The sequence below is a fragment of the Hippoglossus hippoglossus genome, chromosome 18 (genome assembly GCF_009819705.1).
Source record: "Hippoglossus hippoglossus isolate fHipHip1 chromosome 18, fHipHip1.pri, whole genome shotgun sequence".
Classification (NCBI taxonomy): domain Eukaryota; kingdom Metazoa; phylum Chordata; class Actinopteri; order Pleuronectiformes; family Pleuronectidae; genus Hippoglossus; species Hippoglossus hippoglossus.
Window position 1 is genome coordinate 5935359 of NC_047168.1, and position 140498 is coordinate 6075856.

Sequence of the window (140498 nt, forward strand, 5' to 3'; positions counted from 1 at the left end):
GAGATATGATTTAGCGATTCGATTCATTTAAAGCAGATTTTATTCATAGGAAACTGTGTCATCCTATGTTAAAACAGAGGCCCGTTGAGTCATTTCCCAGTATTCACAGCACCTTTATCATTTTTAGAAATTGATCTTAAGAGTGGAGGTGACAAAACATAACTGGGAGAAATGGAAGTGATGAAAATGTTTACAGATCACTGCTGTGAATTGATGGAGAGAGTGCTGAAAATAATTGGCATTTGTGGTGTGGGAACCAAAATCAACTCTGCAAGGTGAAAAGTGTGGATGTGAAGACAATAAAAAAAATGGAGGCTTGTTGGATTTGCCTCCAAATAAAGACAGAAAGTTAAAGTTGGGTTTGAACCCAGTTGGAAATGACGTCTTGAAGATCAAGTCATGCACACCACCGCTTCACGTTTTGCTTTCTAATCATCAGCCCAACACTTACTTAGGTAATTACCTGTTAAGCCTCTCTGACGTAAGAAGGTCAAGAGAGGAGAGCGGAAAAGCGAGCGGACAGGACAGTGCGCAGCCGTTCCCAAAGCACGAAGAGGACACGTAGGGCCGGGCTCCTCAATCTCTTGTTTTCTTATCTCACCGTTTAGGAGAGGAAGATAAGGTAAGCAAACTGCACTGAAGTACTGATTTTAATCCATTTGTAAACCCTCCAAAAAACAAATATCAAAATATTTCTGCTGCCTTGGATACATAGTGTGAGTCCCTGTTCATCCACAGCATGTCCAAGAAAGGAGAGAGGACCCCCTCTACAACTTCTGTCAGCTCTGTGGTGTCAAAAGACAGGTACATTTACACTCTTGCAAAAATCTCACTATGCTTTTCTGTATTTGACACTGGTAACATTCTTGGAAATGCATCTATCCAAAGTGTTTGGTTGACGACCCTGTTAATGTTTGATCCCCAATTTGTAGCAAGACAACGCTCTTAACTCTTTTTATACATCTATTCAAAGGCTAATTGTGCGTTAATTCTTTTAATTTTAGCAAAGATGGCGACCCTAAACCTGGCATGTCTCAAGACTCCCCGACGGGTTCAGTCTCCGATACACCCAAGAAATCTTCAAAGAAATCAAAAAAAACCACAGAGAGTATGAACAAAGTCTACAACTCCGTGCTCAACAGTGTTTTTGGAGCGGTAAGTAGCTGACTCCCATATTTTGTGAGGCACATGTACTGTATTTATGAAGAGGACACCCTCCCACTGCTGTGACCTTTAACCTTTGACTGCGCGATGACTTTAAAGTTCATATGTGGTCATTTGTTTCATTTTAGCACCTTCCTGCCTCAGTTAATACCCTTTCATAAAAGTTTGTTTTTGTACTGATGAAACTTACTGATAATTTAAAGTTTAGATTTTTAAAATAATAACCACACACTGAGAGAAGCTTGCAGATTTCTAAAATATCCTTAATTTATATGATTGAGATCTAAAGACATAGATCATTATCTGTACGTCAGACATAAAGAGTCACGCAAAGGTTGAGGTGGAAGTCAGGCGATGAACTTGTTCCTGATCTTTCTGGAGCTGCTAATCCTGGTGTTGCTACAGCATTAGCAGCTCATTAGTGGGGGATTAATGTTACATTTCATTAGGGTCATGCAGTTGAAGAGCACCACCAAACAAATTAGTTGCTTCAACTTGTAAATGTGCACGCACGCATGTATCGTTGTGCTGCCCGAGGCGATAACAGGTGATTCATGATAACCATACTGTGAATGCTACACATTCTCACATATCACCACCCATCCCTGTTAGTGTATGCTGTCCCCATATTTAAAGTTGTACAGTGTTTGAAAATCCAAGACATTATAGGCATTACAATTAAATTGTGATATATTAAATTATGTTAAATTAAACGTGTGTGATTACTGTTCCTGCAGGAGAGAGAACTGGCTCAGGCTGAGTTAGATGGTAAGTCTCTTTGCCACATTACAATTATTAACATGTTAATAAAACAATCCATCATCTACAATCCTGAAAATATTGCATTAAATAATCATAATGATTATAATCTGTGACCCTATGACCTTTCTCACAGAGCTGCAGGAGGCCTTCAAAGAGTTTGACTACGACCAAGATGGATACCTGAACTACAAGGATGTGGCTGAGTGCATGAGGACGATGGGATACATGCCCACAGAGATGGAGCTGCTGGAGATAGTGCAACAGATAAAGATGAGAAGTGAGCAAATTGTGGTTGTAAAATATTCAGTTGTTCTAGCAAGTATAAAAGGAAAATCTAGTTTTAGACATTTTCTTTGCCCATTTCCTCTCCGCAGTGGGCGGATTAATGGATTTTGAGGACTTTACTGAATTGATGGGACCCAGGATGATGGGAGAGACTGCTGACATGCTGGGACTCAAGGAGCTCCAGTCTGCCTTTCTACAGGTCAGTCGGTCAATGATGCATTTTTGAAGTTATCAACTTTGCCAAGTCTGTTTGTTTGTAAATTTGTGTCGCAATGTTTAATTTTGAAGTTATCTGGTAGTGATGTTTTCCTCAATTTCCTTTTGTTGAAAGTTTGACCTGGATGGAGATGGAAAGATCAACCAGGACGAGATGAAGGAGGCAGTGAAGACGCTGCTGGGAGAGAAGCTGAAGAAAGGAGAACTGGAGGAGATCCTGAAGGAGCTGGACATTAACGCAGATGGAAACATTGACTTTGAAGGTGGGAATCAGTGGTTGAGACACATTGTGTTTTCAAAAAGCTGATTATAAAATGGATTACATTTATGTTTGCTATTGAAGATGCATTAAAACACCACTCACTGAACTCTGCTTCTTTCTCCTTCAGAGTTTATGATGATGCTCTCCATTCGCTAGCAGCTGGAAAGACAGACCACATGGACGTAATACACAAACACTTCTGAGTCACTCCAGGGATAGTAAATTGGAAACCACTCTTTGGTTGCTTAAGTAATGAGAATGATGCAGCACAGCATCAAATGCACTCCATGCTGTCATCTATGTTTTTGTAGATGCATGTTTTTCATATAAATCATGTAAATAAGACTAAAATGTTTTGCTATTTTAATAAAGAAATGTAAATCAGTCTTGTTGTCTTTCACTGTGAAACATCCACAACACTATTTCAATATAATGCAAGAAATAATTAAATTCAGCGATTACATTTAAACCTTTAATACATTTTTTTATTCCAAAAACATCCTTTATTCCCTCCAGGTCACTGTTAAACAAACTAGAAATGATAAAATAACTATTATCATCTAGACAATATAAGTTAAATATAAATTAAATTCATGTCACTTTTAAGTTGTTAACAACAATGCAGCTTTGAGCGTTGTCAAGTTTACTCTCATAGAATTGTAGCAGCATTGCACATCCAAAAACATGGTGCATTTGCGTCACATTTCAGAGTAAAATCCCTCATCAGGGCAACATTTGATGGACCAACCATCGGAATATCAAATTATCTTCTATTTGAAAATCTACTGGCATAACACTACTGGTATCTAAATCTTCTTATTATAACATCCAACTATATGTGCACACAACTCAGGAACATCTGCAACATGCAGCACATGTAATCTGCAGAAATCAAAGAATTGCTGTCATGGAATAAGAAAGGAGAGATGGTTAAGCCCCTGAAAGTCCCACTGCATTGGTGTCTCAGGTGGAGAGGGTATGGATGCGTCAGTCAGGACCTGGGTTTTAACACATGCATTTCACTTATATGTTAGTGTTTTTGTTTTTTTTTCTTCAAAAATACATATGAAAAAGTCACATTTATCTTGTTTACAAGCCGTCAGAATGTAGCTTTGATGCCTTTATCAACCTTCAGCTCTCTCCAATCTTTTAGTCAACTGCAAAATTCCAAAACACCACGTATTTACAGTGCATGCAGCGTCAAGATGAACCACTAACAACTGATGTCAAAAATAAAAAAACAACACCCATCTGACGTAGTGTACCAGTCCTCTGCAAACCCTATTAACGTCTGTGTCATGCTTCTCCTGTTCACTCCTGGTATTAACATCTGACAGATCCAATCACAAGTGGTCAGCTCTAAGTTTGTCAGTTCACACCTGGCGTTAGAGTGCGTCCTAAATGTGTCTCCTGTGACCACATTTGATCAGATCTCTTTTCCAAAAATATTCACTTTGTCTCTGGCTGTGAATAAATTTATCACAAAATAAAAATCTTGACTCAGCCATATCTCCTCCCCTTAGGAGAATGTTTGCTCTGTAGCTTTTTTAACCTTTGTGACAACTACACATCTATAAAGCGGCTGTTGTAAACAAATGCTTTTAAGTTTTCCCAGCATATGAGAACTTGCACAGTTAATTTGCACATTTTGTCACTCACATTACCAGGATTCAGTGTGTTCAGGTGTCTGTAGTATGACACACATTAAAACGGCATGTGCTCTCAGTACTTCAGGATGCTGCTTTGGATTTAAAGCCCAAACCAAATGTTATAATGCAGCTTTGTGAGAACATCATGGATAGATATAACTGTAAATGTGTCTGTAGCAAGTTAGTACTTAACCACAACATCATGCGTGGGTGTTTTATCCAATGGTCAAACTGCAGTCACTAAAAATCACATCACAACATCCCTCACTGTACAGCCCCTAACACAACAAGCAAGTTGCTACTACACCTGTACCTCTTGTATTTCTGTCAATATTAGTCTCCACATACTATAAACCCACTCAATTTCCCGCTCTTCTTCTTCCCTTCTCTTTCATTTCATTCCTTTCATCTGTCTACTTTTAGTCTCCCTAAATGGTAGATAGATAAAGTTGGATAAGCTTCTCCTAGTTTATCTATTCACATTTCATAGTGTCTTCATGGAGCAAGAGGACAACCGCTTGACTAGTAAGACTTGTCGACCATGTTTTGTTTACAACACATTGGTAATCTCATCAGCAAACTCAGCCATGATGTCATGCACCCAGATGTCTCGTTCCTCCTGGGAAGTGTCGACCAGGAAGACTGTCAACTTCCTCTCCCACGGGTTCTTGGCTTCCTGTAGGTTCTCCAGCTGGGCCACGAGTGGTTTCTTCTCCACGTGGTTCCTGAAAACGATGGAAGCTTCTTCTGACCACTGCCTCGGCTTCACTCCTGCGAAGAGTGACAGAGAGGAAACAGTCCGTTCTCAGATCAACTTCACACACACGAATGACACAATATGAACACATCCGCATTACATAATAAAAACATCTGGCAGGTAATTGCCAGTGTCTTAGAAACAGAGGGTAGACGAGTGGCTGTGCTGATTGCAGCTTTAATTAGCTTCATTTTTTAACCATAAGAACAAATCTTTACTGTCCCTCTAATCGCTCTTTTCTTATTATTGGGCATGTTGTGTCTTTATTATCAACCAATCAATCAAAGTTTATTTGTGCAGCCCATTTACACAAATCTCAATTTGTCTCATAGAGGACAATTGCATGTGATATAGCCTCGTGTAGAGTTTGGATAAGACATAAGTATCAGAGTGTATTGTGGCGGCGCTTCCTATGTAGCTGGACTCCACTCACCAGCCAGCTGAGCAGTGATTCCCTGAAACGGCAGCTGCCTGAACTCCTTGATCAAAGGTCTGAGCTGGGTGCAGCTGACCAGCTCATGTTTACCATAGTCCAGCTCATAGACAGACACCAAGCCATTGGTCAGAACTCCCTTCACCAACACACGATGCCAGCTGAGAGAAGAAAAGGATGAAGAGTAGTTACCGTTACTGGATATCCACTACACAGAAACACGTCAGAAGTCTCCACAAATAGTCAAATGAATTATTTCCCAGCTTTTTTCACTTGCGCCAACTGTTTTTATGAAATGAAATTGCATTGCTTCACTCACTTGTTCTCCACTTTAGCAGCATATATCTGATTCTTCTCTATGTTGAGTGGTTTTTCTTCAATTTTATTGTAGTACAGAATCATCTCTCCCATCAACACCACCAATTTGTACATATCTCTCCAGGGCTGCAGCACAAAGTGGCCCGGATGGCACGCCACGGATACATAGACATCTATGTTGTTTCCTGAGGAGAAGAGGATTAAATTAAACCCCTTTACATAGGTTTTTTTCTGATGCAGACTTAGCTGATTTCATCCCTTGGGAATTTTACCTTTAAAGGAGACATATTAAGCTTTTTAATTTGTATCTTTCCTCTAGTGTGTTATAAATCTTTGTGTATGTAAAAGGTCTGCAAAGTTAAAAAGTCCAAAGTCCTAGGTAATGACAGCTCCTATCATCCACAGATAAAACTGCTACTGAAGCTCCTGAAACGTCTCGTCAGTAGGAGCTTTCACACATTCATGATGTCTGGCCTACATTTGCATAATGCCCATCTGGCCCGACTCTTTACAAAGCCAGGCAAAGCGAGAGTGGATGTCGCGTTGGAAGCTACTGATCGATAACAACAGAGTGGGCCAGCTGGCCAATCAGATCAGACTGGGCATTATCAGGAGGGGGGGCATTAAAGACAGGAGCTAAAACCAAGTTGTTCTGACAGAGGGTGAAAAGTGGAGTAAAGTGAGGTGTTTTCTGAACATTAGAGCATGTTAACCTTTTTTACTAATAGTACGAATTAAAATGATGAACCTGAATATGAGCATAAAGTGTATCCTCTGATAACTAACCAGTAAATAACTACTAAACAACTGTTGTGTTTAATATCATCATTACCAGCTGGAGGCAGCTCTAGTAGTGGTGGCAGCTGGAGAGAGGATGAGGGAGTTGATGGCGTTTCTGGTGGGGTGGTGCTGGTTGTGTTTCCTCCTCCACCTCCTCCACCTCCTCTTTGACCCGGCAGAGCCCTTCGGATTTGAGGCTTAGCTGGGACAGTAGTTGATCTATTACCATTAGTGGAGTCGCTGGTACTGGAAGTCTTGGAGGATAAAGTGGCTGTGGAGATCTTAGCGGGGCTGTGAAATGAAATTAACAAACAAGTGATTTAGTTTGTAAGGTAATTCATAAGATAGACAATGATGCAGAAATAGAGTTAAGAAAAAAGCAGCAGAAACCTGTGGCTCGTCAGGAAAACATCTGGTTGATGTTTGAACAGGTCAGACTGCGCCATCTGATGGTTGAGGCTGCGGGCCGGGTCATGGAAGTTCTTATCGGTGAACAGGTGGACGTAGGTGCAGCGCTTGTTTTCGTCTACCTTAGCCACCTTGGGAGCGATGAAAAGTGAATGTAATAATACACAAGGAAGGAAAGTGGTGTAGGCAGGAAGCAACAGGATCATTTGAAGTCTTAGATACTCAAGCAGACAAATATTTAAAACTTCATTTGTCGGACTTTGTCCTGTACGAATATTGTGTTGCTATTGGTTCGATTTCAATCTGAAAGTGAATTGCTGGGTGTTGATCATCTTCAAGTTTATAATAGTAGGAGTGGTCATTATTTTGACAAGGGCTGACAGACACTTACCTTCATGCTGCAGTCAGTGATGTTGAGCACTTTCTCTCGCAGCCACTGGACAGCATCTGGAGTCCAGGACCCAACACTGACAGCCAGGTCAGCTAGAAAGCACTTCACAGCCTACACACAGGTTGTTGGATGTCAGGGCATTCAAATATAATAGTAAGTGACAGAAATCTCTGAATAGTTAGTTTCTATTGTCTGTCTATCACAGACACAGATGCTGACCTGCGGTGGGATAGCCATAAGGTCACGGAGGAATAGTGGTGGGATCTCTCTCAGCTCAAACACCTCCACAGATGCCTGCACGCCCACGTCAATAAACAGGATGTCCAGGACTCTGCTGCCATGCAGATTGGTGATCTGAAGACAGAAATGCAGACAGGGAAGGGATTAGCCAGGTAGTGAGATTCAAGGCTACTTACATTATGCCAAATGTTTCCAACAATGTACAAACCCAGAGAAATCCGCTATTTTATTCAAGGTAACGGGATGTATCACTTTGGTCGCCTTTTTAATTGCATCATATTTGCTTTACCAGTGACTTTGCCCGTCTCTGCTGTAACTTCCGTGGGCAATCGATGCATCATGAAGGAAAAATGTACTGCCAGTCACTTGTAAGGGCCCGGTGACATATATCTGAATGAGATGAATACAACTTTTGCTTCCTGTGGTGAAGCAAATCATTGACTGGGAAGCAAATCATTGACTGGGAAGCCAGTCAATGATTTGCGTCACCACAGGAAGCAAAAGTTTTAACTTTGGTGAATTCTGACCTGCGATATTTGCTTTGCAGTCATGTATATGTGACCTTGCCCTAATGGATCACAATTATTGTCATCACCCGTGATTTGTACCAGAGTCAAGTAGATTTTCATCGGCAATGGTCGGCAACAACTCCCATTATCCCAAGATGGGGTCATTTGTTATTGCTTTGATTGGGAGACCCAGAACAGCCAAAGTTACATACTGCACATTTAAAACTTATTTTATAGTAATCACTACAATAATCAACTGATGAACAATGGATACACTTTGTCAAGTCTTTCTTTTCTTGGCTCAATGAGGCAGCTACAACTGACACTCCTGAGCAATTGTGACCTGATTCCTTCTGTCAGGAATAAGCCAAATCAAGCATATGTCAACATATTTGATAATGTTTGCTAAAGGAGCAGTTGTATCTTCTCACCTCTACACGGGACCATTTGCCTTTGTAGCGCACCATACATCCTTTCCCACAAAAGGGTCTGGACACCAGGAACTCTGAAGTGACCTGATATAAAATAAAGAACACAGAACAGAACATTTCATCATCATGTCATGGAGGAAACAAGAGTTAGTGTCATAGTATGGAACTGATGCTTCCATACACATTTCACCTGTCCAGTCTGCTGCAAGTGTACACTGCAATTTGAATAGCATATGCAGAATTCATTTAACCCCAGTCTGTCATAACCAGACATTCTCTACGGCAGTGTCAACACTGGAGAATAATTGAACACTTTAAAACTTCTGTTACCATCTTCTAAAGTTGATTGATGACACTGTGACACTAGAGGGGGGATTACAGTAACAAATAAAGTATTTACTTTTTTCTGGTTTCAACTATTGTTGTATTTTGAGCTTTTAACTTTTAACCTTTTCCTCAGATTAGATTAGACTCAAGTAATATCCTACATGCTTAAAGGCTGCATATGCCCTTTCTTCAAAATAAGAAGATCAGAACTGTAAAAGACATTACCAGACTCCACGCTGTGTTTTGTACCTTGACACTGACGTAGCTACCAGATAGGACAGCAGTAGCAGATGTAGAAAAAGCACCCGCTCCACTATGCTGCCAATAAATTAAGTGGCTTGGCCATGTCTTAACTCCAGATTATCAACCTAATCTCAATCTGTCCACAACTCCGTCTGAAGGAAGCAACACAGGAAACATTGACACAAGGCTTTTGAAATTAACTAGTAAGTTGAGTCTGCTCACTCCTGAATAATATGCAGCCTGACTAAAAAAGCTCGGCTCAGCTTATTTTTCGGATACATAAGTACATAACAAGAAAGGTATATGCTTTTATCAACACACTTGCATGCACCCCATGTTTTTAAAAGTTTCATCAGATAGAGACGTATTAACCTGTGAGTGGAAGTATGTCTCTATATTCTCCAGTAACTCATTCAGCTTGGCCAGGCCTCTGGAGGGCAGTTGACAGTAGACGGTTCCATCTGAGCAGACACTGCTGACGGTCACATTCATATAAGCGCTGTTCACCTGAGGAGAGCGACTGATAGAATGTTAGTGCGCTGCATGCTCTCACTCACACACACATTATATACACACATTTGTCTTCTGTACCTGTAACGGGCTTGCTAGCGTCTTGTCATGCAAAGCCTTCATGCAGGCAGCGTTGATGTTGACATCATCATCCTGCGACGTGTCGTACAGGACGGCCAGAGGGGTCTGCCCTCTCTCTAGGATCTCAGCCAATAGGATCCTACCACTTGCCATCGTCTCAAACTTCTTCAGCACTGCAGGCTCCTGACAGAATGGCTCCAGACCTGGACGCACACTCATAAGGTTACATCAGTTTGAACCAGAAACCAAATGATAGTGATGAAGGGAAAACAAGGAGGACTGGGATGATGAAGTGCTGAATCACACTTACCTGCTAGTTTACACTTGGTCGCCTGGAAAGGCAGTTTGAAAAACTTCTCATGCAGCTCAAACACTTTGGTTTTGCTGGTCACCTCTGAGAACCCATGATCCACATAGTAGACCTAGAGAGTCAAAGGCAAAGACCCTAGAGATCATTAATACTTCCTCTCGCTCATAAATATCATTCATTTTTATTATTTTTACACACTGTTGGAACCCTCAAGCTTGACAGGAGGCGTAATTGAGCAAAATGAAGTGGAATGAAAAAAATGCCCATAGCTTTTGTTCTAATCAGATGATTTAAATGATGAAGTCAATTGAGAGGAAATCATTGTCTCAAACAAGTCATCCTCAATTTAATTTGTGCACTTTAACATTAATATTTTCTGTCCTGTATCATTTGCATGGCCTTCCATCAACAGTATCTTTGGTTATTTTCTTTTTTTGACCTCTCACCTTGACCTTGTCGGCCATGACCTCGCAGACTTGTGCCCTCAGGATCTCCTCTTCCTCCTCAGCTCTGACAGCAACAAGTTGGCCAGAGGATGGAGAGGACAAAGGAGGTGGAGTACTTTGGTTCAGGCCATAAAACTCTCTCATCTCATCCTCCATGGACTCCTGGGCCTGGGAGTAACCCTCACCAATGTACCTGAGAGAGGTCGAGACACAGTGTTTCAGGAACTGTCAAATCTCACTGCACACTCCCACTTAAAGTTTTCTCCTACCTGAGTATAACACTATTGGTGTTGGTAGCATCCACCACCAGCACAGAGGGGTACTCCTCTTTGGGAATTTGCAGAGAAGGCACCGCCTGGTTACTGAGCCTCTTCCCCAGCTCCTGCCTCACCCTCAGCTCCTCTTCACTGGTCGAAGAGTTCCTCCTATTGCAGTTCTCATCCTCTCCTCCTCCATCTCCCGTGCTGCTCCTCCTGTACAGGATGGCCCTCTTAGGGTTGTCAGGCATCGGGTAGTCAATAGTGCAGATGTCGGAAAGGAGATGAAGGTTCTCCAGAACATGTTTGGGCAGTTTGGTCTGGCAAATGAATAAAATAAAACAATTAAATGCGGCTTGTTCCAAAATATGTTAATGACATGTACAGGATAGTGTCTTAAAATGATACTGACTTTGTAGGTGTCCTGAAAGAGCTTGGGCAGTGCGTGAGCCCATAGACCGTTGGAATACTTCACCAGCAACTCCTCCAGTTTCAGCCTCAGGTCGGGGCTGAGGGAGGCAGGGGAGGAAGGAGGGCTTGGGGACGAGGAGGACGATGGAGGAGACAGAGGAGCGGGAGAACCGGAGCGAGTCAGATGGGTGGTGGGGGGTCTCTGTTGAGCAGGGGAACGCAAGGGTTTATCTGTAGGGGTGTTTGATACTGGGACAGGGGCGCTGGTGGAGTTCAGGTTGAGGACTGGTGAAGGGGAGGATGTAGTGGTCTGTTCCTTGGCTGGGTAGAGGAGGAGTTCTGTCGGGTTGCTGCTGCAGGTTTTCTCTACCTAGAACAGGAATGAAAAGGAATAATTACAAACAATCGCACATGACAACAAAGTCATGAAGCAGTTCACAAAGTATTGTTTACAATAATACATTTTTAGACTTAAAATGAATTTGTTGTTGACAAGAGAGAGCTCCCGATACAGATCTTTCTCTTTCCCTCTGAACCAAATTTGTGCCATCCATCCATCATCTATACTGCTTATCCTTTCGAGGGTCACATGGAGCCGGAGCTAATCCCAGTGCAGACGGGGGGTACACCCTTGACAGGTCGCCAGGCCATCACAGGGCCAACATAAGACAAGCAACCATTCACTCTCACTAACAGAATTATTTGTGATTATTATATAGAGTCAGGTGTAAAAACAAAGATTTAAAGAGTGCATACAGTGCATATGTGTGTCCAGGTCTCCAGGTCTTTGGCGGCCTCAGTGGGCAGGTCTTGTTTGTACAGCTCTCTGTAGATCTGAGGAAGCTTCGATACCCAAAACCCATTGCTGTACTTCCCCAGGATCTCCCTGATGCGCCCCTGGACCTGCTGAGGGTTGTAGGGTTTTCCTTTTCCCGAGCTGAGGCTCTCGTTCAGATTCATGGGTGCTGGAGAAAAGAAACACGCAGGAGAGATTACACACACTCATTTTATAGTATGATGATGCTTTGATGCCTCTGAGACTACTGGATTTGTTTTAACTAAGGAACTTACTTAAAATAGAAGGAAGGGAAAGATTAAAGATAGATAATGAGAAACCCAAGATATTCTTCTTTTTGCCCTTGGATACATGGACTAGAAATCCTGTTTACATTCAAATGAGCTAAATTAAGAGAGGAGATTACAGAATATTTTTAATAGGGACCACAGGCTTTTAAACCAGTCAGTGTAGTAGCTTTAACAATTTCCACTGTCTTTCGGGATCTGAAACTGCTGGACACTTTTAAATATGTGCTTCCAAACTTTACAGCTTGTTAGAGGCCAGTGCTTTCCCCCAGGCGACACAGAACATGACCTTTCTTCAAACAGGCGACGTAACACATCTTTGGTTTAAGTAAAGGCTTGTGGGAGAGGAGTTAAAGAGGAGGGAGTCTCACACAGAGAGAACCGAGATGTGTTTCCATTTGTTTCTTTTATACATCACTAAACCATTACGATTGGTAAGAGACGGACGGACACAATTTGATATGATGAATTGATATGATATTGCATTGTTTAAACAGGTCTTGGCAACATTCCTGTTTATTTAGTTGAAGCTTGAGCATAATAAAGAAAAGGCTTTCCTACTTACGACCAGTCTGTGGGGGGTTTCTGGAAAGGTGAGCGTGCACCTCTTTATGAAACCGTGAATGCAGGGTCATCCTCTTATCTGACCTGGACAAAAGAGGACACAACATGGCGGAGGATTACTAGGAGCAGTGGAGAAGAATCTCTCTATGAGAAATCTTGCAAATGGAAAACAAGAAAGTAAAGGACTGCAGTCTGATGGAATTAGATTAAAGCTGGCACAAACAGCACCTGTTAGCTTATGAAGTGGTTTTCTGGAGCCTGTAACATTGAGGCCTGCACTTTTCTTTAGATCTTGCTTGCAATATTGAGAAATGTTTGCTGAAGGAACATCAGAATTAAGTGTGGACAATGACGTTAACAGTATTTGCTCTTCTTTCCAGGCACAGAAAGGCCTCATCTACTCATGTCCCCTGTGCTGTCATTTTAATAGAAGTTAGTTGTTGTAATTCATTCAGTCATTCATTTTCCAGGCATCCAATAGCGCGCACACACACACACACACACACACACACACACACACACACACACACACACACACACACACACACACACACACACACACACACACACACACACACACACACACACACACACACACACACACACACACACACACACACAGTCCATTGGAAGTTCTAGAGGGATACAGAGAGATGTGCTGATTCACTCTGTGTCGGTTTAGAAGCGTTAATCTACCAGAGAATAGAGCGGGGATTAGATAGGGCTCACATCCCCCCTGCTCTGGGCTCGTGTCTTCTGCCAACACACCAGGCTTCCCACCCTGTTGCCTCATTGTGCTATGGAGAGCCAATTGGCCCACAGGACACCCATGGTGACACAGACAGAGGACTGATGTCAGTTGTTTTCACAGTGGACAGGCGTACAGAGCCGTGGGTGGATGGAAGTGCATTGGAGAACAGGTCAATGGGCTGAATTAATCACTTCAAAGCAAAAAAATTGATGATATCTAACAATGTTGGACAGTTTCTTTAACAACAATAAATCAGGTGTTTGACTCAACCTCTTTCAAGGTGAAGAGAGTAGCTGTATGAAGACAAAGAATCATTCCAAAGATGGAATGATTTTCAAAAATATCTTTGTGCCAATAAAAAGTCAAAGGAAGGACGTGGACAGAGGAGGAGAGTTTTCTGTCCGCAGAGAGAACCAGAATTATCTAGAGAGCACATCAGCAGCCCAGTGCTGAGTAAGCAGCATCAGAGAGGCCGTTTGCTCTCATGAACCAAACACCAAAGTTCAACCAGCCTCCCATTCACCGACGACCTGAGTCAGGTCACACCACACAGGTGGGGAGGAGAGGAGACAGGGCTGCAGATAGAGACAGCACTGAGAGACAGCACTGTGAGACAGGGAGGGAGGGAAGTAAGGAAGGGAAGAAGAGGGGGAGAGAGAGAGAGAAAGAAAGAAAGAATATATGTATATTTTTTTCGTATTTTTGTGGGTAGTCACATTTGGTGTGAGCTCACGATAACAGACTTTGCTTCCGTTTCTATTAGGTTTTTTCTCCTACTGAAGTTAGCATGCTAACCAGCTACTCGCTGGCCTGTCTTTCTGACAGTGAGTCACTGTATTCAGTCTGCCCTGAAGAAGCAGCACTGCTCAGAGGGCATATTGTACCATGTTGCCCTGTAAATTCAAAGATGGCTGAAGCTCTTGACAAGTGGCCATCACCATCACAACCCTCTCCCAGCAAAAAAAACCAAACCCTCTGTCTTATTAGCTGTCTCAGACTTTTATAGAAAATATTTTGAAAGCATGTTGCGCATCATAGTAAGTCTACAGGAAATTCTTTAGTATGAGACTTGGCTTTTCTGAGCATGTGCACATTCCTCTTCTTGGTTTTCTAAAGCAGTTTGGGAGCCTAGCTTTGACTTCCATATAGGATTGTCCTATAAAATCCCCAAAATGTGAAACGGTTAGGTATAATTACTAGGATGTGAGATCCTTACTCCCATCTTCTTCTAAACCCTCCTCCTCACTCACTTCTCTGCAGGTGGGTTCCCCTTCCTGTTGGGTGTGTTCTGATTGGACATCTTGTTTGGATGCGCCCCAGCCTTGCTCTCTGAATGGCCATCCCTCATATCTCTGGCTTGTCTGGAGTCTCCATGTCCTGCCCCTCGGCCGCCGCCTCCTCCTCTACCCCCACCACGTCCACGGTGGTTCGGCTGCCTCAATGAGGTTTGAGGTTTGGCTGCACAGAGAGAGAAGGGAAGCAAACAAGACACGTGAAACTATGGACTCCAAGTAAACAAACAGTTGGACCTGATCCTGAGACAGAGCAGTGTATCTATCTAGAAGGAACAGTCTCAGTTTGTAGATATTTGATGAATATCTGTACATACAAGAGGTTGTGATGAATAACAACATAGCTCTAATTCGCGAGCCAGCAGGCAGCAACATCACAATATCTTAAATTACACATGGCACCTTCCTGAGAACTTTAAAAAATATATATATCAGCATTATTGTTTTTGTGTATGCTATAAGATTTGTTAGTTTATTCCAAAGTATATTGTGTGTGGAAACTAAATTGGTGAATTAAACTACATGAAAAGAGCATATTATCTAATATAGCATATGGTATACATACAGTATGCTGTCAACTAGTTTTGTGTTCTTTTAGCATTTTCCTCCTCCATGTAAGACTGGTAAAATCCCTACTAACACTACTGGGAAGGATAAATGTCCATATAACACAGAGCAGGATGTGTTTCATGATTCAAGCACAGCATGACATGACATTTCAGCTGAGTGACATCACCATTAGACCTTGTTCTGCATAGCCCTTAGTCATTTCAACTTCACACTCCTCCTCTTCATATTCCCCCATTCTTCTTCATACTGTTCCTTTTGTTTTCACTCTTTTCTTCATCTTGCTGTTTCCCAGCAAGGTCTAGAACTTTCTCCTGCTTCTAATCTTCTCTCTTTTGGTTGAATCTCGTGAAAAATCTTTCCAGTGACAGAACAATAACAAGCCAGTTAATCAGGGTACACCTTAAAAACTCACTGAGTGGATATATACGCTATATGTGCTACTAGTGATCAATCAGTAGACAAATCATCCGATTGATTAAATTACAAATCTTCCAGAGACCCACAGATGTTACAGAAACTCAGCAGGTAGACACTCAGACAGGCACAAGCTTAATTATCATGCAAATATAAGCAATGGACAAACACACACACACACACACACACACACACACACACACACACACACACACACACACACACACACACACACACACACACACACACACACACACACACACACAAACATGCATCAGAGCAGACGCCACGTCACCTCACCAGCGTGGACACACAATCCTTGGCCTATCTTTGCCTGAATATAAACATCCCCAGACGGTGAAGGAGAGAACAAGAGGGAGTGAGGGCGGGAGAGAGGTTGATTTGCAAATCAGCGGCTTTTCGCGTGCAGCTGAGTCTCAGCAGCTATAGGCTCTATTAGCCTCAACACTCTACCCCACTCTCCCTCTTTCTGACTCCCTCCTTCGCTGTCGTCTGTCCTCCCCCTCCCTTCTTACCAGTTCACCATCCTACTGCCTTCCTTTCCCGCTTGCTGCCACAGCTCCCCTCTCCTTTTCTCCTCCCTCTCGCCTCTCTGCACTACACTCCTGCATCCTCCTCTGACTCTTTAAGAAGATTCTGCAGCATCACAATCAAATGGAGGTTTATACGCTGCAGTGTGTGTATGTGTGTGTGTATGCAGGTGTTTGTATGATTGCAAGTTTGGATATGTGCATGTCTGGTACTTTTTATGAGTGTGTTTGTGGAGCAGAAATTTAATAAAGGGTTAGACGTGCGTGTGTACATGTAAGTGTGTGCGTATGTGTGTGCTGACATCTTTAAACACATATTAGCCTGATACCTGAGCAGCCTTGAACATTGTGTATTGCTCTGCTTCGGTATGTGTGTGTGTGTGTGTGTGTGTGTGTGTGTGTGTGTGTGTGTGTGTGTGTGTGTGTGTGTGTGTGTGTGTGTGTGTGTGTGTGTGTGTGTGTGTGTGTGTGTGTGTGCGTGTGTGTGTGAGATATTCTTGGAACTGCAGGTCTCCACAGAGCAACAGTTAAACTAAGCCAGCCATTCATCCACACAAACGTAGAATCACAGTATTTTGCTTATGTTCCATTGTCACAGTACTGATACACACACAGGACACTTTGTAATTCTCCCCTGCTGCAGTCCTGGTGCCCTGTAGCTCAAGAGGAGCCAGGGAAGGGTTGGGAAATATTCAAGAAACTAAGTGGTTGTTATGGATGCCAGAGACGTCACAGGAGAACAAAATATATACAATTCCATGCAAAATCTGTGGGAATGAAAATAAAAACAGCATTTTTTTTTTTTTACTCAAAAATAAGAAACAAGGGACAGAGACCTTTACAAATTTCGAAAAGGTTTTTGAGATGATTCTGAGTAAAAAAACTTACAGAACAGGCTTTGTTTGTACCATCTTGTCTTCAGGGCGTCATGTTTTTGGTGTCTTTCAGGCAGTTTAGAAACTGTTTAGGCTGATTAGAGTTATCATTCTATATACAGGGATTCGGGACATGCATTTTATGCCCTTATAGTCTTATCTTATTTGACCATTATATAATAACTTTTTTTATTTTGTTTCTATACTTTTTAATCTATTTTCACAATATCAGGACAAAGGGAAGTCATGAGGCATTTTGCATTACACCACATACACATCAGTGTCAATATTCACCCTGGGTACAATCTAGAGCTTTCAAAGATGATGCATTTGTAATTAGGTTTAAGATATAAAATATCAAGTACAAGCTGAATGTATACTCCTTTGATTTAAGCAGGTACTGCTACATTTAATTTTATCCATCCATTATCTATACAGCTTATCCTAAGAGGGTCATGGGGTCGCTGGAGCTAATAACATTGCGATACCTAACTGATTTACAGCCAACTCGTGACTCTGTAAATGTAAGCTAAAAATATCTGTATCACTGGAAAGTGCTGTAAGATTGCAGGTGGTGTGTGCAGCTTGTAAACTGGATTACATTCCTTTTGGATAGTGTAATGAAAGTCACATTGAAAATGCTCTGTTTTCAAACCCTCCTCCTAAAGAAATGGCCGTGCAGTAGTGCAACCGCCACCAGATTCTCTGAGTAACTCTTACCATTGAGGACAAGTGGTGCTGCTGGTTTGACCCTCATCTGTGTGTTGACGAGGTGGGGTCGGCCCGTCTTCTTGGAGCTGCGCTGGCGAGCCACCACCTTGGCTATATGGGACGTCTCATTGGCCCCCGAGGCAAAATAGACCATCTGATGGGAGAGAGGGTTACACGGATAGATAATATTAGAAACAGATCAAAGGGTCGATGAAGCTGTTAAATCCACCAGCAACACATGATAATTATTTCATGCTACTTAATGGATTGTTTGACCTGACTGGGTAAAGGGGAAACATTCTAACTTATTACTTGGACATTGAGAAAGTTGAGGTAGTTTGTCCTGGCAAGTTAACTTATAGCTATGGTCCACATCAGAGAGGGAACACCTTTCCACATGTTTAATTGACTTTTGGTTGTGACATACAGTAAATGGATACCTTCCTGTATGGGGTGCTCCATCAACACTTAGACACATTTAAAGCGTATCCATATATTGTCAATATCCCACAAAGAATATACCATAATTATTCGGGGGAAGGTCATTACAGTATAGTAGCTCTATATAGCTCTCTACAAACTACTGATAAGCAAATGTTTAGTGGCACTAGTCAAACAGAAAGCATGCACACACCTCTCCAGAGCGGTTGCGCTCCATGCGGACAACCGACGGCATGCTAGCTAGCAGTGTGTCCAGGTGGTTGTGCCCCAGTTGTTTGTGTGGTATCTGCTCTCCGTTGAGCTCCTTGTACTCTGACTGTAGACGTGACAGCGACACTCCATTCTTGTTGGCCTGGAGGATGGCCCGCAGCATCCTCTTCACCAGCTCCCCGTCAGCCATCTGAAAAAAGAAGCAGCTCCATAAATAAGCAAACAAAAACTCCATATGAAGCATGTAAACCAAATTAAACAACACAACTAAGACGATATGCCATGAATCCAGCTTTAGCTTCCATCACCTTGCATTTGGATTGAACACACCCTTTGGGCCACCGGCTTACTGGTTAGACAGGTTCTTTTTATCTGTTCATCAGAGTAAGCCGTGTGTTTAAGTCAGGGTTAGGAAGGAAAGTAAATTTTCAATTACCATTTCACTCAGCTGTCTTGTAATGAGGCATTTATTGGTGGATTAACTCGTCCAAAGTATCCCTTGTTTTCAAAAAAGTTCAAGATGTTCCAAAATAACTCCCGTTGTGCTGCCAGTTACACTCCGCCCCTTTGGAAGTGAAAAACTTTCAGTTTCTATTCTCTTCACACTCTAGGTGAAATAATAAAACAGTGCAAAGTACAAACCAGTACATATGTTTGATGTCATAAAAATATCTGCAGATTGGAAACCCACCCTCTGAACGCAAAGAGATCAGCACTGCGGTTTTCAAAGTTAGTTGAACTTTATTTCAGACTCATAGGTCCATATCAGTTTAAAAATAAATAAATTACAATAAACAGCACAGAAATAAAGAATATAATTATTGCATCACACTTTTTATAACTGCCCTCTATAAGTGTAATGTTGATTCAATTTTATAAATGAAGGATGAAAGGTCGTGATGAAACTCAATCTCATCATTAAGTAGCATATTAAGTATGAAATGTCTCCTTTTATAAAAATCTATGCTTTGAACTAAAGAATACTGAATATAGAGTGAAGAACAATGATCAAGAACAGATTTGAGAATGGGTTGAACTGGAAACAAGTGAACTGTACTTGTCAGATTGACGCTGCCCACTAGTACAGAGTTCCAGCACTGAGGCCACTTGTTGATTTGGCCACTTTGTGCACATGACATGTAGAAAAATTCAGCAGAGCATGAAAGGTCTACCACACGTCACCTCTGTGTCTGACAGAGAACACTCTGGACTCTCTGTTTATCTTTAATATTTGTGTATGTTATGCTTATGTTGCTGCAATTACACAGGAATTCCACAATTTGGGATCAAGAAAGTACATCCATCTATCTATCTATCCATCTATCCATCTATCCATCTATCTATCTATCCATCCATCTATCTGAAGAATTATAAATATATGGTGATTGGACAGTGATCCAGTTAGATGAGAATAGTCCTAGTGGAAACCAGTGAAGTGAACTTATTGACGCTGTCTACTCCAGCGCTGAGGCCACTTGTTGATTTGTTCAGCTCAGCGAAACTATGAGTGACGTAACGCGTCACACTCGGACTCCACACCCTCAGTCGGCACTGAACTATGTGGATGAAGTTTCTCTACCCTTTTTTAATCCTTCTGACCCAACCGGTCTCTCGCTGGTCCGGGCAGAGACAACAACACACAAACTCAGTTCCGGACTCCGCGAAGTGTCGGTGCAGGAGAAAGACAAAGCGCGCGACACCGAGTTAAATCCTCCACGGAAGCGGCTCGTCAAGCTCGCGACCGGATGAGACCAAAATAATGAAGGCACATAAACCTCCTCTTCAAAGTAAAACTATTAGACGCTCACGGAATGGTTGTTGCTATGCATACTAGTCACACACGGTATTATTTTGAAAGTGGAGACCAGGAACACACATTTGTGTCCTAGCTAACTTTAACGTTTTGGAGGCATCCTGGCCGGGAGTGTGGGAGAAGGGGAAATAATCACCTGGCAAAACTATGCAAAGTGGTTGTTTTTAAAGTCCTTAATAATAATAATGATGAAAAAGATAGAAAACCCGTCTTACCTTGCTCTGAAGAGCCGGCACGGTGAGGTCAGGACCGGGTCCAATCGCTGTCACCGCCTCGGGGCTGCGGCCGGAGCTCTGTCCCCGTGTGTCCGTCAGCCGGTCCTCTCCCTGCCTCTCCTCCGCATCCTGATTGGTCCGCTGTGCCTGGGCCCCTGTCTGAATACACGTCAACGTGCACCCAGAGACACGTCTCCTGTCCATCACCGAGTGTGGCTGCAGTGTGCTGAGCTTTTACTTTCATTTCTTTCAGCTCTTACTCACTGCCCTTCAAAGTCTTATCCTCATAAAATACATTAGACTATCAAAGTAAAGCAGATTAAACACCAGTAACAATCATTCCCATTAGATATTCATCTGCGGAAGGATGAGATCAGAATAGTTTTCTAACTTTGGCCTCATATTAAGAAAATCTGCATGCTAGAACTATTTTTTATTCTCTAGTCTATTCTATATTCGGCAAACTATTCATTGAATATATGACTTTTGGTTGAACATTTAGGCCACATCTTTGCCACATTCATCTGCCATTGCATGATTCTCTGTCACTGACTACGTTTAAATGATGGTTCTGCTTAATTATCTAATTGATAAATTAGTGATAAGACAAAGTCTGGTTTAAAAACCTTAGATAATATTGATTCGGCATTTTATTGTGTTACTTTGACCCCTTTCTCCCATCAGCGGTCTTGCTTTATTCACTGTTTTTACCCAATCATTCTTATCAATGATTAGAATTGAAATCTCACTTAACAAACACCCAGATTAGAGAACAAAAAGCTCTGTCACAATGTGAACATCCAAGACCCCTCATTGATTCCGGTTTTCCTGTATTTTACATTTATAATCTACACTATAATTTCACATTTTCTAACTAGATGTTATTGAACAAGAGGACAAAAAAAATAACAATGCTTCCACAGCTTCGGTCCTCAACAGTGAAGAAGAAGGCAAACTTACATGAGGACTTAGTAAAGAAAAAGTAAATCGATCAAAACTGCGAGATAAAGGCGACAAACCCCATCACTGCAGAGGACTGTGAGTCAACAGCTCTGGGTGTTTAATCACGAAGTTCCTGCAGCCACTAGAGGCGCTAAGTTCCTCGTCCCCTTCTTCTTCTTCTTTTATCTTTTCTGTCTGTCATTACACCGGAAGTGCCCCGTCAAAACCGGAACAGGCTGGAGGATTTTCCAAGCTAGGTAGCCCAAAAAAATAACAACAGGGGCTACTTGACTGTCTGCATGAAAAGCACAAGGAGATTTATTTGAAGTCAGGGATCTCTGTGTATGCCAGGTAAGCCCAGCTACAGTAAGCTGATATTTCACGTTCGCTTTTAAGTCGCTTTCTGAATTTAGCTTCCTTGCTAACGCTGGCAGCCCAGCTGTCAAGTTGTTCAACGTTGTCAATGCTAACAAAGCTCTAGACTGAAATGTGATGTCCAACTAAAGCCGGTCGTGCTTGACTGTCACTGTTATTTTGAATGTAAGTCAAGCTAACATCTGTCCAACGTTATATATCTTTATTGCCATGACTGTATGTGTCCTATATCTCCATTTATGGCTCTGCCCTCCTTCTTTTTGTCACGAAGCTGTTGGAGCCTGTGATGCTTTACCTAACACACATATATTGTTTTATGGCAAACAAAAAAACAAGCATTAAAAATATTTCGCTCCAGGCCTTCTAAATAACAAATGCAAGCTAGCTAACGTTAGCCACCGTAACTGACTGTATGATTAAGAGTTCATTGTTGGCATTTGTTGTTAAATGGTTAATCTTACAAGACGTGAAATGGTTAAATGTAACAAAGACGTTGTATAAAAGTAGGGCCAGTTAAATGAGAGCTAATTGAAAGCTAACATCCATGTGTATTCCTGTGGGAGACACAGCAGCTAGATCCCCACCCTCCCTCCTCTTTCCGTGACGTGTTGTGGTAGACCTCTAGGATCCCTCCCTAAAATCCTCATGTATTGTCCTTCTCTCCCGGAAAAGAGGAAGGAATATGAAAACAGAGGAAAAGTAGCATTTAAGTCGTATCCTAATTCTGGAGGTGAAATTATACTAATCATTAATCATGGCTATGAACAGGCGACATTCCTATACCCCCAGGGTGAGTAACACGGTCACTTCTCATCAAATAATGTTTTATTTAGTGCATCAATGCTCATTTGATTTGTGCATTTGATCATTATAATGTAAAAAGCAAGAGTTTGTGATACTCACCATAAAGTGGTTGTCGGTTTCACCTTTTTTTTTTTTTTTGGTAAATCTTGATAATCCTGTACTTAAAATGAAAATCCTGTCCTTATGTTTAACCCATTGCTCCTATTTAGCTACTTTTAGTTGTATTTATTTTAGAGGATTCTGCAAAACGATCTCTGCTTCTCTTAAACTAACAAAAAAGCCTGCCACAGCGTCCACCATAGAGCTATGATAAGCCTTTTCTATCCAGTTTTCTGCCCTGTAGTTTAAAACTGTGAGTCAGCGTGAATTCACATGTCCCTACAGCTCTATTAAAGGATTACACTCAACCGCAGTCCTACTTTGTCCTGAATGAGCATCTTTGTGTGAGCAAGGCAGAGATATGAGTGGTTTATTAGGAGGTCTGCTGTGGCCCAGACATATGACTGGGTGCATGAATGTGTTTCTGTGCTCTGTGGCCTTAGGACTCGCTTGTTACTGAACATTTTTAATTCCTGAAGTTGCTCATAATTGCTGGTACAGGGAGAATTATGGGGCATTATAAACAACGCTATTTATCTGTGAACTTTAGAGGTCTGTTTGATTATATTAGAAAAATATTATAAGCTAAATCTATTCTATCAAGATTAGTTCACATAAAAAAGATAAAATGTCTGTGGCATTATGGAATGTAAACAATAAATTCTCTGATATGTAATGACTTCACCTTCCTTCTTTTGTTGCCACTTTCCTCCACCACAACTCATTGTCATTAGTCACTAACCTTCCTCTTCTTTCTCTTCCCCCCTCAGCTGACCAGCCCACTGATCAGCAAAATGAGCAGTGCAGGAACAGTGGAGAGTGGTAAACCTCCAAAGGTGGGTCACTTCTCAACAAAAAGAAATAAAGAAACATAAATGAATAAATTACTATTAACTAGAGCGAAACAACTCAGTCTCTTTTCTTCTTGTCTCTACCGTTCTTCTCCTAGATTGGCTCTACAGTAGAGGTGACAGGGAAGGGTCAACGCGGCACTGTCGCCTACATCGGCGCCACCCTCTTTGCCTCCGGGAAATGGGTGGGTGTTGTACTTGATGAGGCTAAAGGCAAGAACGATGGCACCGTGCAGGGGAAACGCTACTTCACCTGTGAGGAAAATCATGGGATATTTGTCAGACAGTCGCAGGTTAGTCAAATAAATATGTTTTGATGTAATGATGCAGTGTATGTTGCGCTCACAAGGGTTGTGATCATGATGAAACAATGCTGTTTATGTGTTTGTTATATTTCTATAATCAAACTATTGTCACTTGCAATTTGCTGGTCAAGAATTTGTATTCTTGTTTTAAAATTGTATATATAACTTGATTTGGTCTTTTAAAATGATTAGAGTACCTGGGCAGTAATACTCATAGTAGTGCTGTTTAAGTTCTGATATCCATCCCTAATGCTAGTAGGGAGTGTCAGTAGTTTTATAGGATAATATTTTTGCTAACTTTTCTATTTCAGCATTTACTAATTAAAAAGGAAAATGCCCCCTGATGCTTGTATGTTGTTTTGATCACATCCTTGTGTGGGTGTGTGTGTGTGTGTGTATGCACAGATTCAGGTGGTGGAAGATGGCTCCAGTGCCACCTCACCAGATACTCCTGAGTTTGTTCTTGCCAAGATTCTCAAACAAAAAGGTAAGACTAGACCACAGTTGCGTCTGAAATTCATACATAAAGTAGCATCACAAAGTGAATAATAATAACAGTAAATAATAACATGCATACTTCATGTGTTTACTCCAGACATTCCAGAGACTCCAAAAACATCCAAACTGGTAGGCAACAATCTGCTGCCTTTGTTTCATTTCATAATGGACTTATCATTTTTTGTTTTCATGACTCAGCTTTAGAACATTTAAAGGTAATGCCTGCCCTGTCCAGAGCAGTTATACTGCTTTAAATGTATCGAACAAAATTAATCGAACCTATTAATAGCAAAATAAGTCAATTTGAAAGAGTGGTGATATGACTACCAATCCTCTCTCTGACTTATTCTTTGCAGTGTTTTCCTGACCAGAAATGCTTTGTGTTAGTTTTTATCTATTTCTCTTCCCTTTTTTTTTTACCTTCGAATTAATTTCTGTTTTACCTCAGCTTTGGGTTGATGTCTCAATTGTGTTTTTCTGAATACTTTTCACAGCAGACACCAATGAATGTTAAGAAGGTAGAAATATTTTTAATCTAAAATACATTTGCTTTGGTTGTTGCTATTCATACTAATGTGCCGACTAACATTTTGCATTTAAAATACTCTTTCATGCTTTGCACGTCTTATTGATCACTCATTTTCACAGTTTTCTCTTATTGTTTATGTGCACGAGACGTTTTAGTTTTCTCACTTTTATTTTTTCCAAAATCATCCAGCATAAACATCAAGAGAGCAAAACTGTGACCATGTTAAGGTCATCATTGTGGTGTCTTTGTCCACTTGGCCTCACAACTCATTGAATTTGGCCACAGTTGTGACTTTGTTGCATGAATTCACACGGTCTTGTGATTTGAGTCATGAGGAATAACTTCTTTGAAATGGTGCATGCAGCTATCGAACCTGTGCACAGTGGATATAAACTAACAGATGTATACTTACTATCTGCTGCTTATCTCTTATCTTGCGTCCCCGCTGGATGTGTGTGTATATCTGTGTGTGTCCATTCCTCTTTCCCCAACTCACCTCCTCCTCTCCTCCAGTCTTCTACCCGCCGCTCTGCCAAGGTGAGCTTGTCTACAGTTGACAGGGGAGGTGCATCCAAACTTCTAAAAAGCTTTATTTCACTATTTCAACCTTGTGAGGGTGCTAAGCGAGTTGAAAACAAGGATACAGCTTTGAATATCTTGAATGCTTCAGAAAGCCAAGGATTTTTGTCTAGTAAGATAAGAAGTACGTGTTTTGGAGAAGGCAGCCAGGATTAGATTAGTTTAATAAGCACAATATTGAGATTACAATTATGGTTAGAATTTCACAACATTTTTCCTTTTGAATAATGATCCTTTGCATAGTTACATGGCAGAGGTTGTTGACGTACCTTCCACTGTAGCAATGGATTTATCATGGCTGCACAGTCAGACTGTTGGAAGGCGTAGTGTTCAGGAGGCCCCCTTTTAGCCAATTTCCTACTGAAGAGATAGTTGCCATAAATGATATGGTCTTTTATTTTGAAAAAATATAGTGGCAGTCAGATTAGACGTCAGCACGTTGTAATTTGTAATATATATCACATTTAACCCTTAAATGAATAAATAGTGTTAAAATACTTGATTTAAGAGAACAAGATACTCCTGTATAAAATCCTGTATTTCCTGTTTATTCACTTTTTAATTAATATAATTTTCTTTGCTTGTTTTATGTGCTTTTGTCACCATTACATGTATAACATGAGAATAACTAAAACACTGACTCATTAATTTCCGTTTAGAATAAATAAACAGTACAAGATTGAGTTTTGTATTATCAGACTTATTTTGCATTTGAAAAAATAACTGTTTAGAGTCCTAACACAATTTTGATCACACTGGCAGTGGAGCACGCCACGTCTCACACCTGCCACCTCCCTCCCCTCCCTCTTGGTACGCTCCGCCGGCCGCCCCAACCTGCCACTGACGGTACGATCTGTCATGTCCGAGTACTCAGGGAGTGGTGAAATGTTTGGTCACAGAAATCCGGTGACTTCTTAGTTTGTCTTGGCACCTATACTGGGCTCTATCATTTCAACAAACTCTTACTCGTTTCTTGCTGACCTTCGAGGAAACCTTTGGGGAAAGGTGAATTGTTTTATCTAGGAATATACATTATCGTATTATCAGGCGCTAGTACAGGACGAATACAGAAGCATGGCTTAGTCTAGGACATTCACTTTTCAACTGGGTTCTTTAAAGTTGTCTGCTCACTGTGAGAGAAGCTCTTTTATGTAGCAACATTAGTTAACGCCACTAAATGATGCGTGCATATTTTATAACATTGCAATGGTTTAACTCGCGTCTTGACTCACTCCTTCCTTCCTCCTTTCTTTTAACTCTCATATCCTCCCTCTAGCCACTATCTGACACTTACCGTCCTATGTCAACAGACGTCTCGTGAGAGTCTGTCGTCCTCGTTGTCTGGCGATGTCAGTGAGGTTGGAGTGTCCTCCCACCAGGGTGCACTGGGAGCTCCCATCGTGCCTCAGCCCAGCGGGTCACCTGCGCCAGTCGCATCCCCAGTCCCAGCTACTCCGAGCAAGGTAGGTCACTTACAATTACAAGAGCTTATTTTAGTGTTTTATATGTATTTTTCATTTTCAGTACCTTTTCAGTTTTGTCAGAATGTCTCCATCTTTTTCCCCTATCATATAATAAGTCCCATTTCATCCATGTTGTCATTGTTTGCCCAGGCGGAACCTCCCATTTCCAAACAGGTAGAGTGGCTACATGCATGCTGGTGATACCTGGCATGGGTTTACTAACAAACTCGTAACATAAGTGGGCAAAATGACCCTCAGCGGACCCTTCCAATAATGAATTATGGTTTTGTAATCTCCTCACAGTGGATTTCATGGGGATGCATGTCTTAACTTATGAAACAACGAATGAAATGCTCAAATTCACCAATGAGTTTCAAGGGAATAGATACATATTTCTACATTGTGCATCAATATTTCTAAGCTGGTTTCCTGTTAATTCAGCAGTAGAAAGTCACATTATTGAAGAAAATATAAAAAATTTACATTTAACATCTTCCTATTGGAAAATAAATGAAGTCCTTTTTGCCTTCAGCTAAAGACAGAACATTTAAACTGCAGGATCTTTTATCTCACCAGCCTGTTGTGCCCTCCCGTATCCTGTCTTCCTTCTCAGGAGGAGGAATCACTGCGAGGTCAGGTCAAAGACCTGGACGAGAAGCTGGAGACACTGAAGATGAAGAGGACAGAGGACAAGGCCAAACTGAAGGAGCTAGAAAAACACAAGATCCAGCTGGAGCAGCTTCAGGAATGGAAGATAAAAATGCAGGAGCAGCAGACCGACCTCCAGAAACAGCTTAAAGAAGCCAAGAAGGTACAAAGAAAATATTAAATACTTTTAATAATTATTGCTTAATACAAAATAGCTATAAATGAAAGATGCAGCTCCTCAGTTATCAGGGAAATCTTTCTGAAGCTACATTTTTTACTTTCAAATTCCAGGAAGCCCGTGATGCACAGGAATCCAAGGACCACTACATGGAGGAGATGTCAGACACGGCCGACGCCATTGAGATGGCAACACTGGACAAAGAGATGGCGGAGGAGCGAGCGGAGTCATTGCAGGTGGAGGTGGACAGTCTGAAAGAGAAAGTGGATGAGCTCTCCATGGACCTGGAGATTCTTAGACATGAGATTTCAGAGAAAGGTTTTTGCACCACTCACTCAAAAAAAGCTTCTTTCTGTCCTTCTTTCTGTCTTTGAGTTGAGCATACTACCTCTCCTCTTTTGCAGGCTCAGACGGAGCTGCCTCAAGTTACCATGTCAAACAGCTGGAGGAGCAGAACAGCAGACTGAAGGAGGCTCTAGTCAGGTTGGTCAAAAAGCTCCTTTTGAGAGGACAGCTAACATTACCTCACCTTGCTGTTGGGTATTCAGCATCCCCAGAAAACCTTCAGTTTACTGTAGATGTGAAATACTTGTAGGGCAATCATGTCCGTTCACATCTACATCCACTTGCATGACATCATGTAGTTGTAGGTAGTTTGGTCCGCACCTAATAACAAATTGTATTTCAATTTTCCTGTTCTCTCTCAGGATGCGTGACCTGTCTTCCTCAGAGAAACAGGAACATGTGAAGCTGCAGAAGCAGATGGAGAAGAAGAGCACTGAGCTGGACACTCTGAGGACTCAGAAGGAAAAACTGCAGGAAGAAGTCAAGCACGCAGAGGCCACTATTGATGAACTGAAGGAGCAGGTAAACCCGGGGAGGAAAGAGCTACTTTCATTAGATTACTTAATGTTCATAACACAGTGTTAAATGTAATGGCTGAAATTCTTCCCTCCATTCAGGTGTAGTGGTTTAAAAGAAGCATGGACTGTTTTTATTTGTTATTCCTCTCAGAATCTAACTGTACATATATACTTGCCTGTGTGTCTGGGCTTGTTCCAGGTGGATGCTGCTCTGGGCTCAGAGGAGATGGTTGAGACGCTTACAGAGAGGAACCTTGACTTGGAGGAGAAAGTCAGAGAGCTGAGAGAAACAGTCACCGATCTGGTCAGTATTCACATGAGTGACATTTCTGATCTACATACATTACTTTGTTTTCATTATGTCCAAGTATTCACAGTTTGGTTCCCATTTGAAGAAGAAATTCAGAATAAAACATTATTAAGCCCAGTAACCAAAAGAAAGGTCTGGTCACCACCTTCCTTTACACAATGCCCGTGTTTTTTTCCTTCACCAACAGGAGGCGATCAACGAGATGAATGATGAGCTCCAGGAGAATGGAAGGGAGACTGAAATGGAGCTGAGAGAGCAGCTCGACATGGGTGGTGCAAAGGTCAGAGAAGCTGAAAAACGAGTGGAGGCTGCTCAGGAGACTGTGGCTGATTACCAGCAGACCATCAGCAAATACAGAGATCTCACTACCAGGCTGCAGGTAGGTGGAAAGACGGAAATTAACACTTCTGCCGTAGGAAGTGAGTTTGATGTAGACACATTGGCAAGTGGACGTCCTGAAGCCATGTGTCCTTTCTTCCCGCTGCACATAGGATGCCAATAGGGACCTGATCAACCAGCAGAATGCCAACGCTGAACAAGTTCAGCAGCCGCCCGCAGAACTGTTTGACTTCAAGATCAAGTTTGCAGAGACCAAGGCCTATGCCAAGGTAGGAGACCTGCACTAAGACTGATCATAATTGACCAGTTTTAACTTGGTGAGATCAGTGCGCTCTTTGTCCTTCATTCTCTCTCTTAAAAACTCCACGTTTGTGTCTCCAGGCCATTGAGATGGAGCTGAGGAAAATGGAAGTGGCTCAGTCCAACAGACAGGTGTCCCTCCTCACCTCCTTCATGCCAGACTCCTTTCTCCGTCATGGTGGAGATCATGACTGTATTCTGGTCCTTCTTCTCATCCCCAGGCTCATCTGCAAGGTATGTAAATGTACAAGACTGTTTTTTATCTGTCTATGATGTATGTAACTCAGCAAGATGTATTTGTATCTTCTATCCTGGCAGGCTGAGCTCCTCAGTAAACAAGCCCAGGAGAAGTTTGACTTGAATGGGAACCTGGCGCAGGGGGCAGGGCTCAGAGGGCCTCCAGGAGAACAGCGCAGCTTTGCCTCAGGGCTGGTGTACTCCCTCAGCTTGCTGCAGGCCACTCTGCACAAATATGAACAGTACGCACTGCAGCTTCATCACTTATGTGCCAGAAATAAATAAAGTAGTGTTTCTAAGATGTTGGCAATAAAAGCAGTTGACTATAGTTTTATAGGATCATAGTTTTTCACAAGTGAAAGAAATATTATATTGTCTAGAATAATTAGAACCTGTTGCTGAGTTCATGTAAACCTTATTCATTAACATCCTTCTATTCGTTCCCCTCTTCCCTGCTCTTGTTCTAGGGCTCTGAACACCTGCAACGTAGAGGTTTTCAAGCGCATGGGTACACTTTACTCTGAAATGAATTTCCATGAGCGCTCCCTGGATTATTTCATCGACCTGCTGCATAAAGACCAATTAGATGAGACTGTTCAGGTGGAGCCCCTGACCAAGGCCATCAAGTACTACCAGGTAATAAATACAAACCGGTGATGTTACCTGAAAGAGCTGTAAAGGACTTTAAAAGTCTATCTATCTAGTGTAAATAGCATTTACAAACAAACATATTAGATTTGTTGTAGAGGAGTAACTCACTGTTTTGTTTTCCAGCAACTGTACAGCGTCCATCTGGCAGATCACACTGAGGACTGCACAGTGCAGCTGGCTGACCACATCAAGGTACGTGAAGTTTCTTCAGTGGTTGACTTATTTCTGTTGAGGAAAGTAAAGCAGAACTGTTTCCTAACTTTGTGCGTTTCACACTCTCACCTCCAGTTTACCCAGAATGCATTGGACTCCATGGGAGTGGAGGTGGCTCGTCTGCGGGCGTTCCTGGCTGCAGGTCAGGAGAGCTCTGGCCTTGCTGTGCTTCTGAAGGACCTGGACACTTCGGGCTCGGATATCAGACAGTTCTGTAAGAAGATCCGTCGTCGCATGCCTGGAACAGATGTGGTTGGAGTACCTGCTGCTCTCAATTTTGGGCCACAGGTATGGGTCCAAATGAAAAAAAAGACACATATGCACACAGAAATGTACATACACAGTTAATTACTGTATGAAGCTTAATCTTAAGTAGCTTTGACCTGTATCCTTTCCGTTTTGTACCATTAAACTTTATCTCTTGTATGATTGGCAGGTGGCAGAGACGCTGACAGAGTGTAGGCGCCAGCTGACCCGTGTGGTGGCCGTGCTGCAGGAGGTGGCTGCGGCTGGGGCTCAGATGGTTGCTCCGCTGGCAGAACAGGAGGGTGTCAACGCTCTCAAGCTGGAGGATATTGCCTGCAACGCTGTGGATCAGGTACTGTGAATACTCATGTGCCCTTTGAGCGATAAGGATTTTAAGCTTTAAATTACTGTTTTGAGACAAGTGATTGTAGTTTATCTCCTGTTTTTTTAATTAAAGACCTATTTTCTCCACCAAGGTGTATGGCTCCCATGGCCTGAGTGGCCCAGAGTGTCTGCGTCAGTCCTGCAGCTCTGTCATTGCTACCATGAACAAGATGGCTACGGCCATGCAGGAGGGAGAGTATGATGCTGACAAACCTCAGGGCAAGGTATTTGCAGGCCTTGTGTATCACATAGTTCACTGAAATCAAAGCATATTTATATTCTTTGTCACTTCCTTCACATTCACTCAACTTGTTATTATCTTCCCTTTCGTCTTCAGACTCCTCCTGTGGAAATGAGAGCTGCCACCGTCAGGGCTGAGATGACTGACGCTGAGGGTCTAGGTGTTAAACTAGAAGACAGAGAGACGGTCAACAAGGAGGTCAAGAAGTCTCTTAAGATCAAGGTAACACAGTGAAGAAAACACCTGCAAAAAAAAACAACCTCTTTTGTCTGAGAAATCAAGTTTTAATAATAAGCCCGTCAGTTAGAAATCAGAGAAATTCTTATTCCCCCCCAGGGTGAGGAGCTGAGTGAAGCCAATGTCCGCCTCAGTCTGCTGGAGAAAAAGCTGGACACCTCCACCAAAGACGCAGATGAGCGGGTGGAGAAGATCCAGACCAAACTCAGCGATAATCTCGCCCTGCTGAAGAAGAAAGAGAAGTACGAACCATTAGATGCAAACACATTTCAGTTTTTATCTTTTTCTTACTTGCCCTTGTTTCTCTCTTGTGCTTCCGATTTATCTCCTCATTGGCCTCTTTTCTCCTCATCTTCAGGGAGTTTGAGGAGACGATGGATGCTCTGCAGGCTGATATCGACCAGCTGGAGGCAGAGAAGGCAGAGCTGAAGCAACGCATCAATAACCAATCGAAGATGACCATTGAAGGCCTTAGAGGCCCGCCTGCCTCTGGAATCGCCTCTATTGTTCAGGGATCTGCAGGAGGTACATTTTTCTGTGGTTATGAGCATTTATTGTACATAGATCGAAATGTTATTTACTGGAAAGCTGCGTCAGTCAGCTGATAATGAGGTAATCTTTTGCTTATAGTTGGTGTAAAGTGCTACTGCAACAAAAATAGTCTTCAAATTCTGTGCGAAAAAGACAATGAAATGTCAGAGGAGTAGCACAGGGTGTCAGTGATATACTATTTGTCACCTTTCTTCCCTCTGTCCAGCAGGTGTGGCTCTATCCATGGCGGGGCCAGTAGAGGTGGTTGACTCTCCCCTCCTCCGGCAGCAGGTCGAGGCTCAGAGACTGGGCATTAAACACCTCAAGAATGAAAACAACAGACTCAAGGTACATTAGTTTGGCGTTGGTGTCATTATATTGTGCTCTGCTGGATGTCTGAACCCTGGTAATATTGACCAAAAGTATATTTGACTACAGGCCGAGAAGATGAGAGCCCAGCTGGCCTCCCTGCCTCCACTCCGCCCCCCCAAACTGCCACAAGTGTCCAAAGAAAGCTCCATGCCTCCAGAGGGACTGAACACAGGCATCTATCGCAGGACTGACCAACTGCTGGCGACGCTGCTCAAGCTGAGTGCAGAGTTTAAAGTGGTGGACATCACTGGGAAGACAACAGGTGTGTGCATACATATATAACCTTTTGAATAAGCTGCTGTTTAAAATGTGATTTAGGTCACTTTGCTTCAATTTCTGTCCCTCCCCCTCGCTTGTTCCAGTTAGTGCCAGTGCCCAGCTGCTGGAGCAGACGTCTCGACTGCAGAACCTCAGTGATGCTCTGGACAAACTCAAGGTGATAACTTCAGAGTCCAAGCTCTTCTCCTTAGTGTGTCAACAAGCTAACAGGAATGCACAAACCAAACATTTGCAAACTTCTGTTTCAGGGAGAAGTAGCTGAACACGTGGTCACGCATCACCGTGGAGCAAAGGCTTCCTCTGACTTCGCCACCTTCCCGGTGTCATCCTTTGTTAAGGTAAAAGCATACAGCACCAGTTACAAGGCTTTGATGTCAGTGAAAGAAATGGATCATGTAAAATGATTTCTTGTCCGTCTCTGTTCTTTCTTAGGCCAAGGAAGAAAAGCAGGGGAATACGGTGCTTGTGGGTCGTGTTTCCATTCCATGCACCCGCGGGCACGAACAAGTCCACCGCCTCGTCCTCTCACAGCAGCAGCTGCAGCAAGTGCACAGCCTCCTCATGGTGTAAGAGCACAGCCAAGATTGAAGGAACATCAAGAAAATCTTTTCTTAATTCCATCTTCCACTTGAAATTCTCAATTTCTTTCCTTTGCTTTTCACTCTTCTCAGGAAATTGTATCCAGCATTTTCTAAGTTAAGACAGCACTAATAAAACTAGAGCACAGGTAAAAATGATTGGTGTTTATTTTGAAAGAAGGGCAAAGTGGATTTGACTCTTGTTGTAGTCACGGTAACAGTTTGTAGGCACCACATTTGCTAACTCTTTGTGGGAATGGGGGAAACTACGTTATTTTTACTGTGCTCACACCTTTTGTTTCTTCTTTGTATCTTTTGTCTTTGTAATAATAAATGTTATAGAAGTTATTCCCAAACCAGAGCTTGGTATAGTAATGGACTAGTATTTGTAGTAATTCAGACAATAAAAGGAAGCAATTCATTTCAGAACATCAATTATGAACTTGTCTGTGTTCATTTTGACTCATGAAATGTAAAGCCTGTTAACAAAAATGAGCTGCTCCAACATTTAGTCTAACATAAAAGGTTCATTGTCTGGTTGTGGAGATGTACCGACACCTTCCCTGTAATCATGTACAGAAAATTTTTTTAATTCTAATCTCATTATCCTCAATAGATGTAGACAACACTGCTTTCAGAGTGACATGCTACAATGATCTCAGCAGTACAATCTCTTAAACCTGCTACTGACCCCAGGTTATTGAGTAGAAAGAAGTTCTTCCCTCCAATATGAGCAAGGGTTTAGTTTGGTGTTAGGAAAAAATCCTCAGTCAAAGCGGTTTTTATACCAGAGGGTTTAAATGTTTAGCAGGATTCCAACAAACAGATCAGATTTAGGAAACAAAATCTTTATATTATGCTTGACCATATATTCTTAATTATAATAAGTATAGTTTTTAATAACCTAAAACTTGTTAGGAAATCTTAGCTTCAACTTTAATAGAACAATTCACCTTATACATTTTAAGTGCAGAATGTAAAAAAATCTGAAAAATACTTTTAAAAACCTTTTCTTGGCAAGAGAACAAACAAATTCAAACTGAGAAAAGGACTAATTTACAATATAAGGACACTGTATACATACGAGAACACTGAGTTAGATAAAATCAAGGTGTGAAACGAGCAGTGTGAGGTTGAACACTTCCTCCTGCTTAAAAGCCTGCGTATGGTTTAGAGAACATTGAAAACTTGTGGAACGATGTCCTACAGGATGATGCATGTAACACTTTGAACTTTGAATGCTTGTGAAACAGCTCAGTAGTAACTGACATGATTGGCGTAGTGATTTGGTCTTTGGTGGGCGTATGGAGCAAAGTGGTGTCTGATGTGTCGGTTCCTTATCACGTACTGATGATGGGGCTCATTGTAGGGACCGTGGTAGGGGTGAGGTCTGTAGTGGGAACCTGAAATTCATACAGAACATGTCAACAGGCTCTGTAGTGGATATGACATTTAATGATGATAAAGACCTTCAATAACGAGACCAGATGACCCAAAGAGGTCTTTGGTTTAAACAAATGTGAAAGCATACATGTGTATGAAGTATAACTTGAAGAGCCAAAGAAAGGCTTCCACTTCAGTATTATACACTTACCATTTCCACCCTGTCCATGTTTTTTATACTTGCGTCTGTGGACGGGTAGGGGAGGCTGTGGTGGGAGGACAGGCTGTGGTGGGAGGACAGGCTTGTGGCGATGTGTTCGTTCCCGCTGGTGGTTGTCCTCAAAGTTGAAGCAGTGTAAAGGGAGGGAATCATTGCTGAACTCCTCCCTGTAGCCGTTGTCATATCTCTCTGTTGGAGACAAAAATAAATAAATAAATATAAATATATATATATATAAATATATATATATATATATATATATATATATATATATATATATATATATATATATATATATATATATATATATATATATATATATATATATATATATATATATATATATATACACACACACACAAAACGCGAAAGTGGTGACTAGAGAGGGAGGTGAAAGGAAAAAACAACCTTTGAGACTCAGTTTATGTTATTCCTTACTATTATTGTCTGTGTGCCACCCACTGTAACATTGTTTTTGTTTTAAGAGAAGGGTGATGCCTGGGAAGAGCGAGAAACCTCATCAAACCCACTCACTCACTATGAATTCACAGGACAACCTGCTCTATTCACACATCGGCTCAATCGGACATGAAACTGAATTTGTACTAGGGAGCCGACCGTCTTAAGTCAAGCGATGTGTGGTTCAACTGAAGGGCGATTGCCTGGGTAATGTCAAGAAAAGGTCAGGGTAGAAGTGCACGTGTAAAAGCTCCTAGTAGTCACTTCACTGCACGTAAACCTTTCCCAGTAAAAGCACAGAAAGTGTTTGGCTGCAACATGTTCCTGTCTTTAGAAATCCTCACTAGAAACAGACATTTGTGTTCTGAAATCACACTGTATTACAAAGGAGCTAGAATATTTGTATGTCACATCAATATTTGGGCTGTATCAGCAAGTATGATTTAAGTTGTTTTTTTTTCCCCCTCACACAGATGAAGCAAAAACCTTGTTGTGTATGTTTTAAACCTCACCCTTGCTGGAAAAATAGTTGGTGGGAGCAGGGCAGTGGAAGTTAGGGGCACAGTCTACTTGACGCACTCCTGAAAGAGCAGAAAATACATGCATCAGAAAACCAATATTATGTTCTCACACCTTCTGCAATTCACCTTTTCAAAGGATGGAAAAAACAAAGGATAATTCAATATACAAATATCAATGTAAAGCTGGGACTGATATTAATACAAATATGTTCTTTCCAAGCACTATCACTGTGATGTTAATGTAACATTCAAACCGTGTTTTGCATTAATTATCTAGACTATGGTGACCCGCCATATTCTAGTGAACCCACAAAAATGTATGCTTCTCATGATAACTTAAGAGATCTCCAACTTGGGTGTTTTGCTCTGTTGCTGCATTATAAAGCTGCAGCTCAGCAAAGTATTGTCCATTAAGTTTTTAGCATCCATGAGCATAGTCATAGTGAAGACCTCACAGTTTCAGCGGTAGTTGTCCACATACGGTACCTGCAAGTGGCATGCAATGTCATTACCTGTCTCATGTGAGAACTTGTCTTTCATTCTTTTGTCTGTGTACCTGTCACTCTGAATCTGCAATGTTTTTGAGTGTGCATGTGCAGCATGCTGCTGTCATAGACATTCTGAGGGAAACTGATTCAGAATATTATGAACCATGAAAGACCTGCCTGGTTATCTACTACAATCCTCCCCATGTTTTTAAACACATCATTCCCACCTGATGTCGTACCTGCAGGGTTGGAAGCATTTCCATAGACTGGCTTCGGAAGAGTCACTTCAGTATGTTCTAAAAAGAATAAAGTCATGTTAACATCATGTTATCATTTAACTTAATTACACTTCCTCTCATTTGTGTAAAGTTACAACCATGTAAAGTTACAGTTTATATACATGTCTCTCTAGGCTCATATAATAAATAGATTGAAGGCTTTGATTTAAGTGTATTTGATCAGTTCTTCCTTGAGTCCAAGTGGTAGCTTGGGCCTCATGAAATTAGTTCCCTCTGAGCAATTCTGATGTATTGTGTTCACAGTCATTGAAAAAAACGCACGTGTAATAGTTGCCAGAGTAAAGTCTATGTCTGACTGTTTTAGAGAATATTAAACACAGCATGTAGAAAAAAAACTATAGCAGTATGCCTACACCACCTGTATTACAGTGGCAGTGGATATGTGCATACACGCAGCATGCAGTGTAACTCCTCACCGACAGGGCTCAGTTCACAGGGCATGTTGACGCCCCAGGCCTGTGCAGCGTGCTGTAACAGCAGGGAGGTTATCCTGCGGTGGGCGAGTGCATTCCAGTGAACTCCATCCTTCGTACGATGCTGCAGAGAAAAGCGGAACTGGAAGTGTAGGTCCAACACGTCTATCCCGTAGGCGTCAGCCAGGGTCCCACTATAGAAGTTAGCTTCGATCACATCATAACGCAGATGGGGGGCCTTGTGCTCAATCTGAGGTGAAAGAAGGAGAGGCGACACATGGTGTAGTCAAGGCTGGGCAATAAAACAATATCAATAATGAATGCAACATAACATAACATTTTCATCAATGGCAATATAACTAAGGTTCAGTATACATCAATATATTCCTCATGCACAGTGAGGAGGTATAGCACATAACTGATCTACCTCAGATTTGTAAAATGCTTTGTTGTATCAAGTGTTCGTCATTCTCTGCTCATTAAAAAGTTTAAAACCACAGCCTCCACTCAGGAGCAAAAATCTGTCTTTAAACTAAACAATGTGACATTTATTGTGATAATGATCAATATCAACTAATATGAACATTTATTCTTCTTGAAAAGTTTTGGCCCTAACGCACAGCCCTAGATGCAGAGAAACAAAAAATCTACCTGGAAACATATTTGCATGGTGTGAACAAAAGCAGGAGGGGGCAGTGAAGAGCTTAGGTAGGATTGGAAATACTATAACGTGCAGGAGTTAGCCACAATAGAGGGTTTTCAACAGCAGTTCACGAAAGGTATAAACATTTTACTGTCCCCCGTCCTAACACTCACTGCAACCGGGCAGCATCTGTTCTTGAAAGCCTGAGATACATTTCAAATTGCACAAATCTGCTTAATGTAGATGTTGTGAACATATCAATTGTATTTATAATGATCTCTGTTTTACTATGAACTTACAGGTTTAATGTGGGTATTCAGTCTTACTATTGGTGGGACAAATTAAATAAAACAATCTTCAATAAATACAAAATATATTATCTATAAACGTTCTAATGGTTGCTACATGAACATTTTCTGTCTGATTTCTGCTTTTTTTTATTTGACTTGGACTGGTGAAGTTTGTCCACCTGATGCCCTTCCAGCTCCTGCCGACACAACGGCCTGTGTGCCATATTTCCATGTCTACTTACAATACAGTTGTTTGGTGATGACATACCTCAGGCACCAGGAAACCACCTTTGATTCTCTCTGCTAAAGGCATAGTGAGGCTCCACATGACCAAGGTTTCCTCGGGCAGGATCCCTCTCATCTTGTCAAAGAACCTACGCAGGTTCTCTTTGTAGTCATCAATCCAACTGGACTTGTATCTACAAAGCCCAACACAGATACAGACATAATAAGTCAATCTAAATTACAACAACCAGCTAATCAGGTACTTATCATGGTTGGGGGTATATGATTAAGCTTTGTTTTTACCATTCCAAACACACATTTGGCCCATGAACTTGTTCTGTTAGCTCACCAAGCACAATATCACATACAAATTATAATTATTGCTGCTGGAACTATTAGTAGTTATTCTTTTGTGTTACCACCTTGAGATATCCCAAACGCAGGAGTTGATAATGATTATGTCTGGTTTCAAGCCATTGCGGAAGTCATCTATGATGCTCTGCATGTAGCAAGAGAAGATGCGTGTCACAAAGTAGAAGCGGACCAGGTGGTGGGCGGACTGAAACTGCCGGACCTCTCTGTATCCTGTTCCGTTGTGCAATTGGCTTAGACAGCCCCCTTCTATCAGGCAGTCCATTTCAAAGCTCATCTCGCCCTGAAAAAAGAAAGAGTGAAGACAAGATTAACAGGAAAAGGTCTCATGCTAAAGAAAGTGTCGCTACTTTTAGATTACAGCTTATAATAATGACTAAATTAAACCAATACAGTCATGTTTTTAACTGATCCAACAAAGACATGGCTTTGATTGCAGTGCTTGCCGCTCAGCCCCGTCTTTTAAATCAGTACATAAACCTGGTAAGTGTTGGTCCTTGCCTTGCTCCTGAGTTGTTGTAAGGTGAGATACTTCTCCTTCTGTAGCAGCAGAACAAGGTCCTTGTATACAGACCTCTGAACTGTGGAGAAAATACAGGGAAAAGGTTGGCAACATTGTCTGTAAACTTTTCATTGCAGATAAACCAGGTAGGATGAACACAACGTTTCCTAACATCACTCTGCACCATAAACTGTTTATAAAAAGCTCTGCACACAACATCCAGCACACAAACAATAAAAAAAAAAGGGACAGTATATTGTAGAACTGTCGAGGACTCACTAATGACTCAATAATAATAATAATTAATCAATAAGTATTTAGATATTAGTTATTTGAATGGAGGGTGGGTTTGAACTTACTGGAGTCTCCCAGCACCACGATGAACTTGTTGTGGAGCAGCTGGCTGGCCTGCTGGTGGCTCACACACCTCATCGGCTCCCTCTGTCCACCGTCACACAGAACATGTTCATTTAACCATGGGATAGAAAAGTTAGCATGAAGTGAGTGAGGGCTTTCTAACTGCTGAAAACTAAGCTAGCTCAGCCGTCATTAAAACTTCCATTGCCCAGTTAGCATTAGCATGTTTATGAACTTCCTCCAGGAAAGTTTGCTGTTAGATACGTTTATTGACTCAAGAGGCAAATATCACATTTAATTAACAGATACACTATTTGGTTGTTGAGAAATCATTTGGCTGTTATTTTTTTCAAGCTAGCCAACGTCTGAAAGTTTTGGGGTTTCAGCTCCTGCAGTGTCCGCGCCAATGGGCCCCTGGTTCTCCAGCTGTTTGTCCTCGAGCAGGTTAGAGGTCATGGAAAACATTTCACTTTGTCGCTAAAAAACTAATCATGGAAGAAACTTGGGACTCACAGTTTTCTTCGACTCCGCCATCATCCCGTTACACACAGGTGCACACAATCAGACGACGCCTTCGCTGACTGTGGGAAATATCACCGTTCTCAAGAGGCCGCGCCGCTCAGGGTTGCCAGGTCTGATTGGAAAGAAATGAACGAACAAACAGCCCGAAATTCCGCTCAATGAAACATAACGTGCCTCTGTCATACAGTATCGCTATCATCATGCCTCTGAGACCATGATTGGACCAGTTTGGCTATAAACGTTCACTGTGACTCAAAGAAGAACTGATCAGTTTTTGGTGGTTGAGGGTCGAAGGTCAAGCTCACGTGACCTCTATATTTCAAGAACAAATTGAGGGAATTTCTTCAAACGCTCACTCGGACTAATAGACTACCTGAACCGAGTTTGATAATCAGAGGTCAGAGGTCACAGAGACCTTACATATGACAGCTCAGAAACGCCTTGAGAGGGATGTCTTACAATTTGGTGCAAACGTTCACTCGCACTTAAAGATCGACAGATTCAATTTGGGTGCTTGGACATCAACGGACAAGTCCTCGGTGACATCGTATACTTGTGAACGTGATATGACCGCGACACCCATTTGGAATTTCTTGACATCTGGCGCAAACATTCACTTGGACTACAGGATGACCTGATGTGAATTTGGAGGTCAAAGGTCAAGGTGACCGCGTAATCATAAGATCGCCTCTAATACAATTATGTATTTAGATATTTTCAACAAGATATATATATGATAAGGATGTACAAAATGATTTGGGAGATGGAAATAACTGGTCATTAAATGTTAAAATCCCCGAAAAAGAAAAAGGACAGCCTCAAATGACTTTCAAGAATGATTCTTTATTTCATTACTGTTGCTACAAACAAGGAAAGGTCAGCTCTTCCGCACGCTCAAAACAGTTTCATAGAGAAAACAACTTTTTTACTGTCATTAGAAATCACTGTCCTCATCATAATCCAGCACTTGTATCTGATCTTTTTTCTTCCCTTCCTCTTGTTCCTCTTCTTTCTTCTCCTCTTCTTCTTCTTCTTCTTCTTCTTCTTCTTCTTCTTCTTCTTCTTCTTCTTCATCTGTTTCGTCTTCTTTCTTGGTCTCATCTTCCTTGTGAAACTCCTGGTATATCCCGGTCAGAGCTTTTGCTGCTTCAAGAGACACTTTCAGATTTCCTATCACCTCCTTGTCCTCATCTAGACTCAAGACTGGAGGAAACAGAAACACAGAGCTCCATGTTTTTACACATTATCAATACAGGAATATGAAAGAGCATGCAACAAAACCTGGAGTTAGGAAATGAGAATAAAAATATATGATAAAATAATCAAAATTGTTTGGAGAGCTTCAGAGGGGGGGGGGGGGGGCTGCCACACTGAATGCCCTGGCCATATCACTGGGTCACAGGCTAGGTTCCAGGATGGAGTATAAGGGTGGAGGAGGTCAGAGAGGTACTGAGGGGCCAGGGTATGAAACCTATCACACACTACCAATACCTACTGTCAATCTCTTGTTCGAGGACATCATTTCCTGTGAGCAGCAGTTCTTGTAGGTCGAGAGACGCGTGTCCCACGTCCACACACTCCTCCTCATCATCATCATCCATCGGCTCACTGACGACTGTGAACTTCAACCTGCCGCGAGTCAGGCGGACATACATTGTTAAATACTGTGATTTGGATGTACACGTAAAAGGAGAAGACGTAATGAGTGATACACAACAAACAGATGGTGTTACCTGCCCTGGTTGGGGTCAGTGCCCTCCAGCATGGTGTAGAGATACTGTCTGAGTGGAGCCGACCGTGATCCGTCCACGTAGATCACTGAGAGAGACCATGACAGAGCTTTGTAAAGGAGCGGTGAAAAGAAAAACTGCACAGAAACACGAAAAGCTCACCAGCTCTCACCTCGTGTGAAGTTGTAGTGAACCTCCTCTCCCTTTGTGGGTTTGCGGAGGGACATGGGCGTTTCTGTCGTCTCTATGGGGACGCCCAGCAGCCGATATTCCACGTACACACGCTGCACCGACTTGTCCAGGGCCACATGTGAGGACGGTTCAAACGTCAAGGACAGGATCTCGACTCTCAACTTTTCTCTCTGAAAAGCACAGAAATCCAGCTCATAAATTCGTCGGAAGCAGACGAATCAATAACATCTGACTGACACATTCACATTTATATTTGTGTCTCTATGTATATTATACATTTTGACCAGTTTGTTGAAATGGAAGATCAAACTTACAACAGATCTGAAGATGGACAAACAACAATAATAAGAAAGCTTAAGATTCTTCCTTTGTTAATTCATTTTCTCTCACTCACTGAGTTAAATGTACCTTTCTTATTTTCCGTTTAGGAGGAATGATGATCATGTCGCTTAGGGAGGAGCTTGACTCTGAAGACTTAGGGACATCACTCTCTCCTGCAGCAGCTGTGTCGTAAAAAAACCCACAAGATTTATTTCATTTTAAATTCCATTGTCTGGGATACAAGTTAAAGCTTCATATATTTGAAATAGGTCATTTGTATGATGAATCTTTATATTTTGTAAAAGTTTCGAGGTAAAATTGTTTGCTATGTGATGTTTTTTCTTCTCATTTAACCAACGTCAGACTGAGGTTTCAAATTACTGAGGCAAACTCAAGGCAGGTGTGTGTATGTGAATAGTTACCACTCTCACTCCTTCTCTCCTCTTCATCCTCTGACACCTGATCCACAGAGAGGAGGTCCTGAGAAAAAGAAATGAACCCACACACTCTTGATTCTCTTTTCACACACAAGTTAACTGATATTTGTTTTTAAGAGACAGTGAGTTCCTACCTGAGTCCTGACAGCGCTGGCGGAGCTTTCCCTCGACAGAGTGGCAGGTGATTGCCTGGGAGACCTTCCCTCTGAGGAGCTGAAAAGACATTTTTCAACATATTCTTATTATTTAATCTTAATTCATCCAGAAAACATTTAAGAACAATTACAGATGGTATATCACATTTGTTCATATGATATTGATTGGTTGATATAGGTTGCATTGTTTTTAGCTGCTGGCTGTATGGGGATCTTATTAACTTATTTGCCCTTCTACATAAGAATGTGACAAAAAAATCAAGCCTTACAATATCAAAAATATGCCATGGATTTTTAAAAGAACAATCAACAACTTACGTCCGAGATGGCAAATGAGAGGGTTTTGACTCAGGCGTAAGATGGGCAGTTGACCTCTTGGTGGATCTCTTCCTGTCTCTGGACTGACGGGTGTCCAGAGGTTTCACAGAGGTGTTTGGCTCAGGTCGTGTGTTCTTTGAGCTTTTCAGTTTGACAGCTGGAGGCATAGGCTGCAAACAGATGAATATACAAGTAAACGAAATGATCACAATAACACTCAGCAGTTGGACCTTTGTAGGTGTTTGAATCTCACCCAGGTTTTGGTCTCCCTTTGCACTGCTTTGGTTTCTCTTGCAGCGAGTAGCTGAGTCTGGATCAAAAGTAAAAAACAAAACAATACTCAAGCTGGTGAAATGGAGTATATTTAAACATTTACCATAGACTTAATAGATAAAAATGGACATGTCTCCTCTTCATTCCATGATGCCAAAACATCCCAGATATGAACGCTGCCATCTTGCGGATTGGGATTGGGATTCAGGTTTTCATTCCTTTTTATCGATTCATATATTAATTAAACGTATGAACATAAGATACATGTCTAGTTCCTGGGAGCATTGCGATTCCTAAATTATTTGACAAAGCAAAATTAAGAATGACCTTCACTCTGGGCTTGGCTATGGGCTTCTGTGACTCCTCCTCTTCTCTCCTCCTCTCCTCCGTCCCAGTGCTTTCTGTCGCCCTGTTCTGTCTTCCCTGTTTAACCAGTGAGTCATCTGCCGTTGGCAGGAAGGGGTACTTCCATTTTATCATGATCCTGACCATGCCCCGAGGTCCCCCAGCTGGATCCCTCAGAACATAGTCACCTGGCAGGGCAGAGAGAAACATAGAGATGAATACAGCAATCATTTACAGGTAAGTATATATTCTTCTTTTCTCTCCCTCACCTCTGATCTCCCTGCCTGTAGCCAGGGCTCGCAGTGGGATGGGGGTCTTGGCCAGATAAGTTGGTGGCATTTGGTCATCACCATCATCAAACAAGTACACCCAAAGACTACTTGACCTGGGCAGAGGTGAAGAATCTTTTTAGTACATTACCAAACGGGTTCTACAGTATCAAAATAATCGATGTGTTCTAATATGTTGCATCACATTCATGGATTTGGAGAAAGACTTTGCAATTAACAACAACTTCAATTCAAATACATATTCACCATACCTCAAGTAGTGCAACACATCAGCTGTTACTGCCAGTGGGTAGCTGGTTTTGTCATTGAACACCGGGTCAGCAGCGCACTGGACCGTTTGAGAGACGTGAGGCGGCAGGTCGTAGAACCTGTAAGTCACGTAGGCGTCAGGAAGTAGTCCTGGCCAACGAGCATTGAGGCCCACACAGCGCTCCAACATCACCACCAACTCATTGGGGATCCCTCCGCCGTAGTCATGTATCTCCTGCCACAATTAACAAATCATGTCAGAAACACAGTCCCATACATGCTGAAAATGTGGCAGAGCAGTGACTTTGTAGAGTCTTGTAGTCCCCATGAGGTTACCAGACCAACAGAGACTCACAAAGTCACTGTTTTATTTAAACTTGGTTAAGGTCAGATCCAGGATTTCCGCTTTGCAAGATGGGGTGTATTTTCTCTCCGAGTGCCCCTCGCTGTCTTACCTCGGAACATGTCTCTTGCCAGCCATAAGAGTAATGCACAGGACTCCTCTGTGTCGCTGTTCTCCTTTCACCTGGTTGCTCTACCTCAATGCAAATGGGCTCTGCAGGAGGGAACAGACGCACCCAGAAATCCACCACACCCACAATTTCAGCTTCAGAGCCTTAGAGAGAGACAGAAAAGAAACGGTTTTGACATGAGTTGATGCCTGTATTTGAAAAAGATAGAGCTGATCAAACACAGGTAATAAGTGGGATATTAAGGTATAGAACATCTTCTAAAATTCCTTACCTGTGATATTGAAACGTCCACTGACACGCTGCCCTCTCCTCTCCATGGTGCCCATGAGCGACATGTGCCCACTTCCATGAGTCACAAACTTGACCCCTCCTAACGCCTGGTGGAGCTCCACTCTGACCCTTGACCCCTGACCTCCCAGCCTGCCCAGATCGCGGGCTGTCAGAGCGTACCGGGACGTGAAGCCGTAGTTGGGCTGACTGCCTGACACGAGGGGAGTGGAGTGCACCTCAAAGTCCAAGAGGCCGTAGGTGCAGAAGGTCACGATGTCCTCGCTGATGCCCGTTCCTGCACTGAGCCTGCTCATAATCCGCTGCCCTGCTGGTGTGTAAGTGGCAGCCTGGAGGTGCAAAAACAGCAGACATCAGCATCCTGGGAAACCTGAGTGGAATTAGTCAAGATAAAAACAATCTAGTTCAGATAAAAGGTCTGAGTTTTCACCTTAAGGTGGATCTCTAGCAGTGACTCCCCTGCTCTCAGCTGAGAAAAACACATGTCGTCTTCAATGGGCTGTACCACCTCCTGGTCTCCAGCTGGCCAGGTGTACTGCATTGGTATGGTCCGTTTATAGTTCCTGGGGCTGTATGCTAGCTCTTTCAACTGGGCTTTAGAGGACAAAGACAAAATAAAGACTCGAGAATCTGAAGGGTTACATTTTTTTCCTAATGGGAACTACTATAATCTCATTTCTACACATCTGGTGAATTTAAATGTGGTTTCATTAGGGAACTGTTGGGCCTTGGCAGAGGTATGTGCTCTGTGAATGCTCCTTTAGTTTATGATATGGGATGATCTGTTTTCCATACCTTGCAAAGTGTTGATCTGAAGGGCTCGTTTGGATAAAAGCTTGACTTTCTCTGCCATCCTACTCCTGCTCTCCTCCCTTTCTCTCTCCATCCTCTGGCCAACTGTGTTTAACTCTTCCTTGGGGTTGAAATAGAGAAGAGAAAAATCAGAAACAAAAGATCCCAAAACTGTCAGTGCTGATGTCACTTTATACTTGTTCGCATTTGCACCATCTTCATGTTAACTTTGGTGTGTATGTGGATGTACCTTCAGGTCGTTACTGATTTGATGCTCCAGCAGTAGCAGGTTTCTGGTTTTCTGTAGCTCCAGCACAGCCTCAGCATGTGTTGCCTGGATATTTACCATTTCACGGGGCAAATCCTCTACCTTCCCATCAGCCCAGAGGAAACGCAGACTCTCCCTGCTCTCCTGCTGCATCCTGAATGCCTGTAATTGGAGGGAGACCACGACACAAGATTTGAAAGTAGTTGGTTCAGTCTTTTCGAGCAGCGAGGTACAAGAGAGGACAAACCTTGATCTGCAAAAGAGTGTCACTGAGCTCCTCGACACTCATGTCAAACACCTAGAAGAGAGGATGAGCTGTGTCAAGATAACACACAGAAAACAGACAAGAAGCAGATGTTGTATAACAGCTTGAGGAGTGTTGTTATTCAGTTCATCATCTCTGACCTTAGTTACAGAGTCCAGTCTGTCCTGCAGAGCGGAGACCTGCTCTCTGTACTGGAGAAGCTCCCGCTCTAGATGCTCACGTTTGTCTCCTGTCATCACTGGAAACTCTAAAAGGAAACAACACAGGATAGATGCTTTTTCAAGGGAATTCATTTGCTTTTGTAGCAAACGACAGATGTTTCAGATGCTGTCAAAATTGATCCTCAATGGTGAATTATCATTGATTATCTCCAAATTGATTTGTTTCATCAAGCTGCAGCAACACACTGAGACTCCTACCTCTGTCCCGCTCTCTGTGCTCTTCTAACATCTTCTTCTCTTGTCTCAGTTTCTCTTTCTCCAGCTCCAGTCTGCCTCTCTCCTCCCTCTCTGCTCTCAGTGCCTCCTCCAGCCTCTGGATATCCAGCCTGCACACGTTTGGCCCCACGTCCTCACTCTTGTGGTCCACTACGCTACGCTCTTCCACGTGGCCATCGTGGTTGCTTTGGGCAGACAAAGTACTAGGGAAGAGAGGATACATGTTGTATGCTCTATTGTAAATATTGCCCTTTAAATCACTGGTACAGAGTTGATATTGACGTACTAATGTGCAGACAAGTATTCATTACAGTCAGAGCAAACCAAACCATTTCAGAAGTCTCATAGTCTCATAGTCTGTTTATTCATCTCAATTTCCAATAACAAAGGTTTCATCCTAATAGCCTTCTGATTAATGTGGTGCATTATATCTTAGAGACTCTTACCTCTCTAGGAGAGTGTCATAGTTTTCTTTTATCATGTCCCTCTCTCCTTCCAGGTCTGTTATCCTCTCCTGTAGCTGAAAGAAAAAGGAGTTAAAATCTTTTGAAGATGTTACAGGATCTTCAGCTCCTTTTTGTTCCCTCTTGTTATTATTGATACATGCAGATACAGATACAGATGCAGTACCTTGTCCAGGTTCTGTAGAGACAGGGTAGCTGTGTTAAACTGTCCCTGCAGTGCCAGCGCTCTTTGTTTCTCCTGCTTCAGCTGTTCTGTCAGCTCCTCCACTTTCTCCAGCAGAGCTCCCTGGCTTTCCCTCAGCGACCTGTGACTCTGGGGTGGAAACATTACACACTCAATATAAATATAACCAGTAATTAATTGACTGAGTCCTTGCTCATGTTCTAAAATATTCATTGATCTTTTGTACGTGGCAAGGTTTTTACCTCATCTAGCTGATTCTCATATGCCTGGAAAGAAAGACAGAAAACCGTTTATCTTTTGAGGTGAAATAAATTAAGTGCTGAAAAGAAAAAAAACAACTGAATTGATAACAGAAGAATAAACGACTAATGTGCTGAATAAATGGCTGATGGGACGGCCATCTTACTTCTTGCAGGTCGTTGAACTTCTCCTGCGTAACTCGCAGAGCTGTGCTCTTGTTTGAGAGCTGATTTTGGAGACGAATCAGATCCACGTTCTCTCTGATAGTTATTCTGACAGGGAAACAAGACATAACGACAATTAAGTAACATTTCATTTACAACGTTGTTACACAAGACACTATGGGTAGTACATTTCACCATACATATTCTCAAACTGTAGATATTTAGTTTATACTGTATATATTCGTTTTTATTCCTATTATATTTTTCTATATTTTTTAATATTTCTTTACACTGGTGCATGTTACTTAAAACTTTCCTGATGTAAATTTATGGCTGTCCTTGCTGCTATAACATTGCAAATTTCCCCTGTTGTGGGACCAATACATAATTATCTAATGTTATTTTAGCTTAAAATCTACTTGAAAAACTGCAGCAGCAACAGTAGCATTAGGTGTAGTGGTGGTAGCAGTGGCGGGATCATGTCCTCTGTAGCCACCTGTGTGTGTCGGCCTGCTGCTTCCTCATCTCTTTCACGGTTCCCTCGATCTCCTTCTCCTTCTCTCTCAGTGTGTCTCTGAGGGACTGGGCAGTCAGCTCCATCTCGGCCACCCTCACCTGCTCTGTCACACTGGACCTGCTGGATTGGGAGAGGTGGTGATGAGGTCAAAGTGGAGGCACGGGAGGGAGAGTGATGATTGTTTTTTCTGTATTTGAGTTGACAAGTGTGTAATTAGAAGTAAAACAGTGAGAGGCTTTGGCAGGACTTTGGAGATATGGGAAATTGCGCTCTCTGAAATGTATGTGGCTATTACAATGATCCACAGGTGGATGTTCACACAGACCTCAGCAGAGAGTGTCATCTTGAGAATTGTGAATAAATGGTTTTCCTGTTGACACTTACAATCTCTCCACCTCCGCCCTGCTGTCATCCACCATGGGGCCATAGCGGGGCGGGGCTGTCTGGGCTGCCCTCCTGACTGGGCCCTCCACTTCCATATTTTTACCTGTAATAAAGAAGATGATGATGATGACACTAGAGGAAGGTCAGAGATAGAGGAGGAGGCAATGGTCAGGCTTGTGTGTGCTTATTTTTTTCTTCACCTTTGCTGAACTTGTATGGTGTGCGTCCCCCCAGGTCCATAATGTGCTGCTTGGCCAAGCTAAGTTTGTTCTGTAGCAACCCTTTCTGGCTCTCCAGCATAGCAACATGTGCTTCCAGCTCCTGTATGGTGTCCTCCATGTCTCTCTCCTTCACACCGGTGGACCCAGGACGGGCCTGACGAAGACGCATTAGCCTGGTGGACATCCTGGGACCGGGAGGAGGAATTACATCAGCCTCATTTGTGCGCTTGTCTTCATCATTTATCTCTTATAATCACATTCTAGTGCAGCGACATAGAAGAGCATCCTTGACAAATGAGATGCCCTAGATATCTGGTGTTATAGTCATTACCTCCACCAATGATGTTTTCATGTGTCTGTTTGTGTGTTCATTTGCAACAAAGATTACACTAAAACAACTGTACAGATTTTTAGGAAACTTGGTCGATGGATCACAGAAAAAATCATTTAATTTAAGTGCAGAACTGGATCAGGGGGCAGATGCAGGAATATTTTTCTCTTTCTTTAACACTGTGAGATAGGGTTTTTCAACATATTTTGGAAACCGATAACTATGAGTGTGTATCATTAGGCACAACTTGATTGGATTTGTGCTATTCTAGTTATGGTATGTATCAACGTTTCTGTTTTAATGTGTGTTACCTGCGCAGCCTCTGTTCCTGTGTACGCGTGTGTTGCCTCAGCACACTGTTCTCCTCCTGCAGCCGCAGACACAGGTCCTCCAGGTGCTCTCTGGGAAACCGAAACAGGCGTTGAGGATCTGAGAGAGAGGGGGAGAGAGAGAGAGATTCCTATGTTACTAGGAACAATTCTTTTGTTTTCCTTCCATTGAAGATCAGTTGAAATGTGATGAGTTTTGTAAGGAGGTTTTACCTTTTGTCTTCATAACATGATGCTTCTTCCACAGTTTCACATCACGAAGAGTATCTAGGGGGGGGGGGGGGGGGGGGGATGGCAGGAAGGTGACATTTACAAAAGTTGGATTTAGGCACACAAATGTAAACTAATGAACTTCTTGTGCAGAATTCTCAAAGACCTACAATAATTACCCCCTTGTCCTTCAATCAACTTTCATCATTCATGTGTATTCTTAATCTTCTCCCCGAAGCCAAAGCTAATTGCAATTTTAAATTTCAAATATACACTCGAGCTTTGATGGGGAGGTAGAGATATCACCAGTAGAACATCAGCTCTGTTGCTCTGTGCTGGAACATCTGCATTATCTATGCTGATGAATATCCAAATAATTTTTCTGGATGATATTGACAAATTCTCCAAATTATAAAATTGTAGAGAAGATGAACATTGAATAATTTGTTACTAAACTAAACACATACACAGACCATTGTACACAAACCTGGGACAGTTGGCATGAGCCCCCCCCTGATTAGCCCCACATCTCTGACTGGGAGATCCTCGGCCGTCTCGTCCATGACAGGTGACATCACGCCTCTCCAGTGGGACTCAGCCAATCGGACAGGTCCAGTCTTCCAAATGTCACCGCAGCAAATTTGTCACATCGATATCAACTGCTGGTTCACTGGCCTCCATGCAGGAGAAGTTGCAGACTGCCAGGTGGATGGAGAAGAATTATGTTAAAATCAATACGAAAATTAACAGGCAACCAGTGTAGGGACCAGTGTTTCCCTCCTTTTGGTCCTAGTCAGCTCTCGTGCAGCAGAATTTTGAATCAACTGTAGCTGATTTGTTGTGTTTATTGGTAGAAAGAAAGCAGAAATGGGCTCACTTTGGAAAATGTATCATCCCCAACAGTATTATCTTGACTATACATTTACATTATACAATCCCCTGGGCTTCTCTGATAGACAGTTATGCTGTGTGAACAGTGGGAATCATACTGGTAGAACAGTTGCACATTTAGCTTTCCCCTCCATATACAACAACACTGAAACCTATAGTCACTAAACATTTGACTTACCCTTGTTTGCTGACCCTCCAATGTAGTTTACCTTCAGTAAAGAAATGTGTTGTGTTCCTGCTCCAGCCTGGTGTCCATTGTAATCTGCTTCTACGTGTAGTGCCCCCGCCCTGTGCTTGGGTGATATCAGATTTAATCCCTCTTCATCCCTTCTTCTTTCACAGCCCCTATTAGCTTTGTCTTTAATGAGACATGTCCTGGAGGAAATGTGTTCAGCAATTCACACCAGTGTTAACTGATATCTTGCAGTGATCTTATGTTTGTGTGCATGCATGCATGCATACCTGTGAGTGAAGACTGGTGGGCATAATTCCTTCTTGCAACACTCACAGTCTTGACGTCTGTCTCAGTGCTCCATCTGCCCAGAGGATAATCCCGTCTCTGCGCTAATCTGATTAGCACCAGTCAGGTTCTAGCTTGTGGACTGTAATAACTACAAATAGGTATTATTTGAATGGTGTGTGCTCAACTTTTTAACAGAGCACAAGCGAAGGGAAGATGAATGAGGAGATGGAGATCATATACAATAGCACACTTTAAAGTTTATTGTTATAGGGATAGAGAGAAGATAGAAATAGGATATGTATGAACCAAGTGTGAAAGTAGTACTTTCTGTTAATGAAACATCAAATGTCAATGAAGAGCATGACTTATCATATCTCTGTACAAAAGATTTAAGAAATGGAAGCAAAAATGTGCGAGATGACACAAAACAGTTTTATGCTTTTTAAAATTTAAAACTTTTTATATCGTAATGCCATCGAAATCCTGGCCTCCACTGACTCCACTGACAGGACGGATGATAAGTGGTGATTTGTTGTCGGCGCTGTCACTCATTTCTGGGTTAAAAAAGGGAAACATGGCCTCTGTGAATTGAATGTGTGTAAAGGAATAGATGTGTGACTGGGCCTCTGCATCATAAAATGACAGCGTTCCATCCCCGTAGTCCAAAAACATGCCTATGACCCGCGGCCTCTCAGAGACAACCAGCAGTTCTGCCTGTTCTGCACATGCCCGGTATTCGCTGCCCTCCCTCAGACAAACAGTCCAGTAGCCGTCCTCCGGGCAGAGTGTCACCACACCTCTCCTGTTGACTGACTGCTGAGCTACACCCAAGTCCCACGCTGTCTTCACTCCAACATCCACCTCCCAGTAGTGCCTCCCTGTGGTGAAACCCTGCATAGCAAGAGGCTTTCAAGTCATTTCTCAGTGTGAAACAGAAAGACATAACGTTCCTACAGGGAGAAATATATCCAAACAACCAATTTATTTACCTGAGAGGCGAGGACACATGGTGCTTTGTCAAAACGCTCTGGTATGTCCACCAGGTTCTGTTCAACATCTCCATCCCAGACCTGTCTCCCATCCTGCGATAGTACCAGCCAAGGGTTGGCTGTCCTAGGGTCCAGGTGAACATCAGCTGTAGACATACACAGTTTACATGTTCTTCTCATTGTGTTAAGAATGCAGGTCATATCCTGACTTGCCATTTAAGAGTTCTTATTTACACTGGCTTTGTTGTGAAATGCAACAATGACAGAAAAATAAAATATGTTTGAGACTCTCTCTGACTTTGCTTTACTGTCTATGTCAAAATGTACCTGCATACTGCTGCATCTTCTTGTGCTCTGTAAGTAAATAAGAATATATATCAGCCAAAATGAGACAAACATTTGTTTATTCTGGTATTTTGGTGCTGTTGTGCAGAGGAACTATGAATCTTTCGAGAAGGCCGACCTTGAATGGAAAGCTTTTGCAAAGCCAAACGAAGCTGCTCCTCAGTGTTGGCCACAGCTCTCCTCAGATCCCCCATACATGTGTGTGAATGGACAATGATGTCCGAGCAGGATTTGGCGGAGTGTGGAGGACTCAGAGCCGGAAACCTCTGACGTTATGAGTCAAATAGGAAAGAACTGGCTTTAAACCAGTGATTAGACTGGGAAATATGACAGGAAATATTGATCCAATAAAACAGCCCTTTAGTTTGACTTCATGCTGCTATCTGCCAACTGTTTCTGCAGTTTTCTGCTATATTTCTCCCTGTATCACATTTTACATGAGTGTAAAAATAATTGCCTAAATATTTGTCACAAGAACTGAAAGCAAAACTATGACAAATTATCTTTCACCAATTCAACTTCTAATCTCTCCCAATATGTTTTCAGGCGAACGTTGATCAAACTGCTGTGAGTTGACTCCTGACCTGCAGAATACGGAGGTGGTCCTCAGAGTGAGAAAGCTGCTCCATCTCACTTCTCCTCCTCTCCAGCTGAGTGATTTCCAGCTCCAGCTCTGTGATGAGCCTGGCTGCCCTCTGCTCTGCTGCCGTCTGCTTCTTCTGGATCACGTCCACCAGCTCAGCCCGGTTTCTTTTCATTAAACGGAACAGAACAGAGAAGAGCTCCATACTATCCTCGATGTCCCTGTTTGAGTTTTCCTGCAGACAATAAATAAGGACAAAGGGCTAGGCTAATTTAACTGCTGCTATAATTGCCCTAATGAAAACATCGAATGAATCTGTTCCGTCTTCTGATGTCAACTCACTTTGCTGAGCTCCACACAGTGTTTGAGCTCCTCCACCTTCTGCAGCCTGTCCTGGATCATCTGCTGAACATCAACCTCATTCCTTTTCATCTGAGCCTGAATATCACAACAACAGGAATCAAAATTAAATCTGGAATCACCGTCAGAAACACAGCCAAAGTCTGTGATGGGTCAATATCAAAATGACTATGAGGACTTCAGGGCCTCACCTTCTTCTCCTGACTCTCTCGCTCTACTGGGACGGTGTCATGACAGCGGTGGTCGGTCTCGGTGCAAAGAACGCACACACACCTCTGGTCACTCCTGCAGTACAGCTCCAGGAGCCTTCGGTGACTTTTACACATCCTGTTCTCCAGCAGTGCAACAGGTTCAATCAGTTTGTGAATCTTCAAGGTGGCGACTCTCAGGTGAGGCTCCAGGTGACTCTCACAATATGAGGTCAGACACACAAGGCAGGACTTCAAGGCCTTTGTTTGCTTCCCGACGCACACATCACAATGTATGGTTTTCCCCACCGTTGACATGATGTCGTTCTGCCTTCTTGCTCGAATCTGCTCGGACATTTCCTTGGCGAAAAAGTTCTCACAAAGCTCTGGACGGCCCTCGAAGGCCGTCTGACATTTGGGACAGCTGACGGCAACGCTGCCGTCCCACTGTGACGTGATGCAGGTGAAGCAGAAGCTGTGACCACAGGGGATGGAGACTGGTTCCGAGAAAACATCCTGACAGATGCAACACTGAAACTGCACGTCTGACAGGTGGATGCTGGGGGAAGCCATGGCCTGAGAGATTAAGACAGATATGTATTAACTGAGGAAATTAGTTTTGGTAATATTATCAATCCCCTTTAAAAAAAAAAAAACATTTATAAAACATACACCACAGGGCACAGAATCTTTCAGAGCTTTTGTTCTCTGTTGTTAATGCAGGCATTAAATGTAATTTTGTTCCAGCAACTTCCTTATCATTAACTTTAAACAATTCATAACTGCCCTGTGGCCAAAGTCCAGTGGCACAGTCATGAGTCAGCTTCTCACTCTCAGTTTCAATCAAGGACTGAAAACCTCCATTGAAATCTAACATGCATGCTCCTTTCCATCTATGCATCTTGCATCTCTTAAATGTAACATGCTACCATGATTCACAACACGCCCCGCAAATATGCAAACATATTAAAATATGACTCCCTCTTTAAATAATCCTTATATTCTACTTGCTTTTCCCGACTGTCTGTGGCCTGGCACAAGGCATATCATAAACATCAATATTTTTTTTAACATTTGTCTTTCTTGATCTTACCTTATTGCTCGAGGTGAAAGTTGAACTCTGAGGAAGCAGTGGTAAACACTGGGACAAAGCCGAAGTCCTCCTCGCTTTGCTGTTACCACTCCCTTTGGGACTTCACCCCCCTCCGGAGCTGTATAACCACCACGCTGCTCCAATGTGGGAGGAGAGAAGCTTTAGCTTTACTAGGTTTGTATTGCTCAGCATTTCTTTGTGGCATTTGTGTTGTTTAGAAATGCATTGAGGGAAAACAAGGAAGTACCTGGATAAAGGCCAGTCACATTCACCATTTCACCACTCCTTTATTTCAAACTTGCAGGAAAGAATTATCACAAACATAGTGTAAAATAAACAGAAATTCACACAGCTATAACCCCTTTCTATACAGAGATATATTGCCGTCCTAAAATATGCATATTGGTTTTAAGAATGATCCCTGCGACAATAACACCTACATGAAGTGTGTAAAGTAAAACACAGTTAAAAAAAACCATCATCAACCATCACAGCATTTCTAAAATCCTAAAAAAGCCTATATAAAATTACAATAAGCTTTTGCTGTGAAGAGCCATCCTCCATCTTTTCCTTCCTCCACTTGGTCTCATGCTTCAAGAGGCCGCCGAACCTTCACAGACAACGACTCTGGCAATTTTTTCCAGCGTAACTTACTGGCAGCAGACCTTTCATTTCCTATTTCCTTGTGAGTTGGGCAAACAGGTGACAGGGGGAAATAGTTGGTAAGAACACTCATCTATATTCTATTAGATAAGATAATCCTTTAAATAGATTTGCCCTGTTTGCAGCATTAAAGGGGAGAGTGAAAACAGAAACATTTGTATATACAAAATGTATGAATAAGTAATTAAATACAAACTTGATGAAATATAAAAAAATACCACAAATAAATGTTGAACAGAATATATGCAGTGTGAACAGGATTGGTTATTTATATATTATTGAAACGTCACAGATATTGAAATTGCACAGAAATTACTGCACAATTATGGAAGTTTCTCACACTGCAAATATAGAAGTAGAGTGTAACACTGCTATTTGAACAGTAATTCACTGTTGGCTTTCTTGCCTAGTGTTGTATGTGCCTGATACCTTTCTTCTGTAATCATGAAATGTTTATGTAGAAAGTTTTAAACCTTACATTAAAAACATACTTGTGTTATTTGTATATGTTAAGGAAATATCTTCCGCACAGTTGTCTGATGGATGATGTTGATGATGGCTAAATAAAATAATTACATCCAAGAATTACTCAATGGGCCTCAGTTGTCCTTAATGGAACATATGATTAGAATAGTGCACAAACAGTATGTGAACACATATTCAGGCTCGTTCTGTGTTTCACCCTCTGATGTTGCACCACCTGCTGTAATTTAATTAAATTCCAGCAGGGGTTGCTCACAGTTAGATTTATAAAGTGGCCTACTTAGAATATTTCCAATGATACCAGAGGAAATATGAGAAGATAGACAATTATATCCCACATTAAATGTCTCTGTTAGGCTACAAACACAAATATTACAAATCAGTATTATTGTAGGCACACAACAGTGGGTCAAAAGGTGTGTCACAGAGTTCTATAATGCAAAGGACAGAAAGTAGAACTGAATATTGGCAAAATCGCATAAGACAAGTTAAAAATCTGATACTTTTCACAAATATATCCTGGAAAGCAATTTGCACATAGCAGTGTACTCTGTAATAAATGATTCAAATGTGACACATCAGGCTACAATGAAATGGCAACTGAGTGTAACACACACAGACACACACACACACACACACACAGACACACACACACACACACAGACACACACACACACACACACACACACACACACACACACACACACACACACACACACACACACACCTTGCTCATCTTCTTTGCGCCTGTGCAACATGCTGCCTTCAAGGCTTAAGGAAAAAAAAGTATCTGAGTTACTTCATATAAAATCTGAAATCCTCAACAGATTGGAAAATAAATAGCCAGTGCTTTTTTTTACCGTGTCTTTCAGAAATACGGACAGATATTGTAAAGAAGTTGTCTTTAAAATATATATATATATATATATATATGTATTTTGATAACGTGTCTAAATTTGCATGCTGAAATGCTGCATGGAATTCATGCGTAGGAAATAGATGTAGATGTTGGTTTAATTGTAAAACTGCAACTGTACTTGAAATCTTTTGTTGAATGTAAATATTTGGTTATAAAGTATAAAACCTGTCTGCAGCTATTTTCCCTGTGGTGTAGTTCTCCCCTCGGTTTTGCTTTAGACTTCATGTAACTTCCTGTTAATGATGTAAGCTACACTCTAGAAAAATGTTTTTAAATGCTTAATACACGTTTTACTACAACCATTAAAACCCGAAACACTGCATAAACCTTTACTATTTTATGGAAAAAGTTGCCCATCTATTTGGACACCTCACCTATGGCCTCCGTCTATTAACCCAGAAGGAAACAATTTACTTCATGAAACAGTAGAAGAGATAAACCAACTTTACACTAGTGTTACCCACACGGTGCTAAGTGTTAAGCTAGCTGATGAAAACAATTAGCTTACCGTTAGCTAGTGAGTTTGTCAGCACCACACCAGGCACAGTGTTGTTATTGTTTATCTGTCCACACGTTCCTCCACAAGGATAAGTCAGGTGGTTCGGTGCTCATTAGTAGGACTCTCCGCTGAGCTCCTGAACGCACCACGACAACTCCAGAGGAGGAGAGGAAGAGGAGGAGGAGGAGGAGGTGGAGGCAGACCGAGGGTAAGCATGAAGAACATCCCCGGTATCTAAGCCGACAGACGGGGAGAGCATCTCGTCCTCCCTCGCTCGTTCAGGGGGCCGACCGGAGGCGGCGGGAGGCTGAGGACAGGATGGAGGAGAAGAACCCGTTTCTCTGTGGGGTGGTGGAAGGTAAGAGCGGCCGACTAAACAACTGACCTCCAGCCACATCATGTGCTTTCTTCTCTTCTTCCTCCTTCACCTCGGAGACTTGATTGTGAACAGACCACCGTTTGACCTACATTTGCAACCCGATGTTTTGTCACCGACTGCAGGGGGGGGGCGTGGGAGTCGGGATCTGTGAATGGAGCCTGACGTAGGTGGAGGATGTAAAGGTCTTTATGAGATGATGTGGTGGTGATCAGTCAGGCGTGAAGTGGAGATCAGGCAGTGAAAAGCGTTCAGTCATGTCTGGTTCGAAGGCTGCAGCCTGAGGGGAAGAAAGACTATGATGAAGAAGATGAAGAGGATGATAACAACCACCATGGTGAGGATGGTGATTAAGATAGTGATGATGAGGGAGAATGATAATGACCTTAAATGTGGGAATACTGATGAAGAAGATGATGATAACAACCATCGAGGTGAGGATGGTGATTAAGATATTGATGATGAGGGAATATGATAATGACCTTACAGGTGTGAATAGTGATGAAGGAGATGAAGATGATGATAACAACCGTCAAGGTGGGGATGGTAGTGAAGTTGGTGATGATGAGATGATAACAACCATCAAAGTGAAGATGGGGATTAAGATAGTGATGATGAGGAGAATGATAACAACCAAAAAGGTGAAGATGGTAGTGGTGATGATGATGATGTTGAGAATGATAACAACCATCAAGGTAAACGTGGGGATGAAGACGATGATGATTATGACTGCAGACGGGGATGACATGACAGTAAAGATGATGATGATGGTGGAACAAGCTACTCAGGATGTGAGTACGAAGGTGGATATAAGGATGATGAAACAACGAGGAAGAAGAAGAGGAAGAAGAAGAAGAAAAAGAAGAAGAGCACAATCTGAGGGCCCCAATCAATATAATCCGAGTCAAGTGTTTTAACATAGGGGATGACCATGGTGGACGTGATGGGGATAATGGTGATGAAGAAGAGGAGAATAATAATGTGAAATGTCATTTGTCAAGTTAACAGATTCGTCCTTAAATGTTTTGCTGTCTGACCAAAACAAAACCCACTAATATCCTAATAAGTCATAAATCAATGAAAAGCAGCAAACTTTCACACTTGAGAAGGTGGAACTGAATGTTTGTCATTATTGGTCTTTAAATTACTTAAACCATGATTGATTATTAAAATAAATTCACTATGGTCACTATGACCCACTTACAGTACACACGCATGTGAACAAACACACACACATTGGAAATTCAAAAGCACAAAAGGTGGGAGAAGGACCCTGGGGATGCTCCCATTTCTGAGAGTGCAGCTGGAGATGAATTATATCTCTGTCAAACACAGAGGTCAGAAGTAAACTCTGCAGAGAATTTTATAATCTATTATTAACTCCAACATATGGTGTATGTATTTTGTTCATGTCCCTGGTGCATCCTCAGTGAAAATGTTTTAATCTGTCTCAACATGAATCGTAGCATTTGCAGCGAAGATAACATTCATAGTTTAAATCTGATTCCAGGCTTACACACACATCAACTTAGGACAGCGTGTTAGTGTACACACAGAACTATAGGAGCAGATCCCCTGTGTGACTTTGTAGAACTAATCAGTGATGTTAGAGTTTATCAATTAAATGTGAAGGATTTACAGCTTCACTCACTGCATCAGTAATGTGTTTATGCACATGTCACTTTTATGTTTTTAACTCCAGGATTCTATGGGAGGCCTTGGTCTATGGATCAGAGGAAAGTTCTCTTCCAGTGGTAAGTGTGTCAGCATGCACTGTCATCAGCTGTTAATTAACCTGGCGTGGGTTCGTTGTGTGATCACAGGTGTGGCATAGGCTCAGGAGCCACTGATCTGACGCCTCGGGGGCTAAACGCAGAGTCACATGTTCATTCCAGCCCCAGGCAGTCCAGAGAGGAATCACTGACACAGAATGACACCGTAGCAAAGGGCAGACTCATCCTCCGTCCTGAGGCCCAGCCATGGAGGACAGGAGGGAGGGAGGGAGCAGATAATAAATGAGATATTGCTTTAAGCCTTGCAGCTGTAAGGATGGTACTGTCGATCCAGATTGAAGTGTGAAACCGACTAGAATTGCATTCAGTAGATCGCTTATCTCCGCCAAGGCCCAACAAGTCCCTTTAAATTCAAGCAAGCTGCATATTTCACAAACGCATAGATATTAGCTCCCTAAATATGCCTGATTTTTTTCATCTAGATCCATGAAATTTTCACTGGAAGAACAATGAAAATGTTGAAAAACGTGATATCTCACATTAAAGTGAAAAAGAAATTCCTGGACCCACCACTGATCCAGATCTGCACCAAAATCCAAAGGGATCTTCTTTAACGAAAACCACATTCTTCCACCAAGATCCATGGTAATCCATTCAGCTGTTTTTGTGTAATCTTGCATACAAACCAACAAACAAACAAACAGACAGGGGTGAAAACATAACCACCTTGGCGGAGGTAAAGGAGACACTTCATCATGTCAGGCACCAACGTCCACTCGGACTCAAGGATGACCTTGAGTAGATATTGGGGGAGTGTCAAAGGTCAAAAGTCAAAATCAAACCAAAGCAACTTTCCAGTCAAATTTGATCAAATAATGAAGTGACGACATTTCATATCCAAAAGGTCAAAGGTCCTTGTGACATTATATCATGAAAAAGTACTTTTCGGCAACTGGTTGGTGGAAGCATGCAAGGCAGCAATTATATTCTATCTGTATTCATTGATACAGTATATAGAGAATTATTGTTCTCTTAACCTTGACTGAGGTAAGTCTGCTGAGCTCCAAGCTCTTTATATGGCAACAGCATTGTTCTTTCCATGCAGCGACCTTCACACCAGGGAGCTGCAGGGAGTCTCCACCCATTCAGTGCCCGGACTCTTTCTTCTGCAGATCACAACAACATAAAAAACGTGGACAAAAGCCATATAAACCAGATAAAATCAACACTCAAGATAATCAAATGTCGCCCGCAGTACGAGTGCTACAAGAATCAGCAATTAATCCAACGTAAAGGAAACAGGGTCATGAGCCGAGTCTCCTTTTGACTCAACAACACAAAGGCAGCTCTTCACTTAGCCCGCGGCAGCATTTTATATGAACAGTTCATCATCAGCTCACAAAGAAAGACACACGCTTTCAGCATGAATCAGCTGAATCAGGCATTTCCATCCCATAAAGGATTATTTCCGTCAAAGTGCCATTTGAAGCACCTGCAGGCATTACAACGAGTCGTGTGTAGACGTTGTTGTTATAAGAGAACCAATTAATTCTTGACGATACACTGACCTATGAGATATGTTGTGAGTGGAACCTGATAAATCTCTGGTGGGAGCTGTGACACACTTTTATAGTTCAACAGCCAATAGTCACAGCCATCTGTTTCCCCAGAGATCTGTTGTTCCCTCTGCTTGCTGCTTTCCTCTGCTCTTAAATAAACAGAGTAAACCATTATACCACAGCGTTTCTTCTCCTATTATAAGGATTTGATAAGATATGATACGATAAGATATGATATGATATATGGATATAGTTTCATTTTCGAATATTTGTAATAAAAACATATAATCTGAGTCACTAACATGTCCATAAACATGTTTCATGCTACGTACGCATGGTGTGTGTTGTCTGTAGCTACAGATGCAGCGACACTGTTGCACAGACCACCGCTGTTTTAAGAAGATGCTGTGAGGAGGAATGTGACTTCCAAACTTTGTTGGTGTGGCAGGAGCTGAGCGTGTGGGCTCCAGGTTTATTTTTAGATTCGCTTTTTTAGACTTGAGTGTGGGGTGCCGGCAAAATTCACTGAGTGTTGCATAAGTTCGGCAAAGCGGGCTGTGGATGCTGCTACAGGACAGTTAATGTGTGTGTGTGTGTGTGTGTGTGTGTGTGTGTGTGTGTGTGTGTGTGTGTGTGTGTGTGTGTGTGTGTGTGTGTGTGTTCGTGTGTGTGTGTGTGTGTGTGTGTGTGTGTGTGTGTGTGTGTGTGTGTTTGTTTGAGAGAGGTGGGTTGCTGCTTTGTGGAGGCGACTTACGGACCATCTGTCCAGGAAATGAAGCACAGAGAGAGAAAGGGAGAGAACACAGTCCTCCCACAAATGACTCGGAAGACAAGAGCTGGTCCATGTCCAGAGAGAGAGAGAGAGAGAGAGAGAGAGAGAGAGAGAGAGGAGAGCAAGATTCATGTTTTTATGTACGTGCGCATGTGTGTGTGTGTTTGTGTGTGAATGCACGCTGGTGTAGATGTTCTTTCACTCCTAGTACTATGCTCTATTTATAATTCAGGAGGTCATTTCCTGTAACTGAGGTGGCCATGGAGCACTGCGATCGATATACTGGATCTATTTTCTTGCTGTTTGTTGTTGTTTTCCTGTTTTTTTGTCCCTCCTCCTCTTCTCCTTCCCTCATTCATTCACTCTCAACTCTTCTCTGTCTCTCCAGGAGTCCCACCCTGCCAACTAAAAACAAAGATTTTAATTATATTTACAAAGCGTTTACAGAATGAAATATAGAATAATAAGAACATTTTAGAGGAGAATATAAATAAAAACTAATCAAAATGTGAGCTGCAAAATAGAATTTCTCCTGACGCTGTTGTCTTTGTCCACCAGGATGCAACACTGGGGGCTGAACACCTACCTGTATGGTCCGAAAGATGACCTTAAACACAGACTGTTGTGGAGAGAAGTCTATTCCCCCGAGGAGGAGGGTAAGGACATCCCATTGACTCATCTGTCAGTCTGTGTAGCTGAGCATTCATCCACCCGCGTGTGCAAACAATTTATGCGGCTGAGATATGAATTCCATTGATCTCAGTGTGTTTGTTGTGAGTCTGACATCGTGACAGATGTGCAATTCTAAATCAGTGGGGTACCTCAGCCCTACAGTAGTAATTGGTTATAACCAGAGCTGTGGTGGGACATTTTGTCCTCCATCAGGGTGATTATAAACTGTCTCAAATATGATACAGCCCTTTTGAAATGACTTGTACATTTAGTTTTAATTGCCATAATCAAGGCATCAACAGTTTTATGTTGTCCATTATAGTATTTTTACCTCTGCCAAGAAAGTTATGTTTTCACTTTTATTATGCAAAAACTACTAAATGGATCAACATTCTGACTTTAAATTTCAAATTCAAGATGTTTTTTCTCTCCTCTCAGGTCAGTTGCGTACTCTCATAGTAGAGGCCGAGTCGAGAGGCCTGAGGTTCGTTTACTCCCTCTCTCCTGGTCAGGACATCGTCTTTTCTTCTTCCTGTGACCTGACCCTGCTCAAACGCAAGCTGAGACAGGTACACGTGTATAACATGCAATAAGATACCCAATACAACTGAAATGTAATTGTTGCATGGTTTGACCTATAACCTCTGTTTCTTAAACATCTCATTTATAACCTCATCTCTCTCTAGGTATCAGACCTGGGTTGCCAGGCCTTTGCCATTCTGTTTGATGACATCGATCACTCCCTGTGTCAGGCCGACAGCGAGGCCTTCTCTTCATTCGCCCATGCTCAGGTCAATGTAACCAATGACATGTATCGGTTCCTGGGGGAACCACCCGTCTTCCTCTTTTGCCCAACAGGTAGGACTGGACGTTGAGATGTGTGCTCTACAGAATGTAAAAAAACTGTTCTTTAATAAACGTTGACTCTCTCTCTCTCTCTCTGTCTCTCTCTCTCTCTCTCTCTGTCTCTTCCCGTAGAATACTGTGGTTCTCTGTGTTCTCCCAGTGTATCCAAGTCTCCCTACCTGCAGACTGTTGGAGAGGACCTACTGCCCAACATAACAGTGATATGGACAGGTGACAAACGAATACAAAGCTTTATTCTGCAGACACACAACAGGGTCTTTAAGTAGTGTAGTATTGTTTTGTTTTCTGATTTTTATAACCGTATTAGTTGACCTGTACTTTCATTGCCAATAACAGCACAAATCCACATACAACCTCCTCAGACTAAAAAACAGCAGCAGAAACACACTCGTCAAAATCTAGACAGAATGACAATATGTTGTCAACACACATATACTTAGCTTGCAAACTTTTAAACTCCCTGGGCAATGCCTTCGGAGTGAATGGTAGATTTGGGATCTGCAACCTTTTTAAAATTTCTTTCCAACTTTCTGAGAAGGAAATTGAATTAGGAAATTACTTACAGGCTGTTGAGATTTGTGTGTTTCTCAGAACCTTTTCCTTCTTCCTGCCAACAGGCAATAAGGTTATCTCTAGGAAACTGTCAGTAGACTGCCTGGCGGAGGTGGAGTCTGTCCTGCAGCGTCCCCCGCTCATCTGGGACAACCTGCATGCGAATGACTACGACTCCAGACGTCTCTTCCTGGGGCCTTTCAAGGGTCGAGAGACCGGGTTGAGGAGCCACCTTAGGGGCCTGTTGCTGAACCCGAACTGCGAGTTTGAGGCCAACTACATCCCACTGCATACGCTGGGGAGCTGGTACAGAGCTGGGGAAGAGGAGAGGAAAGGTGAGGGGCGTGTATGAGACAGGAAATGTCTTCAGTTAATGAACGAATATTGGCTCTGCCAAACAACAGCCATGTACAGTTAGTCTCCTTGCTTCAGCAGACACGTCTAATAAGCCTGTGTTGCTTGGCAACAAACACAATTTTATCCAGCAGACAATACAATTTGTCTTATATTACAACATTTTTTACTAAGAATTAATTGCTCCACCTGTTGTCCTGGACAAAGACGCTTACTGTGCTTTCAGCTAAAAATATAAAGAATATTCCCCAAATACCGAATTCTACCAGTTTCATTTATTTACATCTACTCTAGCAAAGTGACAGAACTTGTTAAAAGAACATTCCTATTATTTGAAGTATGGTCCACTTGGTGGAGCTGTAATAGCCCTTGCATCACCTTAATTTGACATTTGGTTCATAGTCATTGTACTTAATTTACACTGACAGAAAAATACAGCCAGCACAAGAAAGAGAGAACAAGGGAGTTGGATGGGAACTTGCAGGAGAGAAACCACTGTGGCGTGCAAAATGTTCTGAGTACTAAGTGGAGGGAGAGACAGTGATGGAGAGTAATTGCATTGTGTGATGAAGGAAGAAATGAGATGAAGAAGGAGAAAAAAGGCACAGGCTTTAAGGGAAAAGAAATGAAGGGCAAGCCCGTGATGAGGATGGACATTTTTGAGGGAGGACTATAGGCTGCTGGTTGTATGTGACCTAATTACTGGATGTAGTATTTGCGTGGCCGGGATTTTATATTATTTTATTCTAGTGAGGATCCAAATTTGAGAAAAATAATTAACAAAACAAGAAAAACATCTACTCGAGATCAGTAATAGTGTTTTTATCTTTAATATTTAGACATCGAGTTGATGTGTATCTTATTTTATTATTTTTTTAAATTTTAGACATGACATAATATTGCAGTGTAAGTATACAGTACAGAAATTAATTTAAGTGTAATGTTAAACAACAATCCAGGACAACAAGTGTAAAAAATGCTTTCACAGCTCAGCTTATCCAGTAGCTTTAACAGACCTGCAAACACAAGATAAGTTTTGTTCTGAGAAAGTTGTAAATCTTCTTTTGTACTTGTGGTCTTGTGTATTGTTTCACTGTATGAATGTATGTAATGTAGTATCCTCTGATATAATGACACCATGTTGTACATGCTCTAGATGAGGAGTGTGAGTACTGTCCTGATAGAGCTCTGTCTGCTGCACTACATGATTGGATGGAGGAACTCAACCAGCCACTACAAGCAGGTAACAGAATATGAATTTGTGTCTGTGTGCAACTTTCATGATTTTTGATCTATTGACCACAGGGTTGAATTAATGCACACTATGTTTTTTTAAATCATGATAGGTCGTCAGTGCTCACGAGCAGACCAGCGTTCCGCTACTCCAACGTTTCGCTGTAAAACTCCTGACAGATCTGAAGGCCCCTCCGGATTCAGAGGAACCCCTGCTGTGGCCAAACTCCCCGTCTTCCCCCTGAACTCCAGCTCACCGCCAACATCACCCACTAAGGTTAACGGGGAGAGGGAGGGGCAAGACATGGATAAGCTGAGAGCAAACCCCCCTTGTCAACCCAATCACCAGCCTCCAGGATCCAGACCTGGTGCACCCTCAGGGGGAAGCCGAGGACAGAAGGCCCAGGGAAGGGGGCTCTGTCTTGGGAAGGGCCTGCTAAGTGAATCCCAGGTGCGGCTGCTGGTTGGTCTTCACTATCTCCCCCACGAACATGGACCATCTGCCCAGAAACTGCTACAGGATCTGACCTGGCTTAAATCAAACTGTCACCTGGTCAGCTCGAACAGCAAAAAGGCACCTCTGAAGGTTGGTGTCTCTTCAGTGTGGATTTCTTTTGGTGATATGAACTTGAACTGTTAATAATATTACCTCAACCTTGGCATTAGTCAATCAGAAAGTTAAGGTGTGTGTGACGGTGCGATATTCATTTTTCTTCATGTCCTCAGGTTGATGAGTGGCGTGGTCGGGCCTCTAGGTTCCTGTCGCTGTGTGAAGACATCGCTCAGCTCCACTGCAGCGTGGTGGGCGGGGCCAACAGGGCTGTGCTCTATGACCTTTACCCTTATGTGTGGGATCTGAGGAACACGGCTCTGGTGGCAAAGGCCTTCATATGCTGGCTAGGTAGGGATAATCGAATACAGAGTAATAAATGTGTTTTACTCTACTGTACTACTGAATGCTGTGTTGTGGTATAGTATAGTATAGTATAGTATAGTATAGTATAGTACCGTATAGTGTAGTGTAGAAGTGTGGTGTGGTATAGTACACTATAGCACAGTATAGTATACTGCATTGTAGTATAGTGAAGTGTAGCATAGTATAGTCTATAGTGTATAATATAGTATTGTATATTGTAGAAGTCTAGTTTAGTGTAACATAGTGTAGTGTAGTAAAGTATAGTACAGTACATAGTGTCGTAGTGTAATATACTTTACATATTGTAAAGTAATGTAGGATAGTATAGCTAACCAGTAGTACTCTACTATCTATACTTTATTACTAGTATACAAAAGTAAAGTATATTATATATAATATATTATATAATCTTTCTAAAGACAAGACTACAAGTGTATTACTGTTAGAAGAGAGAGGAGGTGATAATTGAAAATTGATGTGTAGATTAGTGTGCTGTGGCCGTCTCATCTTAATTACTGTCTGTTGCCCTACACTCCACCCCACCCACTCCCTCTCCTCACTTAGATGGGCGAGTGTTGAGTGACAGCTCCACCCTGGGCTCCTGGAAAAACTGCTTCCACTGTGAGTAGTTGTGACCTGAAATACATGTAACTAACCACAGGTAGCCTCTGCTGCACAAGTCATTCTTACCTAAAGTAAATCCTACCCGACAAATTACCACCCGACAAAACTGCCAGTTATGCTTCAAATGCTGACAGCAGCAGCATAGAAGAAACTGAAAAAGAAGTTAATTCCAGCATTTCCACATCTCTCGAGGAGCTGAGATGCTGTAAACCATTGAGGTTTTAATTCTGGCATGAATATTTAAAGTGCGAGTAACGAGTGCGATCCTTTTCCAACTCTGCTGATAACTATCCTGGCATTTTACTGGCCCTAACCACATGATGTCACCACCCTGATATTCAGTTCTTGCCTGTGGCAGGGTGTGGGAAGACCACTGGGGCGGACCTACCAGGAGTGGAGTCAGAGCCGTGGGCGTTCAAAGGGGGCGTGTCTGGGGAGGTGCAGGTAGGACGTATGTTTGTATAATGTCATTTTAAATGGATTGGGTCAATTCCTCCTGTTTTAATCTGTATATATTCTTATGCCTCTGCTGTTTCTGTGTGGCGTGTAGATGCTTCTCCCAATAGGAAGCAGCAGTGACCTCTTCACTCATCCTCCTCCTCTCTTCCCTACCTCTCGTCTCTATAACGTCAGGCCCTACCACACCAAGGACAAGGTGTGTAGTCAAACCTACACACATCATTATTTCACACCTAATGCTCCATGGAATGTCATGGAAGTCACAGAGTTGCATTCAGGATTGAGACAGACAGGGAATAGTTGTGTGACTTGTAAACAATCTATGGCCACTGAAGATTTTTCAGTAAATTTGCTTTGGAAAAACCAGCTGGAAGCAAACCAGGATGTAAGAACATTTTAGGTCATGCAGATGTTTTGACTTAGTGATGGAAAGTCATGGAAAATTTATGGAATTTTCAGTCAGCACCACAGTAGGCTCCTACAAAATGCTGCAAAATTTAACTCAAGTTTTTAAAAGACACTGTCTACATTTACATTGACACCAATATTCCAACTGTTGACCCTATTTAGAATAAGACATGATTTCAATTATGATGCTTACACGAGTTGCTAATAGAATATTCTGTTCATATTTCACTTAATCTGTTACAGAGCATAGCTGGATTATTACACCTGACCTTATTCCGCCAGTTATAAATCCCCAACCTGGAACAGTTTAATGTACGATGCTGTCATATACCATTTGGGTTGTTTTCTTTCTAATTTTGCAAAAGTTACAGCTTCTTTCGTATTTTTCCATCTTGTTTACACCCAGAGCTTGCATTGTCAAGCAGTTGGTAAATGCAGATGTGTCGATGTCGCAAAATGCTGTAAAAACGCCAATAGGACATTATATTGCAATTAAGACACGTGACATGTCTACATGATCTGACTACGGTCAGACTACAGCAAATGTTTTGATTTCATTATTGCTTATTCCGACTATGACCTTGCTCAGGTTTTGGTTATCAGAAATTGTTGTTTATATGACAGTGTCTTTTTCAGACTATTGTCTTAATCAATATCGGAATAATGGTGACCATGTAAACGCAGTCATGGATTTAGTTTTTATATGACACTGATTCAGTAACTCACTCAAAGGTGTGTGGAAGCAGAAAATAGCCATCTCTCAAACTGATTATTTGTGTGTGTTTGTGTGTGTGCGCATAGGTGGAGTTGTATCGGATGGTCCGGCAGCTTCACCTGAGGACTCAGGGTGGCCAAGAGTCTAGTTGTGCTCACCCAGATATCATAGGAGACAGGTTTGTGTTTGTAAGAGAAGAGAGGAGGCATTTACACGACAGACATTAATCACATTAGACTGTATTCACATATTTTCATGCCAGAGCTGAAGGTATAGTGCTTTTTTGGTTGTCTATTCATCCGTTCCGCTCTCGTGAACGCAATATCTCAGGAATAATGTGAGGTAATTTGAACTGATCAGATTTTGGTGCTCAATGGTCAAGGCCACTCTGACCTTGCAACACAGAGTTTCGGCCATAACTCAAAAATACACAGCCATGAATTCATTAACTATACCACGTATCCTTTTCATGGGTTGTTGGGGGAGCTGGAGCAAATCCCAGCTGACATCGGGCGTGTGGTACGACCTGGCAAGGAATTAATTCTCATGCTGAATTTAGAGACTTTAATCGACCATACCCCAATCTGCATGTCTTTGGGCTGTGGGAGGAAGACAGAGTACCTGAAGAAAACCCACACAAACATGGGAACAACATCAAATCTAATAATCTAATCATATATTATATCAAATATTATTATTAAATATTAAATGAGTCTGACAGACATGGATTTAAACTGAAACTTGACCGTGTGGCGGAGAAATACAACTAAAACAGAAATGATTCAATTTTGAAATTCATGTTTTTTAATTTCCACAGATGTCTCGGACCTTGCCTGGCGCTCTGCCCCGAGTACAGCTTCATCCTGGAGGATGAGCTAGGTGTGTGTGGCTGTGTGTTGGGTATCCAAGATGTCCGCTTCTTTGCCAAGCGCTGCCAAGCCAGCTGGCTGCCTGCCATGAGGGACAAATACCCACCCAAAGGAGGCAACATACACCCACAGGTGAATGTGAGGAGACGTCCCTTTTTTTTTAACCATAACTTTTCTGTCGTTCTTAAGAGCACACAAGTCCGACCATTTTACAGAAACACACCCGTAAAGTTGACAAATGTTTCGATATATCAGTATCTGCAGTCACACCATCTGATCCCTCTGTGACAGATTAATATCCCACTGAGAGAAAGATGGCATACATAGGTAAACAAAGCAAATCACACACGTAGACATGGATTAGACCAAAGAAAAAGCGTCTTGGTCACCACTTGGTGGCTGCCTGCAGTAGGGATCACAAACCCTGCCTCCTCCATGTTAGTGGATGGGACATGGACCAAACTAACATGTCAAAGTACACGTCAAATGATTTTTTCTCTGTCATTTTAGGCAGTTCTTATCACTCTGATGCATGTTCTAGTGCTCATCAAAAACAGGGTGAAACATCATGATTGACAGCTGAGACTGACTCACAATTGGTTGAGGGTGTTTATCAGTGGTACCTCGCTACCGTGGCCCCATCTCCTGATCGCTACTGCGTAGACTCCAAATGTGTAAGATGGCAGTGTTCGTATCCAGGATGTTTTGACTTTATTTCTGAATAGTGAGAGGAAGAGAAGATGTGTCAACCGTCTTTATATACAGTCTATATATTAGTTATGGTTATGATTTTTCCTCGCTGCAATATGAACCTTTTTGCTAATTACACACTTGTGAATATTCAGCACCTTACCTTAAAGTATCTTCATTGAAAGTTGGAGGATATAACACACAGTGCTGGTGAGAGTGTAGCCAACGTGACAAACGGTCCAGTGATCTCAGGCAAAGAGCCAAACAGAACCGGTGGTGAGCAACCGAGACAGTCACTCCCAGACATCTGTGGAGGATTTATCTGCCTGCTCAGTGTGTCACAGTGCACACTGACACTCCCACTTAGGATGACTGTCGTTCACACTGCAGACGCAGGTGTATTTACTGTTTATCAAAGCTGAACTGGTCAGACACAGTGAGTGATTATTGGCAAGCATCTGTTCCTGCTGTGTATAATCTATGTAAATACAAAGGTATTTTCAATACTAAGTGTTACTCATTCATACATTTGCCTTAATATATATTGTAATGCTTAAAAACTCTAGGAAACAATAATTACCAGCTTCTACGACAGGAAGTACATCAGACAACCACAGAGGTTGTGGTCTACAAAATAAAAGCTGATGCAGCAGCAGGTGGCAAAGCATTTAATGTATACTTAAAACTAATATGGAGAACGCGTCACATATGGCTCATTAGTATTATCTAGTGGCAACTGTAGGAAACTGCAACAACATAGCAATGTCCGTTCAGATAGTTTCCACAAACCTCCGACAAACTTTCCATTAGGAAAACTGTTCATCACCCACCAATCGATTATGCTGGAAAGGACAAAGATAACTTATAGGAACTTTATGGATCATTTAGCACGGTGAGAACGCCCATGATTCTTTGCTCTCCTCTAGGAACTGATCCAGCTGATGGAGGAGGACCAGGGCGAGTACCCAGACTCGCTCCTCTATCACTTCCCCTCCCAGCTGCGCCTGGACGCTCTGCCTGAGCTGGTGGACGTCAGCGTCAGCCGCACGCTGCTCACTGCCCTCCTCACTGCCCTCAAGGCAAACGGTAAACACAGAGCACTGAGTAACTGTATGTAAGCGTGTGTTTAATCCTCTTGCTGACAAGGCTAAACAGATGACAATAACATCTATGAATCTCTTATTTAACTTTATGAACTCAGATATTTGTTGTGTATTTTTGTATGTAGTTTGAGACCAAGGCAAACCTTTTTCTATGTGTAGGTTCTCAGGGTGTGTTCTGTGAAGTGCAGCCGACAGACCGCCAGAGGCTGGAGTTCTTGACCAAACTGGGCTTCCTGGAGATCCTCAGAGGAGAAGCCAGGAGCCGAGAGGGAGTGGTGCTGGGGAGGCTGCTCTGAACATAGAACACGCACAACAACACACACAAGGTCACACACATACACAGCACCACACACACGTGAAGGCACTTGCACCCAGATGCAGTTACAGACACAAAATGAGTTTTCATTTTATTTTCTTCATCAAGAGAGAAAACATTTCTTATGGGACGGTGCTGGATTTCTTAGATTCTGAGTGGCAGTAAAGAGGGTGAACCCGCATATTTCTGAGGGATTTACAAAATATAAAATAAGCCTTGAATGTAAACCCTCAGCAGATCTGTGCTAATCTGTCTGGGATTCTTCCCCTGGCTGAGGATTGTGAGGTGTCGTCTAGTTTGACATGAGAGCAGAGAGCTGGAAAACAGCAGCTACGAACTTCTTTTGTGAGGGACATGAGTCATTCAATCACATTAATATTTTTGTTTAATGGCTGTAAACAATATGGCTGTTTGATGACAGTGAATCCACAGAGAAAAAAGGTTTGTTTGCAGTCCTTGGCCTCCAACTTGTGTGATGCAGTTTTTCATTTCATCCAGGCCTCTCCTGTTAGTGTTGTTCCCATTCCCTTAGACCCCTTGTGGGATCATCAAGGTTGAAAGGGGATGTGGCTGTATGTAGTATTGGGACCTCACCCCCCCGAGGGTGAGACACTGGTGGTGGTTGATGGAAAATAGAGATAGTCTTCCTGAGTGATTTATGCCAAGCATCATTTCTCAAAATGAATAACTATTTCTTTAAGCCGACATAAGATAACTATCTCCTGAAGGCGACTGCAGTTGAACTGCTTCATATAAACATTTTTTTTTTTTTCATAAGATAGGTTAAGTTTCATGCTCCTATCCTGCTGGTTGAATAGTTTGCAGACTCCAGACCAGACCCGTGCACAACCTCACTGTTTACACTGGCTTAGTTTGGATGAATGTTTACATGCATGATAAATAAAACATAGTGTGGCTTTTCACAAAGTGGAATTACATGTACTGACACTGGCACAGACATCATTTCAATGGAATGATCTAACATGGCAATATTAATGAATATGTTTCCATCATAGCTATAAAGTCTTAGGAGAAAAAAAGCAATTGCATGCACGCTAGAACTCATCAGAAAACCCCCATAAATAATCATCAGATTTCTGTGCATGAAAACTATCATTCAGACATGAAAACGATCATTCAGACATATAAAATACACAAAACACACACACAAAGACAGACACACGTACACACTTATCTAAAGTTTACACTCGGTTCTGTTGGCTATAATAATAGATACCGCTCCCTCATTCAACACCATTTACACTTGTCAGATACATTTTCTTTGTGTATTTATGACTTTGTATGAGGTGTATGAGTGTGTGTGTGTGTGTGTCAAATATACAAACTAATAAACAAATTATTCTGCCTTTATTCCAAACCATAAAGAACACACACACATACACACACACAGTCATAATAAAAGAAGCACAACAGCACTCACAATCAGATTCTCAACTTAAAGTATGTAGAACTACGAATGTTCATTTTTTTGTAAACACAAAAGACAAAACTACTTTTTGTGCCAGTATTTATACTTCTACTTTTGATTTCTGTTCTTTTTTATTATTATACTCGATCAATCACAGACTGAAAAGGCACTTTTATACGTCTCGTCTCATCATCAACCTCATCACCATCTTCTGTGAGAGTCTAGTCCCAGAACTTAAAATTATGTAAACAACTACACAAAAAAAAAGTCTTAAAGCACTGAGATAGAAATGCATGATGTAAAGAAACCTTTTAAAAAAATATGTCATTGTTTGTTGCAGAGGGTAGTACACAACACGAGGTATCGTCTACTTCAAAAATGTCTGTGAATGTGGGCATGTGTGGTTTGGTAATGGGCAATAAACGTAATTTTACACAGGCAATATGAAGCACTGTGAGAGAAAAAAATCGAATTAAACTATGAACTAAACACTTCACTTTTTGTGTCGGAATAATGATAAAAAAACGACAATATTAATAGTTGCCTTCAAACTCCTGGATTAAGTGGCCGACCACTCACATGACCCGTCGTCTACGTGTACTCATTGTCTCACTGTCTGCCTGCACTGACTTACATGTACAGTTTGTTTTACAGTGAGTTCCAGTAGAGTGCTATTTAGTATGTCTATGCAGAGTAATGAAGGTTCAAAATAATTACTGTAGAATTCATTGTGTTTTTATTGATAACAGTAAAACTGTCATTTTAACAGTGAATTACTTCATTGATCTGACTTGTTGATTTGATGCCGAATTAAAAGATCTTTTCTTTCCCCTTTAACTTGGTTGTTTTTTTTTCCTTCGCATTTGTTTCATAGTAGTAGGGAATACAATGCTGAAAAAAGACATACTGTAATAACTCAGGTGGCAAAAACATGAACAAAACATGGTGGAAAACTTGACACATTTAATAGAAGTTGTTTTGTTTGAATACGGAGGCACAACAACTTTAAAGTACTTCATAAACATTTTATTCCTGGCACTGTACTGCCACCATGTGGACAAACAGAAGAGTGAGGGAATCCTTATAGTGTTGACTTGTGTTATGGTGTGGGATGTGTAGAAAATGTTTATAATCAAAAGGCATGTTTGGTTAGGGTTAGGGGGGGTTAGGGACGGAACATTTAATCATTACCTACACACAGAAAAGATCAAGAATGAAATGTTGAAATAATATAATAATGTGAGGTTTCACATCAGTTCTGGATCATGTCATGAAAATGAAACAACTTTCATGTTTTTTATAAATATATATACATGGGTGAGTCTGGGTGCAACTACGAGGTTGTGTCGCTTTAAATGGTGCCGCAATGAATTGTGGGGTGGTAATTTCTCTTTTCCTTTCATAAAGGATGGTTTGATGTTTCCTACGCTAAAGAAGATAAGTTAGGAGACATTGAAACTTCTTTCCTTATCATTTAGAGAATTCGAACAGCTCTTAATATGGCGGCCGCTGAAATACTTTTGGGTCATTTCACTCAGTTGGAAGGTTCCTAAGCAAAATTTACTTTTTGAAATGCAGCCATAATGTCGCTATCACCTCTTGTAAATGTTATGGAACAAATTCTGTAAAACAGAATTAATTATCACTAATATGTTAGGTTTAGGTTTAGGTTTGTGTGTGTGTGTGTGTGTGTGTGTGTGTGTGTGTGTGTGTGTGTGTGTGTGTGTGTTCTCACACTACACAACGCTGTCTCTTTCTAGGGTGTTCCCGGCTGTCCACTGGCGGCGGCGAGAGTTCAGGTTGTGTTCAGGGGCCTTGACTTGACCAATAGGGATGCTGTATGCTGCTAAACTGCCAGTCAGCAGCAACATCAATGTAGCTGTCAGAGTAGCTGCCCAACTGCATGCTGGGAGACCCACCTAGGCAGGGAGAGAGGGGAATGAATGAAGACACATGAATGACACAAACGGCTCAAGAAGACTATATGTGTGTGTACATACTTTCTACTATTATAATAAGGTTCTTGATTTCTGTATAAACAGAGAACTTTGGATGTAAACCATTTATTTTTAACAGGTTCATTTTTATTTTCTCTGTATTTGTAAAGTTCTGAAACTAATCTTAGCGAGTTTGTGTGACACAATATTTGATGAACACAACTACACGGTATATTAGTATTCTCTGTAACCACACCTAATGCTGATTTTTAACTGTTTGTAGACATATATGATATTTTAGCTTTTTTGCTTACAGGTCTGTATTTATATAGCGATGTTCTAGTCTTGATGACCACTCAAAGCACAACATTCATTCAGTGCATCAATGGGCGGCTATGGGCAGCTATTGACCAGTGCAGTTTCAGTCTACAGACATTATTTTTCCAGACTCATATGAGGCCAACGTGACTTTGACCACCAAAACTGAATCTGTAAATCCATGAGTGAACATTTGAAAGGATTCTCTCGATGTGTTCTCAAGATAACATGTTCATGAGGCAAAAAATGTGAGGTCAAAGTGACCTTCACCTTCCTCGGGTCATTATTGAGTCCAACTCAACATTTAGAACAAATTCCATCAGGACGTTCTTGAGATATCGGGTTCACAAGAGTGGGACGGACAGTCTAATAACATGAAAACCCAGACATTCAGCACAGAGAGCATCACCCACATATAGTTAAGTTCAAACAGTTGAAGTGAATGGTTGACATTGTTCTGCAAGATTGCTTTTCCACTGAGTATACAAAACCCAATACAATCTCAAGCTACAACTGAGGATTTCCAAGGCCTCCCAGTGGCAGCTTTGTGTGTGAGGTGTGTGTACTTACAGTTCCCAGCAGGTTTCCCAGAGCGATGTCAGCATATGCAGAGAGGAAGGCTGAAGGCAGAAGAGAATTCCTTTACACATAATTTATTCTTCACACACTTCCCCAGATAAAAAAACCCTTTCCTCCTTCAAAAGACAAATCTGAGAGTGGGATCGATTCAGGAGTTCTGATGCAGTGACATCTTTGAATATTCAGTTAATTTGACTGGGGGGGGATGTTACTTTTTATTTGAAATTCAAACATTCATTTATTAAACATGGGGGGAAAGTTTCTATTCAAATTGTTATGACCAGTTCGAAATCAAAATATATGATCTAGAAGCGTATCTGAAGTAGTTTGCCTTGTGATCCAGCAGAGGGCGCTCACTGTCAGCTTTACCTATAAGTCAGTAATGTTACATTAGCTGTGTGTCTTTATTCAGGGGCCGCATCCTTAAATGGCTGCATTTGATGACCTACTGCGTCACAGCAGGATGACTAGGATGACAAAGTCTCATTTTGGTTCGGTCTAGGCGGCCCTCAAGAGTAGACCACGCGCCTCAGAAGGACGCAACCCCTGAATTGAGAAACAGCTATTGTTTTGCTATGAAAATGGAAGACACACAAATATTCAAATATATTTGAACAAATTGGATAAAATGTCAAGTTCGTTCAAAACACATGTGAGACATCAGGCAAGGTGTGAAAAAAGTAAAAAGAAGCTCCGAGACTTAAGGATGAACATATTTAAAAAGATGAGGCCCGAGCACACCTCCAACATGTACCCTATTATTGTTGATATGCACACACATTAACTCACCTAAACCAGATAAATAAATATAAGACCTGAAATTTATGATCAAACATACATTTGAAGTATGGTAAAGAAAACTATGGAGTTGATGTAAGGTCACGAACACTGATGTTAAGTGCTTGAAACAAGATAGAATAGCAACTGTGTGTGGGTATGTTTGTGTCAGTTTTTGTTTTTTTGTCACCGCTGGCAATGGCGAAGAGGTGGGTCGTCCAGCTAAAGGTGAAGAAGAGTCCTCCAACAGCCATGCAGCCAAGAGCTCCATTAAACCCAGACAGACCCGAGTACAGGGAATCATGACTCACCGCCATGGATAAACCTGCCAAACACAGACACACATCATAATCATGTCCTGCTGAATCTGCAGTACTAGAATCCTCCTAACGGTGGTGGTAGACACAAACTGTAGTACAGTTTCCTTTAGTGGTGCATTTCATTTGTTTGTAGCCTAATAAGGACATTTCTTGATTTTCTTTGTCTATTGCACCATTTTAGCATAGGAAAGATACAAAAACAAAACATCTTTCTGTTACTTCCAGGTCCTTGGCATTCTGATTAACAGTGTTTACAGAATACAATCTACCATTGTTAAGTTGTCTACTTTCTTTTATTTTATGATTTCTTCCAGTTTGGAATCGACGTGCGTGTGTGTTCATCCAGTAGCCACATTATGATGGTAAGTGGCGCTGGACCAGGAGGAAGGGATAATAAAGACCCTGCAAGTCCCCAGTGATATAAATGATTTTACATTCTAATAACACGATCTCAATAACAAATCCTGAGCAGGTGGATGAACACTGGGTCAGTGCCCCCTTAAACCACCAACACAGCACCATACAGTGATGCTGAAGACTGCACAGGAGCCATAATGACCCACATAAATCTCTGCAAGGCCTGAGGCACTGACCCTTTCTCTGCTGGCCTTCAGCAGCAGCTGCACTGTGCCCAAACCCACATGTCCCAGACCATAACCATTAAGTCTCAACTACATCAGCAGGACAAAGCTTCAGTTCAGGTGAAAATGCCAACAGACTTCATTGAAACTCAAAAATCGGAATAGTTACATATATAATGGGAATCAGTGGAGTGCAGACTTTTAATTCTTTAAAAGCTCTTGGATGTGCTACATGTCAAAGAAGGTTGAGACATTACTGAATCCCCATCATCCCAGCTACAAATTGGTAGCGGTTGTAGGTTTGCAGCCCTAACTTGTACCATACAGTGGAGACACCGAAAACATATTTCATATTTAAGTCATTTTATGTGGGATTTCATTGATACCCACCTTCTAAATATGCCTGTTTATTTTATCCATGCAGTATTCCGTGAAAAAAAAATGTCATGGGTTCTTCCCCACCTTCCAAGTTTTGTGCAAATTAGTTCAGTTGTTTTTTGTAATCAAAGAAACAAACAAAGATAGAAACCAACAAACTGACAAGGGTGAAAACGCAACCTCCTTCGTGAAGGTAAATATATTTAAAAAAAAATTGTATACTGAGTTTTATTTGAACTTGAACTTTATTTGAAGCCAGTGATGCTTTTTTAAAGTTATACAACATTCTGATATGCACATTTTATTCACTAGCCCTTATGTACACTTTGTGTAGCTTCATTCAGCAATGCCGCTTCATACATTTTTTTAAACATATGCAGCACACAAAGCCACAAGGGACAAACCTGCATGTGTGTGTGTGTGTGTCTATGCAGAGGCCATCAGCCCTGTAGCCACACCTACGTTAAAAATCTATTCCCACTGTTCATCTGAGAGGAGAATTTGATTTTAAACCTGCTTACTGACCGTTTCATTGATATATAGCGTACTTGTGTTTGTAGGAGCAAGGACCTTGCAGCAGAAATGTTATATTTTTACCTTCTTGAGTGAGAGGAACATCATAAAATATTACTGAACACTGCCTGACTGCAGAGAACAGTGACCTCCCCGTGCTCTGGCTATATACTGTATTATTTACATGCAGACAGCTGAATGTCCTAATGGGTGCATTGGAGGGGATTGTCATTTACTCCCTGTGCATTCTCATTTCCTCTTTATCATCAAATGTGTTACAATTTTGTGATGCTTTCACACTGTCCATAGCTGCAGCCGCTCCGCCCTGTGTCTCCCACTGCAGGATTTTCATCTGGGTTCATCTGCATTAGCTGTAAATTCTGGGAGCTCTTCTGCAGTTACCTGATCCTCAGGCTGTGCTGTGATTGATTTCCTTATTACCAGATATTGTGGGCTGCAGTTTAGCAGTCTGGTCCTGAAGCAGACTGACCACACCCCAGTGCTGCCTCCTCCCTCCGTGTGTCTGCTGGGCCACTCTGCCATCCACTCTCTTTTTATTTGTCCCTCAGTCACAGCTACCCACTCCTGCAGTTGGTCTTTAAACGCTCAGGCTCCCACTACACTCGTCTTTTCTCTTCCTAATTCCACACCTGATTATCTTCCTCGCCACCTTTGTTTCTCCCTCACAGCACTTCCCTCGTTCCATTCCTTGCTTCCCCTCTTCTTCATCACTCCCTCTCTGGTCTCCTCATTACTTCCTCCCATTAAAATGTCACTGAAGGCTGAATGTAATTTAGGAGGGAGGCCCAAAAGAATATTAAAAATGTTTGTTTCACCGTTTTTCGACTCTGTGTATGAGTCTCACTACCAGTGTGGTGTTGTCTATGCTAACAGAATGAGTCAGGGAGATCTTATCATGTCAAACTGAATCTCTCCTCTCCCATCTCACCAAAATGACTGGCTGCACACTAAATGAAGGAAACTGAAATGAACTGTTCGTAATATAGTTACCAGTGGTTTCAGTGTAACGGTCGTCCTGCTCTCTGTGTGTGTGTGGGTGTATTTACAGCAACATCTGTTTTGCTATCAGCCTTATTTCAGATGTCGTATTAGTCTATTTCTTTGTGAACACTTTAAATGGCTTTAGTCACATGCTATAAATTCTATGCTGGTATTTTATCCGTCTAGGGTTTTACGTTCTAACAATAAGAACGTGCAAGTGTACCAACATGCTTGCAATAATAATAAGATTTAGCAGGAAAGATTTATGCTCCTGGTATTGTGTGCTGGCATGCTAACATTTGCTAATTATAACATAAACTTAAGTACATCTACGAGTCACAGTAACGTCATTCATTTGAATTTTTCTCATAATCCAAAACTCACAGGATGTGATGAACAAAATGTCTGTATAACTTCACTGAATCCCCAAAGATGGTTTTAGAGCAGATAACAAAAGTCTGTAAGATGTTTTATGGACTTTACTATTTAATAACTGTTAACCGACCCAAGTGATCTAGCTACATAAATGACTCGGCGTTGAACAGTGAAACCCAGCTGACTTCTCAGACTGTCTTGCTTCCTCTCATTCCACTTTGACGCGTTTCTACAGTTATTCTCCTGCAACATGTACGCAGCAGAGGGAGGAGGCTCTGGCCTACATACAGCCTGCGATCCCCCTCCTACACAAACCCCTCATGGGAATACGTTTACACCACAAAAGGTATGAGTGGCAGCTCTAAATATGGCCTCACACTTCTCTAAGACCGACCCATGCCGCTTTATCTCTCCATCATAGCTGTTCCTTCTCACAAGCAAAGTCTGCCTTATGGGGATGAAGCCGACAGAACACCTACAGAGAGCTACAGAGGTTTCCTCTGTCGTTTGACAGGGATACACACATCACACGTTTGCCGTGCCCCTGCTAACAGACGGTAAACAGTGAAAACTCAGCTGATGTTTTAATGTTTAATGCCGATTTGTTTTTGAGGCTTGTGAAAAAAGGGTCTTTTTTAAAAGACAATGATCTTGTTTTGAAGGGGAGAGCGAATTAGCCCAAATATTATTTTACATTATTATGACAAAAATATTACAATTTGTTAGAAATTTGAAGGTGATGAGTAATCCTTCAATAGATTAGAACAAATCCTTACAACATGTGAAGAAATCCAAAGCTACGACATGCCTGGTTACAGTTGCTAAGCTGATTGGACAATCACTGATTGTGGGTGGGGTTTAGTCCACAGTTATTAATTCTTGTCAGTTATCAACGCGCACACACACACCTTCTCTTTCCTGAAAAAAAAAAACGAGTATCTCTTTATCCTGAGCCTTCCAGCGGCACCGAGGGAGAAACTGGAGAGACTGATGAAAGTAAAAAGACTGATGAGGAGTTTTGAAGGATGATAAAATGAAAGGATTAAAGAAGACAGAGAGAGATGTAGAAAGAAGGGCTGTTCATCTGGGTGGGGGACAATAAAAGGCAGAGCCAGGGGGAAGGACTTGTCTTAAGTGTTAAAGAACATGGTGTCATTTCGGGATTTACTGCCCACTTGTGGTTCAAGTAGGTCATTGTCACTGTAAGCTAGCTTCACCACTAACCTATGCAACTCATTGCTTCTGTCATATTCCTGGGTGTGACTATGTCTTATTTGACACTTTACATGGACGGCAATATTCCTGTTAATTAATAAAATAGTCTATAGTAGTGTTTGACTACTATGCTCTGGGTTCTAGTATAATGTCTTAATCAGACTATGCTCTGTAACATGTAAACAGGAATATAAATGGACTATTCGATAATATTAGCAACTTCCTTATCAGTAAAGTCTGTTGTGTGCAACTGTGGGACTTATTAATGCATTAGTTATCATTTTTAGACAATGCACATTTTTAAGGTTCAAATGATCACGTGTTTCGGTCCCTGGTTTTGGTCTTATTATGGAATCTTTTGAGAGAAATACAAATACAGCACATTACCAGCCTTATGCTTAAGACATTCAAAGTCACAGTAAAATCCTAAAATTAATTCTTAAACTCCAAAGCAGCTACAAAAGAGGAATACGACTAAGTGTAATGTGCTCTAATCCCTTGGAATTAGTAAAAAAGGATAAAAGCTGAATATTAAATGGAAAATTGCTTCTGGTGGAACCCTGATTCACATGCACCCAGATGTAAGATGTATTTTTTTTAGCTCAATGTTCGCCACAAATTATTTAATTTATGGTAAAACCATGTGTTGAAGAAAACTTGCAGGAGAAAAGATGAAATAGGGATGAATGGATGGGATGAAAGAAAAAAACAATGATGGAAACAAGAGAATGCACAAATGGCAGCTATGGAGACTCTATTTGGTATATTTGCTCTCATGCAAGTTGATTCCTTCCAGCGCTGTTGCCTACACAATCTCATTCCAGCCACATCTCTTTGATCACTTTGTCACACTGTTCATTATTAGAGCAGTAGTGTGTGTGTGTTCCTGCCCCTTATAGCATTGGTCTAAGATTTTGTGCAAGTGTGTGTTTATGTAAAAACTCTCTTCCAGTTTTTTTACAGTATGACTCAAAACTACACACACACACACACACACACAAAGTATTTTGGGACACTGTATAGTACTTTCAGTTTGATATTTATATACGCTGCTGACATGTTGTCTTACGGCCAGTCTGATTCTAAAACCTTACACGATTTTAACCTCAACAAAAACTCCTGCACCTCCCGGGGGTACTGATGACATTTCTAACACACAACATACACAAAAATGAAAGAAAACAAATATCTCTGCATGAAAAAAGGGTGCCACACGCGTAGAAAACACAGAGCAAGATGTCCAGAGAGATTTTGGTGATAAGAGCCTCACAGACACTATTGAGAGGATGAGTAGTGGTCTACATGACTAGATGTTTCTCATTTAAGTAATGATACCTAAAACCGAGTGTTACACAGAGCAATGCTGACAGTGAATGTATGAGGCAAATAGACAATGATTTCAGCCCTGATTTGTTAAAAACACACCAACTATAGCCAGGTTTTGAGGTCAGGCTTACAATCTTTGTAAAACTGTGTGAAAATGTTAAAATGTAAACAGGCCTGTGCTACATCATGACCTAAAAATGAAATCCAGTAACATTCCACCACTTTGCTAGCTCCCACTCCCACACAGAGATTGAGACTCACCAGCCAGCGTGCCGACTGCTGATCCCAGCAGAGCATGGGCGGCCAGCAGCGGGGAGTAGAGCACAACGGCTCCCAGGATGAGGAGGGAGGGTCCCATCGCGTCACAGGCAAAGATCTGACCCACACCAAGAGGGATGCCATACATCACCTGTGTGGTCAAAAGAGGGAGTTAGAAGATGGGGGAGGATTTGTTTACACTATATGAGGAATATTGCACAGTTGATACAAAGAAATGTTCTGAGGCTGATTGCACTGCATTCGACAAATGACTGTAGACCAAGGCTTTCGTGGACTCCTCGACTAGCTGACACTGTGCACGGTTGTAGACTTGTTGTTCATGTACGGGTTTAGCAGCATTTTCTATGTGCACTCGTTTTTTCTATCATGCATCACCCACTAGGAGCTGACAAGGGCGATTTGGGGCTCAGCCAAGCACGGGCAGCATAGGATCGAACCGCCCTCTAGTTAGTGGACGACCCTTTCTACCTACTGGGCCACAGCAACCCCAAAATTGATATAGAATATGCAACAAAAAGATGCATGCACGTGTCATTCTATGTGTGTACATGTGCGCATCTGTGGAGTATAGTTGCTGTGGTGGTGCAGCCAGAGCCCCGTCCTCAGCAGAGAGAATGCTGAAGACATTAAATATAAATAGGACCGACGTCATCACCATCTCTGGAGAGAAGCATAGAAAAGACGAGAGGAGGAGAGAGGAAAGGAGGAAATGAAGATGGGTGGAGGAAGGAGGGCAATTGAAAAGAAAAATGGGATTTAAGAGGGGAAAAATAAAGACTAAATATAACAAATATAGAATGAAAGACAGAAGTGAACAATGGGGAGAGATTGTTTCACAAGGACTAAGAAATTACCTACCATGTCCTAGAAAATGTGATTATAAGGTTATGTATTGTAAATTGAGCTACGAGGAAGGAGAAGAATGAAATAAAAAAGACAGATGATGGAAGATGGAGGAAGTGGGCGAAGGAGAAAGGAGATTAGCATAGAGCAAAGAAATTGACTGAGACTGGAGAGAGGGAAATCGGGGAGATAAAAAAGCAGGATTTGGAAGTTTTAAATCTCCAGTCACAACTGAGAGTCAATTTATAACATGACAGAAACCTCATTTACAAGGCGGGAGACAGACAGATGGAGGGAAACAGGAAGGGGAATGTGAGGAATATAAAAAAGAACGAACGAGAAAATGAGACTCTGAAATAGAGGAAGAGGGCTGAAAGTTGAGGAAAGTAATTACTTAGCGTAACAAATGTTTGTTGAAAACTAGAATGGCACTCAGTGGAGTGGACAGCTCCACCAAGGCCCAACATCATTTGCCTCGCATCGTCAAAACAGTACTGGTTAAGAAAAAAAATAAAAAAAGAGAATGCAGTTCACTGCCACGTCTGAAACAGCCGTACTGTCCCAAAAAATTGCCACTGTTGAGGGATGATTTATGGCAGCATGTAAAGGAGGAGTGTGGTGCATTGATGCCCAGTGTTGAGACTGCAGATTTGAAGCTTGAACTGTGGAGGCAGCGTAATGTCCAAGTGTCCGAAATCACCCACTCATTCACCACCCTGCTCACTATATAGGGCCTTCTGCTTAGAGGACTATATAGTGAGCTCATCGGCAAATGAAGACACACTTTCGGACACAACTCGGCACATCACCTCTGACCCGGTAACTACGTCACTGCTGCAGGATTATGAGGTACAACGACAACATCGGCCAGTAGAAAATCCCACAATCAAATTGTATCTATGTTTCATTTACACTGAGTATTAATGCTTTTAGGTTAAAAGCCCGCGGATTGACCATATTTATATACAATTTGTTTGCAGAGCTTTGTGCTGTGATGTGCTACTCTGCTCATATTTACATTTGAACGATAGGTCATGCTGTTCCTTCTGCCCTCTCTACTCACGCCCCCCCCCCGAGCTAATGCATAATGGTACATAAAGGTAAAACAAATAATATGCATCTATGAGTTGTGTATAATATACACTGCCACACTTTGGCCCTATTCCTGTTACTTTTTTTTCTTTGTTTTTTACGAGCCAGTGCTTTGAATGCTATTAATGCCCTTTACTAACAGCTAAAGTTCTGCGGGCGCTTCCCAGTTAACCCACATCGAAAAAAGGTGAGAAAAATAAGCACACGGACAGAATCAATCTCTGTTACTCATTCGCCGGCTCTCTGAGTAGTTGCAAAGTGCACACGTCACTATGGAATACAATCCTGCCGCTGTCCCTGCATCAGAGTGTGGTTTTGTTTTGATCCATGTAATCAGTCGTCAATACATATACACAGACGCAAACGGGAAATCTTTCTGTAAACTTATATTTGGGAGAAGAAAAAGTGTCTTCTGATTCAGATCACATAACTCGTTCTGCCTGTTTCCAAACAAAAGAACGAAGAATATAAATTCTGTTGCTGTGAAAATACTGAAATGGCAGCTGGCTCGCAGAGATCAAAAGCCAACTGCAGCGGGTGGTGGGAGTCAGGATTCATGAGAAGCAGCTCAAGGTAAGAGCATTTCAGAAGTCACGACTTTCTTTTCGAGGCGCACTCTGCAACAGCTTGCATTACAATCCTCTAGACTTTTAGCAGCATATGGAAATAGGCCCCGAGGTCTTATTGCTATTTTGTTTTTTTATCCCCTTGTTTCGAATGCCTATAAAAAAAGATTCCCATTCCAAGACTGACACTCATGTTTAAATCGGAGCTACCACGTCCATCACAGTTCTACAAAATCTCAGTCCGCAGGAAGTGAACCAAATATAACAAACACAGTATCTCAAATGCGAAAGCTTCACCTCGACGAAGAGTTTCAATCAACAGAAGGATTGTTAATTAAAACAGTTTGCGCTGATTATAATTTCATAACAGGAGCTCCAACAGTGACTGTTGCTAAGTAACTGGTGAGTCATAGCCGGCTGATCTTATGCAGACCGTGCTCCTATCAGTTGCTCGCTCACTCTGGAGACTGGGCTGCAACATGGCAGGATGAGTCTGGCCTCGCTCCAGCTTCGTTTCTGTCTGTATTCCTGCTTCCTGTGACATGATGGGTCGCCGCTGTGTAAATATCACTGCAAATGTTCCTCTGACAGATGCCCTCCTGTTGGAATGCTGATAAGGAAATAATGCAAAGTGTGTTTTCCCTCCAGTCCGATCAGATACTTGGAAAAGCAAAGATGATAAAATAGAGTGAACACATAATTTAAAGACAGTAGCGTTCAAGCTGTTGAGATATGAATGTATACTGTAAATATGATGCTAAATGATAGAATGTAAAGTGAATATAATTGTTGGAGTTTCAATTCAAACATTATCTTATGTAGAATAGTTTATTTATACAATACTGATTATTTTAATTCAATTTAAAGCCCCACATATGATATTTATTGGTGCAAATGGGTCACACCGAGTGGGTTTTTGTGGAAGTTGTGCATCTTTGCCCACTGAAAGTGAACTCTCGACTAACAAATCATGAATTCATAAAAATGATGTGCCCTTGGCTGCATGTTTCAGCTGCTTCATATTGGCTCCTGGAGTTTCCTGATCGCTCAGACTCATGGCACTATTAAACTGTCACTGTCTGGAAGGTATACTGCATTTTAAGAGGCTAACAAATCTGTCTGGCCTTGATCTGCAGTGAATCCTAACAACCCCGACATGGCCACAAGTGTCATAACAAAGTTCTCAGTGCTCTGGTTCCATATGTGCCATTACACCTTCTGTGTGCTGGGAAAAGTTTAACTGCACTTTGAATCCAGAGATTAATAGTGTCTGAAAGTTTAAACCTGACACTCCTGCAGTCTGCTGTATATCACACACATGTATATCAACACGATATCTGATGCTTGAGTATCTCGCTGTCAATGGACGGTTCGCTCGTTGAAAAAAACCAAGGGGCATTAAAACTTTCTCGTTGTGTCCAACTGCAGCTCTGTTGCTAGGTGACAGGAGCAATGTCACCAGTCTAGCAGTCTCCCATAGACACCCATTATAAAATTATAAAATTCCAGAAAAAGCAGAATTTTTTCGAAAGTACCTGCAGAAACGTCCTGATGCTGTTTTTTTTTATTTGCCTTTATTGATAGGACAGCTTAAATGTGAAAGGCGGAGAGAGAGGTGAAAACATGCAGCAAAGGGACGCAAGACGGAGTTGTTGTCTGTGCGAGGCTTCTAGAGGGATGACATCACACAAGGACCTGTTGATATCGCTCAGCAAAGCATCTCAGTAGCTCATCCAACCACAGATCCAAGTTAAGTTGCTCCCTTACCTCGACTGCAATGACTTGGGTGCCATTAGGTTGCAGCACCCCTGGTGGCACAGCCGGGTGGTGAGGAAAGTAGGGATTGTTCGGGCCCGTACAAAGGAGGAAGAGGAGGATGATGATGTTGAATGGAAACACAGCGACAGGTAAGTCCCAGTGGACAGTGAACAGTGAGGTGAGACCACTGTACAGGAACACACTGAGGAAAGGGAAGGAGGACAAAAGTGTGGAGACACTGATCATAGTCTTGAAATACAATTTTCTGATAGAAAATATTAGCCTTTACATTAGCAGTTGTGTCTTTTGGTTTCGAGAGTGATTCTTAATTGTATTATTCATATCATACTGCCTGTTAAATTTTATAATGAAAAGAGAAAAACCACACTGCTTCTTACACAGTGCAAAAATATCCCCTTATTTAATCTATTTTCAAAGATTTTTTGGTTGTGAAAATGCTTTAGATGTATGACTTGTTGTTTTCATTCCACTTCAATCATGATGGTAATCATTCCCTTTCTTAAACCATGCAGATTTTGCCTTGCTTGCCATACTTCAGCTCAGGGTAAAAAAAAAAACGTAGATAAAGACAAATCTAGAAACGCATTTGCAGATATGCCACGGCAGAGGTATAGCAGAAATCATGAGTAAAACGACAGCCAGTTGCAAGACCCTCCTGAGTTATAGCTGATGACTTGTTTGTATATACAGCAAAACAGAGATTGTTCAGTCACAAATATCTAAGCATGCATTAAAGATTTATTGACACATTCACAAAACTACGCACACATTCGCAGATTTGTCTACACATGTGCAAATCCCAACACATTTGGAAATCTGATTACGTGCACACAGATCCTGATCACACATTATTTGCGGATTCCTGTACACATTTAAAAATCTCAGGACGCATTTGTGGATTATTTTAACACATTTACAACTTGATTACACATAGACAGATTTAGATAAAGTTACAAAACACTTTTCAAAACCCAAATAGAAACGCACACAAATTGTATTGCTACAATATTGGCCCCATAGAGACGACCAGGACTGCATTGGACTCTGTGTGGTGTGTGTGTGTGTGTGTGTTGTGTGTTGTGTCTCACCAGGTTGCTGAACACAAGCAGACAGGCAGTAGAAGCCACCAGTACCAGTCTCCAGCCGAGCTAAACACTCCCATCAGCAGAGACACCAACATGCCATTACAGCCATGGAGACCTCCTGACACCTCAGCACTACACATTAAACACACGCGTCACAAATACATCTTGCATTTAAAAGACAAAAGAATGCAACATAATTGTACAGTGGCTGTCCAGTAAAATAAAAAAAAAGAATAGTTTTCATGATCAAAACACACATTAGCACTTCTTTTTTTTATGAGCCCTCTTTAAACCAACTGTTCAGTTTTATCAGGAAAGGGTCCATGGGTCACATTTAATATATTCAACTTGTCAGACGTAAAACATTAACGGCCCCAGTACGGCTGCAATTATTTTTTAAAGATTTTAAAAATGTCGCAAATTAGCATATAGTTCTGTTTGTGGCATAAATATTGGGACAGGTCCTGAATTAAGACTTGCCGTTTGGTGGGTGTGGGTGAACACAGTGCTGTCCATCATGGAGCTGTTATTCTCATTAATTTTAAGTAGAGGCCCCAGTCAACGTTAATCGTAAATTATAGTCTTGTGTTACAGGGCGGGCTTCCCAGCAACAGACAAGTAATGTTCATTACCTATGTACATACAGTATAACCAACTGATTTCTGAGCTTATGTATCATTTCTGTGCGGTTGTTCATATGCCTCCACCTGTCTTGTCCCATGATAACAGCTGTGAGCGTTGAGGCCAGTATACCCAGAGTTCCCAGCAGGCCCTGCCAGGGGGAAGCCCAGTACAGTGCAGCCAGGATGAGAGCACCACTCAGCGGGTTGTTGGCCAGAATCACTCTGGCCACCCCTCTCAGGCCCCACACGGCCAGCTGCAGCACAAATGACTTTTCTAAGGACAGGAGGGACACATTTTGGTTTTTACTGTTTGTTTTTTTTACGTTAAATGTTATTTACTAAAAGGCACCAAACTTGTTTCTCAGTCAGATTTCCTGATGCCCTGTCAGGGTTTTGTAAAATAGTTTACTGATGATATTTTACATGCAACAGCATTCACTGTGGGAGCTGTTCGATTATTGCGTCTGCATATCGTAATGGAAGCAATCTATTACTGTAAATATAGCACTTTGATGCATTGTGTTTTCAAAAAAGTTCTGACAATCATATTATGGAAAGACTCAATGAATTATGCATTTCTGAAAACCCCTTTTCTATTATGGACATACTATTCATTATATAAGATATAACAAAATACATATTTCAATATAAGAAGAAAGCAAAACTTTCAGGATGCGGGAGTTTTTTTACCCTTCATGTGCTCATCCAAGTGCTCCATATCCCCAGTGCACAACAGCAGAGCATCCAGCACACGGCGGCTGGGGCTGGCCCGTCTCCTGCTGGCCTCCTCTACCTCTGTTTTGGTTTGCATCCTAATCACAGCAGCCGCTGCACCACACCGCTGTAAACGTTATGAATATGTTGTAGTAATGCTGCAAAAACAAAGCTTTTCTTCACTTTGCAGGCTCTTCATGTTCTTTTCACTCCCCTGTATGTTCTGCTCCCGTTTCTTTCTCCCCTTCCTTTTCAGTCATCTCTTGTCCCCTTTCCCCCCACTCCTTCTCTCCTCCGCTGGTGAGGTTTAAGGGAGGTGGTGTATTAACTGTGGAACCGGGTAACATATTTACATTTTGACCGGCCTTTGAGAAAGAAGTCCAGCCCTGTCAGGACTGGTCGAAGAGAGGCAGATTGGTCCATCCCTCCTCTGTTTCTACATTTCTCAATGACCTTGATATCCCTGTCCAGACTTTCTGTGTTTTCTGTCAGCACCGCTGTGACATCTCCTTAACCAATGTTTGGCCATTTAAGTTTTTCTGCCACTTTTTATTGCTGCAAGAGCACAGGTATTTGTCTTTTCTTCATTTGTAAAGCCATTAGCAGGTTTTATGTTAAATCAGGTTTTTCCAAAGGGTTTAATATATAATCCAGTTAACTATGCTTCTCTGAAAGCACTGTCGACACAAATGATTTTATAACTTCAGAGAACTATTTATTTTATGTTAAACTCGCCGTTGGCATTATTTTTACTGCATCTGCATGTAAAGTATTTCTTCCCATTTAGTTTTTTCACTTGCGTGCATAGAGAACCTGCAACTACAGCTCCAGTTACCATTTTTATATTTTTCAAGTGACACCTACAACTCACTAAATGATCCATATAACATATGTCACTTACACTTGGGAAACAGAAGAATTAGGTTTCGGAGAAGTGTGCACATAAAAAGTGCGATTTCTGTAAATGTGTGTATTTTTGTTTGGAGCACATGCATTAGCAGGCTCAATGTGCAGCAGGTGAAGACAACAGTCGGATAACATCACAGGGAGAAACTTTTTCACTCTGAGCCGGTGCAGCAGGGGGTTCAAAAGCCTTGTTTTTGCAGGTGGCAATTGGTCTGCCATTCAAGAACCCCCCCCTCTCCACCTCTCACTTCCTCTTTCCCTCTCATTCTATTCATCTTTTATTTGCTTCAATAAACACATCCACCTCCCTCCGTCTGTCACTGCTCCTTGGCTCCTTCCATCAGTCACACACTGTGCAAACTGGGCTGTGATGGAAAGAAGAGATGCAGGTAAACGTTGCACAGTTACTTTTTCATCTAGTTTTGTTCAGGCAAAACCCACAGACTCACGCCTCGTCTCGTCTTATTGTTCCATTCCCGGCTAATTCCAACGCAGGGGGAAGGTCAGTGGAAGCATAAACACGACACAATTAGAGGCTGGAACCATAGAGTGCAGTACACAGCATGTTTTACCTGTGTGTCACTGAATACTGACACCACTTATATAACTTTGCTCACTGTCAGTTAAACTGTTTTGCATCAAGACTGCACACTCACAAAAATACATATGTAGCTACATTCCCACGGGCTACAATCTCAATGTGTGACCAAGATCAGTGTATTTTCCCTCCTAAGTCCTTTAGTGAGAGTTTAGGCAATATAGATTAGATGAATTTGTAAGTGTTATGTTGTCAACCTCAGGCAGGCCAATAAAAAACACGATAACAATGAAAACTAATGTAAATTAATGTGAGCGATTGAGGCAGTTCACAGAAACTCTGCAAAGCTACTAAAATATCCAATTACTCAACTGCCTGAATAAAATCCAATCTCCAAAGTAAATGAAGCATGAGGCCATGATCACATCACAAAACGAGGTGCAGAAATTACAGCCCATCTGGACTCTACATCATGGGGCTCAGTTTACGAATTTTCCCACAAGTCAACGCTAAATGGCTAATCGTTCTATGATACTCTGCATAGCTGTGTAAACGGTGAATAAGTAAAACTCCACAGAGGACAGTCGAGGTGCGAGAGAGGAGCACCCATGAAACACACTGATAAGGCAGAATATGGGATTACTGTGTTATCTTCAATAGGAGAGTCCAAGCAATAATCTCCCCTTGTTTCCATGGTGATAAACATTTCTCTCATCGTTCTTTTTCTACCTCTTTTTCTGTTTCTCTCTCTTTCCCCTCTCCCGTTGTAAAATACCTGCTGGTCGTAGGAAATCTGTGACGTGCACACTCATCTCACTGACATGGTACTTGATAATTGAGTCAGTTACCTCAGAGTCGAGGTGAGATGCTGAAAAACTTGTAAAACACAGAAACATCATCAAAAGCCATGACTGAAACTTAAACAGATTAAACTTTGCACTTAAACACAGGCTAGTGTGTATAAGCTGGCCATCATTCCTCCACCCAATAGGTGACTAACTAGCCAGTTAGTGATGTCTAAACTGTGTAAAAAGATGGATGACGCGTCTTCACTTCATCCCACTATCTAGAAATTAAGACTAAATATCCCAGATACAAACACTGCTTACTTTTGCATTTGGAGCCAGTCTCTGTGATCAGAGGATGGAGCCGTGGTAGCAAAGTCTCACCAATATACATGTTCGACCAATCGGGAGTCAGTCGAAGCCATCAATCATGACATTTCACACCGTTTTCAAGGAATCCAATAACTAAATTACAACCAATCTTAGCGGGACATACATCAGTGTGATAAGAACCTCAAATGACAGAAAGCATCTGTGAAAAAGTTTGACGTTTTTAGTTTGGTCCATGTCCCATCCACTAACAGGTGGGGTTTATGGCCTATACAGCAGCCAGCCACTAGGGGATGATCAACACGCTTTGGCTTCTCTTTTAGGGAGCAATCTTATCGTCCATCTTTATACACAATCTATGCCAATGACACAATTTTTTTCCCCACTATTTTTGTATATAAGGGCATCAAATCATAATTTTTGTGTGGAGCATAATCAAGAGCACACACACACACACTGTGACCTCTAAGTGTGAACATCATTGCAATGGGCTCTCTATCCTCACAGTTCATTAGGAAAAGCATTGGAGAGTGGAAAAGGGGAGAGGAGGGAGGACGACTGATGGACGGATCATCCATGCTGCTCCAGTGGAGAGCCCTCTGGGTGATGAGTGGTACTCCAGTCTCCCGTGTGACCTTCTCACCATTCCTTCAAAAACACTTGCCTCAGTTCCCCTTCATTTTCTCACATACCTCAGCAAGTCACTATATACTTAGACAGCCAGAGGTGCTCAGGAAATGTTTAGCTCTATTACTTGGGGCTCATTGTTATGGAACAACACTGGTATTAATCATTACAATGACTTCAGAGTTAAAAGCATCAAATATTTACATCATGAAAGCTTGCATCTAACAGCTTTGTACCAAAGATGTTCTCTCTTCTCTCCCGCTTACATACACAGAAGTCATCTCAAATACATATTCAGAGTTAACTGCTTATCAATAGCAAGACAATTCCCTGTATGGTTTTCATTTAATCTTGCAGTAGAAGCCCAGAACAATCCACAGCCACAGTAAATGGATTCTGTGTTGGACAATATGGGGAGGGTTCTGAATGAAGCTGCCCCCTCGCTCTGTACTTCTCCCTCCACGCTTGTTTCCTTGTTTGGCTCGTGCGGAATTGAGGACAACCGAACCTAATCCAATCAAATGAATATACGACATGAGGGGAAAGAGAACAGACAACATGGAGGTGGTGAGTGACTGCTGTGTGCTGGTGACTCACCACCTGAGACTATCGAGCTCCTCAGCAGGATGTGATGCAGCAGAAGCACAAAACTGCATGGATTACCTGGCTGTTTTATATGGGCATGAACCTTGTTTAACAATAATAATGATTCTCAAAATACAATGCTTTAGGTTACTAATTATGCCTCAAAAGGAGCTGTTACTTTCAAAAATGCAGTTTCCAAACAGAAAACCTTTTATTCCATATTGTTTTTCTTTCAACTGTTTGTATACTGCAGTGGAGGAATGGCCTTTCAAGATTAGAAAAGTAAAATAACTTTTGTGTTTGACTTAAGAGTATTTGAGCTGAAACTGTTTCTGCCGCAGAGTTATCAACTGAACGCTCCAATTCAATTCCCCAGATTAAATTCACAATCTGCGAATTCAACCAGATATACTTTTCACAAAAAAAGGTTTCACAAAGTCGGGTGATCAAGGGCTGTTTGATCTTTGCATCTGTGAATGAAAGCAGGACGAATATAAACTGTACTGTTCTGGTCCAGATTAGAGGATCCACCAGCTTTGACGTGTGAAGGAGAGCCAGCAAAGTAATCTGGTGGATCTCGCTGCAGTCCCCTACAAGGGAAGCCTAGAGTGGATTCAGTTTCCTTCTCTTTTAACCTGTCCTTGAACACGACACCAATCAAAGGTTCTCCGACCAACATAAATGTTTGATGCTCTGTATAATCGACCACATATTTAATTTGTTGGTGTCCAGCATACTGAGGAGGGAGTACTCCTGCAGGGGCCATGGGTTCGGTTCCGACCCGGCCTTTTGTTGTGCATCTTCACCATTCTCTCTCCCCATTTACTGTCAATGAAGGCGAAATGCACAAATGCTCCCGTCATAACAACCATGGCCACTAGAGGTCTTATAACAATTAAATGCCTTATTTTTTTTATTTTTTTTACAGGACAGATTCGCAATCTGAGCCGTTTTGTATTTCGTCTTTGCTCAATTTAAGCTGTTCATGCTGTGTTAAAAATAACCAGCCAATTTATATGCGCTATCAGAGCTCAGCGTCTTGACATGAAGTCCTTGATCTTAAAATACTTTCTTTTTTTGAGAGTTTATGTCAGCTGTTTGATGTCGGGCTGTGAAAAAAGCAGTTTTCACAGAGAGCTTGAGTTTGGAATGCTTCACCCCAAAAGGCTTCGCATTAGATCAGCGTTTTATCTCCTTTCCTCGGAGCTGCTGCTGACAAATCAAGCTAAATGGAAACAAATTAATATAGTGGCGCCTGGCTGGAGAGAAAAATAACATCTCTCGTTTGGATTTGATTGGTGGTGGTTTTTCAACTGCAAATCCTGTGGATCCAAATAAGTGCAATGTTGAAAACAATTGCTTTCACTATTACTGAAGTTTACTGCCATATAAATATGGAGAGACTAATGGAGGTTCTACATTTAAAGTAGGGATGCTCTATTACAATACATCAAACTGATAAACTGCAGGTAACATTAAACTGTAGCCACAGCTACACAACAAACAACAAACATCCTGATAGTCTTATGTGTAATTCAGGTTACTTTTTAAACATCTTCAGTCTTTATATTTTAGCATCCATACCTATTAAGAGTTAAAACTGCCTTGAAGTAAATCTTCTTGTTCTGATCCGATGACATGTTTGATTAACCCCAGCTTCTGTTACCCACGTATCCTCATTACAAAAGCAACATGCTCTCTGGAGGCATGCAATTCTCCTGTTAATGCCGATCTAAAAACATGACTTTGTTTATAAAAGCGTGATCAAATCATAAAATAGCTTTATGGTAGATAATAGATATATGTCAGTTTCTTTGGAACACCATGACCCAACCTTTTGTTCCCTGAGAGAGTTGTGTGAGTGGGATGAGTGACAGCGTTTTGTCAGGTCGCTCGATAACCTTCCATCTTTCCCTCCGGCGGCTGAGCAATTAACCAGAAGCAGCAGATGAAGACGAGAGATCATTACGGAGGCTAAGCTCTAACGATCAAATCTGCCTGTGTGTGTGTATGTTCTTGAGTGTCTGTGTATCTTTTCCCGTGTAAGGAAACATGTAGGTAATACTGCAGTCGACAGAGAAAATCATTAGAGCTCGCTTTGCCTTCCTGACTCGAAACCTCAGCCCTTATGCTCACCATCCATCCTCCCCCTCTCATTAGATACCAGACTGAATCCAATGCATCAAGCTGGAAAGTGCAGAATTTAAAGCTTAATATATAATGGTGTAGTGGAAAAAAGTGTGGTTGAAACCTATTTTGTAGTTGAAGAGTTTAAGACTTATGACCTGAACTGTTTATGACCTGAAACCTGTATGACCTTTCTATATACACTGTATGACCTTTCTTTTACTTATTGACTGTCCAAGAACCTAATGGAAACATATGGAAATCATTTATTCCTGTGTTTTAATTCCTGTCTCAAACTGCGCCTACAGAACCAGTCTGAACTGGCTCAGACAAACAGCCTTAGTTCTCCTATATAAGATCCTTGCATTTGACTGTTCTCCATCTTCACTCTGAGATCCCTGTGACTCTCTGTGTTGATCCTTTCTGCAGAAAGCCCCTATTAAAATAAACAAAGACAAATTCGGTGTTCCAGCCTCTTGTATTTTCAGATTTCCATCACAATGGCTTCAGCAGGGAAGAGAGCTTGAAAATCTTGCCTCGGTATCCTTAGGGTTCATTCCACAGCATTTCCATGTAGCAGGGAAATGCAGATTTCGGTCTTTTCAACAGCTCCGGGTTGCACCATCAGCACATTCACAGAAGTACAATGTGTCAGCCTGTCGGATCAAGTCTGCACTCTCAAAGTCATGTGCACCCCAGACGAACCAGTGCTGACCCTCCGTTAAGCCCACAGCGCATTTTGCATTTTGGCTGATATTTACCTCCAGGTACCTCTGCCAAAGCTGAAGGACAGGAAGTGGAGGAGGATGGATTGGTGGGGTCAAAGTAAGAGTTGCTCTGGTGTGGTTTTGTGCCTCAGCTGCTTGAGCTGAGAGTAGACAATCTTGTTGACCGTGACTTTTATGCAAATGAAGTAGCAGCACAAACAGGGACATGCAAGCAAACAGCCTCTTTAACACCAACTCAGCTGCAACAGCGTGCTTCAGCTGCTAATCCACTGGCACCTGTGAGCCCTGCAGAGCCTTTTTCAACAAAGTGTTCTGTGATCTGATCTCCACAATGTCCGACCTCAAAGAAATCAGTTGGACAAAACATAACCAGGAGCAATGGCACAGCTACATGCTGGGAAGTTTCAACACAAATCTACACTGGTACAAGCAAAAAACTAATATAATGCTATTGTTAAAATGTGTATTACAGTAGACATTAAGTATTTAACCTTTCAATATTTAGCACACACACACACAGACACACACGGACAGAATGAGTGATGGGGAGTCAGCAAAAGGTTAAGCATGTGATTATACTGAGCTTAGCCTTAAACATGATCAGAATATAATTTGTACAAGAAGTGTAAGAGTGAGTGTGTGTGTCTGTATCTCGACATGATTGTGTGTGTGCATCTACGTGGAGGGGCAGGGCCTCAGTATGTGAGTCATGTTAAAGGTTGTAATGTCAGTGTCATCAGTATTCCCCTCATCAGAGTCAAGCAGAGATTCAGATAGAAAACACAATGAAAAGACTGAGGAGGGACAGAAGACAGAGAATTGAGTGGCAATCGATGGAGGACATATTATTTCTGGGGTTTTTACAGGTGACTGGGGTCAGAGGTCAAGGGTGTGTGTGTGACTGTGTGTGAATGACAGCTCTCCACAGCAGGCTACTACACACCACAAGTAATGTGGTGAGGGGAGCATGGTTGGTAATAAGAGCTGCCTCTGAAAGATGATGTTGTGAAGCAGAGGAGAGGATGTGTTCTGAGAATTGCACAGAGAGGGGCTGAATGAAAGCGATAAATTAAAAACGAAGACACGTGGACGAGAAAGAGGAGGAGGAGGGGGGGGGTGAGGATGGATGGAGGAAAAGCAGGAAGTGAGAGAGAGGTGGTATGAGGAGAGATCAAAAGGAAGTTTTTCTCGCCTTGGGCTGTAAAACCAGTCACAGCAAATCACACCAGCCTCACACAGACCTATGTGTTCAGATTCAGCTGCTGTTTTGATCCTCCTCTTCCTCTCCGCAGACCATTAGCCATATAGCTGCCCTCTGTCTCTGCAACAGCTGAGGAGATACAAGACAATGAAGATGACAAAGGTCTGTCAGAGTGGAGATTCAGCTTTATTTTGAAGGCCATGCTATGGATGTTTTGTATATGATCCATTTTAACCAAGGAGCAGGGCCAACCAGGAGGATGATACAGATTTCTTCATCAGTTTATTTCTTCACAACGTATTGTGGCACATAAGACACAAAACAATACAACTTCATTTCATATAATAAAATTATGATTATTAGGATCACTTTAAGGAAAACAATTCATTTGATTAGGAGAATAAAGTCATTATTTTAAACAAACACAAAAAGTAAAACCTTTCACTGTATGTGGTCATGATCACCTCATAACTTACTGGAATGTAAGTAATCTTGTGCAGATCAGAAACCTGAGCTGATACTGTATTGATTGGATAGATATTCTGTAGCGAGGTGCTGAGAGTTCGACTGCAGCTTAAATGTTGTGGATAAAACGGCATCAGCATCTTCACAATCTAACACAAATATGTAACTTTTCTTTTCCAATTCCATTTTATGAAACCTTCCTTCACCACCCTTAAGGCCAAACTTCACCATACATGTTTGCAGTGAAAGAACTGGAATTAAATCCAAATCCAAGATGCCTGCAGGTGCATGTATCTGCTGAAAGCATTCCTGCAAAAGGTTTGGTGATATTACATCTACAGAAGAAACGCGATACATTTAAAAGGCCATTATCTAGATGTCATGAATGTGACTCGTGTGATAAGATGACGTATCACACGAGTCACATTCATGACATCTAGATAATGGCCTTCTTAAAATAGAGCTAAAGTAATAAATAAAGAAAAATAGCTTTGGATTAAATGTGATGAAACATTTTGGTTCAGATAAAAATGTTAGTGACTGATGTGGCAATTACTCACAGGTGGTAAATTAGTCAGCATTCTAACTTGGATTTAATAAACATGCGTTTCAATAGCAAACACTAATACATTTGCCATAATTCATTCTCCTGCAAAGTGATTATTGTCATGCTAAATAACAAGTCGCAGCATTTAAACCTGCATCTACCCAGCAGCTGCTCCATATGTCCCATGTTGCAGCTGATGAATGTGCAGCCTTTAATGGTAACGTGCCATCTGAGCTTTTGCCATGTGATCAGATTGAGATGTGATAGTGACATTACACCTCCTCTTTCTCTCTATGAGCCACCAGCAGAGAAATGAAGTGAGCCCAAGAGGCAGTTCACTATCATGATTGGCTGTTGTGTAGTTCAATTTTTTCAGATTTCCCTCTCACCTCTCCTGTCCTATTGTAAACATATTTTTCGTTTTATGTCAGACGTCAACACCGACTCTATATTGTTAAAAACAAGGGATGGGTCTTCAGCGCCGGGAATTGTCACTGACAGCAAGAAGTTATCAGTGCAGTCATGCCAACCCTCTTCCTTTCATGCCCATTATCTCAGGCTGCCTCCTTTCTGTTTCCTCTGCCTTCCTCGCCAGGCCAACAGAGTGAGACTGCTCGGGCTGGTCAAGCTATCCACCCCCCCCACCCAGTCTCTCCTTCCCACCTCCGTTTCCCTGCTCCATCAATCTTTTGCCTCATGCACGACACTTGTCCTGCTTCTCTTCCAACTTCTCCCCCCCTTCCCTTTGTTACCCTCTCCCTTGGTAGCTCAGGCTCCCCACCGCCCTCCTACCTCGGAGCCACTACAGCACTCTGTTGCCATGACAGCAAAGGTGATGTCGAAGCGAGAGATCACCGAACCCGTTTTTCACCTTTTGTTGGTGTGCGTAAGCCGAAATCTCTCTCTCTCTCACACACACACACACACACACACACACACACACAGTGTCTGAAGGATCTTGTCTGACTTGTTTTTCATCTTTTTCAATAATAGACACCTCTTGCCTTCATACCGTTGCTATGGCAACTCATATTGAGCCTTTACTTGATCTGTCATTGGTTGCAATGCCGCAGATTGTGTCTATGAGGGGTGGAATGTACAATTTTAACATTTGTTTGTATTTTAGCATACAGGCAGAAAAAGCTACTGGATGGATTTGGTTGACAGTGCTACACAACAGCTCTGCAATAACATGACACTGATTAACCCAATAACTGTTAATCCAGCCTTGGGAAAGAGACTTACTGGAAAATGATGATGCGTGAGTCCATGGTTGAGTCCAGTGGCTGTGGCTGGTCCAGACAAGTCTGTAGTAACAGATGGTGGAGACATGTTAGACAGCATAGACTACAGCTTTAATTTAAGAAGGGACAATGTTGGTGAATAAAATGGATATGAACAAAACCGAAATTATGATTGTATAATTGTGCACGCTGCTGCAAAAATGTATTTTCACCCTTTGTTTGAATCACAAAGTTTGAGAATTCTAATAGCAAATGCTGCAATGGCTCTCGTAGAATATGAAGTGGACAGTAAATGTCAGGACTATGGAAAATGAAAGTAATGATCATGCTATCAAATTTAAAAAGTGACAGCCTGATGGTTGGTACCAGGTGGCTGCTCGGTCTGTGTAGATCTGAACAGACGTCCATAGCCCCAAAGGATGATTCTTAATCATTCTAACAACACCCCAGACCTTTTCCTGAAGCAGTTTCTGACATGAACTTCGGGAAAAAGGCCAGAAATTTGGTCAGACCTTTTCAAAGTTTACCTATAACATGTGAAGAATACAGCAGAAGATTTTCTGGGTCAGACGCAGGACAAGGGGTGGATTGGGTCAATGCAGGACACAACATGAACATTACAACACATCAACAGTGGCGTCAGCCCTTTTCGGCAAAAGCTCTTGAATCTCATTTTTACAAGTTGACATCTTTGTCTGCGTCTTCTACGCATAGGACACCTCTTTTTCATCCTGATAAATTTGTATTTTTTTCAGTAAGAATGACTTGTTTACTTGCTGTATTCTCACATGCGCTCATTTGGGCATTTTCCGGGGACATTTCACTCAAGGTTCTAGCAGGAAAAGTTCTGGAAAATGTTTCGGAGCAACTGGCTCAGACGTTTACATTCTCACATACAGCCCCTTTGCTCAGAATTCAACTTTAGATAAATACAGGTCAGATTCTCCACTTGTAATAAACAATAACCAAAACATAAATGTAGAAGGACTTGAAATTTTTACGCACCTTTAAGAATGACCAGGTTACATTTGTATAGTTTTTGGTGTTTCTAAGTACTACATGTATCAGCTATAGCCTACAGCTACACAGACATTACGTATTTAAAGGGAAGTTGATTAAAGAATGTGTGAGGTTGTATTGAAGGTGTGGCCAACCATGGGGCGCTGACTTGGCCAGAATGTGGAGATTTTCATTTCAACCAAACAAAGGCAGTAGTTCCTCCTTCCAGGGCAATTAATCAGTGAGACCGCGTGCTGTTTGGAAATGAAAGCCTGCAGACCTTCAGCCTTGCACAATGGCTGCCTATTCCAGATTAATGGTGTATTCTAATGAGGCACTTCCATTCGGGGGTTATCTCACTGACGAATTAAATGTTGTGGGGGAAAAAAAGCTAAAGAACTAGTCTCAAACTAATCTTTAATTGTGCAGCGAGGTTCTGTTTGCAACATGTTCCGGTCTCATAGCTTAAATAGTGACTGAAACTCCCCAAAAGCCACATTTTGCTCCATTAACCAATGCACTGCGAGCCTCTCTCTCTAATGGATTGAACCCTGAACTAATGTTTTTCTCTGTGCTCTCACAACCTGACTAATAGGCAGCTTTCAGTCCCCATTAAAATTAAGTAATTAGTGTGTGTGTGTGCTGTGTGACGGATGTTTATTGCTATTGTCACTTTAAAGTTACATCCTTTAGAGTTCAGAGTTGTTTGGAACATGCACTGAAATGACATAGATCAACCACAGAACAGCTGTTTTCAGACATGACCTCCGGAGAATTGGGTCGGGACTTTCTCCGGAGTTTTTGCCTTTCTCACATTAACAACGCAGCAGGAGATTCCCTGCTCAGACTCGTTCACAAATGCAACGAATCCTCTGGAGCGTCCAGGTGAGGGATGGTGCAGCAGGACGCAACATATAATAATGTTTATAGCACATCAGCACAAACTCTCTTGACATATTCGTCAGGGTCTTCTTTCTGGAAAGGTCATCAACACCCCTCCAGGAGGATCTCTTGCTTTGTTGACTTTATACGAGGGGGCCAGATGGAGAAAGTCCACAGAAACTCTGGAGGCTCTCACTCTGACATTTGCATTCACACAGGTTCAGTGCTCGTCTGAGGTCAGCTTAGGAAAAAAAGTGGACAGTTCTCCTAATGTGGCTGATTGGCTTATGTCTAGAGGCATACATGCATATGTGCTGGATGTTCCTCTCTCTGTGTGTGTGTGTGTGTGTGTGTGTGTGTGTGCGCGCCTAACGTGAAACTTGTCTAATTGTCTCAGAGTGAAGGTCACTTCCACGATGACTCATCCCCTCTATCCCACAGTGCACTGGGGACATATCTTTCCACAGACAGACGGTTTTAAACAGGAGATAAATGACAGACTACTAATGGCGCACAGCAGTCACTGTGACTCAGGGCAAAACATTCAACTCGTTCACTATTTATAATGTGGACAGAAAGGAGTTTTAATAAACTGTTGCCACAATTCTACATCGCACCTGCGGCCTATAAGAGGAGAAACAGAAGGATCTACCTGACACTGGGACACTGTTGGGGTCTTGAGGATGTGGCGAAGCCTGATGGGAACTCTCAGATGTATCCCCCAGAGCATATTGGAGCTGATGGTAGTACGAAGGAGTGTGTGCACAACTGTAGGTCTGATAGACAGAATGATGAGAGAATATGCAAGGTCAGAATTATGAATATCAGAGACTCTGACATCAATAGAAAATTTAAGTTATGGAGAACATTCAAGCAAAAACACATTGCAGAAATTCACCCATTGAAAAATGAAGTCAAACTGAAAGAAAAAAACTTCCTTATTAAAAGTGTCATATGAAGTACAGTAGGATTGAATATCTTCATACTTATGACAGTGTGGAATTTGGAGGTAGAAAAAGATCTACATTTAAACTGATATGAAAAATATGATACTTTCTGCTTCAGCCTTCTTATACTTTTTTATTTAGGTCAAATCGAATCACACCTCATACAGACAAATACAATAGAATAATAGGCATCATATAGACAGAAAACAGTATTGGTGGTTTGCATTTTTAACTCACAAGTAGATATCAGGTCTTGCTCCTGCATGGATTTCTTCCAGACACGTGGATCAAGTGCAGCTCAAGTGATTTAGTGCCTCTGATGCTTGTCCTTTTCTATGCATCAGCCCTCAGACAGTGATTTGATCAGCGTGTACCCTCACAAAGATGGTAAAAGCTCTGGTGCCCCATGACCTTGAGCAGAAAAAGGTAAAGATAATGAATGAACCAACAGAAATATTTGAAAGTCATTAAATCGTTCTTTTCCATGGAATAAACTTCAGGTGTACTTCTCAGTCATTTACCGTTTCAGCTTGTTCTCTCCCGTTTCCTGCTCATTTCCTAATCTGTAAATGTCAGATACCCAATCAGGTGGCTGTTTGCAAACCCACATACATCAGCTATTCGCTGACTCATCTCACCGGGCCCTACAATAACTTTCCCCCTGCTCATCTTTTTCAATTCAGTCCCCTCTCACTCATCTACTTCATATCTCAAAACAGCACTATATGTCATTCCTCTCAAGCACCTCCCTCCACTCCTATCAGTCTGTCCCACACTTGTCTCACCTCCTCCTCCCAGCTATCGACTTCCCCCTCTCCTCCGTCTCACTATTAAAACTTTCCTCTTCCTCCTCATTCCCTCCGCACATCGACCGTGTGCTTCAGAGGAAATAAGTAATAGGGTAAAATATGATATGCTACAGACCCAATTGTCGCTAGATATAACTGCATATGTAACTGAGCCAACCTAAACTTGCTAAGGATTAAACTGAAGAGGAAGAGGTGTTGCAAATCAACATACCTGAAAATGCTCTTATAATGATGCTAATATTTTTGGGTGATTCTTTTACTAGTTTTTTTTAACAATGAATGGCTTTACCCATCTTACCTGGCAGACATGGATAAAGCACATGTGCTCGATCCCTGAGATCCTCTGACTCAAAGCTTTTGACTGTTCCAGACGTCAGAAGTAAAACAGACTGAGAGGCAGCCTTTGCAAATTACACCTACATTTTACCTGAGGCTGGTTTATCCTGTCCAATTCCCACTTAACCTGCTATTTATATTAATTCTTGTTCTTATTTCATCAGATGTTTTTTTTGTATTGTTTTTACATAAAGCACTTCGTGATGCAAAGCTTGATTTGATAAAATTATGGCTTGATTTAAAGAGACTGTTTCACAATGTTAACCACTTCCTTACAGAAGGCCATGTGCCAAACAGCCCAACAGACATATTGTAACATTAGCATTGATTTAAAAGTCATGTTTCTGTCTTGACAGTTAATGTAAATGAAACATTCATTGTAGTTCAGCTACAATTTGTAGACAATGGACATGTACATTTAATCAGAATAACATGCTTACAGTCTGTGGAAGGCAAGTGAGCAGGCAAACAAATTCCCAAAACTCCAAAACAGAAAATCCAAAATCTAAACTAAAGCAGCAAACGTGCAGGAAGGGAATCAGACGCAAAGAGAAACACAGAGGAAGAAGCTGGCAGAAAAACTAACAGAAAATGAATGAATCTACAATCTGACACAGGAACGACAGGAGCACAGAGACTAAATACACACACAGGAAGTGATTGAACACAGGTGAAACCCATCAGGGCCTGGACTCAGACAAAGACAGGAAGCAAAACAATCAAGGACACTCCAGGAAATAAATTTCAAAATAAAACAGGAAACTAAAAAAAATCCCCCCCCCCCCCAAAATCCTACTCTACAAATCCAAAGTGTGTTTAGCTGGAGGAGATGAGGAGAAGGTGGATGGGAGGGCTGATACACGTGGTCCAGGTTTATTTGATAGCTTCACAGGATGACAGCCGAGGTTTAAAATAGAAGCTCACTGACCTGGCGGGTCAAACTCACAGAGAAAGAACAGAGCGACAGAACCTCCTGCTTCTCCAGAGGCTCCACCACCAAACACATGACGCAACTTGGTGTAAGACTGGAGGCTGGAGGAGAGATGGAAAGTGGGGCGACCGAGGCAGGATGCAGAGAGAGCTAAGAAAAAGATGTTCCGGATGTATGAGAGAGAGAAAAGGGGGGAGTAAGCATTCTGAGCCAGCTGTCCTCCCCCCCCCCCCCCCCCCCCCCCCCCCCCACTGAACCACTTAGCTGATTCAGATACGATGACTTCATCCTGAGCACTTAGCAATTTAGCAGACATTACATCATCAGACTTGGAGAGGAGCCCGATGATGTCATCCCCAGGGGGGCTGGAGGTGAGGACGCGTGCACGAGTCATTGCTCAGCTTGTGCACTGAGGTGTCTTAAAATAGGCTTTTACCTCAGACAGAGCAATCCTGTAAGTGATTTTCTGCAGAGTGGAGCTGCTGCTGAGATCTTACAATATTCAAAACATTTTGCTTAGCTTTAAAGGAACAAAATTAGGTTTTTCCATATATTTTTATTACAAATATGCTTCAGAACTAACATCTTAATGTGTAGAGGTGCTGTCAAAGGCTTGTTTGGCGCAAAGTGATTGAACAGCCTGGCAGCAGTGCAGATAGATTTTGAGTTGTGTCCAGAGCTTGCATTTTGTGGCTTCAACTCTTTTCCTGTATAAAAATGTTCTTAATACACACACAATATAGCTGGGGCCCCGTCCTTCACAGGGGCCTCCGTAGACCGAGAAGTCCACGAAGGTCGAGCCAATATGAGACGGTCTGGTCTTCGGATTTCCATCTTGTGTCACCAGCTCATGATAAGTAGTGATCAGCCCGAGAAGGATCCACCCAATGGAGTAATAGGACGTCTCTGTCGGCCTTTGACAACCTAGTCACGTGATGCAATCAGTCTTCAAATGCAGCCTCTGAAGAAAGTGGCCCCTGAATTGTGTATCAGTGTATACGTCACATGTAGTCATGTGAAATAAAGACTGCAAATTCAGTTTACTTTTCTCAGAACTTGCCATATTTTATAGTAAGGTACATACATTTACATTTCAGCTGTCTTTGTGCTCACAGTAAGGGGGACAAAACACCTACAGTAAACATTATGTGGCTCTCGTGTTCCCAGAGCTAACACGCACACCCACACACTCACAGTCGCGCCAGCACAATCACTCTCATATCGAAACACACAGAGAAAATGCGTCCACAGTTACAGTCCCCGGATGCACTCAGTCTGTCCCGGGCTTTTCTCAAACCACCTAATTTAGGCTTTCCTGTAATGATCTATGAAATACCACTTATACTTACAAAATATGTTCAACAAATCAACCAGAAGAGTACAAAACAAAAACCGCAAATAAAAACAATCTACATCCTTATGAGGAAAACATTGTCATTACAAAATAAACTTTAATAATCAACATTTTTTACAGCATCGTCAGGTGTGGTTTTCATACGATGGACTAGGTTACTATGCATGGAAGGAAGAGCAGCAGAAGGAGAAGAAGAAGAATCAGAAGAAGAAAAGAAGAAGAGTAATAGTGACATTTAAGACATTCTGCACTGCACATGGTTACCGTGACAATTGCTTGTTGCCATGGAGATGGTGTTGCATGTTACCAGGTGATTTTCGGTGACAGTCTTTAGGATCGTTTAAAGCTATTGGGTTCCCTTTGTCATGCCCCGCCTTCCCCAGTGAACCCAAATAACTTCAAAGATAAGCAACTGAATGATCGATTGAATGATGACATCACGTCAAATGACCCTCTCCACAACATCAAAGTCCCCTCCCCCTTATTTCCCACCCGCCCTCTCTGAAAGTCCAATGGGTACTGGCTAGCAAGACAAATCCTGCACATCCTCATTCCATCCCTCTCGTAGATGGACCTGATAGGGTATCGACACCAGAATCGTGGTGTTCTAATCCTCCGACAGGGCGTGCCACTTGGCGATCTGGCGGCGCGGGTGGTCACAGATCTCCCTCCAGTGCTCGCCAGAAGTGCTGACCGCAGACGTGCCCAGCACCAGGCGCCCAAGGACGGTGTTGGGGCTGCGTGAGTTGCCTGTGTCTGAGTCCATCAGCAGCAGTTCCACGCTGGTGTCCCTGAGGCCCTCGTCGGAGGGCAGGTCAAAGACAAAAAGCTCATTGAAGACGGGGTTGGGGGAGCACTTCTTCACGTGGGTCTTCTTCTTGCACACGCGCTTCTTTCCGTGGTACATGTTCACCTTGACGTACGGATCTAGAGAGGAAGAATGACAAGCACGGATGAAGAAAGTACGCACAGAAGAAAAAGGGAATGGTGGATATCCATCCCTGCAGTGTTTGCAGAGTGGCAGATTATTCCTACGCCAGATCAATACAGTGATCGATGGAGCGGAAGTGATGGATGATAGAAACGAGGACAAATGAGGCTGGTTGTGTAAACACTTTGTGTGCGTGCGTGTGTATGTGTGTGTGTGTTGAGCTGTCTCTTAAGTGCTCTCTATCACATCCTGATCAGATTACTTATGTGCGGTGGCGTCATTATAGCAACTATCACAGCATCCCAAGTAGTCTGGGGACAGGAAGAGCAGAAAAAACTCAGTCACAAAAAAGTTAAAGTTTTAGTTTAAAGGAAATGTACCTGTGGGTCCATTGTTTTCAGTCTTCGGCAGGTGGCGAGCCTTGAGGACGACCACAGTCAGAGTGTTGGTGGTGGACTGGTAACACAGGGAGAGCAGGAGCTCACCTCGGCCCGAGGACTTCTGTGGAAAGACGGACACAGAGTGGTGAGTGAAAAAAACCTGATGTTCCAATCTGTGAGTTTTCTACATTATAATTACACTATAACAGTAGACATGGGTTGGACCACACCCAACTTTTAACTCATCTCAACTATAAAGTTTCAGGACTGCATCTTGAAAGGTTGCTACACTGTTTTAAACATGTGCTGGGCACTCAATGCACAGACACACACAGGCATGGCAGGTGTGAAAGGAGACAGAGGTGAAGAGACTTTCAGACGTGTACCAGCTTCTCACATCCAAACACAAATGAAGAATCAGACCGTCAAGATTTCAAAATATCAAAAAGATGTTTTAATCTTGTTAGCACAATGAAATTAATTAGGAAACATTGCAGTACTGGGAACCACTAACGAGTCTAAACACATTGTCACAGGGGCTGAATAGAAGACCTCTGTCCTAATATGTACTTTTTTTTACAATGTTTTCTTATGTATATTATTAATATATAGCAGCTTCAGGTTAAAAATAATCACATTTACATTTTTAGTTTAAGGTTGCAGAAGTTATAAATTAATAAATGAATGCAAAAATAGGCCTATTGTAAATGGTAGGTGTGTATAATGACAAAAAAAACACTAGATAATTATTTGTTATTGAAACTGTGTGATGAAAAATGCAGCTGTGCTACAAATGGCGTCAGTGCTGATGATGAACGACATAATCACCACCTGCCTATGGGGCATATTCTCATTTCTTCACCAGTCATTAAGAAGCTCCCTCATCTTGCTCTGCATCAGAGCCGTCCCTGTGTTATTGTTCTACTCTGCCCACACCCGAGAGAGTCGATGCTGTGATCACATCTAACGGGACATCGTGCCTCGGCTCACGGTTGCCATGGTAATGAGGAGTAAAAGCACACCGGCGACGGGTGACTTCCACCACTGACCCATTGTCCCACTCTCTGAAAATACATAATGTGTGAACGCTACCAGTGTTTTTCTGTTCCACCCCCTTTGGGGATGTTGTAGAATAAGTGCCTGTATTTTATTCTGGTGTCATCATGCAGTAAACTGGGCAATGTCTACACCGCCTGTAACATGTCGTATCAATTCCAGGAAGCGCTATGGCTCACATGCACACACACACACACACAAAAAGCATTAGGACAAAATCTATGCCATGAAGACAAAGAGAGCCACCACCCAGTTTTCAAAGAGGTGCCTCTGATCACGAGAACAAAGGAGATGTCACATAAGCAGAACAATCAACTAATAATCATCTTAGAAAACATCTCACTGTATTTCATAAACATAACCACAATTTAAACATCAGATGTAATACTGAATGAAACATTCTGTCTATTCATTAGTTTAAGTGTGTAACACATCAGGGTGTGGCAGGGCTGTGCACCATCAACACTCAATACGTGCACTTTATTTTAGACACTGCCAGTATATTCTGCTCCAATACAGAGAATATACAATGCAGCTGATTCACAGCAATTCAATAAAAGAGGTCAAGCATTTTTTCTTTGCACCTGCCAACATTAAACCTCTTGCAAGTAAGATTCTCTATTGTTTGCACAAAAACATGTTCAACTAGGACGGACTCCTCCCTGCAGCTGAGGTTTATTAGATTTGTCTCTCCTGGGACCCAAATGAGAAATAGAATTGAAGCCAGCAAAATATAGCTTAAGACATATTGTCCTCTTGGTGAGGAAAATACAGAGGTAGCTCTGCAGAGAGGGAATACAGCTTTTATATTCCTCTGAATTGAGCCACGTTTCCCAGCACTGTTAAAGATATTACAGGTATCTCATTTTCCTCTGGGGAAGCTGAAATGTGCAAGAACATATCCGTTTCGTCCTGGTAGGCACAGAGCTGCTGTTTTAGCAGAGCTCTACAAAGTACCACATCAACCCAAGCTTTTATAATTACATTGATATCAAATGCTCAAGCACAGCCAAACCTAAAAACCAGGATTTAGATACCACCTTCCACTCCATCCTTTAAATTCACCAAATGTAATGCAACCCTACCTGTTCCCATAATCTAAGTTCAGTGCATTTATACTGTTACTGTACATGTGGGGACGGACAACACACTACAGTGCACGACATTCCTCTGAAACAGGAAATGAGCTATTGTACATTAGTGGCCCTCACGGTTGCCAGGAACAACCAAGGCTGGAGCAGAAGATTACTGACAAGCAGCCCACAGATCCATAATAGTGTGGTGTGGATATCACTCCATATACTCTACGAGGAGTGTAAATGTCCATGTGAGTCTATTCACCTTCAAACTGGACCTTGTGTTACTTCTCTGATGCTGTTTGGATATGAAAATGATCACTAATTAAACTCAAAATTAACATAATCAAGATGATTCAATTGTCTAAACCTTGTTCGCAAAGAGGGCTGTGTTTGTGTCTGAAAGGAAACGTGCCACGTCATGTCACATCTGGCAGAGTTGTAAAAAAAAAAAACAGGATGATAAACTGAAACAAAATGCACAACCCCAGGCCTCAGTATCAGCTCGTAAATCCATAATGGTGCAACAGATAAAGTCAATATCCGTCCCCACAGAGACACAAACTTCTCGTCTGTTCTCTCAATTGGCTTAATTTAATAATGACTTTTCTAACCTAACCAGAGAGAGACACAATGAAGGGGATTCCTTTTAATGTATTTGCAAAACATTTTTTAACTTTTATTCAAGACGCAGATTTCAGTTTTGTGTGAATATTTTAGTTTTCATATCTTTATCCAAACGGCCTTGTTGCAGTGTTCTTAGCAACTGGTGACGCAGGAACTGATGTACCATTGAGGGAAATATGAATATTGGATAGGATTGGTCTATTTGTGAATTGGATTGATTATTGGTTGATTATTCAATTGAGGACTTTTGACTAATTTTGGAGCTGTGGCAGATCTGCTGCCAAATCAGCTAACTACTGTGAATGTGAATTTTATCAGAATTATTCCTCTGAAATGAAATCATCAATGGATGGAGGATATCAGGGGTGATATTGTGATCAATTCAAGTATAAGGTGAAGTTGAAGATTTAAACAGAAAAACACAAATCAATCTCCTCCCATCTTACCTTTACATTCCTCTTGATGATCTCTCGGCTCATCAGAACACGCCCCTCTGACAAGTCGATCCCGGACAAGGGGACGAGGGTCTCCCCGATGACCTCGTCGCGGGAGAACCTGTCAAAGCTGAGCACCATGAAGTGAAGGGCCAGCTCTGACACTCGTGCCAGTGGGATCCCGTAGAAGCTGAAGGTCTCGTCAAAGGCGGGGTCCAGAGTCTTCCTCAGGACTCTGGTCTTCACCCGGTGCTTTTTCTCCGGCAGCAGGGTCAGCTTGATGTAGGGGTCAGAGGTCATTGACTGTTCATCAGTCGGGGTCAGGCCATGGGCTTCCTGGATGAAAAAGTCAATTCAAACAATCAATCAATTAAGATTTAGTGGAATCTTTTTCAGTTGCTATCAATAAACTCATTGTGAAGACACACACAAAAACACAAACAGTACCTTGATATGGACGATGAATGCCTTCCTCTCTGGCTGGTACTCCAGGGAGAAGTGCAGTGTTCCCAACCCACTCTCCCTCTCCTCTCCATGGGGCTTGTCCACAGCTGGGGTGGGCGCCTGGCTGGAGAGGGTGCTCGATGGTGAAGGGAGGTCACGGCGGTCCATTAACCCGGGCTGAGTAAACCCTGCATGGGGAGACGGCAGCTCCAGGTCTGGGGAGCTCCGCACCTTATGGTGGTGGTGGTGAAAGGGTTTGGTGGTGAAGTTGCCGTTCAGATCCCGTTTCTCCAGATCCAGATGCAAGGCCGGTCGGGAGCCATTTGGACTTGACGCCAGTTTGCTGGTGCCAGTCGGACTCATTGGTGCCATGGTGTGGCAGTTTCCGTTGACATCGGTTTTACCAGTGTCGTTTGTCGTATTGGCGGCAGGTGTGCCGAACTTCTTCTTGCCACTGAGGCTCTCCGGGTAGATGTCGACCCCTTTGAGCATGTGCACAAACTTGTAAGGAGGAGTCTTCTGGGATTTGGTGTCTTTACGCTGGCAACAGATCCACGCAAAGGCTGAAACAGTGAAGACGAGGCCAAAGACACTCACCATGGCCACACCTACTGGCACTGCCACTGTGAAGGAGGACAGGAGGGTGGAGGGAAGGAGTGGAAAAAAAATAACATTAATAAAACATCTACCTTTGCTACCCCCCCCAAAAAACAAAACAAGCAGCAGTGAAGTAACAGATGTTATTGTACTGTTTCTGACTGACGGAGGCTGCAGTCTTGACTCAGATGGAGATGAAAACAACCATCAATCTGTTCAGCCCTGATAAAGAATCATCATCACAGTGTTCAGATATTAGACGGGGCCACAACAGTTCATTAGGAAACAGATGGTGGAAGTAATGGACTGCTGAAAAAAACTGCGTAACGTGACTGGTTGACGTCCTGATGGCAGATTTATTAATGGCTGAATGCAGATGCACAAATGGAGAAACAAATCTACTCATTCTGATAATTAAATGCTATCTCCATAATCAGGCTATCATATGCAGAACTACAGTGTAAACAGGTAAGGGAAGATTTTTTGCCTGAAATACTTCAACCAACATCCAACAACAGATTCTTTTTGTGCGGAGCATCATCTCCACAGTACAGGCAGGGTGGCTCCTCCAGAGATCCCATCTGCAAATATGGCATAACAGCCCAAATATGTAATAGACCCTGCATTATATTCAATTATATTCCTCCTACGGGAGGAAGGAATTTTGCCCAAAGCCCTTTTCTTTTCAAAAGTTTTGGGACCTTAATTCTTTGAATGGCACATTCGTCTCCTCTAGCATCACTTGAGCGTTATTATGGAGACACATTTGAGGGATATCTGCCACTGAACGCTTCAGGTCTTTGTTTCAGGGTGCTGGACTGTGACTCGACAAAAACCGTAACAGAGCTGCCTTCCCATGCAATTTAATAGGTCTATATTAGAGGAGGAAAGGCCAGGACCATTTCCTGCAGATAGGAGGGTGGCTCAGTGGAAAAGCACTGAGGTTAACACCCTTTCAGAGGGAGAGGGATGGAGGTGGGGTGGGGTGGGTGTATTCCACAACAGATAATCAATATCGCAACATTTTGATTATATATTTACAGTTTTATCCTACAAAAGCCTGGTTGCCTGGCTGCATTAAAATACATGTAAACAATATGTATTTTTCTTTACAAGTAAAAAGTGATATTATATAACTGCTTGACGTCTTTGCTGGCATTTCTGACCATTTGAATTCATATTCTGCATGGCATTTACTTACTTTCTCTAAGCCTGATTTGCTGTGATATTTGAAGGTGTGGCATCTATCTGACATGCATTACTCATCTGATCTCATTCAGACTCATCCACTGGCACAGAGGCGAGGCAGTCAAATCACATCCTTCTTACAAGCCTGTTTTCTCCCTTTCCCTTCATCAATATTTCAGTCTTTCAAGACAATAACAACAACAGACAGCAGCGGGATATCAGGGGGGGGGGGGACGACTCCTTTAGCGCTTCGGTAACTCCTACTCAATTCCAAATACAATTAATATAAATACAAAAAACAAACTTGTTAATATTGTAAATGTAAAATACTTCCACCCTGCTAGTTCTTTTTCCTGATGTTTAGCTGAAGCTATAGCCGCAAAATGGAGGCTGAAAGTCTCCACAGACACAATAACCAGCAAAATAAGTACTCAAGTAGTCTCTTGAGTATTATTACTCCAGTACTTCTTGAGTATTAATCCATATTTTTTAAACAAAAACCTAAATTCCACAGCCTGGAAAATAGGTTTTTGGGGGTGAATCAAATATTATTATTATTGTTATTAACGAGCACCATGAACCCCCCACACTGTCCAACCCCCCCCCGGTCAAGTGAAGCAGAGATCGGACTCACCGAGCTGGGCCGCCTCCTCCACCACTGGCGCCATGGTCGCTGTCCGAGGTGCTGAACTGCTCCGGCGCTCCGCTTCCACACCGAACTCCCTCTCTGCTCTCCGGCGGGGTCGCTCTCCCGACGTGCGCGTTTCTTTCTCTGCGTGCGTGTGTGTATATCTCCGCAAACACTTCAGCTCCGACGAGGTTTAATAATTTAAAGAGGTTTCAATGATTCAAACACAAACAGGAGGAGAAGCGGAGGGACGCCCTGTTCTCACCGCGCTGCTTGTTCCTCTGTGATGCGTGAGTGTGTCTCAGAGGCGGCAACACCCTGCTCCCTCTTCTTTCTCTCTCTTTCTCTCTCTCTTTCCTTCTCTCTGTCTCAATCCATCTCTTCCTCTCTCACCCTCACCTCCTCCTCCTCCTCCTCCCCCCTCCCCCTCCCTGCCAGTAACGCTGAGCTCATCAGTGCTGACGCAGTTGTGACGGAGGCTGGCTGTGAAATCAGGACCCCCGGTGAAGCATCACAACAAGGCTGCCAATCCCACAGATTGATGGTGGGGGGACTGAACGGTTTGATAGTCTGCGTCTCTCACCTCCTGTGTGTGCCACCTCTGTTGGACCTTTTCCAGGACCAATAGACCTCAAGGGGACCAAACCCTGGTCCACAATGAGGCAAAAATCATTTCTGAGGTCCTGTTTAAGACTAAGGTTAACATTTGAATTGTGGTAAGGTTATGGGTTAGGTATGAAGTGGTCATGGATGGTTATTGCTTGAGATAACGTTTTGGTTTGGCTGTCGATGAATGGTAGTAAATGCAAAGTCCCAATAAGGATAGCTTTGCAAACCTGTGTGTGTGTGTGTTTGTGTTTTTGAGGGTTAAAGGGATAGTTCACTGAAGAATGAAAATGTACTCATTATCTACTCACCACTATGTCGATGGAGGGGTGGGTGAAGTGTTTGAGTCCACAAAACACTTCTGGAGTCTCAGAAGAAAACTTTGTTGCAGCCGAATCAGATATAATTGAAGTAAATAGTGACAGAGACTTCATTGGACTGATTCATTTAATAGTCTGAAGTGTAGTCTATAAAGTATACACTTAATTCATTATCTGTAATGTACAGGTCATAATAAACCTTCCAAAACACTTAAGTAGTGTTTAAGAGCCATCTGCCCTTCCAATGATGTTCTAGGCCTATGCCATGCGGAACACTATATCTTTTAATACAAATAAAAAATGTTTACATAATACAAGGAGGGAAAGAAAAACTAAGACAAAAAATCAAAGGAAAAGAAAATAAGTACGTTTGGGGGGGAACACATGCTTTGGTTTTTTTTTTTAGGATGTGTGAGGGCAAACAGGACTTTGCCATTGGAAAACAATTTGTTCACTCTTCATGTTGCCCAATGATGCTGTGGTGTGTGGTCTGAGTCATCTTGTTAAGTGTAATGTAATTTTCATACGTCCAAGTAAAATAACCAATATGATATAAATCATTTATCTGTGCAGATATTGTGGCCACTGTCTGTTCTGGATTATCCACTGCTGTAACATTTATTATGATTAAATACTGACCCCTGGTGGCCACAGTAAAGATTTTTGCAATCATGTACAATATAGATGGTATCGCCCTCACATTTCAGCACAGGCTCTTGGACAATTGCCACTGTTTCTGGCTTTTAAACGAAGAGGTTGGTGCCAGAGGGTGTTGCATGTTTGCATAGTTTTACTCTTGTTTGTTTTCTTGAGACCATATTTACTCGTTATACATAACTCATATATTTTGTTGGTGTTTGAAATGCAGAGGCTCCAAAGAGTTAAGAAACTTGGCTCTGATCTTAGATGGGGCATATTTCATTTTGGGTCTGATTAATGGGAAGAGAAAAAGTGAATTACACTCTTAAAATTGCATTTGCAGTAAATAAAATATATTTGTATATGATTTTAAGAAAATTTTGGGGCAAGTTAGGCCCAAATATGAGTTGTTCAATCATGGTTGCGAGATTTTTGCAAACATAAAAATGTAATGGTTACATTTGCAATGACCTTGGCTCAGCCCCTAACTGTCAGCCACCACAGTGGAAAAGCCAAATTGTGTACATTTAATCTATTTCAGCTTCATATTCATAACATTGTATTTTACATAGTTGTACAGTTTGCATCTCATATTTTTAAGAATGTTAAGTCTTTTATCGAGTTTGAAAGATATGAAGAAATATCAGAGTCCCAGAAAAAAAGTTTTATTACCTTGACCTAATATCTGTATTGTTGACATAAAACTAAAACACACAGAGACATTACAAACCATCAAGGCCACCAAAGCATTTCTAAAAAATAATTTTAAAGCATGTGTCTCAAGGGAAGATAAAGTCTGTTCCTAAGCTGAAGGCCCCTGTTTTAAGACACGACCTCCCTAGAGTCTTGGTCCATGATATCTTGATGGCCTTGGTTGCTATGGCAACTGCCACTGGGGAATGGGCCAGCTGGATGCTATTGGTGTGTTCTCAGCTGACAAACGATAAACTATTGCTCCCCCCTGTGGACTCGGCTACTAAATATTACCTAAATGTCTAAGAAAAGAATGGTGCTGAAGGAGGAAAAATCCTATCACTATTCCTTCACAATAATCAAAACACAAAATGGTGTCACTTCATCATGTAAACTTTAATGTATGTTAACTACTGTAATGGAAAATTACTTAACATCACATGACATGCAACAATGAGCAAAGTGAAGAAGGAACATCAGATGATTTATACCCGTTAGCTGGATCACATTTAATTCAATGCTGAGTCATGCATCATCAACACTATGAGTAAAGCAAATAGATAGCAAATAGATTACTACAGCAGTCTGCAGAGAAGAGACCCAATGCATTGTAAAAGTCAGCTTTTATATGGTCTCAGATGGAGGATGTTGTCCACCTGTTGTTTGTATGCACAACAGACTGCCCCTCCTGAGATACAAGGCTCTTGTTACCTATGTACATGGGTCATGATCTACACATACAGCAGTGGAAAAATACAAAAAACTCAGTGTATTCTAGTCATACAGCTGTCGTCGGATAACCTTGATTTACCCACTTGATTTACTCACTGCAAGAGTTTTGCTGCACACTTGCTTTAGCTGGGCTGAGAAACTGTAGAAAATAGATAAGAGAATTGTTGTGGATAATCCTTGTAATGGAAAATTCCACTGATCAATGTCTTACTGTTATGACTGTAGCTGTGCACTTGGCTGATGCAATGTCAGAGTTCATGCCCTAACTTGATAATATTCCTCCTGTTGACCCTGATCTGTGCAACTGGGTGCTGGGGGGGATTCCTCTTTCTGTAGCAGCAACGGCAGCTGTTTCCTGACATGTTTTCTGATATTTGTTTTCTGTTTACCACAAATGTATAAAAACCTTCTTCTTTAACGATTCGAGGTTTCACTCTGAGCATAAAAGGGCCGGTTCCCTCAGTTAACTCTCCGACTTTAGCAACACTTACTTTCTTAAATGGAACGGGGGAAATGAAACCAGAGAGGGGGTAAACAAATGTCTCACACAGAAAGTAAGCGTATGATAAAGATCAAGAAAATCAAAGATACAATTGTAGATAAAAATTTGTCACGGCATCATACATGTAGAAGACACAGACAAAAGTTAGGTTTAGTTAGACTACTATATTACACTTTTCTATGTGATTTCATTGTCAGCATTTGTTTTTCTTTTTGTATTTCTTGGCTCATCAGTCAATTGTGTAGCTATTTGAACTGCACTAGCCTGTATGAACGCTTCCACACATATAAAATTGGATTGATCCATTTATTTTACCTACAAGTTGATTTTTTTCTCTAACAGTATTTCAAGACCTGTTCAGGCATTTCTGAGAAAATACTTTACACTTTAGCTAGCACTGGAAATGTATATCAAATGAATGCAAATCAAAGTGTGGCCTTTCAGTTCATACAATATACCCTGTACCACAAATGTATCTAGTGTGGTAACGTATATAATCCCTATTGGTGTCTAAGGCAAGCCTGGACATGTCTACTTCTGATACCAATAAAATTGGCTCATAAGGACCGATAGGGGGAGACATTATTTATCTATTATCTTATCTATTAAGTTTAAACTAAAAAGGAGGTGGAGAAACCCACTTGATTGGTATATACAAATAGGAGGTGAGTTTGGGCTATATAAGAAGGAGTACCGAGGTTTAGTCTTGCCCCTGCGCCCCGTATTAACAAGCCGCCACTGGACTTAGACCGATCGGTTTGAAGCTGTTGGCTTCCAGAAACGCTGTGTAAGAAATATGTAACCTTTGTTCTATGAGACTCTTGACTGACTTAACTGCGGTAAAGCTTGTCTCCATATATTATATACAATATATTCTACTTTAACCCCTCCGGGATTTGTGCCCAGTAAAATAACCAATATGATATAAATCATTTTATCTGTGCAGATACTGTGGCCACTGTCTGTTCTGGATTATCCACTGCTGTAACATTTATTATGATCAAATACTGACCCCTGGTGGCCACAGTAAAGAAAAGATTTTTGCAATCATGTACAATATAGATGGTATCGCCCTCACATTTCAGCACAGGCTCTTGGACAATTGCCACTGTTTCTGGCTTTTAAACGAAGAGGTTGGTGCCAGAGGGTGTTGCATGTTTGCATAGTTTTACTCTTGTTTGTTTTCTTGAGACCATATTTACTCGTTATACATAACTCATATATTTTGTTGGTGTTTGAAATGCAGAGGCTCCAAAGAGTTAAGAAACTTGGCTCTGATCTTAGATGGGGCATATTTAATTTTGGGTCTGTTTAATGTGAATAGAAAAGTGAATTACAGTCTTAAAATTGCATTTGCAGTAAATAAAATATATTTGTATATGATTTTAAGAAAAGTTTGGGGCAAGTTATGCCCAAATATGAGTTGTTCAATCATGGTTGCAAGATTTTTGCAAACATAAAAATGTAATGGTTACATTTGCAATGACCTTGGCTCAGCCCCTAACTGTCAGCCACCACAGTGGAAAAGCCAAATTGTGTACATTTAATCTATTTCAGCTTCATATTCATAACATTGTATTTTACATAGTTGTACAGTTTGCATCTCATATTTTTAAGAATGTTAAGTCTTTTATCGAGTTTGAAAGATATGAAGAAATATCAGAGTCCCAGAAAAAAAGTTTTATTACCTTGACCTAATATCTGTATTGTTGACATAAAACTAAAACACACAGAGACATTACAAACCATCAAGGCCACCAAAACATTTCTAAAAAAATAATTTTAAAGCATGACAGAAGTAACATTAAATGAACGTTAACATAATTAAGAACTACTGAAACACAATTAAGACCTTGTATATAATATTTTAACATATTTTAGCCTTTATATGGTCTAAAATTCAGATTATTTAATTTTGGAAACCCTGCCAACCCTGTCATATAAATTAACATCAATTCTAAACAATGAATTATATCCACAAAGTGTCTCAAGGGAAGATAAAGTCTGTTCCTGAGCTGAAGGCCCCTGTTTTAAGACACGACCTCCCTAGACTGGAGTCTTGGTCCATGATATCTTGATGGCCTTGGTTGCTATGGCAACTGCCACTGGGGAATGGGCCAGCTGGATGCTATTGGTGTGTTCTCAGCTGACAAACGATAAACTATTGCTCCCCCCCCTGTGGACTCTGCTACTAAATATTACCTAAATGTCTAAGAAAAGAATGGTGCTGAAGGAGGAAAAATCCTATCACTATTCCTTCACAATAATCAAAACACAAAATGGTGTCACTTCATCATGTAAACTTTAATGTATGTTAACTACTGTAATGAAAATTTAGTTAATAACTTCTTAGTTTATGCTTACAGCAGACATTTCCATCTAGGGTACAGCTCGACATAAACTTTATGGTGCACCCACTGTCTAGCATGTGAGGCCATTGTCTATTCATGTCTTGCAGAAGTTGATCCTGAGGTCACCTGAATTCTATAGTGAGCTTTCTTTTAATCTGTGGTTGGACTGTGTTTGTCCTTTATTCAAACTACTCAGCTGACTGACACAACACCCTAACCTTACATGATACACACCTTTTACAAATAAACTTAGAAAGACAATTTGTCTCAGAACATCGTTTGTTGACCAATCTCCAACACAATACGTTGGAAATGTGTTCACTCCTCCCATCTGTTTGGATGCATTTGTGAGCATGAAACACTGAAGTTTGTGTAAAACACTGAGAGGCATATAGAGCTGAGGCTCAGTGTTTCAGATGTGTGAGCCTCAGACCAGCTTCAGTGAGAATATAAAATCCAGTTGTTGGTATTGTGGTTAAGAAACTGTAATGGAATTTTTTTACCATTATACCACACTATATATTATCTCTACTTACACATACTATTTCTGATTGCGTAACTGCCAAGATGACATCAGAGACACAAATCTGAGACTGTGCTGGTCTCCCCCCACCAAGACCTCGAACAGGCCTTCAGCAGGTGTCTCCTGGGATTTTACTGTTCACGCTGTTCACACCTACTCACACAAACTCATAGCACGCACATTTCTTCATTGCATCTGCATAAAAAGCACACGCCTGAAACCTTCCTTGCAAGGAATAAAATACTCTTCAAAGACTGTTATTCTCAAATCTCTTTATTTCAGAAGTCTCACCAGGTCAAATTTCTATCACAGAAACAATAAGGGAACATTAGCTTTATTGTAGCTCTCAATAATAATAATGGTCGACCTGAGGCCTCAGGGCCCTCGAGCTTATTAGGTTTTATGTGTTAGGAGTTGCCGGACTCACAACACATCACATGAGATGCAACAATGAGCAAAGTGAAGAAGGAACATCAGATGATTTATACCCGTTAGCTGGATCACATTTAATTCAATGCTGAGTCATGCATCATCAACACTATGAGTAAAGCAAATAGATAGCAAATAGATTACTACAGCAGTCTGCAGAGAAGAGACCCAATGCATTGTAAAAGTCAGCTTTTATATGGTCTCAGATGGAGGATGTTGTCCACCTGTTGTTTGTATGCACAACAGACTGCCCCTCCTGAGATACAAGGCTCTTGTTACCTATGTACATGGGTCATGATCTACACATACAGCAGTGGAAAAATACAAAAAACTCAGTGTATTCTAGTCATACAGCTGTCGTCGGATAACCTTGATTTACCCACTTGATTTACTCACTGCAAGAGTTTTGCTGCACACTTGCTTTAGCTGGGCTGAGAAACTGTAGAAAATAGATAAGAGAATTGTTGTGGATAATCCTTGTAATGGAAAATTCCACTGATCAATGTCTTACTGTTATGACTGTAGCTGTGCACTTGGCTGATGCAATGTCAGAGTTCATGCCCTAACTTGATAATATTCCTCCTGTTGACCCTGATCTGTGCAACTGGGTGCTGGGGGGGATTCCTCTTTCTGTAGCAGCAACGGCAGCTGTTTCCTGACATGTTTTCTGATATTTGTTTTCTGTTTACCACAAATGTATAAAAACCTTCTTCTTTAACGATTCGAGGTTTCACTCTGAGCATAAAAGGGCCGGTTCCCTCAGTTAACTCTCCGACTTTAGCAACACTTACTTTCTTAAATGGAACGGGGGAAATGAAACCAGAGAGGGGGTAAACAAATGTCTCACACAGAAAGTAAGCGTATGATAAAGATCAAGAAAATCAAAGATACAATTGTAGATAAAAATTTGTCACGGCATCATACATGTAGAAGACACAGACAAAAGTTAGGTTTAGTTAGACTACTATATTAAACTTTTCTATGTGATTTCATTGTCAGCATTTGTTTTTCTTTTTGTATTTCTTGGCTCATCAGTCAATTGTGTAGCTATTTGAACTGCACTAGCCTGTATGAACGCTTCCACACATATAAAATTGGATTGATCCATTTATTTTACCTACAAGTTGATTTTTTTCTCTAACAGTATTTCAAGACCTGTTCAGGCATTTCTGAGAAAATACTTTACACTTTAGCTAGCACTGGAAATGTATATCAAATGAATGCAAATCAAAGTGTGGCCTTTCAGTTCATACAATATACCCTGTACCACAAATGTATCTAGTGTGGTAACGTATATAATCCCTATTGGTGTCTAAGGCAAGCCTGGACATGTCTACTTCTGATACCAATAAAATTGGCTCATAAGGACCGATAGGGGGAGACATTATTTATCTATTATCTTATCTATTAAGTTTAAACTAAAAAGGAGGTGGAGAAACCCACTTGATTGGTATATACAAATAGGAGGTGAGTTTGGGCTATATAAGAAGGAGTACCGAGGTTTAGTCTTGCCCCTGCGCCCCGTATTAACAAGCCGCCACTGGACTTAGACCGATCGGTTTGAAGCTGTTGGCTTCCAGAAACGCTGTGTAAGAAATATGTAACCTTTGTTCTATGAGACTCTTGACTGACTTAACTGCGGTAAAGCTTGTCTCCATATATTATATACAATATATTCTACTTTAACCCCTCCGGGATTTGTGCCCAGTAAAATAACCAATATGATATAAATCATTTTATCTGTGCAGATACTGTGGCCACTGTCTGTTCTGGATTATCCACTGCTGTAACATTTATTATGATCAAATACTGACCCCTGGTGGCCACAGTAAAGAAAAGATTTTTGCAATCATGTACAATATAGATGGTATCGCCCTCACATTTCAGCACAGGCTCTTGGACAATTGCCACTGTTTCTGGCTTTTAAACGAAGAGGTTGGTGCCAGAGGGTGTTGCATGTTTGCATAGTTTTACTCTTGTTTGTTTTCTTGAGACCATATTTACTCGTTATACATAACTCATATATTTTGTTGGTGTTTGAAATGCAGAGGCTCCAAAGAGTTAAGAAACTTGGCTCTGATCTTAGATGGGGCATATTTAATTTTGGGTCTGTTTAATGTGAATAGAAAAGTGAATTACAGTCTTAAAATTGCATTTGCAGTAAATAAAATATATTTGTATATGATTTTAAGAAAAGTTTGGGGCAAGTTATGCCCAAATATGAGTTGTTCAATCATGGTTGCAAGATTTTTGCAAACATAAAAATGTAATGGTTACATTTGCAATGACCTTGGCTCAGCCCCTAACTGTCAGCCACCACAGTGGAAAAGCCAAATTGTGTACATTTAATCTATTTCAGCTTCATATTCATAACATTGTATTTTACATAGTTGTACAGTTTGCATCTCATATTTTTAAGAATGTTAAGTCTTTTATCGAGTTTGAAAGATATGAAGAAATATCAGAGTCCCAGAAAAAAAGTTTTATTACCTTGACCTAATATCTGTATTGTTGACATAAAACTAAAACACACAGAGACATTACAAACCATCAAGGCCACCAAAACATTTCTAAAAAAATAATTTTAAAGCATGACAGAAGTAACATTAAATGAACGTTAACATAATTAAGAACTACTGAAACACAATTAAGACCTTGTATATAATATTTTAACATATTTTAGCCTTTATATGGTCTAAAATTCAGATTATTTAATTTTGGAAACCCTGCCAACCCTGTCATATAAATTAACATCAATTCTAAACAATGAATTATATCCACAAAGTGTCTCAAGGGAAGATAAAGTCTGTTCCTGAGCTGAAGGCCCCTGTTTTAAGACACGACCTCCCTAGACTGGAGTCTTGGTCCATGATATCTTGATGGCCTTGGTTGCTATGGCAACTGCCACTGGGGAATGGGCCAGCTGGATGCTATTGGTGTGTTCTCAGCTGACAAACGATAAACTATTGCTCCCCCCCCTGTGGACTCTGCTACTAAATATTACCTAAATGTCTAAGAAAAGAATGGTGCTGAAGGAGGAAAAATCCTATCACTATTCCTTCACAATAATCAAAACACAAAATGGTGTCACTTCATCATGTAAACTTTAATGTATGTTAACTACTGTAATGGAAATTTAGTTAATAACTTCTTAGTTTATGCTTACAGCAGACATTTCCATCTAGGGTACAGCTCGACATAAACTTTATGGTGCACCCACTGTCTAGCATGTGAGGCCATTGTCTATTCATGTCTTGCAGAAGTTGATCCTGAGGTCACCTGAATTCTATAGTGAGCTTTCTTTTAATCTGTGGTTGGACTGTGTTTGTCCTTTATTCAAACTACTCAGCTGACTGACACAACACCCTAACCTTACATGATACACACCTTTTACAAATAAACTTAGAAAGACAATTTGTCTCAGAACATCGTTTGTTGACCAATCTCCAACACAATACGTTGGAAATGTGTTCACTCCTCCCATCTGTTTGGATGCATTTGTGAGCATGAAACACTGAAGTTTGTGTAAAACACTGAGAGGCATATAGAGCTGAGGCTCAGTGTTTCAGATGTGTGAGCCTCAGACCAGCTTCAGTGAGAATATAAAATCCAGTTGTTGGTATTGTGGTTAAGAAACTGTAATGGAATTTTTTTACCATTATACCACACTATATATTATCTCTACTTACACATACTATTTCTGATTGCGTAACTGCCAAGATGACATCAGAGACACAAATCTGAGACTGTGCTGGTCTCCCCCCACCAAGACCTCGAACAGGCCTTCAGCAGGTGTCTCCTGGGATTTTACTGTTCACGCTGTTCACACCTACTCACACAAACTCATAGCACGCACATTTCTTCATTGCATCTGCATAAAAAGCACACGCCTGAAACCTTCCTTGCAAGGAATAAAATACTCTTCAAAGACTGTTATTCTCAAATCTCTTTATTTCAGAAGTCTCACCAGGTCAAATTTCTATCACAGAAACAATAAGGGAACATTAGCTTTATTGTAGCTCTCAATAATAATAATGGTCGACCTGAGGCCTCAGGGCCCTCGAGCTTATTAGGTTTTATGTGTTAGGAGTTGCCGGACTCACAACACATCACATGAGATGCAACAATGAGCAAAGTGAAGAAGGAACATCAGATGATTTATACCCGTTAGCTGGATCACATTTAATTCAATGCTGAGTCATGCATCATCAACACTATGAGTAAAGCAAATAGATAGCAAATAGATTACTACAGCAGTCTGCAGAGAAGAGACCCAATGCATTGTAAAAGTCAGCTTTTATATGGTCTCAGATGGAGGATGTTGTCCACCTGTTGTTTGTATGCACAACAGACTGCCCCTCCTGAGATACAAGGCTCTTGTTACCTATGTACATGGGTCATGATCTACACATACAGCAGTGGAAAAATACAAAAAACTCAGTGTATTCTAGTCATACAGCTGTCGTCGGATAACCTTGATTTACCCACTTGATTTACTCACTGCAAGAGTTTTGCTGCACACTTGCTTTAGCTGGGCTGAGAAACTGTAGAAAATAGATAAGAGAATTGTTGTGGATAATCCTTGTAATGGAAAATTCCACTGATCAATGTCTTACTGTTATGACTGTAGCTGTGCACTTGGCTGATGCAATGTCAGAGTTCATGCCCTAACTTGATAATATTCCTCCTGTTGACCCTGATCTGTGCAACTGGGTGCTGGGGGGGATTCCTCTTTCTGTAGCAGCAACGGCAGCTGTTTCCTGACATGTTTTCTGATATTTGTTTTCTGTTTACCACAAATGTATAAAAACCTTCTTCTTTAACGATTCGAGGTTTCACTCTGAGCATAAAAGGGCCGGTTCCCTCAGTTAACTCTCCGACTTTAGCAACACTTACTTTCTTAAATGGAACGGGGGAAATGAAACCAGAGAGGGGGTAAACAAATGTCTCACACAGAAAGTAAGCGTATGATAAAGATCAAGAAAATCAAAGATACAATTGTAGATAAAAATTTGTCACGGCATCATACATGTAGAAGACACAGACAAAAGTTAGGTTTAGTTAGACTACTATATTAAACTTTTCTATGTGATTTCATTGTCAGCATTTGTTTTTCTTTTTGTATTTCTTGGCTCATCAGTCAATTGTGTAGCTATTTGAACTGCACTAGCCTGTATGAACGCTTCCACACATATAAAATTGGATTGATCCATTTATTTTACCTACAAGTTGATTTTTTTCTCTAACAGTATTTCAAGACCTGTTCAGGCATTTCTGAGAAAATACTTTACACTTTAGCTAGCACTGGAAATGTATATCAAATGAATGCAAATCAAAGTGTGGCCTTTCAGTTCATACAATATACCCTGTACCACAAATGTATCTAGTGTGGTAACGTATATAATCCCTATTGGTGTCTAAGGCAAGCCTGGACATGTCTACTTCTGATACCAATAAAATTGGCTCATAAGGACCGATAGGGGGAGACATTATTTATCTATTATCTTATCTATTAAGTTTAAACTAAAAAGGAGGTGGAGAAACCCACTTGATTGGTATATACAAATAGGAGGTGAGTTTGGGCTATATAAGAAGGAGTACCGAGGTTTAGTCTTGCCCCTGCGCCCCGTATTAACAAGCCGCCACTGGACTTAGACCGATCGGTTTGAAGCTGTTGGCTTCCAGAAACGCTGTGTAAGAAATATGTAACCTTTGTTCTATGAGACTCTTGACTGACTTAACTGCGGTAAAGCTTGTCTCCATATATTATATACAATATATTCTACTTTAACCCCTCCGGGATTTGTGCCCAGTAAAATAACCAATATGATATAAATCATTTTATCTGTGCAGATACTGTGGCCACTGTCTGTTCTGGATTATCCACTGCTGTAACATTTATTATGATCAAATACTGACCCCTGGTGGCCACAGTAAAGAAAAGATTTTTGCAATCATGTACAATATAGATGGTATCGCCCTCACATTTCAGCACAGGCTCTTGGACAATTGCCACTGTTTCTGGCTTTTAAACGAAGAGGTTGGTGCCAGAGGGTGTTGCATGTTTGCATAGTTTTACTCTTGTTTGTTTTCTTGAGACCATATTTACTCGTTATACATAACTCATATATTTTGTTGGTGTTTGAAATGCAGAGGCTCCAAAGAGTTAAGAAACTTGGCTCTGATCTTAGATGGGGCATATTTAATTTTGGGTCTGTTTAATGTGAATAGAAAAGTGAATTACAGTCTTAAAATTGCATTTGCAGTAAATAAAATATATTTGTATATGATTTTAAGAAAAGTTTGGGGCAAGTTATGCCCAAATATGAGTTGTTCAATCATGGTTGCAAGATTTTTGCAAACATAAAAATGTAATGGTTACATTTGCAATGACCTTGGCTCAGCCCCTAACTGTCAGCCACCACAGTGGAAAAGCCAAATTGTGTACATTTAATCTATTTCAGCTTCATATTCATAACATTGTATTTTACATAGTTGTACAGTTTGCATCTCATATTTTTAAGAATGTTAAGTCTTTTATCGAGTTTGAAAGATATGAAGAAATATCAGAGTCCCAGAAAAAAAGTTTTATTACCTTGACCTAATATCTGTATTGTTGACATAAAACTAAAACACACAGAGACATTACAAACCATCAAGGCCACCAAAACATTTCTAAAAAAATAATTTTAAAGCATGACAGAAGTAACATTAAATGAACGTTAACATAATTAAGAACTACTGAAACACAATTAAGACCTTGTATATAATATTTTAACATATTTTAGCCTTTATATGGTCTAAAATTCAGATTATTTAATTTTGGAAACCCTGCCAACCCTGTCATATAAATTAACATCAATTCTAAACAATGAATTATATCCACAAAGTGTCTCAAGGGAAGATAAAGTCTGTTCCTGAGCTGAAGGCCCCTGTTTTAAGACACGACCTCCCTAGACTGGAGTCTTGGTCCATGATATCTTGATGGCCTTGGTTGCTATGGCAACTGCCACTGGGGAATGGGCCAGCTGGATGCTATTGGTGTGTTCTCAGCTGACAAACGATAAACTATTGCTCCCCCCCCTGTGGACTCTGCTACTAAATATTACCTAAATGTCTAAGAAAAGAATGGTGCTGAAGGAGGAAAAATCCTATCACTATTCCTTCACAATAATCAAAACACAAAATGGTGTCACTTCATCATGTAAACTTTAATGTATGTTAACTACTGTAATGGAAATTTAGTTAATAACTTCTTAGTTTATGCTTACAGCAGACATTTCCATCTAGGGTACAGCTCGACATAAACTTTATGGTGCACCCACTGTCTAGCATGTGAGGCCATTGTCTATTCATGTCTTGCAGAAGTTGATCCTGAGGTCACCTGAATTCTATAGTGAGCTTTCTTTTAATCTGTGGTTGGACTGTGTTTGTCCTTTATTCAAACTACTCAGCTGACTGACACAACACCCTAACCTTACATGATACACACCTTTTACAAATAAACTTAGAAAGACAATTTGTCTCAGAACATCGTTTGTTGACCAATCTCCAACACAATACGTTGGAAATGTGTTCACTCCTCCCATCTGTTTGGATGCATTTGTGAGCATGAAACACTGAAGTTTGTGTAAAACACTGAGAGGCATATAGAGCTGAGGCTCAGTGTTTCAGATGTGTGAGCCTCAGACCAGCTTCAGTGAGAATATAAAATCCAGTTGTTGGTATTGTGGTTAAGAAACTGTAATGGAATTTTTTTACCATTATACCACACTATATATTATCTCTACTTACACATACTATTTCTGATTGCGTAACTGCCAAGATGACATCAGAGACACAAATCTGAGACTGTGCTGGTCTCCCCCCACCAAGACCTCGAACAGGCCTTCAGCAGGTGTCTCCTGGGATTTTACTGTTCACGCTGTTCACACCTACTCACACAAACTCATAGCACGCACATTTCTTCATTGCATCTGCATAAAAAGCACACGCCTGAAACCTTCCTTGCAAGGAATAAAATACTCTTCAAAGACTGTTATTCTCAAATCTCTTTATTTCAGAAGTCTCACCAGGTCAAATTTCTATCACAGAAACAATAAGGGAACATTAGCTTTATTGTAGCTCTCAATAATAATAATGGTCGACCTGAGGCCTCAGGGCCCTCGAGCTTATTAGGTTTTATGTGTTAGGAGTTGCCGGACTCACAACACATCACATGAGATGCAACAATGAGCAAAGTGAAGAAGGAACATCAGATGATTTATACCCGTTAGCTGGATCACATTTAATTCAATGCTGAGTCATGCATCATCAACACTATGAGTAAAGCAAATAGATAGCAAATAGATTACTACAGCAGTCTGCAGAGAAGAGACCCAATGCATTGTAAAAGTCAGCTTTTATATGGTCTCAGATGGAGGATGTTGTCCACCTGTTGTTTGTATGCACAACAGACTGCCCCTCCTGAGATACAAGGCTCTTGTTACCTATGTACATGGGTCATGATCTACACATACAGCAGTGGAAAAATACAAAAAACTCAGTGTATTCTAGTCATACAGCTGTCGTCGGATAGAGGAAACACCCTGAACTGTGGTTTTCCATTAGCGCCATCAGTACAGGTTCAAAACCAGGTCTGATGGTCGCATCTGTTCATCACAATAGAATGCTCCCACACTAGAATGTTTCGTGCACAAGCTGAAGGAAAGTTCATGGAGTAGAAGGACATTAAGTACAAGGTTAAAATTTCCATCAAACTCAGCAACGCATACTTGAATACAGAAATTTACTTTTGTTCTCACAATGATCAAATCTCTATTTGTCCTCTATGGTACATTTTGATAACTTGGAAACAAGAGACAATCATCAATGTGGCTAGCGTGTTGCCTCTGTTGGATGTATATATATATAATTAAGACACTGATCAAGGGTCTGTCTCAACGAAACCCATCTGTATGATGTCGCACTTATAATAAACTGCTGGAGTTGCTCTGTAACGGTCGGGAGCCTATAGGGGGAGGGATGTACCACACGCTTGGATAGTCAAACCAATCAGAGAGCTTGGAACATCCATTGGAACAATCCCAGTTAACTGTGCTGTGCCTGGTTGCGGCGATGATATTTATAATGCTCAGCAACAGGAGGAAAGTTTATCTCACGTCTCTGTGCTGTCAGAAGTTCACTTGTGAAAGCATCCACCGCATAAACAGCTGATTCCTCCATCGCAGCGACTCAGGTGAGGCCACGCTGCAGAAACAATGTCAGATTTCATGTGCAAACATGTGTTTGTGATGTGCAAACACACTTGACTTTCTGTATCTCCTGTGTTTGTGATGTTCAAATGTTTCCTTCCTGTTTGAGCTGGAGACTAAACTTCAGCATCAGACACAAACTGCTTCTACTTCACTGCTGCTCCTCGTCTTTGTTACTTAAAACGTGCATCTATTTGTGATCTTGAATTAACTACAAAAGCTCTAGTTGTAACGTGATGTTGTTGAACTGTAAATACAGTGACTTATAACTTTACGAAAGTGCTCTTTTCATCTTACTTCCAACAATGAGGTTATGGATATGACAGATTTTTATCATTGCCTTATTATTAATTGCCTTATTGCTCATTACTACATTTACCCACTTGATTTACTCACTGCAAGAGTTTTGCTGCACACTTGCTTTAGCTGGGCTGAGAAACTGTCGAAAATAGATAAGAGAATTGTTGTGGATAATCCTTGTAATGGAAAATTCCACTGATCAATGTCTTACTGTTATGACTTTTGTGCAACTGGGTGCTGGGGGGGATTCCTCTTTCTGTAGCAGCAACGGCAGCTGTTTCCTGTCATGTTTTCTGATATTTGTTTCCTGTTTACCACAGATGTATAAAAACCTTCTTCTTTAACGATTCGAGGTTTCACTCTGAGCATAAAAGGGCCGGTTCCCTCAGTTAACTCTCCGACTTTAGCAACACTTACTTTCTTAAATGGAACGGGGGAAATGAAACCAGAGAGGGGGTAAACAAATGTCTCACACAGTAAGTAAGCGTATGATAAAGATCAAGAAAATCAAAGATACAATTGTAGATCAAATTTGTCACGGCATCATACATGTAGAAGACACAGACAAAAGTTAGGTTTAGTTAGACTACTATATTAAACTTTTCTATGTGATTTCATTGTCAGTATTTGTATTCATTTGTGACATCAGTCAATTGTGAACCTATGTGAACTGCACTAGCCTGTATGAACGCTTCCACACAAATAAAGTTGGATTGAATCATTTATTTTGTGCATTTTTTTTCTCTCACAGTATTTCATGACCCATTTCTGAGAAGATACTCTTCACTTTAGCTATAGCGCTGGAAATGTATATCAAATGAATGCATATCAAAGTGTGGTCTTTCAGTTTGAGAGCAGGACTTACTTTTAATAATCTAAGTTATGCCTAAATATGAGTTGTTCAATCATGGTTGCGAGATTTTTGCAAACATAAAAATGTAATGGTTACATTTGCAATGACCTTGGCTCAGCCCCTAACTGTCAGCCACCACAGTGGAAAAGCCAAATTGTGTACATTTTCCACTATAAAACATAATCTATTTCAGCTTCATATTCATAACATTGTATTTTACATAGTTGTACAGTTTGCATCTCATATTTTTAAGAATGTTAAGTCTTATATCAAGTTTGAAAGAAATGAAGAAATATCAGAGTCCCAGAAAAAAAGTTTTATTACCTTGACCTAATATCTGTATTGTTGAGATAAAACTACAACACACAGAGACATTACAAACCATCAAGGCCACCAAAAGATTTCTAAAAAAAAATTTAAATTATTTTAAAGCATGACAGAAGTAACATTAAATGAACGTTAACATAATTAAGAACTACTGAAACACAATTAAGACCTTGTATATAATATTTTAACATATTTTAGCCTTTATATGGTCTAAAATTCAGATTATTTAATTTTGGAAACCCTGCCAACCCTGTCATATAAATTAACATCAATTCTAAACAATGAATTATATTCACAAAGTGTCTCAAGGGAAGATAAAGTCTGTTCCTGAGCTGAAGGCCCCTGTTTTAAGACACAACCTCCCTAGACTGGAGTCTTGGTCCATGATATCTTGATGGCCTTGGTTGCTATTGTCGTATATTTAAGCAGCAGTGATGTTGAAGATGATGATGAAGGAACCTCCGCGGACACCGTTCTTGCTTGTATAATAAGGTTTATTACACAGAAGTTACAGGTCAGGACGGGTATCTAGATACCCGGAAATGTTCTCAGCCAAATCAGAAGCCTGAGTCGCCGGTGTCGGACAAGCATTCATATAGGGAACTTGTTTACGTCACATTACGTCACACATAGGGGCATCTAATTCAAAACATGCTTCCTACTTGACGATGGAAATCCCTCTATCTACAGGTCAAAGAGCACTCTCAGAAGGAGAGAACTTAACAAGTAACATATGGAATAATACTTAGGAAGTCTGAGAGTCCAGAAATCAGGCGCCGCTAGCTTTAAACCTGTCATTATGTTTTACACACGTGTCAAAATGATCCATGTTAGCTAAATACACCACACTATGGCAACTGCCACTGGGGAATGGGCCAGCTGGATGCTATTGGTGTGTTCTCAGCTGACAAACGATAAACTATTGCTTCCACCCTGTGGACTCTGCCACAAGTCCACCACACTACGTTGGAAATGTGTTCACTCCTCCCATCTGTTTGGATGCATTTGTGAGCATGAAACACTGAAGTTTGTGTAAAACACTGAGAGGCATATAGAGCTGAGGCTCAGTGTTTCAGATGTGTGAGCCTCAGACCACCAGCTTCATTGAGAATATAAAATCCAGTTGTTGGTATTGTGGTTAAGAAACTGTAATGGAACATTTTACCATTATACCACACTATATATTATCTCTACTTACACATACTATTTCTGCTTGTGTAACTGCCAAGATGACATCAGAGACACAAATCTGAGACTGTGCTGGTCTCCCCCCACCAAGACCTCGAACAGGCCTTCAGCATGTGTCTCCTGGGATTTTACTGTTCACGCTGTTCACACCTACTCACACCTACTCACACCTACTCACACAAACTCATAGCACGCACATTTCTTCATTGCATCTGCATAAAAAGCACACGCATGAAACCTTCCTGGCAAGGAATAAAATACTCTTCAAAGACTGTTATTCTCAAATCTCTTTATTTCAGAAGTCTCACCAGGTCAAATTTCTAGAACTGGCCTTCAGCATGTGTCTCCTGGGATTTTACTGTTCACGCTGTCTCAACGAAACCCATCTGTATGATGTCACACTTATAATAAACTGCTGGAGTTGCTCTGTAACGGTCAGTCAGTCAGGAGCCTATAGGGGGAGGGATGTACCACGAGCTCGGATAGTCGAACCAATCAGAGAGCTTGGAACATCCATTGGACCAATCCCAGTTAACTGTGCTGTGCCTGGTCACGCCGATGATATTTCTAATGCTCAGCAACAGGAGGAAAGTTTATCTCACGTCTCTGTGCTGTCAGAAGTTCACTTGTGAAAGCATCCACCGCATAAACAGGCTGAAGACTGATTCCTCCATCGCAGCGACTCAGGTGAGGCCACGCTGCAGAAACAATGTCAGATTTCATGTGCAAACATGTGTTTGTGATGTGCAAACACACTTGACTTTCTGTATCTCCTGTGTTTGTGCTGTGCAAATGTTTCCTTCCTGTTTGAGCTGGAGACTAAACTTCAGCATCAGACACAAACTGCTTCTACTTCACTGCTGCTCCTCGTCTTTGTTACTTAAAACGTGCATCTATTTGTGATCTTGAATTAACTACAAAAGCTCTAGTTGTAACGTGATGTCGTTGAACTGTAAATACAGTGACTTATAACTTTACGGAAGTAAAGTTCCTTAAAGTTCCTTAAGTAAAGTTACTTCCAACAATGAGGTTATTGATATGACAGATATTTATCATTGCCTTATTGCTCATTACTACATTTACCCACTTGATTTACTCACTGCAAGAGTTTTGCTGCACACTTGCTTTAGCTGGGCTGAGAAACTGTAGAAAATAGATAAGAGAATTGTTGTGGATAATCCTTGTAATGGAAAATTCCTCCTGTTGACCCTGATCTGTGCAACTGGGTGCTGGGGTGGATTCCTCTTTCTGTAGCAGCAACGGCAGCTGTTTACATGTAGAAGACGCAGACAAAAGTTAGGTTTAGTTAGACTACTATATTAAACTTTTCTATGTGATTTCATTGTCAGCATTTGTTTTTCTTTTTGTATTTCTTGGCTCATCAGTCAGTTGTGTAGCTATTTGAACTGCACTAGCCTGTATGAACGCTTCCACACATATAAAATTGGATTGATCCATTTATTTTACCTACAAGTTGATTTTTTTCTCTAACAGTATTTCGTGACCTGTTCAGGCATTTCTGAGAAAATACTTTACACTTTAGCTAGCACTGGAAATGTATATCAAATGAATGCAAATCAAAGTGTGGCCTTTCAGTTCATACAATATACCCTGTACCACAAACGTATCTAGTGTGGTAACGTATATAATCCCTATTGGTGTCTAAGGCAAGCCTGGACATGTCTACTTCTGATACCAATAAAATTGGCTCATAAGGACCGATAGGGGGAGACATTATTTATCTATTATCTTATCTATTAAGTTTAAACTAAAAAGGAGGTGGAGAAACTCACCTGATTGTTATATACAAATAGGAGGTGAGTTTGGGCTATATAAGAAGGAGTACCGAGGTTTAGTCTTCGTTTGGTTCTGGAGCCAGCTCAGGTTTATCTCTTGTGAAAGAATAAACTCTATTGCGATGAACTCTGATCGTCTCCACTGAATTACTTTGAACACTATTGGGACTCCAGTAATTGTGAAGTTTACGTGTCAGAAGTCTGGACTTAGAATCTGGCCCTGTGCTGGACTTTTATCATCCAACAGGCGGTGCCCCTGCGCCCCGTATTAACAAGCCGCCACTGGACTTAGACCGATCAGTTTGAAGTTGTTGGCTTCCAGAAACGCTGTGTAAGAAATATGTAACCTTTGTTCTATGAGACTCTTGACTGACTTAACTGTGGTAAAGCTTGTCTCCATATATTATATACAATATATTCTACTTTAACCCCTCCGGGATTTGTGCCCATTTGTGTCTACATTTATCAAGAGGTTCAGATCCATTTCCAGTACACTGCTGTTGCTGCTTCATCGTCCATTATAATCAAACCTGGGTAAATGAGAGAAATAGATGGAAAAATGATTATTAGACTTATTCATTCACTGTGACTTTTCTGTGTCCCTACAGTTGAATTTAAACCTCCAAACAAAACAGTGATGGCAGCAGCAACCTTAACCAGAAGCACCAGAGTCGTGGGCTTAATGTTCGCCACGATGTGTTTAGTTTGCTTTGCAAACTTACTGGTAGTGGAGGAGAAACTGGTAAATATATTATTGGTTACCTTTTATGAGTCTAAATGTGTGAGTGTCCGGAAAATGTCCAAGTGAGCTCGTGAGAATACAGAAGGAAAATGTCTGGAAAATTACGTTTCTAAATTGCAGAGAAAATCGTAATTCAGCTGAAGGACAGTGCTCATACACATGGGTGTATTCAGGAGATCTGACATATAGCATCACAAGATGCCACATACATTTTTACCAAGATGCAGCAGTTTGTGTCCCTCAGGGTACCTTTTCCCCTAAAGCGCCGGTTCCACTCTTTGATCTTAGCAATAACTGCTTTCTTAAATGGAAACAGGAAATGAAACCAGACAGCATATGATAAAGTTCAAGAAAATCAAAGATGCAGTTGTAGATAATAGAGCAATCCTGCGAATGCTCCCTTGCTTTTCACATCTTCACATGTCCGCATGCTGTAAGATGTGTCTTCTTTGACAAAGAATAAACATGCGCAGAAAAGACAATTATTCTCAGATCTCTTTGTTTCAGAAGTCTCGCCAGGTCATAATTCCACTGAATATAGGCCGTTTTGAAATGTAGTGTAAGATCGCAGCACAAACAGAATGGACAGAAGCCGATTTTAGTTAATTGTATGTGCATGAGGATGTGAAACAATCGGCCTTATGCCCAGCATGCTACAGAGTATAACAGTGTATCTATTGTGACCCCTGAATTACAGGAGATACTGAAGAAGCAGTTCAGGAACAATGAGAAATTCCTAAAATCTGAAAAGGTGAGTCGTTGAATCCCTTTTATTGAAGTGTTTAGCCACTACATAACTTGATCACCCTTTTTAATTCTCTACCCTACAGGCTAAATTTGAGTCAGAGCGTAAAGGTATCTTGGAGATGGCGGACAGCAACATGGCCAAATTGAACATTTTGAGAAAGCTTCCGAATTTGTCTGCGTCTGAGTTGAAAGATATAGAGATCCTCACTCTCAACACCGACGCTTACGTGAGAAACAGGTTCAGAGATATGGCTGCGTTGGTGGAAAACCTTGAATCAAAGTCGGAGGAAATGAGAGAGATGATACAATATACAGAGTTGATGACTCAACTGCAGCCTGACTATTGAGTGGCCTACACGTAACCTGCATGTAAAACCTGCACTTCCTGACGTCAGGTTATTGTGCTACATCCTCACTTACCTGTGCTCTGTTGATTTCTCCTCCGTAACAAAACCCTAGTAGAAATAGCACAGCATTGCTTTGATTATCTTATACCACTGTGTGTGTGTGTGTGTGTGTGTGTGTGTGTGTGTGTTGTGGTGGACTTTTCTTCTAGTGATCTTCTTTTAATTTTGTCTACACTGTTAACTTTGACACAGTCAACTTTCATAGCCATTACTATGTCTGTTTGGAATTTGAGGTTATACTTATCACACATTTTGTTTAGACTACTATATTAAGATTAACTTTTTTTTGGCTTACAGTGTTTCTATGTGATTTCATTGTCAGTATTTGTATTCATTTGTGACATCAGTCAATTGTGAACCTATTTGAACTGCACTAGCCTGTATGAACGCTTCCACACAAATAAAGTTGGATTGATTAATTTATTTTGTGCATTTTTTTTCTCTCACAGTATTTCATGACCCATTTCTGAGAAGATACTTTTCACTTTAGCTATAGCGCTGGAAATGTATATCAAATGAATGCATATCAAAGTGTGCTCTTTCAGTTTGAGAGCAGGACTTACATTCAGATGTTTTGAAACGCAACCACAAGGGCAGGACCATTTCAATTGTTTACAGCACACCTGACATTCTATTGGCTGGGGGATTTTCACAGACTGTGCAGAAGAAAAACAAAACCAAGGGCAATGGGCAAATCTGAGAGCAGACGTTTCATATGTACACAGAAGCAGAGTGAGCACAGAGAGAAAAGCTGGAGCGCACACAATCGGACAAAACAACAATATATGAGTGCATGTCGGTGCATGTCGGAGTCAGTTGCACCAGAAAAAAAAAAGATCTGGCAGTTTTCAGGTCATAAACAGTTCAGACCATAAAACAGCTCAGGTCATAAAAGTCTTTAGACAGGTCTGCAAAAACTTACACTCACCTCAGAATTGTCCTATACATATATATATATATATATATATATATATATATACAACCACTGATAACTTGCTGACTGCAGATTCATAGTTACTTACATACAGATATGAGAGTGGTGTTTGTCCTATGATCTACTTCTTTCCAATAAAGTGTAAGAATGCACAGCTGAATAGTACATCCTGGAGGAGGATGTCATACTGTAGAGTCAATATTGGCTGTTACACCTCTCTAAATATTCACTCACATTTGTTTTGTCCTTTACTTCTGTAAAAATAATGTCGCACGATGAATGATCTCAGTAGGACGAAAACAGCACTGAGGGATGTCTCTGTAGGCCTGTTATTTATTTTAAAGAATCAGATCATATATCTGAGAACTTTGGACCAAGGTGAGTGATGGGATGATTGAATATGTGGGGTTATATTTAGGTTACAGCAAAACTACAGTACAAGGACAACTAAATACTGCTTTTTGATTTGCTTGGTATTACAAAATGTAATGTTGGTTATTTAAGTTGAAGAGCACTGAGACAAAATCATAAGAATTTGGCTTATATATATGTGTATTTTTGAATTATTTAAAAAAATGTTTATAGCATTCAATTAGCTAAATAAATAGAAGATAAGGTTCTTATTCACTCAAGTGTATTTTTTTAAGGTTTTGATCAATTGCTGTATTTTCATTTTTTCTGGTTCATTAGCGTAGGCCAGTGGTCACCAACCTTTTCGAGCCCAAGATCACTTTTTAATTCCAAACGTAAGCCGAGATCTACCACCCTGACATCTTCCAAAAAACCCACTTAGGAGGGTCATATTTATTATTTTTTGCAATTTGTGTTAAAGGCTGAATGTACAAGAAATAAATATACACAAAGAGAGGCAGTTGTGCAACTTTTTCTTTTCAATGCACAATATTCAAATTAATATCTATTCATATTTATAATGCACAATATGTAGCTTCTCAGTTCCACATCATGTTCTGCAGAGGAGCTGCTACTGCAGCACAATGTTTTTACATATAGGCTTTTATTTGAATATGGCCACAAATATGATTATTGCCTTGTATGAAAGAAGTCCCTTGTACTCAAATAAATACCAGTACTACATAGTATGAAGCCGTGCATCTTCCGCTCTTGCAAATATTTCATAATAAAAAACCCTTTTTAAACAAGGGAATGAATTCCATGTACAGAAACGCTGGAGTGCTTTTATTTTGAAAAGGCATACAGAAAGTGTTGCAACCATTTGTTTGTGACATAAATTCATCAGAAAAACATTAACACTCAGGTAAGATCCTTTTCTCTGTTTATTCTGCTGTGAACCACAATGTTTATCTGTTTATGACACAAATGTATTTACAACACTTTCAGAACCCGCTGCCATGGCACTATCCAGAGGACTCCTGCAGTCCCTCGGATTTCTTGGATCGATTTTTCTCATCATGTCCTTTTACAGATGGAACATGTTCGAGCGAAAAAGAGGTAAAATGTGTGTGTGTTAGTTTCTCACTGTTCCTGCTGCATCCTGCTCTTGGTTTAAAATGCATTTGCTTCATTCTATTCATTGTTTGCATTTTGCTCTCCACTGCCTATGAAATGGGTATTAGTACATGGACTGGTAGATGGTGGACATGTGACCTCAGCTCTGATTACTTTTGGATTATCATGTATTACATTGAATGTAACACAGTTCATTTCTTTACCTGACTGAGGCTTTGACAAAGAGAGATGTTTGCCCTTTGGCTTGGTTTTGGCCGCACCTCTTTTCTCTTTGAGTAAGAAGAGAAAAGCTGAATTATTTTAGCACTAAACACTTTGGATGACTGAATGTATCTTCTGCTTCATCTTATCACAGCAGAGAGGATGCATAACTTACAGGAAGTGAGAAAACAGCTGCTAAAAGAAAACTGTAAATATGACAAAGAGGCCACTTCTGAGGGGAAACAAAGTTTCGAAGACATAAGTGACAGCGAGATGAAGCACCTCATTGTGGATGACAAGCACGGCATCATCTACTGTTACATTCCCAAGGTGACACTAGTGTGAACACACAGCTCACAAGATTGTTTAGGAACATACTTTATAGCTTAATGCCCCGCTGGCTGTATACTCTGTCTTTTTCTTATCTACAGGTTGCATGTACCAACTGGAAGAGGGTGATGTTTGTACTGAAACAGGGGGAGCCATATCAGGACCCTAGTCCCATATCTAGAGACCTGGCTCATGTCCCTGGCGGGTTCACTCTTTTAAACAGCTTCCCAAGAATAGAGATAAAGGTGAGTCCATATAGTGACCTCAGAAGTGTCCTTAAACTTACAAACCAAAGGTTTGTCTCAGTATGAGTTGATTCACTTACAACACAGTTAGTATGACAGTGTTCATGTGTATTGTATTTTTAACGACAGGCAAGGCTGAAGCACTACACCAAGTTCCTGTTTGTACGGGACCCGTTCGTCCGTCTCACCTCCGCCTACCGAGACAAATTCGAGAAAGGCAGCAACATCTACTTTGACAACTTCACCCGAGAGATCCTGCGTCTCTACGGCAACCAGCCTAATCCACCACAGACGATGGCCGAGGCGTCAGCATCAGGCGGGCACATTTCATTTTACAACTTTATTCAATACCTGCTGGACCCACAGACAGAGAGGGAACTGCCCTTTGAACCTCACTGGAGGCAGATGCACCGTCTTTGCCACCCCTGCCTCATACAGTAAGGACATTTTGAATGCTACAAAGATCCTGTCCTCTGCGTTGTTGATGGAAATTTACCTAAAGGTTGATACTGGTTGTTTTTTTGTCTCAGGTATGATTTCATTGGCCATCAGGAGACTCTACAGGAGGATGCTGAACAGCTACTGAACACCTTAAAGCTGCAGAACGACATTAAGTTCCCTCCTTCCTATGACAACATTACAGCTCCTGAGTCTTTGTCAGGCTGGTTCAGAACAGTGCCTCTAGTGGAAAGGAGGAAGCTGTACAAGCTCTATGAGACTGACTTTAGGCTTTTTGGCTACAGAAAGCCAGATGAATTGCTTGATGGTTGAGAGGAAGTCATGAGAACTTCACTCCGCTCTATGAAACCAATAAGCACAGAAACCACAGCATTCACTGCTCAGCCAAGAGCAAACAATGTTTTTTTGCATGAAGCGACAACCATTCAATAAAAGTAACTTAATAAAAGAAGCAAAACAAAAGAGTATTTAATTAAAGAAAAATAGAGAGTTGCAGAGAAAATCTTTCCCAGCTAGAGAAGAACAGAGCTGTCAAACCTGGAGTGTATCAGGAGGTCTGACCGCAAACATACAAAGAGAATACATCATAACATACAGTCATCTGTATAATAGTTCTGTGAGTAACTGATGGTGAAATGTTCGCTCTGCATGAAGTGAAAACCTCTTTTCTCAGGACATGTAATTCTGTTTTAGACAGGAATCTTAACTAGGCGCACAGAGTATAGTACAGTCTGTGTATCTTCTACTATAAATAAAGTTGGTTGAAAGAAAACACTGAGTGTGAGTGGAGTCAGATTTTCTCTGAACCGTGGTTCTCCTTTCCTAACTCCTTTCCTAACTCCTTATGGCTTCTCCCTCACAGCTGTCCTTGACCTTGTGACGTTTCCCCATCGGGGTCAAGGAGCAGTGGTTGGGAAAGGAGATTATTTTGACTTTCAAAACCCTGACCGACCTTTCACAAGCCCCTATTAAATACACAAAGACAAATTTGGTGTTTCCAGC

The 140498-nt window shown here is 41.4% G+C and overlaps 10 protein-coding genes and 1 long non-coding RNA gene across 29 annotated transcripts; 4 read left to right on the top strand and 7 right to left on the bottom strand.

Annotated features, from left to right (window-relative positions):
- Positions 1-309: 309 nt before the first annotated feature.
- si:cabz01076231.1 (calcium-binding protein 2) lies at positions 310-3036 on the top strand. 2 transcript variants are annotated; one of them, XM_034569034.1, is made up of 8 exons: positions 310-622; positions 739-804; positions 1005-1155; positions 1902-1932; positions 2060-2203; positions 2301-2410; positions 2543-2690; positions 2817-3036. In XM_034569034.1, the coding sequence occupies exons 2-8, from the start codon at positions 740-742 to the stop codon at positions 2843-2845; spliced, it is 678 nt and encodes a 225-aa protein (XP_034424925.1). In that variant the 5' UTR covers positions 310-622; position 739; the 3' UTR covers positions 2846-3036. The 2 variants fall into 2 exon arrangements, with proteins under 2 accessions (XP_034424925.1, XP_034424926.1); XM_034569035.1 differs by having other exon boundaries at positions 716-804; positions 2817-2845.
- A 116-nt stretch (positions 3037-3152) lies between these two features.
- On the bottom strand, positions 3153-20864 carry tdrd7b (tudor domain containing 7 b). 5 transcript variants are annotated; one of them, XM_034569029.1, is made up of 21 exons: positions 20681-20799; positions 19089-19217; positions 18636-18842; positions 18011-18155; positions 14839-15046; positions 12839-12921; positions 11947-12155; positions 11192-11560; positions 10792-11099; positions 10523-10715; positions 10077-10188; positions 9767-9969; positions 9548-9682; positions 8606-8689; positions 7645-7779; positions 7426-7536; positions 7017-7165; positions 6679-6917; positions 5848-6031; positions 5529-5689; positions 4889-5109 (listed from the first exon to the last, which is right to left on the bottom strand). In XM_034569029.1, exons 2-21 carry the CDS (start codon positions 19089-19091, stop codon positions 4889-4891), a joined length of 3459 nt encoding a protein of 1152 aa, XP_034424920.1. In that variant the 5' UTR covers positions 19092-19217; positions 20681-20799. The 5 variants fall into 5 exon arrangements, with proteins under 5 accessions (XP_034424919.1, XP_034424924.1, XP_034424921.1 ...); XM_034569028.1 differs by lacking the exon at positions 19089-19217 and having other exon boundaries at positions 3153-5109; positions 20681-20864; XM_034569033.1 differs by lacking the exons at positions 18011-18155; positions 18636-18842; positions 19089-19217; positions 20681-20799 and adding an exon at positions 16401-16478 and having other exon boundaries at positions 3153-5109.
- Positions 20865-21816: 952 nt separating this feature from the next.
- LOC117751751 (dynactin subunit 1-like) lies at positions 21817-34167 on the top strand. 10 transcript variants are annotated; one of them, XM_034568632.1, is made up of 32 exons: positions 21817-21973; positions 23671-23736; positions 23850-24044; positions 24462-24543; positions 24652-24683; positions 25052-25072; positions 25597-25620; positions 26425-26508; positions 26973-27125; positions 27276-27299; positions 27739-27936; positions 28065-28269; positions 28356-28434; positions 28659-28818; positions 29014-29118; positions 29312-29503; positions 29616-29732; positions 29845-29997; positions 30082-30242; positions 30468-30636; positions 30775-30843; positions 30940-31152; positions 31301-31462; positions 31587-31718; positions 31832-31957; positions 32072-32214; positions 32331-32497; positions 32733-32851; positions 32942-33137; positions 33238-33311; positions 33403-33492; positions 33587-34167. In XM_034568632.1, the coding sequence occupies exons 2-32, from the start codon at positions 23695-23697 to the stop codon at positions 33722-33724; spliced, it is 3825 nt and encodes a 1274-aa protein (XP_034424523.1). In that variant the 5' UTR covers positions 21817-21973; positions 23671-23694; the 3' UTR covers positions 33725-34167. The 10 variants fall into 10 exon arrangements, with proteins under 10 accessions (XP_034424523.1, XP_034424526.1, XP_034424528.1 ...); XM_034568635.1 differs by lacking the exon at positions 27276-27299; XM_034568637.1 differs by lacking the exon at positions 26425-26508.
- Positions 34168-34635: 468 nt separating this feature from the next.
- On the bottom strand, positions 34636-40548 carry fam113 (family with sequence similarity 113). The gene is made up of 10 exons (XM_034568644.1): positions 40418-40548; positions 39907-39988; positions 39547-39626; positions 39096-39328; positions 38717-38867; positions 37519-37765; positions 37031-37099; positions 36307-36375; positions 35327-35524; positions 34636-35135 (listed from the first exon to the last, which is right to left on the bottom strand). The coding sequence occupies exons 1-10, from the start codon at positions 40439-40441 to the stop codon at positions 34987-34989; spliced, it is 1302 nt and encodes a 433-aa protein (XP_034424535.1). The 5' UTR covers positions 40442-40548; the 3' UTR covers positions 34636-34986.
- Positions 40549-41273: 725 nt separating this feature from the next.
- Positions 41274-50905, bottom strand: rpgrip1 (RPGR interacting protein 1). The gene is made up of 30 exons (XM_034568643.1): positions 50791-50905; positions 50307-50360; positions 50076-50193; positions 49413-49618; positions 49213-49315; positions 48808-48948; positions 48314-48419; positions 48150-48173; positions 47890-48036; positions 47706-47779; positions 47242-47462; positions 46963-47069; positions 46805-46855; positions 46540-46719; positions 46293-46410; positions 45928-46091; positions 45481-45826; positions 45192-45352; positions 44739-44971; positions 44467-44582; positions 44180-44385; positions 43833-43889; positions 43580-43749; positions 43241-43319; positions 43092-43149; positions 42757-42851; positions 42329-42518; positions 42160-42244; positions 41922-42055; positions 41274-41629 (listed from the first exon to the last, which is right to left on the bottom strand). Exons 1-30 carry the CDS (start codon positions 50876-50878, stop codon positions 41361-41363), a joined length of 4101 nt encoding a protein of 1366 aa, XP_034424534.1. The 5' UTR covers positions 50879-50905; the 3' UTR covers positions 41274-41360.
- Positions 50906-51904: 999 nt separating this feature from the next.
- Positions 51905-57859, bottom strand: btr33 (bloodthirsty-related gene family, member 33). 3 transcript variants are annotated; one of them, XM_034568710.1, is made up of 10 exons: positions 57789-57859; positions 55463-55500; positions 55216-55352; positions 54126-54706; positions 53917-54012; positions 53576-53809; positions 53110-53257; positions 52974-53000; positions 52647-52792; positions 51905-52548 (listed from the first exon to the last, which is right to left on the bottom strand). In XM_034568710.1, the coding sequence occupies exons 4-10, from the start codon at positions 54693-54695 to the stop codon at positions 52117-52119; spliced, it is 1653 nt and encodes a 550-aa protein (XP_034424601.1). In that variant the 5' UTR covers positions 54696-54706; positions 55216-55352; positions 55463-55500; positions 57789-57859; the 3' UTR covers positions 51905-52116. The 3 variants fall into 3 exon arrangements, with proteins under 3 accessions (XP_034424601.1, XP_034424603.1, XP_034424602.1); XM_034568712.1 differs by lacking the exon at positions 55463-55500 and having other exon boundaries at positions 55216-55349; positions 57789-57843; XM_034568711.1 differs by lacking the exons at positions 55463-55500; positions 57789-57859 and having other exon boundaries at positions 55216-55405.
- A 92-nt stretch (positions 57860-57951) lies between these two features.
- si:dkey-183c6.8 (protein O-GlcNAcase) lies at positions 57952-72633 on the top strand. 2 transcript variants are annotated; one of them, XM_034568708.1, is made up of 17 exons: positions 57952-58137; positions 59858-59909; positions 62778-62875; positions 63330-63460; positions 63578-63749; positions 63870-63968; positions 64376-64645; positions 65821-65907; positions 66011-66483; positions 66624-66798; positions 67378-67434; positions 67796-67881; positions 67988-68092; positions 69106-69197; positions 69837-70026; positions 71505-71664; positions 71841-72633. In XM_034568708.1, the coding sequence occupies exons 1-17, from the start codon at positions 58098-58100 to the stop codon at positions 71975-71977; spliced, it is 2424 nt and encodes an 807-aa protein (XP_034424599.1). In that variant the 5' UTR covers positions 57952-58097; the 3' UTR covers positions 71978-72633. The 2 variants fall into 2 exon arrangements, with proteins under 2 accessions (XP_034424599.1, XP_034424600.1); XM_034568709.1 differs by having other exon boundaries at positions 57956-58137; positions 69837-70020.
- Positions 72634-74918: 2285 nt separating this feature from the next.
- On the bottom strand, positions 74919-90121 carry si:dkey-183c6.7 (urea transporter 2). The gene is made up of 9 exons (XM_034568713.1): positions 89705-90121; positions 89099-89288; positions 88395-88523; positions 87295-87487; positions 83009-83156; positions 77228-77362; positions 76252-76301; positions 75136-75345; positions 74919-75093 (listed from the first exon to the last, which is right to left on the bottom strand). Exons 1-8 carry the CDS (start codon positions 89823-89825, stop codon positions 75163-75165), a joined length of 1149 nt encoding a protein of 382 aa, XP_034424604.1. The 5' UTR covers positions 89826-90121; the 3' UTR covers positions 74919-75093; positions 75136-75162.
- A 1968-nt stretch (positions 90122-92089) lies between these two features.
- On the bottom strand, positions 92090-105024 carry LOC117751793. Its single transcript, XR_004611921.1, has 3 exons — positions 105013-105024; positions 103738-103741; positions 92090-92276 (listed from the first exon to the last, which is right to left on the bottom strand). It is a non-coding gene; the product is annotated as an uncharacterized LOC117751793 (long non-coding RNA).
- Positions 105025-105754: 730 nt separating this feature from the next.
- Positions 105755-113853, bottom strand: syt4 (synaptotagmin IV). Its single transcript, XM_034569106.1, has 5 exons — positions 113437-113853; positions 111021-111640; positions 110586-110909; positions 107381-107501; positions 105755-106996 (listed from the first exon to the last, which is right to left on the bottom strand). The coding sequence occupies exons 1-5, from the start codon at positions 113468-113470 to the stop codon at positions 106677-106679; spliced, it is 1419 nt and encodes a 472-aa protein (XP_034424997.1). The 5' UTR covers positions 113471-113853; the 3' UTR covers positions 105755-106676.
- A 24270-nt stretch (positions 113854-138123) lies between these two features.
- On the top strand, positions 138124-140267 carry LOC117751755 (carbohydrate sulfotransferase 12-like). Of its 2 annotated transcripts, XM_034568646.1 has the most exons (6): positions 138124-138243; positions 138617-138792; positions 138894-139037; positions 139167-139325; positions 139359-139474; positions 139568-140267. In XM_034568646.1, exons 1-6 carry the CDS (start codon positions 138144-138146, stop codon positions 139806-139808), a joined length of 936 nt encoding a protein of 311 aa, XP_034424537.1. In that variant the 5' UTR covers positions 138124-138143; the 3' UTR covers positions 139809-140267. The 2 variants fall into 2 exon arrangements, with proteins under 2 accessions (XP_034424537.1, XP_034424536.1); XM_034568645.1 differs by having other exon boundaries at positions 139167-139474.
- The last annotated feature ends 231 nt before the right edge of the window (positions 140268-140498 follow it).

What these genes read in the sequence shown, in the direction of transcription:
- btr33 (XM_034568710.1), bottom strand. Translation starts at nt 54,695, where the DNA reads ATGGCTTCCCCCAGCATCCACCTGTCAGACGTGCAGTTTCAGTGTTGC. An exon ending in GAGAGAGTCAGGAGAAGAAG is followed by an intron (nt 54,013 to 54,125) that starts GTGAGGCCCTGA and finishes TGTGATATTCAG; the next exon opens with GCTCAGATGAAAAGGAATGA. An exon ending in ACCACCTCCGTATTCTGCAG is followed by an intron (nt 53,258 to 53,575) that starts GTCAGGAGTCAA and finishes TCATAACGTCAG; the next exon opens with AGGTTTCCGGCTCTGAGTCC.
- LOC117751755 (XM_034568645.1), top strand. Translation starts at nt 138,144, where the DNA reads ATGGCACTATCCAGAGGACTCCTGCAGTCCCTCGGATTTCTTGGATCG. An exon ending in TCTACTGTTACATTCCCAAG is followed by an intron (nt 138,793 to 138,893) that starts GTGACACTAGTG and finishes TCTTATCTACAG; the next exon opens with GTTGCATGTACCAACTGGAA. An exon ending in TCCCAAGAATAGAGATAAAG is followed by an intron (nt 139,038 to 139,166) that starts GTGAGTCCATAT and finishes TTTTAACGACAG; the next exon opens with GCAAGGCTGAAGCACTACAC.
- si:dkey-183c6.7 (XM_034568713.1), bottom strand. Translation starts at nt 89,825, where the DNA reads ATGCAAACCAAAACAGAGGTAGAGGAGGCCAGCAGGAGACGGGCCAGC. An exon ending in CCCAAGTCATTGCAGTCGAG is followed by an intron (nt 83,157 to 87,294) that starts GTAAGGGAGCAA and finishes TTGACCACACAG; the next exon opens with GTGATGTATGGCATCCCTCT. An exon ending in TGGGAAACCTGCTGGGAACT is followed by an intron (nt 75,346 to 76,251) that starts GTAAGTACACAC and finishes CTCCCTGCCTAG; the next exon opens with GTGGGTCTCCCAGCATGCAG.
- si:cabz01076231.1 (XM_034569034.1), top strand. Translation starts at nt 740, where the DNA reads ATGTCCAAGAAAGGAGAGAGGACCCCCTCTACAACTTCTGTCAGCTCT. An exon ending in TCAACAGTGTTTTTGGAGCG is followed by an intron (nt 1,156 to 1,901) that starts GTAAGTAGCTGA and finishes CTGTTCCTGCAG; the next exon opens with GAGAGAGAACTGGCTCAGGC. An exon ending in GGCTCAGGCTGAGTTAGATG is followed by an intron (nt 1,933 to 2,059) that starts GTAAGTCTCTTT and finishes CCTTTCTCACAG; the next exon opens with AGCTGCAGGAGGCCTTCAAA.
- fam113 (XM_034568644.1), bottom strand. Translation starts at nt 40,441, where the DNA reads ATGATGGCGGAGTCGAAGAAAACT. An exon ending in CGTGGTGCTGGGAGACTCCA is followed by an intron (nt 39,627 to 39,906) that starts GTAAGTTCAAAC and finishes TTTTCTCCACAG; the next exon opens with TTCAGAGGTCTGTATACAAG. An exon ending in ACATGGACAGGGTGGAAATG is followed by an intron (nt 35,136 to 35,326) that starts GTAAGTGTATAA and finishes TATGAATTTCAG; the next exon opens with GTTCCCACTACAGACCTCAC.
- si:dkey-183c6.8 (XM_034568708.1), top strand. Translation starts at nt 58,098, where the DNA reads ATGGAGGAGAAGAACCCGTTTCTCTGTGGGGTGGTGGAAG. An exon ending in TCTCTGTGGGGTGGTGGAAG is followed by an intron (nt 58,138 to 59,857) that starts GTAAGAGCGGCC and finishes TTTTAACTCCAG; the next exon opens with GATTCTATGGGAGGCCTTGG. An exon ending in CAACCAGCCACTACAAGCAG is followed by an intron (nt 65,908 to 66,010) that starts GTAACAGAATAT and finishes AAATCATGATAG; the next exon opens with GTCGTCAGTGCTCACGAGCA.
- syt4 (XM_034569106.1), bottom strand. Translation starts at nt 113,470, where the DNA reads ATGGCGCCAGTGGTGGAGGAGGCGGCCCAGCTCG. An exon ending in TCATCAAGAGGAATGTAAAG is followed by an intron (nt 107,502 to 110,585) that starts GTAAGATGGGAG and finishes GTCTTTCCACAG; the next exon opens with AAGTCCTCGGGCCGAGGTGA. An exon ending in TGAAAACAATGGACCCACAG is followed by an intron (nt 106,997 to 107,380) that starts GTACATTTCCTT and finishes CTTCCTCTCTAG; the next exon opens with ATCCGTACGTCAAGGTGAAC.
- rpgrip1 (XM_034568643.1), bottom strand. Translation starts at nt 50,878, where the DNA reads ATGTCACCTGTCATGGACGAGACGGCCGAGGATCTCCCAGTCAGAGAT. An exon ending in CTCTACAGAACCTGGACAAG is followed by an intron (nt 47,780 to 47,889) that starts GTACTGCATCTG and finishes TTTTTCTTTCAG; the next exon opens with CTACAGGAGAGGATAACAGA. An exon ending in TCTCATTTGCCATCTCGGAC is followed by an intron (nt 43,320 to 43,579) that starts GTAAGTTGTTGA and finishes ATGTCTTTTCAG; the next exon opens with CTCCTCAGAGGGAAGGTCTC.
- LOC117751751 (XM_034568632.1), top strand. Translation starts at nt 23,695, where the DNA reads ATGAGCAGTGCAGGAACAGTGGAGAGTGGTAAACCTCCAAAG. An exon ending in ACATGAGATTTCAGAGAAAG is followed by an intron (nt 28,270 to 28,355) that starts GTTTTTGCACCA and finishes CCTCTTTTGCAG; the next exon opens with GCTCAGACGGAGCTGCCTCA. An exon ending in TCCCCAGGCTCATCTGCAAG is followed by an intron (nt 29,998 to 30,081) that starts GTATGTAAATGT and finishes CTATCCTGGCAG; the next exon opens with GCTGAGCTCCTCAGTAAACA.
- tdrd7b (XM_034569029.1), bottom strand. An exon ending in TCTTTCAGGACACCTACAAA is followed by an intron (nt 11,100 to 11,191) that starts GTCAGTATCATT and finishes TTCATTTGCCAG; the next exon opens with ACCAAACTGCCCAAACATGT. An exon ending in AATCACTGCTCAGCTGGCTG is followed by an intron (nt 5,110 to 5,528) that starts GTGAGTGGAGTC and finishes CACTCTTCGCAG; the next exon opens with GAGTGAAGCCGAGGCAGTGG.